This window comes from Dryobates pubescens, chromosome 30 (genome assembly GCF_014839835.1).
Source record: "Dryobates pubescens isolate bDryPub1 chromosome 30, bDryPub1.pri, whole genome shotgun sequence".
Taxonomy (NCBI): domain Eukaryota; kingdom Metazoa; phylum Chordata; class Aves; order Piciformes; family Picidae; genus Dryobates; species Dryobates pubescens.
In genome coordinates, this window is record NC_071641.1 from 4,179,939 (window position 1) to 4,324,117 (window position 144,179).

The 144,179-nt window shown below is 42.9% G+C and overlaps 1 protein-coding gene across 1 annotated transcript; it reads right to left on the reverse strand.

Annotated features, from left to right (window-relative positions):
• Positions 1–10,112: 10,112 nt before the first annotated feature.
• On the reverse strand, positions 10,113–86,450 carry C30H10orf90 (chromosome 30 C10orf90 homolog). The gene is made up of 9 exons (XM_054174609.1): positions 86,237–86,450; positions 51,941–52,107; positions 48,450–49,476; positions 32,314–32,601; positions 29,127–29,323; positions 26,830–27,031; positions 11,927–11,990; positions 10,684–10,783; positions 10,113–10,151 (listed from the first exon to the last, which is right to left on the reverse strand). The coding sequence occupies exons 1-9, from the start codon at positions 86,421–86,423 to the stop codon at positions 10,113–10,115; spliced, it is 2,271 nt and encodes a 756-aa protein (XP_054030584.1). The 5' UTR covers positions 86,424–86,450.
• Between the last annotated feature and the right edge of the window lie 57,729 nt (positions 86,451–144,179).

Consider the following 144,179-nt stretch of genomic DNA (forward strand, 5'->3'; position numbering starts at 1 on the left):
ATTATAACCTTATATTCAGATGCGAGTAAAATGGACACAGCCAACCTGAAGTTGTTTGCACATTTAATAAATGAGATGCAGTATTTTCAGGCAGGCTCAGGGATAAAATATTATTTTGAGGGAGCAAGTTACTTCTACTAAGCAATGTTTGGAGAACAGTACTTCCCAGCATAATTCCCACTTAGCAGGAGGACCACAGGGCTGATGGCAAGTGGCACAGGCTCATCAGTCCCCCTCCTCCTCACCCTGCCCAGTTTGTTCTACTCCTCCACTGGAACATCATTTTGGAATACAACTTCTTTCCTTTAACGAAGCAGGGGAGCAAGCTCTACTTTAATGCTGATTAAGCTTTATATACTACTTTATGGGGAAACTACACAGAGACTGTTTGCAGCCTGCTGTAACAGGGCCAAGGGTGAAAAAGCCAAGAGGAGCTCAAGCAAGAGCAAACAAAGAAACCCACCACTCCAAGGATACAGGACTTTCACAACAACAACAGCACCCCCCTAAATTCTACTGCAGTTAAAGACACAAAACCCCAAATCTCACATGGTCCCTAGTTACATTCTTTTCCTGTAGCATAAATCTATGGTCATGCAAACACAGCTCACCATGAGCACAGCCACAGCCTGAGCCCCCTCTACCCCCACCCTGCAGCTGAGCCTCCCTTGAGTCACCCTTTCCACCTTGGGGCACCCCCTCTGCTGGCAGGCATCTCCATGGCTGCTAGTAACCTGACCCAACAGCCTCAACATCCTGGGAGATGTAGGGCTCAGTTGCCAGCTTCACCTTACACTGAATCAGCCACTGGCATGTTCCTCTTCCAGCCTTCCTCCAGGAAGAGGAGGAAACCACAGTAGCTACATTTTCCTCTGCTTTAATAACACATGACTTCATAAATAATAAAGAATCTTCTTCAGCATGTGTGCCCAGCCCTAAAACTTCACTTTCTATTCTGGTACTGCCACTCTCTTACTCAAACCTACTGCAGTAAGTGATGATCCTGCTCTTCCCTGCGCTGCCCAGCGAGGGCCAGCTTGGTTAATGCTACCAGGCAGGAATCGATATTCTGCAAAATCAAACCCAAGATTGTGCTCTCTTCCCATTTGGTGCTCTGCTGTTGATTGAACACCATTTAGCGTGCTGAGAAGGAAATCCTGCCATGTAGGAAGAAGCACCAAAGCTTTTCTGCCCAACAGCCTGCTGCAGAAAAACCCTGCAATTGTCCAAACCAGCGTAATTTGGGTCTAGATTCCGGACATCCTATACCCTTTTCTTGAGGATTTAAACTCATTAAGGTTGGAAAAGACATTTAAGATCATCAAGCCCAACTATCAGCCCAACATCACCATGCCCACTAAACCATGCCCCAAAGTGCATCTACATGTGTTTTTTAAAACTTCCAGGAATGCTGATTCCATCACTTCTCTGAAAGTTGAACAATTCCTTATTTCTCGGACCACCTGAATAGATCCTTGTTTTTCCATGGTGGAAGAAACATAATTTTAAGGTTTCCTACTAATTGCAGCACTCCTTCTGAAAAGTTATGATTCTCAGCAGTTTCCTTCTATCAGACAGGACATTCCTGAGAGCATGGCAGGAAGCTTGTGCTAAAATCCCTTTAAATACAACAAATAACCCATCAAATATTTTCTTTTTTACTTCAGACCAGACACTGAGAATAAGCACTTTGATCTGTGCTACAAATTTCACTGTCTCCCTGAAAACAAAAGAAAAAAAAACCCACAAATTTTTACATGTCTCACAAGACTACAGTATTCAATTCAGACTAAAAACTATGAAGTCATATATTTTTAATAGTCCTGTCTAGCCCTCTGACAACCACAAAACAATGCAACATTCATCATCATAAATGCTGGGACAGTAAGTCAGGAGGACAGTATAGCTCTGGGTGCTTTTAAAGAAAAATAAATGTTCCTAATGGGTAATTTGAGAGGTGTCTTTTTAAAAGTACTATGGTATACATCATGGGAGAATGAAATCAATTAGGTCTTAATCTCCTATTATTTATGAAAGGAAGAGACATGGAATCGCAGAATGGTGAAGCTGGAATGGACCTCTGGGAATCTGACCCAATCCCCTGTGAACACAGGGTCACACACAGCAGGTTGCCCAGGATTGCAATGTCCAGGTGGGCTTGAAATCTCTCCAGAGAAGGAGACTCCACAATCTCTCTGGGCAGCCTGCTCCAGGGATCCAGCACCCTCACAGAAAAGAACATTTTCCTCATGCTCAGGTGGAACCTCCTGGGTTCCTGTTTGTGCCTGCTGCCCCTTGTCCTGTCACTGGGCACCACTGAAAAGAATCTGGCCCCATCTTCTTGACATCTACCATTTAGATACTAAGCGACACTGAGGAGATCCCCTCTGAGGTCACTCTTCTCTGGGCTAAACAGCCCCAGCTTTTGTTCCTCACAGAGATGCTCCAGTCCCCTCTTTGTAGCCTTCACTGGACTCTGTCTAGCAGATCCCTGTCTCTCAAGTCGGGGAGCCCAGAACTGGACCCAGTACTCCAGATGCACCCTCAGTAGTGCAAAGCAGAGGCTAAGGAAAACTCCCTCAATCTGCTGATTACACTTTTCCTAACCCCAGGATACCATTGGCCTTTTTGGCCATAAGAGCACATTGCTGGCTCACAGGAAACTCGTCAGCCAGCACTCCCAGGTCCTTCTCCATGGAGCTGCTTTCCAGCAGGTTAACCTTTAACCTGTACTGGTGCATGGAGTTATTCCTCCCCAGGACTCTACAGTTACACTTCATTAGTTCTTTTATTATAGACATTTCTGATATAGACACTTCAGATTCTGTTGCAAAACTTCCATTTGCTTTGGGTCACAAACACAGCAAAGTGAAACCTCTCACAACTAAAACAAACAGAAGCAAAATGTTGCTTTTGCAATACCCACTAATAGCATTGATAGAACAGTCACCCCATAATTACATATCTTTCATGCAGTTTAGCTTATGCCATTACATAATTAAGACCAATGAGCCCTCAAAGTTATATTTTCACATAATAACAAACACAAAAATTATATATGTGCTCCCAGCAGCATTACCAGTTAAGTATATACTTGGTGACACTTTGCAGTGAGAGGGTTTTCTTGACTAATTCCTCTGGTATTCATTGTAGCAACATTAGCCAGGAGGAACTAATGTGGGTATAACACTGGAGCCCTGCTTTATGACTCTATAAATCAGCAGTCTAGATTACAGTGGTGATTTCCATTCCTTGACATAACTGCAATGCTGTTGAGGACCACACTGCTGTCCAAAATCGGCTGTGTTATGGTCAGTCATGGCAATGAATGTGGGTTGCTGTGCCATGCATCTATCCCTTTATGTATCCATGGAGAATTGTCCTGTCCACATCATTTCTCCACCAAATCATGGCATATGTCCATCTCACAGAATTACAGAATCCCAGAATGGTAGGGGTTGGAAGGGACCTCTGGAGATCTTGCAGTCCCACACCCCTGCCAAGCAGGATCAACTAGCACAGGCCACAAAGGAATGCATCCACATGGGTTTTGAAGGCCTCCAAAGAAGACAACTGCACTCTTATCTCCCTGCCTGACACAGTTTCACAGGACAACTCAGTTACAAAAGCAGACTTGTGTCCTGAATATCAGTCCTGACTTTCTGGAACAAGAATTCTAAAGAAGCACAGAAACAGGGAATAAAAATGGAAGTCTCTCCATTCCTCAAGCACAACTTCAGAGGTTTCAAGAGGATGCTCAATGGTGTATTAACAGTTGGCCTGAGTAAGAAGATGAAGCTTAAATGTTTTCATAGAATCATAATATTTTTTTGGTTAGAAAAGACCTTTAAAATCATTGAGTTCAATCACTCTCTAACTCTACCAAACCTGGTGCCAAACCACATCCCTCAGCACCACATCTCTGCCTCTTTCAAACACCTCCAGGGACAGGGATTCAACCATTTCCCCGAGGAGCCTGTTCTAATGTTTGAGAACTGTCTGAGTGAAGAAGTTTCTTCTAATATCCAACCCAAATCTTCCCTGGTACAACCTGAGACCATTTCCTTTTGTCCAAATACATATCTCACTAAGATCTTTTTCTCCAAGCAGCTGCAGACCTGTAGCAACTAGAACCATGGAGCAGCCTACCCGTAACAGGTCTTTGCATAAAGATCTTCCTGTAATTACCTAGTCTAGTCATTATAAGGTACTGTAGAAGAAGAAAAGTATTTAAAACATGAAGTCTAAAAATACATCACTGTGACCAGTTTCTAAATAAAACCAAATCTCTGCAGTTAGGGGCTGTTTTACTTATTCCTACTGTTGCAACACAAACCTCAAACAGGTCAAAGCCTTTTCCCCAATTCCCAGTTTTATGTAATTCTGTGTACCATGAGCACATTTGTGTGGTTGCTTCTTTTTTGTTTTTTAACCCTGCAGCTGGTATGAAGATGATACACCTCATTATCTTATTCTGTGGGTCATCTGAAATGGATATTAAGTAATTCTGCCTCCTACAGCTTTGGTATGGAGCCAAGGAGAATGAGGAAAAGTGAGATGCCTGACTTAGAAAAGAGGATGCTTTTTATGTTCAACTTAGAAAAGTGTTTTCACATGATATGCTTCCTTCAGCAATTTTGCCATAGCAAGGCAGCAAATAATACCCTCTCAAAAAATCATAACCTCCTAAAACACCTCCAAGGAGTTCAGCTGACAAGTTGACAAGTTTCTCTTCCACAGCCCAACAGACTTACACCATTATCAACAGGCAGACTAGAATCACTCCACGAGTAACATGGCAGCCTCTCTCTGAATAAGGATTTGGGGCACAGATTTTAGTGATTGTGAGGTCAGTAGATGCATATTTAATTCAAAACTTAGCAAGTATCTTCATATTTGCACTGGGCCTCTCTAGCCACAGCGTAGGGAAAGATCTTCGCCATCTCTTTTATCCTAATCCATTTTTATACTTGAGCATTTTAGTTTGTGTCACTGCTTTCTTGTCACCCTTTTTTCAGAAGACTGCAAATGGGGAATGGTCTCAGTTGGGCTTGGGAATTCTCAAACCCTCATTGCCTGGTGTTGACCCATGGCCACAACAGCTTGGGAGCACAGTGAGGGCATCTCACAGGCATCCAGCCATCTGCAACCCAGCTCAGCAAGAGCACACTGAGTAATAAACTACACAGGCTTAAGTCATAGTGGCTGATGAAACATGACCTTGTGGGACAACCCTGTGTCCTACTACTCCCCCAGTGAACAACTGTACAAGTCAGCGCTCCTGGAAGGGTAATTACCCATCAAAGCACACAAGCATTTTTGTCCTTCAAGTCAAGGGGGCAAACATCTCTATGCACAAAGCAAGCTGGGGTATTTTTAGCTGTGGATGTAGCAGGGAATGGATTCCTCTGGAAAGAGCTGCCAGAAACTTTATCCCTGCTTTCCTGTGTTGTTTTCCTTGTAAATCAGCTCTCTCACAGAAAACATTACACTAACATGACCAATCCCAGATACTCAACAACAAAACTTCTAAAAAGCCTTATCCAGACAGTCTCCTCATCTCTCTGACCAGCTGAATAAACTGGAAGAAGTAACTAACAACTTGCACACACATATACACAGGGAAATATTTGGGTTTAAAATAAATCTCCAGAATGCTGTAACCCTCAGTACTTTATGTTGCAATGACTTTTAATCCTCAACAAGGTATTTCTGTCAGATTAAATCAATGATGCCAGCAAGCAAACACCATGTCCTGCACACCTAAAACACTGTGCATTCCCCATGAGGGCTCCATTCTGAATAATGCAAAACATTGATCCTGCTGAGAGGCTTTTCTGTTTTGGAAGAAGAATACCAAATCACAGAATGGTGGGGGTTGGAACCTCTGGGGATGACCTAGTCCAACTCCCCTTCTAATGCAGGCCTGCCTAGATCAGGTTGCATAGGAATGCATCCAGGTGGGTTTTGAAAGTCTCCAAAGGAGACTCCACAACCTCTCTAGGTAGCCTGCTCCAGGGCTCCAGCACTCTCACAGCAAAGAAGTTTCTCCTTACATTTAGGTGGAAATTCCTGTGTTCTACTTGTACATATTGCTCCTTGTCCTATCAGGGCTGAACACTGAAAAGAGCCCAGCCCCATACTCATGACCTCCACCCTTTAGGTATTTATATGCATTGGAAAGATTCCCTCTCAGTCTTCTCCAGGCTAAACAGCCCAAGGTTTCTCAGATTTTTCTCATTAGAGATGCTCCAGTCCCTTCAGCATCTTTGTGCCCCTCTGTTTGACTCTCTCCAGTAATTCTCTGTTCCTCTTGAACTGAGGAGGCCAGAACTGAACACAATACTCCAGATGCAGTCTTATTAGGGCAGAGTAAAGGGGGAGGAGAACCTCCCTCAACCTGCTGCCCACATTCTTAATGAACCCCAGAAATATGATTTGTCTTCCTGTCCTTGAGGGCACATTGCTAGCTCACAGTGAACTTGTCCACCAGGAGTCCCAGGTCCTTCTTCAGAGAGCTGCTTTCCAATATGTCAGCAAACTTACACAGACTCTGCCTCTTAATGCTCCAAAATCATCTCAAAATCTCACCCCAGTCAACATCTGTTGTGAAGCACTGGTTTTGAACATGTTCAAATGAGCAGCAAGGAAAGAGATGGCCCAACAAGGGAGCTGCAGAACAAATGACAATATCTATTGCAACAGTATTAATCCTTGTGTAGTTGAATCAGTGTGACAATGTGTCCTTCTTGAAGACAAATGGCATGGGCCAACAGCCAGAGGACCTGAACTCAAACATCATCCAACGAGAAGGAAAATTCCAGTGTTTGACAAGCATGGGTGATCTCCAGTTTAAGCTGGGGAGTTTTGTGTGTCAAATACAATCTGATTGCAAATGTACTCTTTATTCTGAGATGCCTGAGAGTCCAAAGTGGTATTATACCATTTTTTCCCCAGCTCCAAATTGCATTAAGTTGATGTCTGCTTCTGCAGGGCAAAGCCTGTGAGGCTCATGTTTTCCTGAAGTAACATTTTCCTCTACAGTCTATTTTCTACTACAAGGACTGGATCATAGAGCTGAAATGAATGTCAGAATTGTTTGCTGGATGCATTACCAGATACCTTCTTTTCTGATGCCCAGAAAGAGAAATTAGGTTTGCAACAGAGATAATTTTTGGTTGTCTGAAGCAAAGGTTTCATATTGCATAAAACATTCCCAGACACTGATTTGCATGACACATTTTGTTCACCAGGTATACTCTCAGGCTTTTTTATACAAGAGAATTTCCACTTCAAAATGCTGGATGAGGATGCAGCAGGCTGGTGAGGTACCCTACCTCCAAGGATGACCAGCAGAAATGAGAGGAAACCAGGTCAGTTGAGAAGTGTCCTGCCCTAGATGAGTATGCTCACGGGGGTTCCAAGAGGCAGAAACCAGGCTGAACCATGTCATACCAAGCCTGTGATGTTCATCCCAGTTGCTCATGTAGTTTGTTTGCTCCCAAACACCTGGGTGCCGTGATTTCTAAGGAGGATCACCTCCTCTGTCTGACATTCCCAGCTAAACAGTGAGAAGCATGTCAAATATATTTACACACATTTACCTATGCATCTAAAACTGGGCATGGAGGAGGGATTTATTATGGCAGTCACATTAAGCCATCTACCTTTATTTCTTGGCCATCCTTCAGGATAAACGTCCAATTTCCATGTAAAGCACTTGTCCAGTCCCAACAAGGACTTCCACTCTGCCAGAGAAGAAGCAAGAAAAGTCCTGGTCCCACAGGAGGGAACATCCCTGATGCAGGAAGTGGGTACCTTGCTGCGTGCTTCGTGGATACCAAATGCCATATGTCTTGTCTCCATACAAAAACATCCTACTGTAGCTCTAGGGTAAGACCACAAGCAGGCTTAATATAGCAAAGCAGGCTTAAATGTACATTGTATGTCTCTATGGATGCGTGCAGGAAACAACACTCCCAAAGGGTAAAAACCTGATGAACAAAAGCTGCCTTTCTCTGAAGTCAAGAAACCAGAGACTAAGGAACCAAGGGGAAAACATGCTGGGTTCCTACTGAAATCAAAGGGGACCTTGGCCCTGATTTCTATTGGAAATATCTCTAGTTGCAGTGAGCTCTAACTGGACAAAAGCTTGAAAGATAATCCTCCAGATTCAGCCTAAGAGACGATGTGTGTGGTTGTGTTTATGGCTATAATTTATCACTCTGTGGTGGAGACTCAGAAGTCCACCAGACAGAGAAAGGCCCTCCTCATTGAGACAGGCCATGTGTTTTCTCCTGGAGAGCAGCAAGAAGCATCAATGAACCCCACAGGAGAGCAGATCTACCACACAGCTGAGCTGTAAAGCTTGAAGGATGCTTGTTCTTGCAGCTCCTTTTTACAAATTTTTCTTAGACCCATTTGTGGTCCAACCCTGACCTCATTTTCCAGTACAGTATTACTTGCTTGGTTAAAAAGTCCCTCGGAACATTCAAGGCCATTTTGGATGGGGCTCTGAGCAACCTAATATAGCTGAAGATGTCTCTGCTTTTTGCAGGGGTGTTGGACTAGGTGACCTATAAAGGTCTCTTTCAACACAAACCATTTTAGGATTCCATGAAAAAGAGCTTTCCTGGGGAGAACCCTGGCAGTTTCTTTCTCTGTTTCTCACTTCACACGTCCTCCTGAAATACATTGAATTAATTGATGAGTATTTAAAGGTATCTATCTGGAATGCAGAGTGTTTGTTCACTAAATCTCTGTCTTTTCTGTGGGCAGAAATTAACATCGTGAATCCCACTTTACAAACTAGGAAGCTGAAACACAAAGAAGCAAAGTAATCTAACAGAGAGAGTCCGAGAACAATCTGTAACCAGGTCTCTTGAGTCCAGCATGGGTCACACAGCTGGAGGCTATCTCAGTGGTCAAAGCCCAGCTCACAAAACATCCCTCTTCCAAAAAACCTGACCTTACATCTGAGGCCAGATTAGAAAAATAAAGCACAGATATAAAGGCCAAATTCCAGCCTCATTTAAACAAGCTCCAGTGAGTGTTCGTGCAACAGAGGTTAAGGCTTGCAATCATTTTTATGGACAATATTTTTTACCGTAGGATTTGTGGCACACAAAGGCACGGACTTCTCAAGCAGCTTCAATTCCAGTGTTACACTTAACAGCGCCAAACAAACCATAGCAGTTGGATTAATATTATATTCATATTTTATTCCATAAATAAAACTCCCTTGGTTTGTAAGCTGGTGGGTTTTGACTTCCAAAATGCACAAATAATGATTTAAATATTTTTGGAGGAAACATTACAGATGGTTTTAGTTCAGCAGTTTCGATGCAAACACATTTCTTGGCACCACGTCTCAATATGCCATTTCTATAAATACTTAATGCTTACACAGAGTAAAATATATATATATATATTACAATTAAAAAAACCCCAACCATGAAAAATAGTGTTATAATCAAATGTTTAAATATTGCTCTTTAACAGGTAAGCTTGTGATGTAGATTCACTATATAAACAGGAATAAACTCCTTTGGAGAACTGAAACATTGGTCCCTTTTCGTCTGTTAAGTATTAATGTGAAACCGCTGCTGCTGCTATGATTATGTAGTAATCCTATTTCATCTGGTTTCTAAACACAACAAATAAGGATATTCATTTTGCTTTGCTTCAAGGATTTAACTCACAGGAAAATAATTAATAAGAGTATTTCAGAGAAATAAGCTTTCCAGATCTTACAAACCCAGCTGTATTGCTACAAAGACTGTGTACTCCTAAACAATTAAGATAAATGATGTCATTGTAGTTCACCATTGACATTAAAAGAGGAAAAAAAAAATCTCCAAATTATTTCCTTTGGTTAAACTGCCCAAAAGGTGATGCTCTAGAAGAGTTGCTTTCCCTTTTAGACTGTCTTTGACTTACTTAAAAGTTGCCTTCAAATGTCAGTTGAAATATAAATGATCTTTCTTTATATAAAGAGCCAAAGGTAAGAAAAATACCTCCAGGTAAGTGAGATTAACAGCAAATTTTATGGTTTATCTAGCAGTCAACAGCATTCAAGATCCCATTAGGATGATGGGCAAGAGAATCCTTCGTCACTCTGTGTTTCTTTGCAGGAGCTGGTCCAGTAATTGCTAGGGAAAAAAAACAATGGAATAAACAGCCTTAAGAAACCTTTGAAAGATGTGAGGTGCATGTAAGTGCAGAAGTCTTCAGTGATACAGTAGGTGAGGTAGTATTGGCATGCTCAGAGTTCACATCTACTGGATACACTGCTCTAAACAAAAAAGCACTGAAAGCTTTCCTGTCTTGGACAGGAAGTGTTGAAATTAGACAGAGAAATAGAGCACTTAAATTGTATGTGAGTCGGAGCAGGATTAGCTGGCACTGCCTCAGCTCTGCACCTGGATTAACCATGCTAATGCAGCTTTCTTCCACAACTAATTACTCACTTATACAACAGAAAGGTCTAGAATGCTGATGGCAGTACAAGGTTCAACTGTTAATTCAAGTTTAAAGAAGTGCCTGTCCCCAAGGACAAGATTCAAACCCCATCCTTTGCTCTCAGGCTTTGACCACAGTCAGCACAGGCTCTCCAGGCAGGACCCCGTTCACAGGTAACCAAGGATCACACCACCACGCTTGACATTCAAGGTACATCCTTACCTTTTTAAACATCTCAGCACGCAGCCTGTTGCTTTGGATGATGATCCTCTTCTGTTTTTCTTCTTGCTTCTTCTTTACTTCAGGTAAATTGTCATAAATCCTGGAATTAATTTAGAAAGTTAACTTCACAAGCCATCATCCCCAGGACTCACAAGTAATTTGGTTTTCCTGTAGGAAACATTTGCCTTCAATGTAGTGTTTGGCATTAATGTGCATCTCTAAGCAGTCAAATTAGGTTTATGACATGGGAATTAGAAAGTATTAACAATGATGTTGTTATAAAAATCTTGCCTTGTTGAAAAACACTCCTAAATTTGGACTAAAAAGTAAAGAGAGAGATGGGATCAGGTTATCTCAATGCAACAGCAGAATTCTAGAGCAGCTTCCAATGAGCTCAGTGGAATTGGTTTCAGTTTACAGCAACATAATTCAAACCAGGATCTGGCCAGCACACCACTTCGTATTTATGTCACAAAACTATTACCAAGCAATTATTTTCAGGTATTTTTCTAAGTTACAACTATCATTAAACATCTGTAGACTGTTAATATTTTTTCATTGTCATTAGGAACTCCTTTTCACCAATGAGTGCACAAAAAGCAAGTTGCCCTCAAAAAGCTGACTTGGTCTGATCTTTTTCCACCAAAAGCAGTGATAAAATTTCTAACAATATGAAAAGAAAGTTGGTCTGTCCTGTGCAGCAGTCCTGCTCTTTGCATGCATACAAAGCCTGATAAGTTCTGATTTTCCCTCATAACACTGTGCAATATTGAGGTCTTGAAGCAGCCTGTGTTGGCTGGAGACTGTATTTTGGAGAAGAGAAATGGGACACATCTTGAGAACTCCTAAAAATGGAATAAAATCTGCATGGTAACCACACGGAGCTTTCCTCGCTGTAAACAATGACATGAAGTACACTGTAATTTAAGATCAGACACTACATTCCTAACAGCTTGCAATGATTCCCACACTGTATCCCATAATCAGGGTGAAAAAAAAACAACAAAGTGGCTACTTCTGTTTTTGAATGTCCAACGGTAAGGTACCTGCCAGGGACTTAGTGTTCGTGCCATGGGTATCCCATGCTTCGAGTGCCCAAAGGGCAGATGTCTCACACAGATACAGTGGAAAAAAAACTTGAGCACAACACAAAAGCCAGGCAAGCACAATGGTCAAGACTCCAGCACAGGAAGGAATGAGATGAAGCAATTTACAGCACGCTTTAAGCAGAAGTGATTGATACCTTTTTGATCTCATATGCATCTCCTTCTCTGGAATGAATCTTTCCTTTGGTTTGAAGAGGTTATCTAGCAGAGGGGAAACAAAGTTAATGTTAGAGGAGTCTACATTTACTGAAATGTCATGTTCATGTAATCATCATATCCCATTTCTGATTCAGGTCCTGATAACAAGCAGTGCAGCCAGTAGCCCAAGGAAGATGATTGCATCCCTCTGTTCCTTGACGGAGAGATGCCAACTACAGTGCTGGGTCCAGCTCTGGAGTCCTCAGCACAGGTGATACATGGACCTATTGGAGTGAGTCCAGAGGCCAGTAAAATGGTCAGAGGGCTGGAAGCCTTCTGCTGTGAGAGTAAGGACTGTTCAGCCTGAAGATGAGAAGGCACCAGAGAGACTTTCTTATGGCCTTTCACAGTACTTAAAGGGGGTTTATAAGAAAGATTGGGGCATTGAAAGAGATGACCTTTAAAGGTCCTTTTCAACCCAAACCAGTCTATAATTCTGTAAGTTTCTGATGGCGTAAGACCAGATCCAAATCTCCAGAGGTCAATGGAAAGCCTGGAGCTGAATTAGTCCCAGAAGCTGTCCAACAGAAAAATAATTGATAAGACCCACAGCAACCACCATCCTTGCAGAGTTAATTGCATATCAGTTTGGTCATTGCCACATGCAGCTGTGTACACCCTTTAACTCAGGTCAAGAACCAGCAAAGATTTCAGCTTTATCAAGTGACATTGCACAGAGAGATGGCAGATGCCTCATCCCTGGAGCCATTTCAGGTCAGGTTGTTTGGGGTTCTGGTTGAAGATCTCCCTGATGACTGCAGTGAGGTTGACTAGGTTCTCTTCCAACTGAAACCATTCTGTGATCCTAAGTGATTTATTTTCCCCAGATTCTTGTGTAGGCAATTACACACTCGCACAATGGCCACATCCTCAGCTGGTATATGTTGGGAACCTGGCCTGGTATGATCATTTTGGATTCAATTTACACTTGTTTTGCAGGGCTGTGAATAATGCATGATGTAAGGAGGAGGAAGAAAATTAAATTACCCTTTCCTGATCAAATATGAAGATCTCTATGATAATTCCAATCAGCTTTTCCCTGGATACAGGAAAATAATTGCTGATCTTAGCAGTCCCCGAGTCTCAGAAATGGGCAATTTTAGTACCTTCCTTCCAAAATTGATTTCCAAATGGGTAAAGATGTTTGTACAAGGTGGGAAGTTAGAAATTATGTAAATAGAACTGATTCTTGATAAAGGAGATCGGTCAAGGGGCAACATGAGGAAAAACATCTTTGTTGTGAGGATCTCAGAGCACTGGATCAGGCTGCCCATAGAGGCTGGAATCTCTGGAGAGATTCCAAACCCACCTGGATGTGATCCTGAGCAACCTGCTCTGGGTGACCCTGCTTTAGCAGAAGTCCTTTTCAACCCCCACCACGCTGGGATTCTCTGAGGTTCTGTAAGACTGTCTAACCAAGTTTATCAGGAAAACGATGGAGTAGAGGACTGCTGCCTGCACAGTTGTTATTTAGATTTACACCAAGACAATGAAAGAAAAAGAGGGGAGACAGGATGCAGGGTCATCCCTCTCGACAACAGGACACATCCAGAGATGGGGAAGGAACATCCCTGGAGTGCACAAGCTACTACCCCTAATGCATACAGGTGACACTGACAATTTTAACTTGAGCTTCTCAGTTCAGGCATATGAAATGGAGGTCTCTGAACACAAGGAGAACCAGAGCACTGCCTATGCCCACACAGGTCCAGGCAGTTTCCCTGGAGCACCGAGGACATCAGTACGATGCCCTGTGCAGTTACCTGAACATCAAAGGTATTTGCCAGTCACAAAACACACGCATAAGACAAATCTATGCACAAACTTATAAACCCTTTCATTTTCCAAGGAAGTTTAGAAGACATAATATATGTCCCAGCAGGTACCACATCAGCCTCTTTCTGCCACCCTACTGAAGAGACAAAACACAATAATCAAGGCAGAGAAGTAAATACAGAGAATAATTTGTTCCAGAACTGCCTAGGGCAAACTCTGGCCCTGAACAGACCCAGTGACCATTGCCCAAAATAAAACTCTTTCAGCACTAGATTTGCTTCCCTGCTGTTTAAGACACCAAATGTTTTGAGGATATTTATGGGTGATGTCTTCAGAACCAAACAGCCCCGAGCAGCTTGCGGGGCTATACCCAGGGGCAAAGACTCACTCAAGTCAACTGCATTTCTCACGGAAATGCTGCGTGTTCCGGACGATCACTGTTTTATCTTGATGTAGAAACAAGAAAGGAGCCTTACAGCCTTTCCTCCTCTAGACTGGTACAGTTTTCAAAACAAACTGTAAAAGGAGAGGAGACTGCAAATCCTCTTCTGCCCAAGGACTAACTTTTCTCCACTCAACAACTGTCTACACTTAATCATGCATATTAAATCTTCAGTGCACACCAGCATCATGCCCAGTTTGCTAGGAAAGCTTAATTTGACTTTTATTTATTAGTGGGTTTATGTTCATTTACATGTTAATTAGCTTAAGAGGAATAAACACTTGGATGCTATTGCTGTCCAAATAAGCATGAAACTGAAGGGGGCAGATTGTGACCAAATGGTCCTGGCAAAAAATTAGGGTCCAAGGTCATTGATTTTCTGGGAGCAGTGTGGATGCCCGCACACTTCAGAGCAGCCATATAGTTGTCTCTTGCAGCTTGACGTTGCACAACTCATTCTGATAGCTCAGAGCTGTAGATTTCTTCCCACAAGGCACGCCCTCTAACTCAAAGAGCAGCATGGGATCAGACTGAAATTGTATAAACCCATCACTTAGCATTCTCTGTGGCACCAAAAAAAATTATTGGGAGAGGTAGGGTTGGGGGGAGAAAGGAGGATTTCAAGTTGCATAGCAATTTTGTCTGTGTGTCAATATGATCCTCAGTACTATGAGTATGGTCTCACAACCAATACCTTGCACATTCCTCTGTCCTTGGGCACAGAAGAGTAGTTGAGGGTGCTACAAATAACACTGCAGAAACCTGCACTAAGCCCTCACACAGAAAGTCAAGCTGGACCTCACATGAGATGCAATACCATCAGAGAGAATGACTGGCTAGCAGAGACCAACTTTTACATGATTTCCTGTGCACCATGAGTGACATCTGCTCAAATTCATAAACTTTTATTCCAGAAGTTCTCAGACATCAGATCTGTGGAACAAAACTAATTATTTTAGGGTTCACTTCCTTTTTTCCTAAATAAAAGCTGTTAATGACACATTAACATTTCCAGACCTCTGCGCATAACCACCAGAACATGGGAGGGATGAAAAACCCAGCCAAGGATCTGCAGGCCTGTGACCTGTCTTGCAAACAGCCTGAGAATCTAATCTGCATTTTTAGTTTGAGTTGCTGAGATGGGCTGGGCTCTGTGTTCAAGGGCTGGGAAGGACTGCAGAGGCCAAGAGCTGTGTGGCTTCCTCTAGAGTAATCCTCTCCTGATGAAGTCTTGAAGGGCATCAGACCCATCACTGCCCACACCAAGCAGCCTGGAACTATGTGTGTGCCTGTGCTGGAGACTTTGAAAAGAAGAATTAAAAAGAGACCCTGGGGAAAATCCTCCAAGGGAAAAAAAAGAAAAGAAAAAGAAAAAAAAGAAAAAAAGAGAATCTACCTTGGTTATAAAACTACTTTGTGTGGAGTGCTAATAAGATTAACACTTGGAAGTACATACTCAGGGATAAGGATCCAAACCTGCTGGAGCAGGCCTAAAGGAAGCCCCAGAAAAAATCTGAGAATAGAAGCCCTCCGCTATGAGGACAGGATGAGACATGTGGGGTGTTCGGCTGGAAAAGAAAAGACTCTGGGGGGATCTTCTTGTAGCCTTTCAATAGCTGGAGGATTACAAAAAGGATGGGGTAAATATTTTTGGAAGGGCCTGCTGCAACAGGGCATGGGGTGATGGTTTTAAACTAAAAGAGGAAGATGTAGATAAGAGAAGTTTTCACACTGGCAGTAGTGAGACACTGGCGTGGGTTGGCCAGAGAGAGAGTTTGATGCTCCATCCCTGGAACTCTTCCAGGTCAGGTTGTTTGGGGCTCTGAGCAACCTGAACTAGATGCAGGTGTCCCTGCTCACTGCAGGGGAGGATGGACTAGATGACCTTTCAAGGTACTTTCCAAACTAAATCACTCTATGATTGCATGACTCATGTAGTATATTTTGCCTCACTCTCAGGTTGCTATGTACAAGACGACAAAAAAGAAAATCACATGCAAGCATGAGGTAGAAATAAAGCTAATCCTTGGTGGATTTTAATATTAGACTTTTAAAAATGGGAAAATAAATAAAAGGTGGTATTAAATGAGAAAATAAAAATCATATGTGCATTTAAACATTTGTTAATATTCCATACAGAGAAGAAAGCATATTTCAAAGCTGAAGCGCAGCAGACACACAGAGCTGTAATAACCTGCCAAACATATCATGAAGACCTGAATTAACATTCTTTCCTACCAAGGGAAGATCAAAGTAGGGCATAAACTGGATAATTCCACAAGTTGATAGTCTTGTAAATTGCATTTCATCAACATTCCTTACCAAATTTCATAGCATTGTATTACTTTTGGAGAAAACTATTTTGAAGGATAGAAGAGATTTCAGAGCAGGCATTCAGCATTTCCAGTGATGCACTGCAGTTAAAGGAAAAAAAAGGTATAGACAGGTAGGTATGAAACACTTCACTGATGTTTTATTCAGACCTTGTGAAACGACTGAGCCTCTGGTATTTATATCAGCACTGGGTGCAACTGCTGTCTGGCATGTCCATAGTGGGAGAAAGAAGGCACTTCAGCGAGTTGTAAATGAAGGTAAATGGATCATCACTGTAACATATTTTAACTAATGTTAAACTGCAACTCAGACAGGATGAAAAACTTTCCTGCACAGGAAGTTAGTAAACATTTAAACAGGGACCAGATAAAATGATTGTGTTGGAACCGTCCCCTGACTTATTATTTACCACAAAAGCATTTTAAAGAGCGGCAAAACTTAACAAAGGCTAAACTCTGCCCTGTAGTAATATGGTTTTGGTGTTCGATCACCCTGAAGGCACTACAAGCACAGCTTCCAGGCCAAGATGCTACCAGGCGAAGATGTTTATTACATTACACAGCAAAGTTACACACTCTTTTAGAAAGCATGTGTGTCACATCTTAATTGGTTACTTTCTCCTGGTGTGCATGTGATTAAGGCATATAATAGGTTAAAACAACAAAATAATATTCCAACACATCTGACCAAACTCTGCCAAGCCTTTCTCCTCAGTTACAAGATGCTTATGCTCTTTTCTAAGTCAAAGATAAAACATGGCCTTCTCTAACTCAAGCAAGGGCAAACCTTCCCCTACATTTCCCTCTTTCTTTCTCTCAGTTAGAATAGAATAGAATAAACCAGGTTGGAAGAGACCTTCAAGATCATCATGTCCAACCCATCATCCAACACCACCCAATCAACTAAACCATGCAACCAAGCATCCTGTCAAGCCTCACCCTGAACACCCCCAGCGACGGCGACCCCACCACTTCCTTGGGCAGCCCATTCCAATGGGCAATCACTCTCTCTGTGTAAAACTTCCTCCTAACCTCCAGCCTAAACCTCCCCTGGCACAGCCTGAGACTGTGTCCTCTTGTTCTGGTACTGGTTGCCTGGGAGAAGAGACTAACCTCTGCCTGACTACAACCCCCCTTCAGGTAGTTGTAGAGAGCAATAAGGTCACCCCTGAGTCTCCTCTTCTCCAGGCTAAGCAACCCCAGCTCCCTCAGTCTCTCCTCACAGGGCTTGTGTTCCAGATAAGGTGTGCATTCCTAACTCAAGGGCAAAACATAGCTGTTCCAAAGCTATCTGAAAACAAGCCTTCCCCTACACTGTCCAGCATATATTTTCTACTAATCTGAATGCAAATTCTCCTAGTTTGTTAGGAGCTAAAATGTGCCTTTGAGGATGTGCTGCCAGTGCCTGAACAACACAGCACTAACAGTGGCAGCTCTCCAATTAAGCTGATTTTTTTTCCTGAACTGAAAAAAAACCCCAAACCAATTCAGCAAAAGCCCACTTGCCCAGAAGTCCTAAAATATAAAGCAACAGTCCCCTCAAAAATTAGTCCTGAAACCAAGATAAATATCAAGATGGCTTAGCTTGCCCATAGCACCCCACTGGAAGTTTATCCAGAGAGTATAAACTCCTGCCTACACCCAAGGGTGCTGCCCAAACATTTGCACATTGTATGCCAATGACTTCATGCAGTGAATTACTCCATCTGCAGTCAACAGACAAGGTTCTGGTGTTATTTATTAAAACAAATAAAAATGCAACGACCTTTTGGTGAAAGGTTTGATGGTAAAATTGCCTGGGCTTTATTCTCGTCTAAGAAAAATGCTAAAGCTCAAAAGTAGTCCTTCTCCCAGGAGTATCCACAGGAAGGTGCTTCATGGATGTTCAGGTTGTTCAGATCTGTTCTACACTGTGGCTACTGAGATTTCCTCAGGCTGCACCAGGAGAGGTTTAGGCTGGAGGTTAGGAGGAAGTTTTACACAGAGAGAGTAATTGCCCATTGGAATGGGCTGCCCGAGGAGGTGGTGGGGTCGCTGTCGCTGGGGGTGTTCAGGGTGAGGCTTGACAGGATGCTTGATTGCATGGTTTAGTTGATTGGGTGGTGTTGGATGATGGGTTGGACACGATCTCGAAGGTCTCTTCCAACCTGGTCTATTCTATTCTGATCCTCCTGAACATTTCACTATTTCACCACCCCAAGGAAGTGGTGGAGTCACAATCCCTAAAAGGATTTAAGACATGTAGATATGGTGCTGAGACACATGGTCTAGAGGTGACCTGGCAGTGTTGGGATACCAGTCAGACTTGATGATCTTGAAGATTTCTTCCAACTAAAATGATTCTGGGACTCAATCTTAATCACAAGCATCTCTAAAAAAAGCTGCTAAGTTTACATGTTCATGAAAACATGTTCATACTAGACTAAGTTAAAGCATGATGCAGGACATCTCAATCCCCTTTGTTCAAATGATACTTGGATATTTCTGGATCTCATCCAAAAACAAACAAACAAAAGGTTAATTAGCATCTCACATGGTCTTTCTAAATAATTTTTGATTAAATCATGAAAAGCATGATATTTAGAAAAAAAAATATTAAGTAAGTATGACAGATCTCAGTAAATTCACCAGAAGATTAAATTATTCTTTAATAAAACCTGCACAAGCTTTTTAATACTAATTTCCCCAGTTTCTAATCATTGGTGAAATCAGACCTTTTACTCCTGGGTTAAAACATCCTTCACCAAAATTCAATTTTTTATTTGTCTTAGCTCAAGGCTCCAAAGAAATTACCCCCCAAGCACACTGACTGAGCTTCTTGAGTCACCCATTGTAAGGCACATTGTTTCAACACTGTCATCATCCCCACAGAAAACAATTCGTATCTGAGGATTTGCCAGTTAGTGCCACCTGCCTTGCGCAGAGGCTGCCTATCGCCTCTCTCTCTCTGCAAGGATGAGGGCACGGAAGGGACATGCTGGTCACCCCATTCACTGCATCACTTTCTCCCCTGTCCAAGCACCAGGCTCCTGAGGGGTTGTGTCACACTCTGCCAGCAACCAGCAGGTGTTGCAATGTTTATCTGACTCAGGCACTGCTCTGATCAGTGTGATGGCTAATAATATCATAAAGATAGGTCATTCCTTTCCTAATTCAATTACCTGCCTGCATCTTAGTCTTTATTCAGAGCTGTCAGCCTTAACCAAGAGGCCATGTGCCAGCAGGAGCAGTGGCAGTACTGCTTGCTCTGGGTTTTGACAGGAAGAAGGAGCACACAAAACGGCACAACTCGAGCCACACACAATCGAGACAGGCTGGTGGCTACAAACATCAAATGCCATTGATGGTTGATGAGAAGACCACATGGATGCACGTTAATGGCTACAGGATCTGATGGCTGCACATCTACTGCAAATTCTCTGATTTCTATCTTCTCTTTCTACAGTTCAAATGAAAACCTCCCTGGCACATAGATTTGAGAAACAAACCCCTTGAAAACAGAAACACACACACACACACTCCCTCACCCTCCAGGCTTTTGCAGTTTCAGGAAAGCTCTTTGGGAAGGTTTAGAACCACAAGGTATGAACTAGTTTCTGAAATACTACTAAAGATACAGGATTTGGATTCATGTCCAGGGAAGCGCAGCAGGCACCAGGGTAGGGGCGGAATGGCAACGCTCAACTTACATTGCCTTTTCCGATCAACCATCACCCCCTCAAAAGAGGAAAAAATGGAAGCTATGAAAAAACCATATGTGCCTGAGAAATCTTTTGAAAGCCCTGGAAGTGCCTGTGTACACGAAGATCACAAGGCTGTTCATTATGCAGATTTAAAGGCCTATAAACAGCTGGTAGTCCTGTCACTGAAGTAATTACATTATGGTTTTCGAGATTTAAACCCAGTTATTTGAACATTGTTTCTATTCAGTTCGTCACAGTGGGATCTCTAATTTGTTCGACACAGTCAACAGCAGAGTAGTCTATCTTGGACTAATTAGTGCTCTCAAAGTGGAGCAGCACACATGACACAGAACAAAGGCTGGCATGAGGGCTGCAGGTCCTCTGCCTTCGAAGTGTTCTTGTGATGCTCAAATCTTCTGCGGGGTAAACATTTTCGTTTCTCTAAGATTACTTCCAGCGTTTTGTAAAATCCTGTTTGTGAGTTGGTAAAAAAACTTGGGTTTGGTTTTGTTTTGAGGATGAAGAGGTAAACAGAAACTGCAAAGATATTGGTATTAACATAGAAGTGATGTGGAAGAGCAATTAAGTTTTTTCTCCAACAAGAAGCTGAAGTTGTAACAGTACTGTCAAAACATTGGAAAGCTCTGCTAGCTAACAACTCGATATTAGAATAGAATGACTTGGGTTGGAAGGGACCTTTAAAAGTCATCTTGTCCAGTCCCACTGCGGTCAGCAGGGACATCCACAACTAGATCTGGTTGCTCAGAGCCCCAGATAACCTGACCTGATATGTTTCCAGGAATGAGGCATCTTCCACCTCTTGGGGCATTCTGTGACAGCGCTTCACCACCATGTGAAAAATCCCTTCCTTATCTCTAGTTTAAAACACCTCTTTTAGTTGAAAACCATTGCCCTTTGTCCCGTCACAACATACCCTGCTAAGAAATCTGCCCCCATCTTTTTATAGGCCTCCAAGTACTGAAAAGGTGCAAGACAATCTCCCCGGATCCTTCTCTTCTCCAGGCTTATCAATAAAGACACTTTAGTCTGATAGAACAATCTCAGGTGGGGAAAAAAATCTCTCAAGGCTTTTGCTCTTTTTTTCTTGATGAAAATTGTTTTACTGAAATAAAAGCTGCAAGTGCAGACTGAAGCCCCTGTAACAAGCTTGTTTCAGAGAGATAACACAGCAGGAAACTTGTCAACATCTTGGGCTGCAGTTAACCCTCATTTATGCCCCCATAAAAGCAGGTTGTCCCACTTGTCCTCCTCCTGTTACACCTTCCTATGCAGACACAGACGTGCACATGGGGAGCTGAAGCAGGGAATGTCCTCTAGGAGTGGAAAACTAATTGGATAACTGATGTTATTGGCAGTGCTTGCGCCAAGTATGCTGCAATGACCCGCTCTGTAAGCTCCTCAAGGGTTGCACAGTGACATTCTACTCCTGCTCAACCACAAATGTGCTTATAATCCATCCTTGGGGGTCACGGGGTTGGGGTCAGTGGAAATTAAACTCATCAGCCAACCTGCTCTTACAAAAAAGACCATTGGAAAATGTATGAGGGTATGTTGGCTGTGAGCCCTATGAACCTCAGAGTCATAAAGACCTCTACCTCCACAAATCTCAAAGACATCAGGAGAGAGAAACAACAAGAAAGGAGGAAACCATCTGACTGAAAAAGCAACCACAAGGTCACATCCCGAAGCCTAGAGGTGCCATCAATACAGGATTGTATACTTAAGCAAGTTTCCAAGTCATCATTTTATCCTTCCAGGTTCTTCATTTCAAATGTTGTTTCAATGTGTGTTGCTATGAAAGAACAGTCAGATTCCTGAGACCAAGAAGCCTGGCAGAGATTTCTTAAGACTAGCAGGAAAGCCAGTAGTACCAGTATCAAATACAACACCAATGGCTGTGGGGAAGTGGCAAAGCAACAGCCCTGCATTGTGCACAAGTGTTTGGTGTCCACTTCCTTTGACTTCTAATAACGGCTGAACTCTGGTATCTGTCTTGGCCTTTGTAAGTGACTGCAACAGACACAGGCTTCCAGAAGACCACAGGAATGTACATGGTGATGTAGGGCAGGTCTGTCCACCCCAGGCAGCTGGAGCACATCCTGGAAAAAAATGCTGTGATAACATAACACTGATATCCAGTCACCAGACCATGGCCCCGGCCTTCGTGTCACAGTCAACTGCTCTTGGACCACAACCGATTCACAACCAGGTAGAGCCAGAGATGGAGGACTTTGAGTTTGGATCTACAGACACACCTCAGGATGTTTTTCTTTTCCTGGGCACATTGTAACCCTACATAAACCCCAGTTTCTCTACCACTTGAAAAGCTGGCACTGAAATATGTAATCAGGGAAGAACCCTGCCATAATTCCTTAGCTCAGCAGCTTTTGGTGTCATCTGTGGATGGGTGTGGTGCATAAGCAGTCCGGGAGCTCTCTTCAGGAAGGGTATGGTCTCATTACACCCATAAAAATGAGAGGCTGCAGCCAAGAGAGGTGATGCTGCTCTTCTCCCTCACCATTTCTCACCCTCCCTCTCACCACTCACAATACTGATGAGCTGGATTAGCCCTTTAAGCTGGTACAGCCACAGAGGGAATCATAATTAAAAAACATTAACTAAAGTTCAAAAGCATCTCCTGCTAGTTCAGAATAAACACAGAAGCATGGAAGAGCTACACAGTGACAGAACAGGCAGTGGCTCTGCTGCTTGTGCCCACAGCCTCCCTTGGACTGGTTTATAGAACCATCAAATTATTTCAGTTCAAAAAGACCTCCAAGATCACAGAGACCAACTATCAACCTAAAATTGCCATGGCCACTAAACCATGTCCCCAAGTGCCATGTCCACACATTTCCTGAATGCTTCCAGGGACAGTAACACCACCACCTCCCTGGGCAGCCTGTTCCAATGCCCAGACACCCTTTGCATAAAGGGATATTTTCTAATATCTAGCCTAACCATCCCCTGGCACAACTCAAGGCCATTTCCTCTTGTCTGATCCCTTGCTACTTGGGAGAAGAGACCAACACCCACCTCACTCCAACCTCCTTTCGGGGAGTTGTAGAACACAATGAGGTCTCCCCTCAGCCTCCTTTTGTACAGACTAAACAAACCCAGTTCCCTCAGCTGCTCCTCACTAGACCGGTTTTCTTGATCCTTCACCAGCTTTATTGCCCTTCTCTGGACATGGTCCAGCACCTCAAAGTCTTTCTTGTAGTGAAGGGGCCTAAAGTGAATCCAGAATTTGAGGTGCAGCCTCACCAGCACTGAGTATGGGGGGCAGTATTACTCTCCTTCTCCTGTTGGCCATGCTATTCTTGACCCAAGACAAGATGCCGCTGGCCTTCTGGGCCACCTGAGCACAACACTGGCTCATGTTCAGACAGCTGTCAACAAGCATCCCTAAGTCCTTTTCTGCTGGCAACTTTCCAGCCCTTCTGCCCTAAAACTGTGAAATGACAAAAATCACAGCACTGGAACTTTGATGTCGACTTCCTATCTCAGTAAATGAAAATTTGCTTGCATCCCTACCTGGACTACAGCTGCATTTTCCTTTCATTTTCCTTTTGTTTTCTAAAACATGGGATGCAGTTCTTTGTTGCTTTAAGTGCACATATTACCTGCTACAATGGCTTTCTCAGATAATAGAGAGTAATGATGACAACAAAAGATCTCTTCCTTTCAGATTTGGAAGCTGACACAAGGAATGAGAAGCTTGCACCCACGGTAGGACAGGGATGTCATCAGCAGAGACAGCAGAAGGACACGTGCACCCAGTGCCATTGGTGTGCACCAGGGGGATAGCCTTGTCTCTTCTGCAAGAAGAGTTACAGCTAGGAAACCATCTGTAGGAAACCAAGATCCTCTGCTCTGGGACTCATTAATGGTACTAATCCTTCTGCACAGCAGCATGCACCAGGAGAAGTCCTAAACCACCAATTGTCAGGACTCAGAGCAAATTAAATATGCTCAGTACACTCCTATACAACTGCCTGAACCACAGCCTAGATGGCTGTGCTTTATCAGGCATCTAGGAGGTCCATTATTAATTAAAGCTATGCTAAATAGCAGACATGGGATGCTTCTGTCATTATAAAAATACTGAGATTTCACAAACAGAAAATTACACGTGCTGCAAGAAAGCAGATGAGATATGGCAACTAAAGATTCTCTTTAGTCAAATTCATCTTTAATACTCAGCCATTAAAAGAGGGAAATAGTATTGTACTTGAAAAATTAATGAATATTTCCATATTATGCTTTTATTACTCATTAAGCAAGCATAAAAATTAATCTTTAATTATAATTTAATGAGGACTGGGTTTAACCTCTCAGTTTTGTTTCACAAAGTATTTGCAGATAGGTTTGGGGTGTTTCCAAAGATGATTAAACGAAGGGGGAGACAAAGAGCACTGCGACCAGCAGAGACAGAAATGTGATTGTGCACCCATACCCAGCACTGGTAAGGCCACACCTGGAGTACTGGATTTAATTTTGAGGCTCTCACTACAAGAAGGACATTGAGGTGCTGGAGTGTGTCCAGAGAAGGGCAGCAAAGCTGGTGAAAGGTTTGGAGAACAAGTATTAAGGATTGAAGCTCACGAATTCAGGTTGTTCAGTCTGGCAAAAAAGAGGGTGAGAGGAGACCTCACTCCCTATAACTACCTGACAGGAGGTTTGATCAACGTGGGGGCTGGTCTCTTTCCCAGGTAATGAGTGTTAGAATGACATTAAATGGCCTCAGGATGTACCAGAGGAATTTTAGTTTGGATATTAGAAGAAAGCCCTTCCCTGACTGGGTTCTCAAACACTGGAACAAGCTGCTCAGGGAGGTGGTTGAATCCCTGGAAATCTTTGAAAGATGCAGAGATGTGATGCTGAGGGACATGGTTCAGCAGCAGACTAGGTAGAGGTAGATAATGGATATGGACTCAGTGATCTTAAATGTCTTTTCCAACCAAAACAATTCTGTGATTCTATGATATTTACCCACTTTAACTCCCGGCCTGTGTCAGCGCCTGTAGGGAAGGTTGCTGGTGCTGGCACAGACCTCTTGAATCACAAGGCAGCACAGCCCTGAAAGATCTGAACCCAACTACATAAACTTGGGAAACTGAAGTGGGGAATGAATTTCATCAACTTTTAAACTACAATTCGTGCTTTGTTTATTTGTGCTTACTCAGGTCTTACTATAAAACCCCATTATGTAGCTCAAATAAGATAGATTCTGTCCTACCACAACAAACAGCACAGATGTGCACATCTGTAGCCTCTAATGAAAAGCATTCCAAGAACCCTGAGACACAACTGCACCCAGTTTTTCCACACCCAATCATATCCCATGGGGATCAAAATATATTTATGTCCCCTAGTGTTGAGGGCATCAAAGATTTGCTTTCCTGCTTCTTCCAGGTGACCCACTGAGCTGCTTCAAGTTTTCAATTGATTTACTTTGCAGTAGAATAACAGTGCTTCAAAATGCCACTAATTAAAACCCAAAATGCAAAGAGGGATGGCTTGTCAATACAATGAATCCTTTTTTCAGTCAACTGATTAAGTATCATCCAGATGGCAATTAAAAAAAAAAAGGGGGGGCAAGAAAAGAATAATGAAAAGTAATTTGTTTAACATCTTGAGTCTAGAGACAATATTTGCAGAGGTGTTATTGGGAGGGAGTGTAGGGAGCTTCTGAGAGAGAATCGTTTTACTCACCAGATACTGAATCTGTTTACCACTAGAGTAATAAACCAACCTAATGAATTTGAATTAGGAAATCACAGAGTTTATATGCATTGATTTAGCAGCCTTGCATAGAGCTGCTGGGCAGACAAGTGTTCTTTCACAGCTAGCTCAGCTGCTGAAGGCTTCATGAGCCAAGTGGCAAGTCCATACCTGAAGTGGATGAGAAAACCAGACTGGGATTCCTACTCCCACATCCCATTTGTCTCTCTACCTCTTACTTTTCTCTTACTTACTTTTCTTCCCAAACTGGGCTTTCTGTGAGACAAGACAGGTATGAAATATCATTTATTTAACAGAGGGATGGAACACCTCTCCTATGAGGACAGAGAATTAGGGTTGTTCAGCCTGGAGAAGGCAAGGTTTCAGGAGGACCTTATTGAGATATTTCAGTACTTAAAAGGGGCTTATAAGGAAGATGAGAATAATACAGGAGGGTGTGTTGTGACAAGACAAGGGGTGATGGTTTTAAACTAAAAGAGGATTTGGACTATAGATTAAAAACCAAAAATAAATAAATAAATAATCAAAGTCTGCTGCAATGCTGGCCCAGGTTGCCCAGACAGGTGGTAGACATTCCATCCCTGGTACAATTTCAGGACAGGTTAGTTGCAGATGTCTCTGCTGACTGCAGGAAGTTGGACTAGATGACTTTTAAAGGACCCCTTCAAACCCAAACCAGTCTACAAATTTATTATTCTATTATTGCCATCACCTCTAAACCTAGCAGCAACTTGCATCATACTGAAGAACACAACTGCTCACGACAATGACAAGAAGTCCCCAGGGAAGACTCCTTCCATTGCCTTAGCTACAGACCCACTGCTGGTCACAGTTCCACTTACCACTGAGTGGGTGAGGAATGGTGTACTGCTTCTTTTTGCTTGAAAAAGACGCGGAGGAAAGCTTGCGAGCAAGAAGCCCTCCTTGGTTGCTTGCAGGAGCATTGCTCTGCTGGGCTTTCCTCAGCTGGACCATATGTTCAAGCCTCTTCAGCCTCTCTTGTGAACGAGAGATGAACTGAGGGTTATAGATTTCTAGTGCTTCCTAAATGAAACAGAGAAATCACTTTGTTTTAAAAAGCATTAAAAGGAAAAAAAAAAACCCAAACAAACACAAACTCCAAACAACCACGTGATATGCATCTCAGGGCGTTCAACAGCAGCTTATCAGTGAAAATGATTGCTTCATTGCGTGGAAGTTAGCAAGCTGCTTTTATGGCTGTCTTTACTTCCTTTTGCCCTGGTGTGAAATTTCTAGGTCAGACAAAGGAGAATTTCTAAAAAAAAAAACCCAAAACCCCCCAAAACCAACCAAAAACCACAAAACCAAGCCAAGTTGGTGAGGGGTTTGGAACATAAGCCCTACGAGGAGAGGCTGAGGGAGCTGGGGTTGCTTAGCCTGGAGAAGAGGAGACTCAGGGGTGACCTTATTACTCTCTACAACTACCTGAAGGGAGGTTGTAGACAGACGGATGTTGGTCTCTTCTCCCAGGCAAGCAGTACCAGAACAAGAGGACACAGTCTCAGGCTGCGCCAGGGGAGATACAGGCTGGATGTTAGAAAAAAGTTCTATACAGAAAGAGTGATTGCACATTGGAATGGGCTGCCTGGGGAGGTGGTGGAGTCACCATCACTGGAGGTTTTTAGGAGAAGACTTGACGGGGTACTTGGTGCTGTGGGTTAGTTGCTTGGGCGGAGTTGGATTGGTTGATGGGTTGGACGCGATGATCTTGAATGTCTCTTCCAACCTGGTTTATTCTATGTATGTATGTATTCTATGTATGTAAACCAACCCCCCCCAACAACCCAGCAACTTTCAGAAAACCTATCCAAAGGAGCTTGAATTGTGTATTTTTATAAGTTATCCAAATCCAAGTTCTTGATGTTTTGCCTATTTTCTCCTCACACCCCATCGCTGAAGCAGCTTGTCACTGACAGTCCACAAACTTTCCTGTTTATTTAGATTGTCAAGCAACTCTAGTCATGGATGATCCAGAAAGAAAATGCTTGCCAGTCAAAGGCTGCTTCAACATTTAGGAACGTCTCGGGACGGAAGAGAGGAGGAGAGACTGGCCTACAACACGTGCCAGGGCAGAAGGCAGGAAAGTGTGCTGGCTGCTGGACCTTGGTATCGACGTGAGGTCATGTCCTCACCTACAGCTGCCACTCCTGGTACTGGATATTGTGGACATTTGGGGAAACTGGCATTTTCAAGCTGTAATTTCAAAAAGGTATTTAGGAAACTTGTAAATCCTCAAACTTTTACCAAGTTCCTCTGTGAGAATGTCAGGGTGGGGCTTGGAAAGGGGAGCTTTTACAATCAGATGGCCAAGCAAGTCTCAGTAACTGATGCAAGCTACCAAAATGTAAGGACTGGACTTGATCATTAAGGCCTGTTCCAAATGGAATGTTTTATGATTCTAAAACTTCACTGGAATGGAAGAAAATCAAGGACATGTGAACTTCTGTCCCCAGTCACTTCCTAGAATGGCTTGGGTTGGAAGGAACCTATAAAGATCATCTAGCCTGGCCACCCTGCACTGCGCAGGGACATGGATTAGTTGTTTTGCCATGGGTTAGTTGTTTAGGTGGGTTGGATTGGTTGATGGGTTGGACACAATGATCTTGAAGGTCTCTTCCAACCTGCTTTATTCTATGTATTCTATGGTTTAGTTGATTAGATGGCGTCGGATGATTGCTTGGACTCGATCTCAAAAGTGTTTTCCAACCTGGTTAATTCTACTCTATTCTATCTGCAACTAGAACAGGTTGCTCAAAGCTCTGTCTGACCTGACCTAGAATGGTTCTGGGGATGGGGCTTCAACTACCTCTCTGGGCAATCTGGGTCAGTGTCTCACCACCCTGTGTAAAAAAATTCTTCCTTCTACGCATCTCTCTCAATTTAAATTCATCCCCTCTTGGCCTGTCACAACAGGCCCTGCTAAACAGACTGTCCTCATCTTTCTTATCAGCCCCATTAAACAAATACAATACATTTAAAAAGAAAAAAAAAAGGGGGGGGGAAAGGGAAGAGAGAGACAAGGAAAAAGAAAGTAGTAAAAAGAGAGAGAGAAAAATAAGATTATTTAAAAACAAAAGCAGAACTCAATCCCCATCTTAAACAACACATTGATTTTTACCCGCAGAGTCCATGGGGCTGGTGGAGCTTTCTCCAGCAGGTTTCTGGTTTGTGGCTGAGAGCGTGGGTCATTTTTGTCATTAGGAACATCCAGCAGATAAGCTACAGATAATGCTGCCCTGTGGGCTCCGTCCCGCTTGCCCTCCTCCACCTCACACTCCTTTCTTTTGTCACTTGAAGCACGGAATTCGTAATCACCTTCGAGAGATTTAAAAGTTCGTCAAGAGCGCGTGGCTAATTTTTGGTTGGGTTCTCCACCTCATTAGGCATGGAGGGCAATTTCCGAAATAAGAAAGCCAAGGTATTATTAATAGGCCTCATTAAGCAAAATAGATCAAATCTAACCATAGGTGCTACTCACTGCCCTGTGACACCCAGAATGTCTTTCACATTAAGCCAGACGTCACATCAAAGCGCAGTTTAACTGCTCAGATGCTTGGCTCTGTTTGCTGGGAATCGCTTCCCAGAACCCAGACGCTTCTGTGGCGCTGTTACATCATGGAAAGCAAAGGATGTCACCCTGCGACTTGCAGTTAGAGCTCACTTCCATTTACTGCATGTATTGTGGGAAATAGCACATTCTTACAGACCTTAATCCAGCATCATTTCTCCTGACCATACTGAGGCTTTCACAAACACTAGACTTGTTTTTTCCTTTGCTGATAACACAGCTTGTTTTCTATCATTTCTCTCTGTTCACTAGCCAGTAGAATGTCTCCATGGGGGGAAAAAAACCCAACAAAAACAAAACCACACATGCAACCCCCCCCAGCACCACCACCCCCCCCCCCAAAAAAAAAACACCAAAAAAGGCAAAAAAATCCAAAAATACTCCCCCAAAAAAACCCCAAAACACAAGAGGCTAGAATCATAAACTCACAGCATTGTTTTGGATGGAAGAGACTTCTAAGATCACTGAGTCCAATTGTTAACCCAGCATATCCAAGTCCACCACTACACCATGTCCCTCAGCACCATATCTACAGGGCTCAGAAATCCCTCCAGGGATGGGGACTCTACCACAGCCTGTTCCAAAGCTTGACAGCCCTTTTGGGGAAGAAATTGTTCCTAACATCCAACCCAAACTTCCCCTGGCACAACTTGAGGAGGCTTTCTCTTGTACTATTTGCTGGTTAATTGGAAAAGGACACCAACCCCACCTCACTCAATTTTGCATTCTGGTAGTTTTAGAGAGTGAGAAGGTCTCCCCTGAGCCTTTTCTCCAGGCTGAACAGCCCCAGTTCCCTCAGCCACACCTTGTAAAGCTTGCACTCTAAGAATCTTCACCAGCTTGGTTGCTCTTCATTGGACATACTCCAGCACCTCAATGTCCTTCTTGCAGGGAGAGGCAAATTACATGTGAGAGGCATATTATTACGAAAGCTGTCGAATCTCAGAGTCCTCCATTGTGAGCAAAAAGACTTTTTTCTGAACTTACAATTACATTTTAATAGTGTCTAACTGATACTCCCTGCACGAATCACAAGCAAAAGAGGCTATGTGCTCAAAATCAGAGTTGACAAGATTCTCATTTAAAGGACAGAACTAATCCAAAGTAACAAAGGAACTTCGGAAGAGCTCCATCTGAACTATTTGGAAAAGTCACACTGGAGTACTCCTTCCTTGCCAAATAATTTGATTTCTAGAACTAAATATCTGGGAATAAAGCCCATTACTGTTTTATTTCAATTTTTGGTTACAATAAACCTAAAATATTTTCCTCCTTATGACATATTGTACATATTATATTGTCCTAAAAAAATAAAAAGGTATTAAAATGGTCTGTGCTGGGTACATTTGCCTTACAAAAGCCTGAACAGTGTTTCCTCCTTATAATACTGTTCTTGTTAACATTTGGGGGGAAAAGAAAACACCTTGAAACCTGTGAACATGAAATTCAGCTCCTTGATAAGCCACATCTACAGAGGTGTCAATTGACTTTATCTTTGGCAGATCTCTGCAGATGCTTCACTTCTGTAAAACAAAGTCACTTCCTGTTAGTGAAAAGGCATGATTTAACTTCAGGCACTGGAAGCAGAAGGAAGGCTTCTCCCCTCCTCAACTGGTGTTTTTTTTCAGGGGCTTTATAGTCAACCCTGAAAAAGTTTTGCCTGTTAAAAAAAAATCTATTAGAGTACTTTGAAAGTATTATTGGAGTAAATGCCTCACAAACCTAATGACACTGAAGGTAAATTAACACTAGAGCATATCTCAGTTGTCTTCTGTACAAATAACTCACTCTTGTGTCATCTCCATTTTATCTTTATGAATAAACATTGGAAACAAGACATCCCAAACAGTCCTGAACTACAAGAAATTGTGGTTTATACACTGACAGCTTGTTGATAAGTTAACTGTTAAACCTCTTATTTTCTTCAGAATAATCTCTCCAAACAGGGTATCTCACTCTATGCTTGTCCATCACATACTTCAGGCTGTTGCATCAAAAAATGAGGGGACTAGAAAACCTCTCTTATGAGGAAAGACTGAGAGAATTGGGTCTTTTTAGTCAGGAAAAAAGAAGATTGAGAGGTTCTGTCATAAACATTTATAAATACTTAAAAGGTGGGGGTCAGGAGCATGGGACCAGGTTTTTTTTTTAGCTGTGGTGGCCGGTGGCAGGACAAATGTGCACATACCAAGTTCTGCCTAAGTAAGATGAAGAACTTTAATGTAAGGATGATGCAGCACTGGAACAGACTGCCCAGAGAGGTGGTGGAAATACTCAAAACCCGCCTGGATGTGTTCTTGTGCGACCTTCCTTAGGTAAACCTGCCTTGGCAGGGGACTTGGTCTCAATGATCTCCAGAGGTCCCTTCCAACCCCTATCACACCGTGATTCCATGAAATGAAAGGAAGCTATCAGAACACGGTTGTAAAGCTCACCACACTTCTGGTGTTTATTGGTTGGACTGGGACTGCTTGACTCCACAATTTAATGTTTTTTCAATATTTTCTTGAATCTACTTACAAAGTAAGCCTATCTTTTTCATTTTAATCTTGTTTGCTATTAACCATAGCAATGTATACATTTAGATTAGCTGATTAATCTCTCACCAGATGACTCATACTCAGCACTTAAAGCTGGACACAAATGGACTAACTTTCCATTATTTCACTTTTAAGACTGATCTCATCTTATTATTGAAACCATATTCCTGACAACCACAGCAGGATTTGTACCTTACTTTTTAGGAGCTGGTTTTGCTTGTGAACATTTTCTTCCGAGACGATTCTTGAAGCTTTTATATTGCACATACTCCTGGAAACAAACGTTTTTGGTTGCAGGATGCCCTGTGCTTGGATCTCTTTGAATTTGGAGGTGCCTTTCGAGGAATCTCTCTGTTTCAATGAGTCATCAGTAGCAGCAGTGACTGACTTTCTGGACACTGTATCTGGAAGAGAGCCAGAGGTGGTTGTGCTGCTCCTGCCCATGGTACATGGTTGCTTTTCACTTCCTGACAGCATTTGTGTTCCTGGGAAAACCAGAAGAAACAAGTCAAAATTCCATAACATGGGAACATTTTTCCTTCTGAGCCCTGTCCTCCTCACCATTTTGCAAATCTGCTTTCAGTTGTACTTTTTTTTTAAGTTGCAACCAATAAATATTTTATCATGGCTCAGCACTGTGGTCAGGTCTCTTGAATATCAATGCCCTGGATGAGGGGATTGAGGCACCCTCAGTAAGTTTTCAAATGACACCAAATTGGTGGGAACATTGATCTGCTCAAAGGTAGGAAAACTCTACAGAGGGACGTTCACAGGATGGATTGATGGGCTAAGGCTGATGGGATGAGGTTCAACAAGGCCAAGTGTTGGGGGCTGCACCTGGCTCACACCACCACCATGCAACAGTACAACCTTGTCAAAAAGAGGGTGGAAAAGGACCTTGGGATGTTGGTCAACAGCTGGCTGAAGAACAGCCAGGTGGTCAAGATGGCAAACAGCACCCTGGCCAGGAAGAGTGTGACAAGCATAAGTAGAGAAGTGATTGTCCTCCTGTATTCAGCCCTAGTGAGGCTGCACCTCAAATACTGGGTTCAGGTTCAGGCCCCATGCTACAGGAGAACACTGAGTATGTCCAGAGAAGTGCAATGAAGCTAGTGACAGGTCTAGAGCATAAGTCTTGCAATGAGCAGATAAGGGAAATCAGGTTGCTTGGACTGGAGAGTAGGATACCAAGAACAGACCTTGTCACTCTTTACAACCCCCAGAAAGATTGCAGCCAGGTGGAGGGGTGGTCTCTTCTCCTTAGTAACAAGTGACAGGACAAGAGGGAATGGCCTCAAGTTTCACTGGAGGAGGTTTAGATTGGATATTTGGGAAATTTTCCTCCCTGAGAAGGTTGTCATCCCTGGACCAGGCTGCCCCAGGCAGTGGTAAGAGTCCCCATCTCTAAAAGGATTTAAAATCTCTGTATATGTGCTACTAAGGGACATAGTTCAGTGGTGGGCTTGTCAGTGCTAAGTTAACAAGTGGATTCCAATGAACTTAAAGTTCTCTTCCAACCAAAACAATTCTGTGATTCCATGTCTGCCAAGCAGTTGCACTGAAACACTGTGTTACTGATAGAAATAATCACAGATAATACCCTGTGTACAAGACATGCTTTCCCCTGAAACTGTTGTGGTGAGAAGGATATTACAGAGCAACTACAACTGTAGTACCCTGTCACCAAAACAGAGCTAGTCAGGAAAGCTAAGCTCTATGGTAAGCAGACCTTGAAAAATGATTCGAGGTGAACACCACTACTGACAACAAAGCCATGGAAAAATTCAGAGGGTGGACAACATCAAGACAGAAAGGTCCATGCTCCCAGGTGAACTTTAGGCAGTGATTTAAAGGGGGAAGGAAATATAATGAAGGGAGGTGGAGGGGGATGGGGCAAAGAAGAAAAAAAAAAAAAACAACTTATGGGAAAAATAAAGGGAGGGGAAGAGGAAAAAGAAATAGAAAAGACATCAGGAAGTTAGATCCAAAGAATTAGGGACAGCATGGAAAGGGTATCAGCATGGTGGGCAGAAAGGAGGAGTCAGTTGGAACTATTTCATGTCCCTGTAAACCACTACCCAGGACAAACTGACACCCACACAGCACAAGTCCACTCTTCCTTCTTAATCAAATGCATAAACTGCCTATTGGCAGCTCCAGTCACAGACTGATCCAAGACCTAAGGATTTATGTAGATGGAAATGGTCAATAACCATTAAAAAAGTAAAGGCAAACAAAACTGTGAAAGAAGACAAGTGAGAAATCTGGGAGTTACCTAACCATAAACCCAAACAAAGCAGGCAGGGATTATCCCATTCTATATTGTGGACACAATATTAAACAACTAGTGCTTTCAAAACAAAGAGTTTTAAAAGTGGGCACATTATTCTTTTCCCTGATGACTCATGCTCTGCTGCTGACCCTCTCTAGACACTTCTTTGCAGTGTCTTGGTTGAGGACAGAAGGAAGATTAGATGTGTTTTTCTCCATGAGGAAGGGTGAGATGGCACAGCATGTCAGGCACTTCCTTATCTTACAGTCATTAAGTAAATTTAGATCCTGCAGTGCCATGCAGGAAGCTTTCATTTCACTACCCCAATCTTTAAACCAACTTGCAATAGATGAGAAATATCCTTTGCTGCAAAATGGTGGTCTCCCACACACTTCAGTGATCTGAATAGCTCATGTTTCTGTTTGATTATCCTGTAATTTGGAGGAAATCTAGTGGCTTTCTGTTAGCATGCAGATTGGAAAGCTTTTAACACCTGAAGTTCCATTTTGTGTCTGCCCATACAGGAAGAAGGAGTTAAGTCCTCAGGGCATCCTCAAGTGAAGCATCTCCTTCAGAGATCAGCATAGATGGAAAACAACAACAACGAAAACCCCTAAACAAACAAACAACAAAAACCCCAAACTTGTCTCACTAAATTTATTGAGATAAACCCAAACCAAAGCAATTTCATAGCCCTACAGAAAATCTAGTCAAAGAAAAAAAAAAAATGAGCTCCCAGAGTCTAGTTTAGCATCCAAGTTTTCCTTCTTCTCTCTGGTAGACTTATTTTTCTCCTTACTTTCTGCTTTATCTTTTATCAAAACTTAACTCTCTTCTCAGATGAAAAGAGTTTTGATGCAAATACTCTGCCCAAACCGGATAGACAGAGCTCTATACGTACACTCAGCTAAGCTCATGTGCATACAGTGATTTATTCCTGTATTCCCTGACCAAGCTGACACAGGGAGGGCAAAAAAAGCACTGGGACTGAATAATGGGGGCATGGGCATAAAAAAGTGTTTGTGGGAGGAGGAAGGAGGCAGCACAGCAGGAGAAGATGAAGAAAGCAGCAGGTAGCATTAACTAACTGCAGAGCAGCAGAGAAGGAAATCTCTCCACAAAGCCAAGACACCAGAAGGATAGAATGGGAGGGGGAAAGGAAAAAACGGGGGGGGGGGGGGGGAAGGTGGAAGCAGAGATGAGAACCTAGAAAGGACAAAAAGAGTTTCTGCTCATCCAAGACAGCATCACAGCAGGACATAATTTCCCTTCACATCAAGCAATGTTTTGTGCAACAAACGCGTGCTGTGAAGCCAAACATCTTCACTGAGATTGTCAGACTGCTCCAAGCATTGTTGTGTCCCCAGGAGAGCTATTTGCTATGGCTGGGCATCAGTATCCAAAACTACAGGGCATATGATCAGGGTAGTGAAAATGGGCTGAAAGGTAGCAAAAAGAATAAAGCAGTGGAGACCAGAGTGAAGAAGCTGTCTCTAAGTCACACCTCTCTAACATCTTACAACATGTCATATTTCTCTAATGTCCTAGGATGTGGATCTGAACATAAAGAGAAGAGTTGCCTCGAGTTTCCATGCTCCATTTACTCCTAACTACCAAACTAGTTATTTGTGGATTCCAAGTGTAACTAAAGTAACCTTCAAGAACTGAGATATAAGCCCCAGAATTTTCTTACATATAGTGAGAAAGGAGACAGCCTTCTGTTCTGCACCCCTTCTGTGCTGAAAGAAATCCCACCAGTAGTCTTCTGCCCATAAGGTCTGGGAAATCCCAGGGAAGGGGAACAAGGAACAGGATCTAAAAGTTAGAAAAAGGTGATGGCTACTTCTTAGCAGTTTATGACAAGAATGTCTAAGAGACTTCTATAAAGCCAGATTCCATATGAATTTCAGGTGTAACAGCACTGTATTCTTTCTGCATGAAAAGTGTCTTCCTTAGATCTTGTGCTAATATTATAACTAAATCTTAATCCTTATTAGATTCACAGGATGGTGGGGTTTTTTTGAGTATAGTTAATTAAGGCAATTAGAAAAGGTGCACCTTGTTCTTGTCTAACATCAAAGGCAATCAGAATAATAACTGAGCCAATTTAGTAAATTCTTTCTAACTCCCTCTTGAATTAACCTTTGAATCAAAAAGGTACATCCAGGAGCAGTCAATCCCAAAGAAAACACAGCAAAGCAAACCAGACACAGGCTCCAAAGATCAGCTCCCCCGTCCTCAAAGCGGCTGTCAGTCACCTTCACTAACCAATGCAGATGCAAAAGATGTTTAGTAAGGAGGAAAAAAAAAGAACAGGAAAGGAAAAGAGACAAAACCAGCAAAAGTACTTAAAGGTAAGATCACAGAGTTTCACTCTGTGCATTCTGTATCTGAGCGGGGAATTAGGGCTGTTACTCTCATTAAGACTATCTGGAATTGTATATCTAAATCCCCATGCACCAAACTGGAAATATATATGCCCCTCTGAGAAGAGCTAGAATTGAAACTGGATGACTAGCCATACATGTTTTTTCTATTATCCCAGCTGAAGAAAGTTTAAAGCTAATGAACAAAGACATGCAAGTGCAATGCTTTGGGAGATACAGGAGAACAAAATGGGAAGAAACAGAAAGCTGAATGACTTCATTAATAAAATCCTGCAAATACAGAGCCTAATTGTAAAAGCTCGGCTGCTTATAGGAGAAAAAGGGAGGAAAGCAATTTTTGCCCTATGCAAGAAATAGGGAGACAACAGGTCATTTTATGAATAATGGGTTACTGAAAAGCATCTGATATTGGAGGCGTTAAAAATACTCAGTAAAACCAGGGGTAGGCTTTCAAAAGGCCTTTTTTCAAAAACCAAGAACCCTTAATCTCTGAGTAGAATAAGTATATTGTTTTACTGTAAAGTATCTTTTTCCATTTCCCTCTCTCTCCCTTCAGGGGGTTTTGCTAACAGGAAGTGACCCTGCATTAACACAGGTTAAATTTGCCTTTCCCTGAGACACGGACAATTCAGGCTAACATTCCCTTCTCCATTGTTAAAGGGTCTCCCCCCCCATCCACCCCTTTTTCACTTTACAGCAGGATAATGCAGCTTTTCATACTTTTGCCTGACCCTCTTCCCAGCATGCCAATGTGGATTTTTGACAATTCATGACAAAGTGCTTCTTTGAAACTGGCCAAAGCTCATTTTAGCACCACAAATCCTCCACGACCACCAAGCACGCCTGACAAGAGGCAGCCGAGGAAGGAGACATGCAGAGTTGATTCACTGTGTGTCATTAATGAGATCAGACATCATCACTGTAGGTAGGCTTTACATTACAGACTTCTTGCTGGGGTTTTTTCTTTAATTTAATAAAAGCTCCATGCCCTGGGCTGTTGAGCTCTCCCAGACCTCCGTGATGGGAGCTGACACTGCCAGTACCCCAAGCAGAGAGGAACAGTAATTAATGCTTTTTAAGTGCAAGAAGCTTTCATCTTCTCCAATATTTAGATCCAAGCATATGTAGGTATAGGTTGTACAGAGCCCACACATAGGCCAGTTTTGGTCCCCACTGTACAAAAAAAAAGATGAAGACAGGCTGGAAAGCATCCAGAGAAGGGCCATGAAAGTAATCAGAGGACTAAAGACCTGCCACATGAGGAATGCCTGAGAGAACTGGATTTGTTCAGCCTTGAGAAGAGAAGGTTTAGGGGAGACTTTATTATAAATACATAAAGGGTGGCTATTAGGACAATGGAGATGCACCTTTTACAAGGATTCACAGGGAAAAGAGAAGGGGTAATAGGTACAAGTTACTCTGGGGAAGATCCTGACTGGAACCAGAAGAAAATCTTTCACCATGGAAACAGACATTGGAATCACCTAAGAGAATTAGTGGATTCCTCTACATTGGACAGTATGAAAACTCAGCTTGACAGGGTGCCAGGCCACCCCATTTCAGCTGCACTTTCACCTAGAAAGCCTGGACCAGATTATCCTTGGGGTTCCTTCCAACCTGGAACTCTGTGATTCTGAGAGACCTTTAAGATCATCATCTTAAGAGGTCCCGCCCAAGCCCTACCCTTCAGTGATTCTGTGACCAAGGCCAACCACTAATCCAGCATGGCCAGGTCACCATCACACCATGTCCCTCAGCACCATCTCTACACCTCTTTCATGCCTCAAGCAGGCAAGCAGCAATCCATTAGCCAAACCAAGACACCAGCCTGCTGATGACAAAGACTGATGGCTCAATTCCTATCATGAATCAAATATTACCACTCCTAAGCCATGCAGTCTTAGATATGAGTAAACAGACTGCATCATCTCAACAGCCTGCTAACACAGAAAAATGGAAACATTGAGAGCAATGACAATATTATTAGTTATTTCAGTCTTTGTCAAAAGATGGAAGATAGGATGGATAATTTATTGTTCAGATGGCTGCCAAGGAAAAGACATCACTTTCAATCAGTCACAAAGCTGCAGTCAGCAAGGACTACCACTAAATTTTGATGTTTTTACTGAACTCTCTGCTGTCAGTAGTGAGACCTTCATCCCTAACTGCCTTCTGATGTTTGTCAAATGACTTGTTTGTGATGTCAGCCACTGTTCAGCATTAGAATCCATGGAAACTGTCTGAATTGCAAAAAAAATCATGACAGGAGTACAGCCCTTCCCATGCTCAATAATCGAAATGTAACATTAATGAGGTCTTGGATTTGCCTCTCAATGAACACCTGAGGCTGGATCCTGAAACACATGGTCAGGCCAGGTCGCAACCTACAGAGTCACAGAATGGAGGAGGTTAGAAGGGACTTCTGGGGATCATCTAGTCCAACCCTCCTGCTAAAGCAGAGTCACCCAGAGCAGGTTGCCCAGGATGACAATGTCCAAGTGATTTGGAATCTCTCCAGAGAAGCAGACTCCACAACCTCTCTGGGCAGCCTGTTCCAGAGCTCCAGCACACCCACAGCAAAAGTTTTCCTCATGTTCAGTTGGAGGCTCCTGGATGCCAGTTTGTGCAGAGTATTTTTGTGGTCATAAAATAATCCACCCTCATGATTTGATACAATTGCTTGCACCAGGGAGATCCCAATACCGAGCCGGTCAACAAGAGCACATGTATATTTTCCTAACTTTCCCCCCTTTGCTTCCTGTATGCTGGGACAGAATAAAAGGGAAAATATTCTCTTTTCATTCAACCTTTCATAATTTGGAGGTTGGTCAAGCACCTGGTAATTATTTTCTCATTCTTAGATTTTAGACTCATCCCTTGCATCATCTTTGTTTTTCTTGTCATGCTATATCAAAGTAATGTCTTTAAAAGACTCAGCCCTCTGAAGCAACTGGTTCTTAGACTGAGAAGACCTCTGTTGATATTGAGTCAAAGCAGTTATTGAAAATACTTTGAAATTTGCTGCTGTACTTTGAGACACAGAATCACAGAATCCTTTCAACTGGAAAAGACCTTATAAAATCATTGAGTGCTCTCTAACTCTACCGAGGCTGGTACTAAGACATGTACCTCAGCATCACATCTCTCTGTCTTTTAAACGCCTGAAATAATGAGGTGATCACCTCCCTAAGAAGCCTATTCCAGCGTTTAATAACTCTTTCAGTGAACAAGGTTCTTCCACTATCTAATCTAAATCTCCCCTTCTCTGTAACATCCACATCAGAAAAATCTCAGAGTTTTAGCCATTCATGTTTGCATTTCAAGGATGTCGTGCTAGAAGCTTTCAGGCACCGTTGAGGTGACAAGCTATCGGGCACTCTTGTGGTGACTCAAGGAACAATCTGATGCAGTGTGACTTTTAAGAAAAATTAACCAACTAACATGTTCAGGATGATTCAGAACATTTAAATGGTGATTTGCAAGGTAAGAAATGTATCAACCACTTGGTATTCTCATCATGTCAAAGACACCTATTTGTTCAGCTCTGATAATTTACTGCAGCCAGACTGAGCCAAGTCCTCATTTCACAGGCTGCAGAAGAGTTGCTCCTAGTTTAAACTAAGTACAAAGAAGGGGGAAATGAGGCCCTTTACTCCCATGGTGTAATGCAGTCACTGAATCCTCACAGCCCATCTCTTAATCATCATTATTCTAACGATTCTCATATCCAGTTCTCCACTGCTCGCCCCGAGTGCTAACGTGTGACTTGCACCCACCAGAGCCTTTCACTTCAAATCATCTCACATTCTTGCTAACTGACAGCTCAAGATAAAAGTGTCCACCCTCAACGTGATGGAAAACAGTGGGAAAACCAAGCCCTTAACTTTCACGTGCCAAAACAAGGAAAGTTGAACTTGAGTTCAGAACTTCTGCAGATGGTACGGTGCCATCTTGGGGAAAATAAATCTAATTTATAAGTGTCACTGAAAAAATGTTGTCCATTACATCATCAACAGGGCAGACATCATTACATGTTCTAGGGAAACATGGGTCTTTCTATCCAACAGGTTCATTGCTATGCCACAGAGGATCAAACTGAGCCTTTAATCTAAAACAAACAAACAAAATATATATATATATACACACACATACATCCTGAAGGAGCTCTTTCAACTCCTGTTGAAAGGTCATGCCCTTAAAGAAGTAAAGGCAACAAACACACACCCCCCCACCAAATAGAATAAAATCAAACCCATAAACCAAGAAAACCCAACCATCATCCAGCACCACCCACCCTGCAACCATGGCTGCTTGTTAACTAAAAGTGCAGAGAAATTGTTAAAGAATAATTAACTCCCTAGGAAAATGAGTACTTCATTCACAGCCAGGGCCACTGTGGCATCACAGTATCATGGGATCACCAGTGCCATCACTGAAAAACAGCCTAGGGGAAGCTCTGGCTTATATAGCCTTGAGTATCATCTCTTCCTCTTGCTTGGACCTGTAGCCTACAGCCTCTAATGGTAGGTATGTATCCATATGACAAGAAAGGAGACCACATCATTCCTGTAGAGTTTGTAAATGAATAAGAAAGAAGAACATATCACTACACTGATCCCTTGCTTCTCCTCTTCCACCCAGTGAGCGTCATCACCCTTTCCTTCATCACAACAGGTAATAGGGAAACTGGCAGCAAGCATTTGAAACAGAGCAAAACTCAAGAGCTTGGTAATCCATAAAGAAGTCCTCCAGAGAAGTCCTCCTTCCTTCTAAAATAATCTCCAAGACAAGGAGAGGCAAATGTTATCACCCATCACACAAACTGGGGTCTGTCTCAAAGGCTGGCAGCACCTTCCAAAGTCATTGGTCACTGTGGACTGCCAATTCCTCATGAAGTTTCCAACATCTGTAAGGACCGAGTCCTCAATTTCTTGGCATCTGATACAGTACATGAAGGTCACATTGCAGTGTGCCACAGACCAAATGACACAAAATGTCTAGACTAAGGAAAATTGACAGCCTGCTCCATTTTAAATTTATACCAGATGAAGTGAAACATCAAAGGAGCTCCTTTTAATGGGCTTTTTGGCATGTGGTCCTTTGTTCTTAACAAGTCAGCACCAGCTGCTATGTCCATAATGCCAAGTCAGTAACATCCCCAGCCAGATTCTCAGCTGATGTAAATCAGTGTCACTCCTCTGAAGGCAAATCCTTCTATTGGTTGACATCAGCTGAAGATTTGGCTCCTCACGCTAGCAGGTGCAAGCTAAAGTAAAATCTTCTGTACCATATTTCACATTTCTCTTGTCCTCACCATCAGTACTGCTGTACATTCTCAGGCTGGAGAGTAAATTGGCATCAGCTGTAGCTACTCAAGTTTCCATACAATAAATTCCGTATTGTAAGGAACAGATTTTGCCTAATTATATCTTGTTCATGTGTGTATGCATGTGTGTGTGTGCATATATACACACACACACTTACACACACACCCCTCATCTTGTACTCAGGGTTATTGCATGGCAACTTTCCACATACAGAAGATGAGGTGAGAAGCCACATCCATTCATTGCAGCATTTCAAGTACTAATTAATTCTAATTAAATACTATCAATAGGTTTCTGTCTTATCTTAAGGCTTAAGACTGCCTACAGTAGCCCATCCTGATTACCCTAAGTACACATTAGTTTAAAGGTGGCTTACAAAGATTTTCTTCATATAAAAATGTCTCAGATACCAGGGGCTTTTTCAGCATATATCTGAAGTGAAAACCTGTTTACCTTGGCAGACAGCAGCACACTGACATCATAGATTCATAGAATGGTTTGGGTTGGAAGGGACCTTAAAGACCACCTAGTTCTAACCCCCCTGCCAGGGACAGGGACACCTTCCACTAGACCAGGTTACTCAAGGCCTTGTCCAACCTGGCCTTGAACACCTCCACAAAGGGAGCATCCACAACCTCCCTGAGCAACCCATTCCAGTGTCTCAGTACCCTCAATGTAAAGAATTTCCTTCTGATATCCAGTCTAATATCCACAGGTCACTACCTACAATGCCAGACCACAGCACGTAACGCTAACCCAAAACACTGCTAAAAATGATGCCAAGAAGGATATAAGGCCACATCCTGCTACACTGAAGAAGGTGAAGCATGGATTCTCATCACTATGCACTCACACCACAGTTTCACTGAAGATGCCAGACAGACAAGGATCCACATCATTTATAACATCAGGGCTGATCCACATCTCTGCATTTCCAGTTCAGTCTTAATCTCCCAGGGCCTGTTGTTCTGATTTTACTCCAGTAAACACGTGCCTAGGTATTTACACACACTACATTAAAAAAAAAATTCAAATAGCTCTTGAAACAAATTAACATCTACTTATTTACCCCTTGCAAAAGATGCTGCTGTCTTCAGCCCTTGTTAATAAAACTCTAAAAAAAGGAAACACAAGCTTGGAGGCATTCAGCACCCCAAAAGCCCTGATCGCAGCTCAGTTTCCCAGTCTTGGGTCACTTTAATTAAGTACATTATGCTTTCAAGTCATCTGCTGTTCTCCTTGGGAAAAAACAAAACCAGCCACAGTACCATCTCTCTGATCTGCCTTGCTCACTGTTTTAGATGTGTTCTTCCCCTTCTTCCCAGATTTTGCAGAAGAGGGCACCCCAGTAATGCAGTTCCTCCAGAGACCCGCTGTGCTGATGCTGGCTCCCATGGTGGCCTGTGGTCACCATAGCATCACAGCCACCTTTCATTGCTGACTCACACATACCTCACAATCTGATTGCCCTGCTTGGGTAGTTTGCATGGGCATGGGATTCATGAGACGCCCTTTTGTCATCTCCCCGCCATGCTCCTTGAGCAACCTCCATGTCTTCAATATCTCAACAGAGGGCTGTGGAAACCAGCACAGCACCTACCATCCAAACCATATTTGCATTTATCTCCACCTCAGCTGTTCCTCTGTGCACAGCAGAGTAGTTCTGTTTGGTTGTCATTCTCCAAAGTGTAGGCATTATAAATGTTGAAGTGTTAACCAAAATCATTTGAGTTTCTCACACAGCTTTGCAAAGGTGCTTGGGCACTGAGAGATCTACAATTGTCTAAGCTTAAAAAGATAAATATAGAGGTTGGCATTCATAATCTTTCATAGCAAAGACACGTTGTTTAATCAAGAGCTCAAAGTGAATTTACAGTTTTTCCATTTTCTTCCTTTTTATCCCTTTTTATTAATTCAGCATAGAGCCCAGTAGGTAACAGATTGTAAAAGATGGATGGAAAAATAGATATTCATGTGGAATACATTCTTCATGAAAGGTGGGTGAGAAATTAAGATTTAGAATACTCCTGTCTTAGGCAGGAACAGGACTAATCTTTTCATTTTTAACTTACCATATATTTATGAGACATCAGCTTCAGCCAATAAAGGAAATTGAAGCATTCACTTAAAAGCAGTGTTAGCAAGTTCTGACAGCTTGTTAAAAGCCGTGACCGAAGGCAAGGTGATGCACATTGATCACCTCTGACAAGGACCTCATGGAGCTTGGCCCAGGCTTACCTTTGGTCTTGTCTCTGAGGTGGGTCATGTGGCTGTCAGTGAAGCATTTCACATGAACAGGTACACATTCCTTAAGCTGCCCAGGGGATTTAAATACTGGCCACTCATTAAAAATAAGCCAAATTACGTGCTACGACTCTGTCCTCCTGCAGTTCAAGGCTGACTTCACATGTACCATGGATTTTCCAGCACTTGCAGACCAATTTCTTGCCAGCTAATGGAAGCAAAACACCCAAAGCAAGGGAGACAGTAGAAGATACAATCCATAGTGGTGAAATCACAAGATCATATTCCATCCTTGGGATGCTATAGCATGAAACATGGCTTTGAACACTGACTGAGTCTGAGAGATTCAGATTTCTTAGTATAATTACTATCCATAAGCATAGCCCAAGATTTACATTTCATTAATATTCCTAAAATATCCTTTTCACATGTGGCACATGGTGGAAATATATACCTCTGGAGATTATCTGGACCAACCTCCTGCTGAAAACAGGGCCTTAGATTAGGTTTTTCAGGTCTGGGTAAAGCCAAGTCTTGAATACTTGGATTTGAATATGAAATAGAATGAGTAATACTATAAGTAAAGTCATGATTATTTTAGTGAAGAAAAAGGACACTCCAAAGGGGCCATGACTCAACCAGCCCTATAGGCAACAGCAAAATCTGGCCCCAAGTACCTGTAAAGCAAAGAAGTATTTAGGTGCTCCTTCCCCTTCAGATCTTAACAAGGCAGACATCCTGGAAACGACATTCACAGATTTCATACTGAAGAGTCTAGCCCCAAAAGTCATTTTTCTATATTTTTTTCTGCCATGGTGATGTTATTACCACTTGTACTTCTGCTGGCAGGAAGCTATTGCCTACAGCTGCAAACTAATATAAACTTGAGACTTTCTGGGTCACCAGAAACGCGACGGACAGAGCACTCTCCGCAGTTCCTTAATCCGTCAGATAACTAGGTTAAAGTATTAATGCAGTATCAAAAATGGTTCGCTGCCCCTTTGAGAGTTCTCCCCTCTTTTTAAACATTTCATTTCACAAACATTTCATTGCATAAGCATACAGCAGGACAAGGCTTAACGAGAATGGATTTGAGGTAGTAAACACAGGAGAAAAAAAAAATTACCCAGGAGAATTGGGAAGCTGTAAAGGACTTTGCTGATGGGGTAGGTATTTCGCTGTGCTTATAAAGCAGCATCTCGAAATCCAGGTCTTGTAATTTTGAGCTGTATATACAGAAGTGCCACAGCAAAAGAGACCTTATTGAGACCTTACTGCACCATTTAAGAATTTAAAGGGGGCCTATGAGAAGGATGGGGACAGACTGTTTAGCAGGGCCTGTTGCAGCAGGAGAAGGGCTGGTGGCTTTAAAATAAAAAAGGAGGATTTAGACTAGAGAGAAGGAAGAAACTTTTTACACTTGAAGGCAGTGAAACACCAGCTAAGGTTACCCAAAGAGATGGTAGATGCCCCACCCCTGAAACATCCCGTATCAGGTTAGACAGGGGCTCCAAGTGACATGATCTAGTTGAAGATGTCCCTGTTGACTGCAGTGGGGTTGGACTAGATAGCCTTTACATATTCCTTCCCACCCAAATCATTCTATGACTCTGTGAAAGGCAGGAAGCTTTGTCCCATTATACCTTTCTTCAGGTATTTAAAACTAGTCCAGGAAAAAAAACAGAACAGGCTGTAGGACTGTACCAGCTTTGCACTATTGTACTGAAGAGATCACTTCTGTCCCTCACTTCACCCATTTTTGGAATTCAAGGGAAGCTCACTTTTTCATTTGCTCCCAGGTGAAAACCACACTAATTTTCTTTCTTTTTAATGAGCAGTGCAGATGTCTCACACATTTTACTTGCTTTCTTATGATTTGTCACTTGTCATGGCTGATGACTATGCAAGAGCTCATTACTTTGGGGAGCCTGGTGAGAAAACCTGTGGTTGCAAAGCATTTTTCTGGCTGTTTACAGACATTTCACACAGGAAAGTTGTGGTAAGCTGATAAACACCTTCTTATATATCACAAAGGGTCTGATCAAGAGAAATATATATATCTTTACATTCTACATTATTGCTTGCACAAAAGGGGGAAGCAGTTAGAAAGGTGACACTTCCCATGTTTATTTACACCTGTATTCTTGTGTATACAAATGGTGGAAGTCATTTTTCAAAACCCCAGTATTTCTCAGCTGGTTCCCTCACTTATTTCCTCTTTTCAGTAAAACTGTGGAGCCATGAGCAGCATCCTATTTCACTTTCTAATTACTTCTAGTAAAAGTGATTCTTTCATGATCACCAAGCCCTAGGAAGGCTTAATATTATTCTCATCCTTGGTATATTGCGGGGAGATGGTGTTGAACAAAGCCTTGAATACGTAATACTTCCTCTGGAAACTTCAAGAGAACTTTGTTATTTGAAATTAAGGTGGTATGCAACTAACTTCAAAGCTGAAACAATTTGCTGATGTCGGTCAGCAAAAGGTTCTCACCAATCCTCACCCTTTTACAGTTCTCCTCCCAACTCTTTAGCACTTGTTGGCACTTACTTTCTCCTGCTCCCTGCTCTACCACCTCCCTTTCAACATCAGCCAACTCAGGTTACACTTATAAACACAAAGAAATATCTCAAGATTTCAGCAGCAGCCTGTCTGAGGGGTGCTTCACCCTGCAGACCCACATGGCTATCATTTAAGGGCCTGACTCTGGAATTACTGACACCACTGCTTTCTCTGTGCAAAATCCTGGCTCTGTGATGATTTTCTTTAAGGTTACAGCAATGCCTTCTCACTGCTTGCACCTTGATAAGGGCAAGTGCACGCCATGGAAATCAAGGACAGGAAAGCAAGGGCAGCAGTAGCAGCAAGGTGCAAAGGGATGGTGCAGCCCACTATTTGTACATCATCCATCCTATGTGACAGCACAAAGCTTTTCATCTTCCTCTTTTTCACCATTCCCATAGCAAGAAGATGAGGGTACAAATCTTAGGAAGCAGCTGATGTTCATACAGTGACCCTTAGATCACAAAGGCCATGTAAGAACAGGGTAGTTGCAATTAAACATAGCCCAAGGTCATAGGATACACAAGGGGGTAAAGTTTTAACCTTAGTGCTTTTGGTAAAAACCAGACTCACTCATTGACATTCTTCCCATCCACACTCCCTTCCTGGAGAGTAAATAAACTCAGCTGTGGTTGCTCAACTGCACTGTAAAATAGCTGCTTCAGCCCAGTGCAGCAGAAGTTGTACAACTGGGTGCACAAAGCAACCCCCCTGGCACCTTTCCTTTCCCCAGTAGCAACATTGCAAAGAAAATTTTACATTTTGAGAAATGCCTGGAAAAATGTGTTAAAGCTTTACAAGTCCTTTACTTGGAGTCATTAGTTATGAAAGCCTGGGCTTACGGCTGCAGCCTTCTAAATGAAAACTGAAAATGAGAGCATTTTTAATTGCAAGGAGCACAAACCCAAGCTCAGCACAGCCATCTCCTTAATCTCACACCTGAAATTCAGGCCTTATACAAAGACAGACCTGACTATTTTCAGGAGCTAAGCACTTATGGAATCAGAACTGTTTTGGTTAGAAAAGATCTCCAAGATCATGGAATCCAACTGTCAACCTAAGATAAACATTGCCATTAAATCATGTGCTGAATTGCCACATCTACACATATTCTTTTTTTAAACACCTCCAGAGACAGTGACTCCATCACCTCCCTGGGCAGCCTCTTCCAATACCTGACTGTTCCTCCAGTGAAGAATTTGTTTCCTAATAGCCAACCTAAACCTCCTCTGGCACAGGGAGATTTTTATTTTTTTTAAAATCTGTTACAGTTATAGATGGTTAAAAGAGAGGTTTAACACAGAAAATACAGGTAGGGTTTGCTCTATCACCTGCTGAGCAGCATGTAGCACTAGCATGGCAAACAAATTCATGGTAGCGCTGGAACTGAAAGCAATAGGGCAGTGATCTGACTCACTGTAGTAGCATCCTCTGCAGTAGCAAGGATTACTGTTACCTGCTCACAGAACATCATTGTGGTGGGTCTGTTCCAGCCTAAACTCCTGCTTCACCAGGCTGAGGTTTTATGGAAATTACTTACCTGCCTCATCATTTGAATTAGGAATCTGGAGAGAAAACGCAGTGTGATAGCTGCCAGCCTGCTTAGCATCATGTCTCTTTGTTGCTATGTTATTAAGTCTTCTGGGTATATCCACAAACACTGGAAGTTCAGAGTCAGAGACACTTTGCAAAGGGTGTTTACTAGTCAAGTCACCTTCATTCGTTTTCTTTTTATTAATTGCATTGTTCCCTGTTAAGTCTGCACTCAGCTTTGAGCTGAGTAGAGTCTTGTTTCCTCCTAGGAGCTTTGTTCGATGTATCTCCTCTATTGGCTCTCCATTAGCTATGCCATCTACTCCATCTGCTGTTAATCTAGATGAACTGCAATTTCTACTGAAGGACAACGCTGATCTATGCAATTTTTGGCATTTAATTCGAGGTTGGTCAATACAGACATTGAGTGACTTGTCTAAATAATATATGGTATTTGGACAGTGCTGAGAAACCTGAAAGTGGACACATGAGGTGAAGGAAGGTGGTACTTTTTCTCTCCCATCACTGCTCTGAAGACTCGCACGGTTCTCCTTATTCCCAGGGTCAAAAAATTGCCTTTGTGCTGCTTGTGAGAGAGATTCAGCAATCTTTAATGAAGAGTCGTGTTGGGGCACGTGGTTTGGTGGAGGACAGTGACAGAGGACAGCAGGGACCTTGCTCAAGCTGGGGGACAGAGTGTTGGGCTCTTGCACAGCCCCAGGTCCAGGGGCTAGGTTGCTGGAGCCTGCAGCAACACGCCTGGCCGTAACAGTTATGAAGGCAAACCCTTGCTGCTGTTTTTGACACTGTTGTTCCTCTGCAGTAGTAGAGTCCAATGGAGACGTGGTGTCATCTAGAGATGCCTGAATTTCTAATCTGCTGGGATGTATCTTGAATGCTCTGTGATAAGGACTGGGCTGGGGAATTGTGGGCTGCATGGGCAAAGCAGGCCAATTCAGTTTTGATTTCTGCTCAACCATCTGTGAAGGGACTATTGGGAAAATAAGTGTTGTATTTCGTGATGACAAGGATTCCTGCAAAGGAAATGATTCAAATTATCAATATACTCTGTTGTAATGCACGTAGCTGTTTCTCTTCTCCCATCAAGCACACTAGGCAGTTGTGCTCAAGATTCCTTGTTACCTTCCTATTCATACTAACTTCCTTGCAATTTAAAAACACACGCTCTTGAAATCAGCTCTGAATTGTCTGAGAGACTCCAGTGAAGAAATTCATCACTCTGAAAATTTATATTCTAAACCACCTTTTTCAGCATTTAACCCATCATTGCAGTTGGGATTTATGGCTGCTGTGTTCATTTAAAAAGGCAATGTCCAGTTTCAGACTCACAGTGGTTTGCTGGTATTTAAAATACATTTAAATACATTATGGATCATCAGCCTGAAGGTCTATGTGTGGCATCACATTCTACAGAGGACATCTGGGCACCAGGGTCATGACTGTTCTACAACCTAACCAGTTAAAAGCCCAGGAAAACAACCCCATGATCCCTTCCACAAATGTGATAAAATTATCTAGAAGGGCTAGGTGCTATTCAAATTCATTAGATGCCTCTTGCTTATGATTACTTGGCAGCACCTATCAATAATGAAAAACCACATTACGTCCAAGATTGATGGACAATGGCCCAGATTAATTTTTCCAGCCATGGCAGTTAACATCTATCTTGATGGCCTGCACATTATTTCACTCGATGTGACAAAGGAGGTGCTTTTACATTAAAGCTGTCTGAGTTTAAAGCTGAGTTTAAAAAAAAATCTTCTGCTGTTATTATCTCCACACAGCTGGTCACCTAAGTCACATGCAATAAGGCATCTGGCCCATCTCGTTGCTGCTGTCAATTGACTGATTAGACTGCTCCTGCCCTGTGTTCCTAGATCTTCAGCTCTTAATAGGAAAATAACCCACTGAATTGGCACGCCAAGTCTGAGGATTAGCTTCATAATGAAAGCTCATCCAAGCTCCTTCGGGGTTTAGGTGTCATTTGCTAGCTGTACTGCTCCTGCTCGGTATGAATTGGTTGGACTTGATGATCTCAGATGTTTTTCCCAAGCTTAGTGATTCTATGAATTCATCTTAGTCCTACCTGGGCATCTAGCATCATATAATAGGATCACAGAATTGCTTTGATTGAAGAATCCCCTTAAGATCATCCAGTACAACCACTAAACCCAGTACTTCCAGGTCACCATTAGAACATATCCCTCAGCCCCACACACCCACATGGCTTTTAAGTCCTTCCAGAGATGGTGATGATATCATCTGATAATCGATACCAGTACTTGACAGGTGTTCCACAAAATATAATTCTCTTTTTCCTCAAGGAAAACTATGTGAGCAACAGAGTTGTGACCTTCCAGGTGCCATGGTCATACTTCTCAGACATGGGGTGCAAGCTGTGACACTGCACTGAACACAACGGAAAAAAATCATTCCTGTGCTCCTGTCCTCCATTCACAGAAACAGCAAAGAAAAATGGACCCTCTGTAACTCTTGGGAAGGTCAATTTGGGAATCCAAATAGGTAGAGATAGATCAAGAGGTTATTAAGGAAGAGAGGTGCCAAGTAAATTTTATCAACTCTTTAAACCAACTGCCTGTGGTTTTGACAATTCAATAATTTCACAGCCCCAGGGAAAGCATTTCCTTCCTCCTTTGTTTCTTTCATGGTTTCTAACAACATTTGCCACATATTTTCTGCACTACATTTATTTCTACCTACAGGTTAAGACCTTTGCATGCCTTCCAAAACTGTCCACTTCCTCGAGATTCCTACAGGGCAGAAATGAATGTGCCTTGAAATGTTTTATTTTGGACGTCTCTCTTTTGCTCCAGTAGTTAAGTTGACATTTACTTCATTTGTTAAGGGCTGCACAGATGTAGACATCTTCCAAGAATCCAAAGGTACATCAAAAAATATTCCTGATTAGCTTCGAACTCCTGCATCAATATTTTAAATATTTTACTTCCCTTTTTTTCTACTCAACTATATATATATATATATATGTTTCCCTCTCCTAATCATTTACAAAGAAATGGCTCTTTAAGTTTGACCAGCTGATCCTATGCTCACTGGGAGCTTTCAAGCTTCACTGCATTTTGTGAAAAAAATACTCACTTACAGAAAGTAATTGCAGTGAACTGAAAACCTCAGGCTTTATCTTGAGAACATCTGAGACACAGGGTACTGATATTTTTGATACCACTTGATTTAGTCTCCCAGGGTGTTTTTAACAACTCCCCCCCCCCCCCCGGCGCCCCCAACACATGTGATTTCCTCCTCTCTCCCCCCCCCCCCCCCCAAAGAGTGCACAGAATCATGACATTTAGCCATCATTTTATTTGGCTTTTCTGCTGCCTAAGCCAAGCCCAGCTAAACAACACCAAGCCCAAATATGCTGCTCAGCAATCAGCAATTGTTTTGTAAACCTGAAAGCATTCTGCTGACTGCTATCTAAGCACAGCTTATTTGTTTTACCTTGGAAGAGCTTGATTTCCCCTCTGCAGCACTCTCCTGCTGAAGGCCTGTACATGTCCTCTGACCATCAGTGCCCCATGGTTTTTGGGTCACTCCTGAGGGAAAAAAACCAGAGAAAATAACATTATTTTCAGTGTTCTGGAGGAAATGAGTTAGAAAATGTGGTTCTAAACAGAGTGGAAGAGAAAAAGAGCTACTGTAAGTCATCTGGTTTCCCTAGGATCTTGTTATCCAAAGGATCTTCTCCCTCCCTCTTCCCAGGAGATGCATTTGGAACACTCCAGGGATGCTGTTGCAAAGGTTTGTTTGTGGACAGTCTCACAATGTGCTCAGGATCCAGAGCTTGGATATCTCTGCTGTTGATTTCTGTGATTTCAGGCAAGAGGATGGAAGAATGAAGGGAAATAGGAAATCTGGTGATAAGGAAGGTGAAGAGTCTAAGAACAAGCCTTAAAAGGAGCATCTGAGGGAACTGGGGTTGTTCAGCCTGGAGAAAAAGAAGCTGAGAGGTGACCACGTTGCGCTCTCCAACTCCCTGAAAGGAGGTTGAAGTGATGTGAGGGTTGGTCTCTTCTCACTAGTATGAAGTGATAGAATGAGAGGAAAAGGCCTCAAGTTGTGCCAGGGGAGGTTCACTTCTTTCCTGAAAAAGTGGTCAGGCATCAGAATAGGCTGCCCAGGGAGGCGAAGGAGTCCCTGAAGGTGTTTGAAAGACGTATCGATACGGCGTTTCAGGACATGATATAGTGAGGCATGGTGGAGTTGGGTTGATGGTTAGGCTTCACAGAGTCATGTAATACATCCAGTTGGAAGAGACCTCAAAAATCATCTGGTCCAATCCTCAACCCAGCACTGAAGGTCTGACACTAAACCATATTCTTAAGTGGCAGGTCCACAGGCTGCTAAAACATTTCCAGAGATGATAACTCCTGGGGCACTACCCTGGAGAGACCACTCCCATGTTTGATAACCCTCTCAGTGAAGGAGTTTCCTACTATGCAGCCTGAACCTCCCCTGGTGCAGCTTGTCTTAGACTTGATGGTCTTCAAAGTCTTCTCCAACGTTAACGATTCCACGAAATGCGGATTTCAACAAACACTGCTTTTGCGTAGTCTCCAGAACTAGGAGCACCAATGAGAACATTCATGGTCTGGATGCTCTGCGTTGGATTTCAGCTGAACTAAGCCACCTTCTCTTTTAATGAATTACAGTCACTTTAAAACCATATTGACAAATTCTATTGCATCTTAACTCCCCTCGCTCAGAGAGAACTCCCCCTTCAGTACATCAGCTTCTGATGTCATCATCTTTGGTCGTCCATGAGCAGCGCCCTGTCTGCAGCTTTTTACACAGAGCTAATTTCCATGTAACACGGAGTCTGGACTCTTGCAGCAACACATTATGCCTGCTGTCAACCCTTGTGCCAGGAGTTAGGTTATGTTCTTTGTCATAGGCATCCAAAATTGATTTTCAAAAATTCTCCATTTGGACTGAAATCTCTTGATGTCACTGGCTGTTGCTTTATAGCAACAAGTCACGTCACTGGATGGACCTTTTGTACCTTATTTTCTTTCCATTTAGGCAGCCTGCCACGGGAGTTGATAATATTTTGCTAAGCAGAATCTCAGTTTACATGTAACATCATATTAACAAGGGAATATAAATCAGCTCCACTTAAAAAAGGTGCTCATTAAAGCATATCCACCACAGCAAGCTTCATGGCTTCTCCTTGAGTAGGAGTCGAAGGACAAGAGGGAGAAGGTATCAGGTCTACCCTCCATCAAGAGATCTCCTAGAGTTCCATTAGGGAACAGAAACCAGAACACAAAAAGGATGTTTGATGAACCTTCTGCTTTAATAAATTATACTAAAATGTGTTTAAATCCTTGACTGGCACAGCTCCAAGATGTCAATATATCCACAGCTGGCATGAAAGAAAGATTTTCCTTTGTCAGTGAGCAACAGAAAAGTCCTGAGCAGCATAGAAGACAGCTGGACTCATTAACCACAGTATGGGGGAGGTTGGGGGGAAGAGAGAATCCAGAAAATAGCCAGAGCAGAGGCTCCACTACACATTTTTTTGGCAAAGAAATAATGCACAATTGCAGTCAGCAACAATGCAATGAACCTGACCGAGTGCTGTTTCACGGTCATTGCTGGCACAACACAAGGGCAAAATACCCTTGGAGCCTGCTCCTCACTCTTGTGGTACACAGAGAGAAAGAGGTCCTACACTTGCTGCGTAGGACAAAATCCACCTAGATCTGCAAGCAGTGGGATAGTGGAAGCTGCTGGGTAAACCTGCTGGAAAAGTTGTTTTCAGTGTGTCAGTACTCTGCTGAACTAAATGCAAACACCTTCACTGCAAAGAGCCTCTGTACATATTTACTTCTGAAAACACGTAAATGGGGAATAACTTGCAGAGAAGGATAAAGCAAGAATTCTCAGATTAAGGCAAGACCTTGCAAATCCAAAAGTTTGGTATAAGAAAAAAGGCACGTAATTAAAATGACAACTCCAACTACGTTACATTTATTTTCCTCAAATGCTTTGCAGTAAGAACACCACAGTTGTCTCAGATCAAGCCTTCAAAGTTACAACAGGAGAACATCAACTCGTGAATGTCAATGCAAGGAAATCCAGAAGGCTGGCTGGAGATAAATCAGATCCAGACAGGCATGTGCTGCCAGATGGTCTTTCACGAATTTCATTCAAATGTATTTTCAGCACAAAAGAAAGACTGAGTACAACGGGGTCAAACAAGAGCAAGTTGTCAAAGACCACACCATAGATAACGCATAACATGGAAGTTACTCTTATCAAAGTGGCCTCCTGTTGATAAGCAGCAATCTGTGGGTAGGGCCTTCCAACTTCCCAAAATCTTGGAACAGGTTGGTTAATTCCTGCTTGTCTAACTTTGACAAGGACCTGGTTGTAGAGCAGGAGAGACAGGAAAAATAAGGTGGGAAGAAGAGGAGCAAGAATACTTGTTTTCTGTGCTAAACCACACAGAGTGGAGTTTTGCATTGCAAATTGTACCATATCCTGTGCAATGACATTCCTTTTATTACTATGATAATCCTATTGTTGGAAAACACTCAAACTTTTGGCAAGTCATTTAATGTAGTCGCTGAGATAGATTAAATGGCATTGGTGGCAAAAGCTCCAACGATTTTCATGGTATTATTAAATCTATTCTTGGAAGCTTCACATTTGGTAACTCATGTCAGCAGAACAAACTGAAAAAGCAACCCCAAACCTTTAAAAAGAGCTTGAATTTGTGTTTGAAACTAAGATAGTTCAAGGAGAAAAAGGGTTTAGCTGAGATGTGTCAGAGAGGGTTTCTATACCAGTTCTCATTGCTGACAAAACTCATTGCACTGCAACTCTTGCTACAAAACAAAATGCAAAGTTCAGTTTTTCCCTGGTGTGAAAGCATGAAAGAAATGGCATTTCAACTACTTTCCATCTCTGTGGGGAGCATGAGAAACTTATTTCTATCCTAGTTGAAATCCCGAGGATTAAACTTCCCCAGACCTTCCCTTTCCACCGTAATCCACCTCCCCGGCTTACAAATGGGAAATGCAATGAGGAATAGGGGAGCAACTGCTGACATATGAACTTTGTCCTATTACATCTTCACTCTTTTTCACCACCCACCCCCCTCCCCCCCACCCCCAACACTCTTTGCTGAACGAAACGATACGCTCCTTGGCAAGGCATCTGGACATCCGGCTACAGACCAGGGTTTTCCTAATTACGGAGTGCAGCTGGAAATGATTCTCCCAGTCTCGAGTGCCTGGATGTCTGCCCCAGGCCAACTGGCAGCCGGCTCAGATAATGATTCAGAAAAGATGTACTTGTAGATCAGCTTGCTAAAACACAGAGAGACTGCAAAGGTGAGGGTGCTGGTGAAAAACAGTGTACCATGAATGTTTGGCATGCACAGGACAGCCTGGTTTGTAGCCAGCTGAAGTTCTGTTCAGAGCTTGAGACACACATGAAAACAGTCCATGGATGATGGTCTTTTGTCAGTGTTTCGTGTCTTTGCTAGGCACACACAGACTGTCACACTGGGAAGGGTTGTCTGATGACACACAGAGCGACACTGGGCAGAGCTGGAATGACTTTAGACCACTGGTCCTGACCCTGTCTCCAGTTTTTGTCATGAAAGTTGCATATTTCATTCATTTACTATTCACATGCTGATAAATTCCTAATGCATGTCAGCATATTTGATCTCCTCCAAGCCCTGCTTACTCAGTACTGATCCGCTCTGCCATCCCCTCTGAGCCACAAGCATCACCTTAAAGTGAACTCACCTGGAGGCTCCGGGAACCTCCAGCACTTCCCTCAAAACACCAAAACCAGCAACTCAAAATGAGTACATCAGTGTGAAATAGGGAAAACTTCTCCACGTTACCAAAAAAACACCTCATCTCTTGTTGATCCTTAACTCACCACTTAAGAGACCTATGAAGGGATTTGGGCTCCCTCTCAAATCTATGGCAGCCAGGGTCCCTACAGCTCCCAGGTCAGCACTGTTGATGACTTCAAAATGCTCAAATACCAAACCTGGGAACTGGGAGTTACAGGACCTCAGTGGCTTGGCTGCAGGGTCAAGCATCAGAGCACTCACTCAGCTAATACCACATCTCCAGCATCACTTCAAGATTATATTTTAAATCATTTTTCTCCTTCTACACATTGTTGCTACTCTAAGTAATCAGGCAATAAACCACACCATTAAAATCAGCTTGGAGAAATTAATTTATACTTTATTCTGTTTAAAACATCATATTTAAGTTTTCTTCTAACTTTATTATTATTTTTTTTTAATTCAAATACCTGAGGGAGCCTTGAGGAAAAAAAAGTGTCATCATTAAAGATTCACCACAGCCCCTCTCAGTGAGGGCTGGGAGAGATCATAATTCACTTCTTCAGATCTGAAGTGAGTCATCCAGAAAAACCATACGGACATGACAGATATATCCAAGATGAAAGCCAAGTCAGAATGAACACTAGACCCAAATTCACATATTCTGGTCTTCTTCATGTGTCATAAAGAAAAAATAACATAAAATTGCAGAGACTATTATCATCTAAAGAGAAAAAAAACACCCCAAAACCACACCACAGAACGATGAAACTAAAGTTCACAGGCCCAGTACTAAAACTAGAGACAGACAAATGCTGCAAATCCCACCACACAGCCAAGTCCTTGCTGAGATTAAATTGATTTATAGGGAATACACTCACGAATGTTGTGTTTGCTTGTTAGTAGAGACAGTGATGCATCTCCAAAAAGCCTTGGCACAGGCAGACTTGTGTCATCCTTCAAGGACGTTACCCTGAGCCTTTGGAAGTCAGCTTAAGTTCAAAGAGTCACAGAATGGTAGCAGTCAGAGGGGGCCTCAGGAGATCATCAAGTCAAAAACCCCTGCCAAGACAGGTTCACCTAGAGAAGGTCACAAAGGAACACATCCAGGCAGATTTTTAATGTCTGCAGAGGTGCAAACTCCACCACCTCTCTGGGAAGAAGCAGTGAAGGGTTGCACTGATGACGGTCCAAAGGCAGCATCCAAGTGAAGATGGGGCACAGGCAAAAGGACAGGAAGACAGCCCCATAGGCACATGTCGGTTTTACTCTTATGGTCTCATCAAAATTCACCTGACTTTCATCTCTGCAGGATTTGACATTTCACAACCTTCCTTCATGAGAGACTAGACAGTAGTTTTCACTAAGATACTTCAGGAGCACACAATGTCATCCTGATAGCTCAAACGCAGCTAGAAGCCGCACTGTACTTACCCATCAAGAAAGGGTGACAGAAGATAGAGTACATCAGGCCTGGTAAAGCATCTCTGCTGAACTTCTTTTAAGAAGTAGCCTGCCCCCACTTACAATGGGGGTCAAAAAGAAACACAGGTTTAAAAGGAGGAAAAAAACAACTGCCAGCTCCTTCCTTGACATCTTTCTTGTCAGAAAAAAGAAAAAGCCAAAACAATGCAAACAAGCACTTTGCCACAGAAGAAGGTACTTGAACACAGCTGCACAAAGATAACAGCATTTTAAGGCAGCTTTGCCAGGAAGATTTTCAAACCAGAGTAAGCAAAACAGCCTGAAATCATTTCAGTCTGAGCAGGATTCATTATGTAAACACAATAGAGAAATATTTTTTTAAGATGTCAAGACGGATTTTCTTCTATTACAAGTAGCACCATGAGATTTGTTAACTGAATTATCTTTCCCTGCTTGCACACCTTGAAGCTGTAGCTGGCTGCCTGCAGAGATGATTACAGGATCCGCCATGGAACGGACAAATGAGTTCTGGTCTGCTATCGAAAAGCCAGAAGTCATAAATCTCTCATTATCCCTGCCACTAGAAGCAAGGTGCTCATCAGGGGGCTAGAAAGAGCATAGAAATTATACCTTGACATTCATGCATAAAAGAAAAAAAAAATACTGTGTTTTTATTATACACTGCTATCATTCTTTATCTTCGCTTAATAAAATAAAGTGGGGAATCACCCTCAGCATATCCATCACACAGGCACAAAAATTAAATATTCTTCCCTTTCTCCTTCTCCTCCAAGTCTTATTTCTTTGTTTTCCTAGCTTTAATTTTCAGTAGTGTGGGAAGAAGCACATCTCTACGTTTCTCTAGGCAGTATAAGCTTATGTTAACAAATCTCAGTCTCTCGAAGCAGTGACTAATTCACCCAACCTGCCAAAGCCCAACCATGTGGACCTAACTCAGGCCAAGGGCTCACCTGGGAGTGCACAGGAAGATTTAACTGACAGAGGTCTGATTTCTCCATGCTCAATAATGTGGTCTGTCGCTGGAGCTCCCTGCTGGGGCTCTTCTAAGATCTCTATAAAATGTAGGAGGAGGGAAATGGAGAGCTCAAAACCAAGGTATTAGAGGGAGGATATCTGTAAATTATGAAGAACTGAGGTGGATCATGAGGAATAATAGTTTTTAATAGCAAAATCATCCTCTTTCATAACTTCTCTTCAGTTGTTCCACTGCAGAAATGGAAAAGATACCACAAATGTCACAGATTCCTATTCCTGCGGCTGTGAGAAGAAGAACTGGAGCCAATGAGCAAGCCACCAAACTCCCAAAAGCTGATGAGCCAGACAGAGGTCTGGAAGCTCCATGGTTCTCTCCACTTGGGTGGGCCTGAGATTAAACACATCTTTGTGCTGCTGAAAGCAATGCAATATTGTCCCTATATCCCATCACCCTCCCAAGACGGTGATATTTTTGGATGGGAGATAGATACTTTTGTATAATTTGGACACATTTTCCTAACAGGACTTTGAAAAGCAGTGAGACATTGTGCATAAGCAACAAAATCCCAGACTCTCCTTGGAGAGGATGACTCCCCTCTAGGTAATCCTGGCAGTCTGATTCCTAAATGAGCTGTTCTATATCCACACCAAGATAAGGAGCAGCACAAAGATGACACTTCTGGTTTCTTGCTAAACTTCCTGTTTGGTATTCTTTGGGAAAACTGCTCATACCAGAAAGTTATTTAGGAATTTTTAAGCAAGTCCTCCAGTGAGGTCTCAGCAGCTCTGCAAGCAGTGTCTGTAGAGGAATCATCAGGAGCAATTTTGTCATGGGGATAGTGTTTGGGACTGTCTGGGAAAAGTTAGATTACTGGCAACCAAAGATAGAGATGAAGGGCGGACAGGATCCAAAAGTCTGTCACTGGCATGGCACAGAAAGCAGGAGAGGAGAAACACCAGGAGCAAGGTGGTCACTGGAGGCTGTTTCATGCAAGAAATACATAGCACTGACTCTTTGGTTAGACAAATTTGAACAAAGTATTTAAATATCAACACCAGCTGATTCAGAAGTTTGTACAGAAAAGGTGGTGGAGGGAAGATAGAAATAAAGAAAGGAGACAAGTCCGAGCAACATCAACATTTGCATTTCTCAAGTTCTAATTATCTCTCAGGCCTTCTCACTTGCGTTCCTGATTCAGAGACTCACACAGACCACATTGCATTGCTAGATGACTCAACGGTCATCTTGTCCAACCCCCTGCAGTGAGCAGGGACATCTTCAACTAGATCAGGCTGTCCAGTGCCACAACTCCGATCTTGAATGTCTCCAGGGACAGAAGACCACATCCCTGGACAACCTGTTGCAGCATTTCACCACCCTCACTGTAGAGAGCTTCCTCATAATGTCCAATCTAAGTCTACCCTCGCTGCCCCTCATCCTACCACTACAAGCCCTTCTAAACTGTCCTTCCCCAGCCTTTCTGTAGGTCTCCTTCAGATATTGAATTGTTGATATAATGTCTCCCCAGAGCCTTCTCTTCTCCAGGCTAAACAGCCCCAATTCTTCGTGCCTGTCTTCATAGGAAGTGCTCCATCCCTCTGATCATCTTTGTGGTCCTCCTCTGGACTTCCTACAGCAGGACCATATACATATCTTGTGCTGGGGGCTGCAGATCCTTGCATTAAGATTTAGCAGTACCTACTCTAACATTACTTGGTTTATTGACCACTGAGCCCCTAGTGCACCCTCAAAATAAAGATATAACTAAGAAACATTCCATACAGAAAGACATTGGAAGGGATCCTTCACCACTCCCAGAGCTCTGTTCACAGCATGTTATTGAGATCTCCACGTTTTAATGACCACGTTTGTTTCTGAAAGTACAAGAATGTTTGAGATGGCCAGAAAATTCTTCTGGTGACTGTAAACATGACAAATACTGTGGATAAGCAAACAAAGGTGTGGTGGTTTTAAGAAAAAGCAGTTCTAGAGCCAAGAAGTATATTTATGAAGAGTTACTTTAGTGCCATTATGTGCATTTATGCAAGGGCCCTGACATGCACAAAGTTTGATGGCACAAATAGGGTTTACAAATGAAAATTCCACCCATGGTACTCCAGACTGGTAGCAATTACACAATGTCCACAATTGCATACAGCTGCTTATGCATACAAAGAGCTGGAGGCAATTGTTTGGCCTCAGCAATTTAACATTTCTTATATTTGTCTGCTTTTGTAAGAGCATAACTTCAAGACAAGAAACTGCAGAGAGGACAAGAGGAAACCTGTGCACTGCCTGTTATCCCTGTGGTTTATGACTGCATAAAATCTCCTGCTGCAGACATTTTTCATCATGCTTTTGCTTAACAATGGTATTTGCTTTATTGATTTATATTTTCTCCCCCTTTTAATACACTTAATACAGTTGTGGCTGCAGAAAATGATGTGTTCTGTGGGTTCAGATGCTTTTGTCAAGACATCAAAGCAGCAGTTCCAACACACATCTATATTAAACCAACTTTGTTTCCAAAACAAAGAAACAGGATGTTCACATGAGCCAAATTTGTCACTACAGGATTTCTACCATGGAACTAAACTCCATGGAGCACCAGATTTAATACAGACTTTTCATGCTGTTTTTGAATAACAAAAGCATTCATTTTTGTGTGGTACTTGGAATGTCAATTCTTTCTGGAAAGTCTTTCACGTTAACTGCTGTTACTGTGAGCAGTAAGTCAAGGGAAGGGATTCAGCCCCTCTTCTCCACTCTGCTGAGACCCCACCTCCCCACTTGCAGTGCTGGGTCCAGCTCTGGAGTCCTCAACACAAGGAGGACAAGGAACTATTGGAGCGGGGCCAGAGGAGGCCACAACAATGATGGGAGGGCTGGAAAGCCTCTGCTGTTAAAGACAGCCTAAGAGAGTTGGAGTTGTTCAGCATGGAGGAGACCCTGGGGAAACCTTATTGTGGCCTTTCAATACTTAAAGGGGCTGAGAAGAAAACTGGGGACAGACATTTTCGCAGGGCCGGTTGTGACGGAACAAGAGGTGATGGCTTTAAAATAAGAAATGGAGATAAAGACTAGAGAGATGAAAGCAATGTCTTTACCTTGAGGGTGCTGAGACACTGGCCAAGGTTGCCCAGAGAGGTGGTAGAAGCCAAGGGTGGAACCACTGCAGGTCAGGTTGTTTGGGGCTCTGAGCAACCTGCTCTAGTTGCAGATGTCCCTGCTCACTGCAGAGGAGTTGGACTAGATGACCTTAAAAGATCCCTTTCCACCCCGAACGATTCTGTGTTTCTCTGATGACAGATATCAAACTGCTTGACAAGAAAGTATGCAAAGGCTAAAACTAAGATTAAAAGCATCAGTGCTCACAGGATAAAAAGCACAATAGCTAAGATTTAAGTAAGTACAAAGCCTAAAAAGTTAAGTTATTTACTTTATGATCAAACTAGATTTTGCATAATTTCAGAACACTGTGAAGCTCCCACTAATTTCAGCTGCCACTGACTTGCCTTGACTCTAAATCTAACACCTCTTTATGGAGCTGAACACAGTAATTCTACCACATAAAACTTTTCAGTTGGTTAAATATTACCTACTTTTGTCTTTTGAAGGGAAAATTAAAACCAAACTTCTATTCAGGGCATGCTTTTACTACACGGCCATGATTTGTTTGATCTTGGAATTAGCCCTTTTTAATTCCATTGCAACAGGTTTAGAAACAGATCATGACAGAGATTAAAACAAAAGAAAAAAAGCAGTAATACCAACATAAAAGAGGGCATGGTAGATTTTGGGTTTATCACCAGATTCAACAAAAGATAATTGGTAATTGCCTTCTTTTTAATCACTCAGGCTTTCACTCCAGAAATAGAGGGTGCAGAAAGGCTTGGAATTGATGATTAAATGTTTAAGCCCTCAAAACCTTAACTTTTTGCATCTTCCAAATACCGGTTGGCAGGGAATGAAATCTGGAGTTCTCAAGCTCTCTTTTGGCTGTGGACACCACCTGAATGAGAAGGAGGAGGGCTGGGAGCCGTCAGCCTTCACCCAGCCCCACCACCCAAGCAGCTCAGCTGGACCAGGCAGCCGTGGCTACTTTTCCAAGAAGCAATAACTTGCTGCCTAGCAACAACCCAAAACTCATGATTGTTTGTCTGTTCCATTTCTCGTGCAAAACTAAAAGCTCAGATCCTGAATTATTGCATTCAGCAACATCAGAGCTGCAACAGCTGGATAAGAAAACATATTTTCCTTCACTCACTGCAAGACTTCCTCACTCTATACTGTGGCATTCGTAGAAGATAGGCAAACCCACAACACATTTTGATCAAAGACCAATCTGAAAAAGTATTTCAATATGTAAAAAGTTTTCTCAACACCTGTCCCCTAGGAGCTACTTCCATGCATACAGTCATTCCTGTGCTAAAGCTGATTTAGGCCCAAACACAAAGGGTCACCTTCTCTTAGGTACAAGTATTCTGGACAGCACAACACAACTGTACTTGCAGGAAACTTCTCCCCATGCTTTAGAAGTTCTGGGTTTTTTCCTTATTGTTACTTACTGCATGTGAAACAAAAACCAAACACCAAACAAACACACACCACCACCAACACAACCTTTTGGCTCTCTGCTTGGATCAAATCTCCAGAAGAAACTTCATTTATGCCCTATGCTTCTGCTTGTCCAACCTGTGGCTTTTTAGTTTATGGGCTGTTTCAAACAATGTGACAAAAAGGTCAATAGCTGACCTCCAACCATCTACCTGCACAAACGAGAGGCTGCCACAGACAGAACTTCACCAGATCTCTCCTGTTTGATCCATGCACATGCTTACCAGCCAGGCACAATGGCCATAGTGCCACATCACCTATGGAAGATAATGCCCCTTGTCCAGGGATCACTGAGGAGGAACATAGGACACATGCAAGTGAGGATAGGCAAGGAGATGGGAGGAGGAGGAAGGACTACCAGGACAATACTTGGGTCTCAGGGTACCATCTCTGCTACTCATGAAATGACCTCTTTATTGTTAGTCTGTATTTTCAATGTAATCTCCTAGTTTTCACTGTAGAAACATATGGAAACCTCATGCTAAGATTCTAGAAACTGAGAGGTTTAAAGAAAAGTTAAGCGCTGGAGGCCAATCTAATGATGCCTTGACCCCTGTGTTGCTGTATCTTAGACATAACCATGTGCAGCATCTGTCCTGTTTCAAGTCACACAGCAAACTATTACCAGAGTAGTCACCCTCCTAAATGTGTCTACTATGATAGACACAACATTACATACTCAGATTTTACTACAGAGAAAGAATATCTGAAGTAATGTGAAGTAGTTACTGAAGAGCTCAGTATAACAACACACAAGCCAACACACAAGCCATTAAATAATTTAGCTGCACTCTTCACCCTGCTCACCCTTACAAGGCCAATTCTGGGCACTCTACATTTCAGTCTTTCCACTGGATGCTTTGGGACAAGGACCAAAGGTCTCTTTGGGTCCACCAGTTACAGGAGATAGACTTTGCTAAATATGCTTTCAAAAACCTCTTTGGTCATTACCAATATTCTCTCTAACATTAACTACCACTAACTCCTCCACCTAGGAGCTGCAGAATGACCTATATAATGAGGACTATGTTAAGAGCTCACAACCCTGCACTGGCAGCATCAGTGCTCTGGAACCTGACGAGTTGATGATCTGTGTAAAGCAAAAGTTAGCATTGGGAGTGGTGAAGATTCATACTTGTGCAGAAAGCCAGTGCAAGTTTGGATGCTTTGGCAACAACAAAGTTCAGGTGGAAATTTCCTTCAAGAAAGTCTAGACATACAACTTCACAAATTATCTACAAATCCCCTCACTACAGGAAGGACACTGAAGTGCTGGAGCATGTTGAAAGAGCAGCAACAAATCTGATGAAAGGTCTAGCGAACAAATCTGATGAGGTGTAGCTCAGGTTAACTGGAATTGTTCAGCTGGAGAAAAGGAGGCTCAAGGGAGACCCTCTTGCTCTCTACAAATACCCAAAAGGAGGTTGTAGTCAGCTGGAGGTCTGTCTCTTCTCCCAAGAAGCAGGGGATAGGACAAGAGTAAATGGCTTAAAGTTTCACCAGGGGAGGTTTAGGTTAGACATTAGGAAAACTTTATTCCCCCCAAGTGTTGTTGAGCCCTGCAACAGGCAGCCCAGAGCAGTGGTGAAGTCCCTGGCCCTGGAGGGATATAAAAACCATGCAGATGTGGTTCTGAGGGAAATGGCTTACTGGCGACTTGGCAGTGCTGGGCTAATGGTCAGATCTTACAATCTGAAAGGCCTCTTCCAACCAAAACAATTCTCTGAGTCTATGCTATGACCTTGTGCAAGCTGTATTTTGGTGTCTGCACTCTTCATTTTTGGCTGGTTCCCAACTGAACCTCTCACGATGCAACAATACATTTGCCTCTCACCCTCTCCAACTCAAGAGTACCAAAGAAAACCTCTTTGGAAACAGTTAGGATTTTATGGAATAGGTTGTAATTATTAACCTGACCTCACAATGGACTTGCACATACACTGGGATTAGGTTACTCACTGCCAGCTTCATTAGTTGACTTTAGTTAATATGTGTGTCCACAAAACACAGCACTGCATTCTAACTTTCTTCTGATTCCTTGTGAAAACAGAGCTGCCACCCTTTTTCGCCCCACTCCTATACTCCTGGGATAACCTCAGGTAACTCATGCAATAGCAAACACACACTCTTTGTCTGTTGCTCTATTGCTTGTCCCACGCTTGCTAAATTTCCAGCCACAAATTCAGTGTGAGAGGTCAGTGCAATACTTTGCTTCCACCTACTATGCTGTCTCTCCTTCCAGAAATAAGAGCATCACTTCCCCTCTGAGTAGCATGTACCTTCCTTCCTCCTTTCTCACAACACACCTAATTTTCAAGGACAAATAAGCTCAAGTATATGACGTCACTGTATTACTTGGAAGTTACTTAGGTTAACTTGCAGTGTTTTTTAGGATGGGATGGAGGTTTGACTGCACTGCCCTCTGCTTTTTGATTTGTAATGGACATGTTTTACATCCATTTAAAAAAGTTACCTTTGGTGTCCAGAAGTGTAGTGGAAGAGAGCTTGGCCATTGCTGAAGCATTTATAAATGCATGCTGAGAGCATTCCAAAAAACTGACCCACCATGAAGAGCCAGAGAGGGTCATAAACCAAAGTTTTCTTTAAAACAGTGGACATCTATTCATCTATGAATTAGAAGGCTGGAAACCCCTATGCTGTGAAGCCTGGCTGAGAGTTTGGGTTATTCAACCTGGAGAAGAGAAGGCTCCAGAGAGACCTTCTGATGGCCTTTCAGTGCTTAAAAGGGCCAATAAGAAAGCTGGGGACAGATTTCAGCAGGGCCTGTTGAGACAAGACAAGGAGTCATGGCTTTAAAATAAGAGGGAGATTTAAACTGGAGAGAAGGAAGAAGTTGTTTACACTGGGGGTGGTGACACATTGGCCCAGGTTGCCCAGAAAGGTGGCAGATGCTCCATCTCAGGAAACATTCCAAGTCAGGTTGGACAGGGCTCTGGGCAAACTGCTCCAGTAGCAGATGTCCATGTTCAGTACTGGGGGGTGTTGGACTAGGTGACCTTTAAAGGTCCTTTCCAGCCCTATGATTCCATTCTCTTGTTGGAGCTTAGAAATTCCATATTTTGTTTCCCCATGATACAGAACCACAATCTGGTTAGCGAGAGTGATAAACAGATGTGTATATGCAGGTATGGAATCCATAGAGAACTGCTTTATCCAAGAGCTGAGGCTAAAAGGCTAGTTTTTGCAACAGAAGTATTTACTGTAAATTAAATTCCTATCAGCTGGAGCCAACTTGAGAGGATTAGCACAAGAGTCATGTGCTGCTTTAAAAAAACAAATAATAATCAGAAGACTAAGCTCAAATAATGGTGAGAAAGAAAAAGCAAGTTCAGGGCTACTCCTTTGTACATTGATTAAAATATTCTGATAATCCCAATCCTGGAGAACATACTGATGTGACACACGGGCACACATTGCACATTTCATCTCTACACTCATTTGGGTTAAGATTTAGGGCTGATCAAACCCCAGGTTTTCAGGATAGTGGTTTTTTGAGATGAAATAATTGAAAGGCTCAAGTATATTCTTTGGACATTTAGAGGGATAGAAGTCATCTATAAGGTAAAACCAAATTTCAGCAAGTCATTCATCTATTTGAAATAAAAGAGTACAAATACTTCTCAGTCCTTAAACTAAAAGCATTAATTTGGAAGACCAGTCTAGTCTATGTCATAATGATTCAGGACCAATTTATTACTCTAAATATTTCATTTTATTAGAGCAATATGGGGATTAACATCTTGGCCAGAATGTTAATTCTAATAAGTATATAAATGCAGGTTTATATACTTCACTCAACACTTAAGGAAAGTTTATTCACCCAGAATTAAGTGGGGGGTTCTGCTTCCAAAAACAAAACAAAACAAAAAAGTATTGAAATAGCTCACAACTACTTCTTTACTTTGGGTAGAAGTCAGTGTTCCTGGCTGCAGTAGCCATAGTGATAAGACCAGGAATTTCCCATGATTTTCAGAGTTTGCAGGGTTTGCTGGCATTTGGAGCTTTTTTTTGTATTGGCCTTTTAATTCCCCAGACAGTACTGCCATCTTAGCATCTTGGTGCCTCTAAAAACTAGTATCTAAATCCAGAAGGTGCTATTGACTTCCCCGAAACTAACCAAGGCAAAAGTTCTCTCTCCAAAAATCTATTCTTCCAAAGCCATTTTTGTATCAAAGCTTTCAGTTGGCAGTCACTTATTTTCAGAACTGCATTGAAGTCTGGACTACATGAAACAAAAATTATCTTTTCTTCGTGCTCAGTTTCCTACAACCACCTTCTCCTTTGGGGAGCCAACCCCAAGGTTAGCTCACAGAACTCATGGAATCATTTAGGCTGGAAAAGGCCTTTAAGATCATCAGGTTTAACCATTAACCCAACACAAAACCATGTCTCTCAGCATCATATCTATACATCTTTTAAATACCTATTTTCACCAGGCTGGATTGGATTCAATGACCTTAGAGGTCTTCTCCCAACTAAAACAATTCTATGAAAATTAACAGCAAAAGAAGCAGGGGAGAAAGACTACATGGTATGAAGTAATGCAGTAATAAAAGACAGTATTTCCTTGAATGAAGAGTTTCCAATACCTTTGCCTCCTCCAGCAAGTTATAACAGCCACTGCTTTGTATGAAGAAATAAACAGCTTTATGTTACTGACCTCTATCACATACAGCCATGAAACCAGAGTGCAATTGTGGTATTTGCCACCTTTTAGATATTCGTTTCTTATCCCCAGTACTTAAGAGGGCTGGCTGAAGGCAGTTTATACTAGATTAGGCTTCCAACACCTTCATGCATTATAGACTTCCAAATACTTTTTTTTTCCCCCCTCTCTTTCCCTTTCTCAGAAGGTGAAAGTGTTGAGTCATTTCTTTTATGGATCAGATGGAGGTTATTGCTCATAAAAGGAAAAAGCCAGCGGTTCAAGGCAGGGCTAAGTGGAACACAGCCAGTTGCAGCCCTAGAGAACAGCTCCCAAGCATCCCCAGCATTCAGGCTCCCCTGCATCATTCTGCTCACCCTTTTCTGGCTTAAACCAACCAGGCACTAGCAGCTTATCCGAGATCATAACATGGATTAACAAGGGCTCATCGGATGGAACCGTGTGCCAGAAATAATTATGGCTTAAAATGCAAGAGCCTGGCAGGAAGGGATTATCATTTGTGAAGCCAGTCCATTTAAATGGAGAAATAACCCACATATTACAGTAGAGGATAATTTGGCAGTTACAGTTTCAGTGGCTCAGAGACATAAAATACAGTCTCATCAATGTGTAAGATTACAAGTAATTAGCCCCTATATGGTCAAGTCATCAGTTAGAAGCTAGACTCCATCTGGGGACTTTTCATAATGATGCCTCAGAGACAAGCAAGATGGGACCTTTGACTTACATGATTTGGAAGGGACTGAGACATAATTAAATCTGCAACGATACAGGAACTGCAGGAAAAGGGATTTTTAAGTTTGAAACATATTCCCTTTTTCTAAATAAACTAAGGACACTGCACTCTGAAACAGGAAGAAAAGTAATCAAAAGACACTAAGCAAATAGATGCTGTGCAGCTGCCAAATAGAAGATGATACAGGACTATACAGAGCTGAAGAACATTCAATAAGAATTGAAGAATTCTTAATAATTCTCTTCTGGTTTAAAGAATAAGGTTTTGTTTAATTGTAGTGGAAAAAAAAAGGACAACTCCCATCCAAAATCAAAGAGTATGGATTTAAAAATCTATTTCTACAGACACCTAAGTTATACTACACACTGTTTGCCTTAAATATATAAAAGCTAATTCTCTTGCAGAAATAAAACACAATTTCCTTTCTTACTCATTACAAGGAATCTGCCTTGCAGATTTTCCAAGAGGGATATACAGAGCTATTATGGTTTTGAGTTCTATTAAACACTTACCATCTTCCATTTTCTTAAGGTGGCTTAGAGCTTTGTGCTGGAGAAACCAAAAACTTTAATGTTGGCTTCTCAACAATGATTGGTTCATTCACATGATCTATCTTCTCCCAACTAACAAACCAACAAAACCCCCAAACAAACAAGACTACGATATTATCATTTTCTACCATAACTCTGCATTCTGTCACTACAAAGCTGGGTCATTAAAGCCTGGAAGCTAAATGGAAAAGTGTTTTAAGGCCATGAACTAAGAGGGGAGCAACAGAAAGAGAATGATCTCTCAGAAAAGGTTACAAAATAGTACATATAAGTTTATGTGTCTCATGCAGCTTAAAAAAAGACTCCTAGTCTGCCACAGTGAGGTCACATCTGGAGTACTGGGTCCACTTCTGGGCTCCCCATTTCAAGAGAGACAGGAGAAAGTCCAGTGGAGACTACAAACATGCTGAGGGGTCTGCAGCATCTCTGTGAGGAGGAAAGGCTGCGAGACCTGGGGCTATTTAGCCTGGAGCAGAGGAGCTGTTCAACGGCTAAAGCATGAGAGGCAAGAGAATGGGGCCAGATGCTTTCCTGTAGTGCCCAGAGACAGGGCAAAGGACAGTGGGCACAAAGTGGAACACAGAAAGTTCCATCTGAACGTCTGAAATAAGGAAAAACTTATTTCCTATGAGGGTGCTGGAGCCCTGAAGCTGGCTGCCCAAAGAGGTTGTGGGGAGATTCCAAACCCACCTGTATACTGTGCTCCTGAGCAGCCTACTCAGGGAGACCCTGCTCGAGCAGGGCATTTGGACCGGATGATCTCCAGAGGTTGCCACTGACTCTCATCATGCTGTGACTAATCAAAGTGGCATCAAACTCTCATGTAGGCAGGCTGATGCTGAAAGAAGTTAACAACTAGCCAGAAATTTCAATATTTATTTCCCTCCATTTGCAAAAATGTCTTAGAAACAAGTTGGTCTTTGCACATATAATGGTGAAGGGGGTTACATTTAAAATTTACTTATTTCACAGAAGAATCCTCTTCAGCCACTCCTGAGTCAATTCAGCATTTTTATCTACCATAAAACATCTGTAAAATTGTACACTGTTTGGAATTGCCTGTAGAACTGTGAACCGAATAATCCTTATTTCAGCCAGACTTGGTGCAAGGATATCAAACCAAGCCTCCAGCTACAAATACATTATCCCACGCAACACATCCACAGTCAAGTGTACAACTAAAAAATGCCTTATTAGTGTGATGACCAGCAGCATTCAATTAAAGAACCCCAACAACAGACAAGACACCGCGGCATGAGGGTGGCAAGAAACCTGACCAGGTTACCCAGAGATGGTAGATGCCCCATCCCTGCCAACGTTTTGGGTCAAGTTGGACTGGGTTGTGAGAAATCTGCACTAGTTGAAGATGACCATGCTGACTGCAGGGAATTGCACTAGATGATCTTTAAAGGTCCCTGCCAACCTGAACCATTCTGTGGTTCTAGGTATAGAGCAAGGCTCTACACTATTTTGTCTAACCCATATGTTATTCATGTCATGTATCCATACCCATCTGTGCACAATTCCTTTCACCAGCAGTTACAGCGAGGAAGGTCAGTGGACTTTTTATCTACAAGAAAATGTAACCACTGACTGGGTTTGGTCAAAGAGCATGATGAGCTGGATGGCTAGTCAATCACCATGAGGAAAAAAACCCCAAAAATCAACAACAATCTAAATACTCAAGTATTTCAAACCTTCAGATGACCTTTCAAGAGGATTTCAGTTTGAAAATACAATATGAGGAACAGCTATGGATTTTGGAATTCATCTTCTATCCAAAGCCTTTGCTAAATGTCTCTTCCAGGTTGCTAGAAATGTAAAATAAACAGCAGTGGAGATCAAAGCTAGAGGGGGGAAAAAAGAATTAAGGGAGGCTGGTGTCCAGCCAGAGATCTGAGTCAAGCAACATATATCACAATCACCAAGGTTGGAAGAGACCTCAAAGATCATCAAGTCCAACCTGTCACCACAGACCTCATGACTAGACCATGGCACCAAGTGCCACATCCAATCCCCTCTTGAACACCTCCAGGGATGGTGATTCTACCACCTCCCTGAGCAGCACATTCCAATGGCTAACAACTCTCTCAGTGAAGAACTTTCTCCTCACCTTGAGCCTAAACTTCTCCTGGCACAGCTTGAGACTGTGTCCTCTTATTCTGGTGCTGGTTGCCTGGGAGAAGAGACCAACCCCCTCCTGGCTACAACCACCCTTCAGGTAGTTGTAGACAACAATAAGGTCTCCCCTGAGCCTCCTTTTCTCCAGGCTAAACAATCCCAGCTGGAAATACCACTCAGCTTTCAGAAGGAGAGCTGTCTCTCTTCAGGTAGTTAGTCTAACTGGGAATGATAGACACAGCAAAAAAACAAATCCTCATAGAAGTAAAAAAAAAGCACACACACAAAACAAAACCACACACACCCCACAACAAAAAACAAAACAAGCAACAAAGCAAACCACAAAAAACCCAAACCATGTCTAATAGAGCAGTCCCTGGGCAGGAAAATGCAATGGAGAGCAGGAAAGAGGAAAGCTTTACAGGGAAAACCCTGGGGACTAAGGAGGACTGCAAAGAAAGCCTGTCTCCATCTACACCATAATAGAACACTGCATTTAATGCTTTTAAAGTGGAGAGAGATTTCTTGGTTGTTCTGTTTTTTTCCCTTTTGGGTGTTTCAGGGGTTTTTGTTGTTGTTTGGGTTTTTTCTTTTTCCCTCCCCCCTTCAACTAAAAGCTGAAGAAAAGTTGTTATAAAAGCCTCTGTATCTTTGGACAGAGTGAAGAGAGCGAGTTTCAGGTTAAAGAAAATAATAGTAATTCCAAAGAACAGGCCAGACAAAGATGACTGCCTTTGCACATGGTGCATAAAAACAACCACCAAAGCGACTCTAACTTTGTGAGTTTGAATAAAAATACATAGTGTGGAGGGGCTAAGTAATGCAGAATGCCTGCTTATTTCAAACAAACAAACAAAAGATTGATATCACAGGGAAAAGTATGATAGGATTAAGGTAAATCAGTGGGCACTATGAAAAAACCCAACAGTATAAATTACATAGAAATGACAGACTGACAAAGGAACACAGCCAACAACCAAGGAAAGTGAACACTAAAGGAAGTAAGTAAGTATACACATGGCAGCACCTCGAAATCTCCTTAAAATCAATTTCTATCCCAAACAAGCAGAAGTATACTAAGAAGCACCATTTTGCCAGAATGGCCCAGAAAGGTGGACTACTATTGCAAAATGCTGACACTAAATAAATGATGTCTTGCCAGCAGAAGTCAAAAGAGGAGCAGTACGGTAGGGATCCACAGAAATCATAAACAGCTCTCATGAGATGCATAAGAAGAGGTATGAGGGGACATGAACCTGCCAGGTAGATAGACAGGATAGAAAGGATACTTTTTCTGCATGACTTGTAATTGAATTGTGAACCTAAACAATCAGAATCCAGACAACGATGCAACGGGACCGGCGCTCTGCCCCAGTACTGCTGTTCCGCTCCCATCATAAGGCTTCTGTGCGAGCCAAGGTGTTTAGAAGTATCTCAGAAAATCAGAACTTACAAGTAATGCAAAGGTGGCTTGGGGTTGGGCTTTCTTGTTCTGGAGGGTTGGGATGGGATTTTGGTAAGAGGATTTTTGCTATGTGGGGGTTTTGGCTTTTTTTTAGGGGGTGGTTTTACTCCTTTGGGTTGGATTTTTGTTTCAGTGGGGTGGTTTGGGGAGGGATTTGCTTGGTCTTTTTTGTGGGTTTGTTTCATCGAGGTTTTTTGGGTTTGTGGGAGGTTTTGGCCTTTTTTTGTGGTTGGTTGGTTATTTTGGGGGGATTTGATGTTTTTTTTTGGGGGGGGAGGTTGGCTGGCTTAGGGAGGGTTGCTGTTATTGAGATTTTTCTGGTCAGTTTTGGTGGTCTGGGGGTTTTTGTTTGTTTTTCTGGTTGATTTGTGGTTTGTTTGGTTTGGGGGTTGTTTTTTGTTGGGTTCTTTTGACAATTTTGTTGGTTTGGGTTTTTTTTTTTGGGGGGGGGGTGTTGACTGTGGTTGGTTTGGGGCAGTCATTTTGTGGGGGGGGTGGTGGTATTTGTTTGGTTAGCTTGGGTTTTACATACCACTTTTTTTTTTTCCCCCTCCCTTGATATTCAAACCTGTCATGACAGTAAACTCCTCTGCACAGGTGTCTTTCAATGTGAGCAACTGCCATGTTTTACTGTGAAATAACACACCTAGGAGATTAACTCACCTTTCACTTCAAAAACAATCTCCAGGAAAATTCTAGCCTCTCCAAGGAGTGAATTGTTCAAATAACTCCACTATACAATTATTATAGCATGTATAAATTACCCAAACCACAACAAACAGAGTTCATAGTGGCTGCTCACTTTGATGTGTATTTACAGAGGAATTCAATAAATTAACAAACCAGAAACAAGTTCGGAGGTTCCACTTCAAACTTCTTTATGCCAACACAAGGTGTGCTGAGCTGAAGAAGAAACCTCTGTGGTGAAACAAAAACTAAGCTGTTTACTGAAAAAACTGAAGAGCACTTTCAAAGCTTTTACCCATCCCATATTATGAGAGGATACTCTACAGAATGAGGTCATAAATTTCATAGCCTGGATTGCTGTCAGGAAGCGATGACAGACTTATTGTAAAGATTTGTCAGCTCTAGCAGCAAGGTCACCATGCCCCAACACACAGAAAATGTTCATCTACCTATAACCCTACTGAAATTGCAGGCTTAAGAAAACATATATTTACCTTATAAAGCTGCAATTCCACATCAGCTTCCACCCAATTGGAGGTTTACTGCCATTAATTTAGATAATATATATTCATCTTACCAAAAGAGCTTCTAGAAGCTTCTTTAATTTAACCTTTCTTTTAGCCTTTTTTTCCACTGTCACACAACCAGCAATTCAGTTGCTCACAAATGACCTCCTGTGCCCCAGTCACGGTGTAGCAATCAATGGTAGAAAAATTCATAAAACAGATTAAATTCTACAGTGTTTGCTTTGATGAATTAGTGGAATTTGTTCCCTTTAGCTTGCTCAGAGTTAATCTTTGATTTTTAGCTGAGCGCACTGCTTTGGAAAGAGCAAACTAGGGACAGATTGGATTTTTTGCTACTTACATGGGTGTAGTGGAAATAAAGCCACAGAATCCCTTGCACTAAAGCTGAGTTTTAAAGGTTTCTGCTGTTTATCTCTGTCATCTCTCTACTTAAAACAATATATGAGGAGGAACTTCCCATGGCAAAGCATTTCTGTATAAAATTTGAGATTATTACATTGTACTATAATCATTATCCCTTCCCACCTAGTATCACAGCATGCCAGAATGAAGCAGTGCTGAGGATCATCTTCCCACAAAGCTTTAAAGGTGGCAAATGATCATGAAGTAAAAAAACAACAACTAACTCCATCACTGCAAATCACATAACGTGTTTTGTTCAATGTGAAATTATTATTCACCATTTAAATTAAGGATTGCAAAGCAAATTCATTCTGAGCTTTTCCCATTCCCCTCATACACACAATTTGGCTAATGAACCAAGAAACCAATTAGCAAAACATCTCAATTTATAGCAGGTTGAGGTAATTTTTAGCCAGGGCACAGTTAAAAATCCTGCACTGTGAAAAGATGACTTTTCATCTACAGAAACAGCCCTGTGGAGTTAATGAGGCCTCTCAATGCATAGCATCAGTGATGGCACTATTTGCCCAGAGACAGAGACTTGACCTCTCCCCAGCAGCACCTACCAGGAAGCAGCAGAATCTGGTTGAAATCTCTATAAAAATACAGCATTTCCTTTCTGTTGACATTTTGTGGATCTAGGAGTACTTTGGCACATGGATGTGCAGACCACGGTGATGTACAATAGAAGCTGGAAGTCCGTGTGGTGCTATGGGTTTGGAGAGGCTTCATTTTCATGTAGTAGTTGTCCTCTTGCAGAAAGCAGTCCTCTTCTATCATCATGCCTCAGTTTTCCATGCAAGGCATCATGCTTACAACTTTCTCTCAGTTTGCAGCCCAGCTCACTGGGTAGAATTGAAGTGGCCAACCTGAGCTGTGTGAATAGCCAAAGAGACTACCACAGAGGACACTTCCCACTCCAACACGAAGCCAGCAGCGTTCTCTGATGCACCTCAGTCCCATAAACTAATCAAAACAGTCTTATACTTAAGAAACACGAAAAACAGCAAGTTTGAGGATTCCGAGATGAGAGGAGAGCAGTGCTAGTGGTGAAGTTATGCTTCAAATCCCACCTTCTTCCCAGAAGCTGGGATCCATAGCTCAAACCTGCTCTATGTCTCAGATAGCTTCTGTAGTTATAAGTGAATGACTCATTGAAGGACAACAACAAAACAACCCCAAACCCTCCCACCACCCAGGAGATGGACTCTAGACCTGAAATTCGGAAATGCATTTTCCCAGTTCCCAGAATAAACCCATTAGCTAGGCTGGAGGGTGGGCCAGGGTGGAAAATGTGTTAAACAATGCTTTTTCATGGGATAAAAGGGAGGCAACCTGCTGCTAAAAGGAATTCTTTGCTCAGGGCCTGCTCATGCATTTTGCACAACAAAAAGTACTTTATTCAAGCACATTAAATAATAAAAAGCAAGAACTGCAGGCCAGACCTTCCCTTTTGCTGCACAACCAGCATGGGTGGCACTAAGCTTTGGAAGACAGAACAAGCCTTTGTTTGCTAAACGATGTTTCTTCCATGAGGTTTCTATCCTACTACCTCCAAATCTACCTGGACATTGTGATCCTGTGCAGCCTTCTCTAAATGATCCTGCTGCATCTCCAAATGTCCCTTCCAATCCCCACCATGCTGGAATTCTGCATGAAGTGGCTGACTTCTACCATCTAGCATCGATTTCAGCCCAGGACTCAGAAGAACTCTTGGTTGAATTGGAATTAAGTATGCTTTCCAATAAAGCTGTGGTTATTGATGCCCTGAATTTACAAAACAAAGCATCCCATATTTATTGACCATTTCCAAATCCTGACTATAAAAGAACCTACTACATAAATACTAAAAATAACAGATAAACCTGAACAACTTAAGTCCACTTAGAATTTTACAGACAAGAATCAGTAACAGGCAGAGTACTTTAGTGCACCACTAGGTGATGTTTAGTGCTACCATATTTTCCATAATGCATTCTGTTCCTTAGGCAGCCTAATGTTTTCCTTTTTGCCTACTCTTACATGTTGAAAAGCTGTTTACACTAAGCTGTTCCTGACTCTTGGTCATTTTCCTAAGTGAATAGCTGATTGCAGCTCAGTAATCTTTGAGTGGTTCAAATTATTTCTTGCACTTCATGTTTGTAGAGATCTGAGTCTGTCTAGATGCATCTTCTGACTTGTGTCCAATGCTGGGACTCATTAAACGCGTGTCAGGCAGGCTCCCCTTCCAGTCTAAGTCCTTTCCTTTTCTTACTTCTTTTCCAAGTGGGGTTGCACAGGCCAATTGCAAGAAAGAGTATTAGCAGAGCACAAGTACTCTCTTGCTGAAGTTACTCTAAAGCTAAAACTCCCAGTCTGAAGTGCACATCATAGTGCTGTGAAAATAATGCATAGGTTCCTCCCAAATGCCCTTGTAGAGGTCTTTAACCAAGCTGCATGAGATAAATGCCTCCATACAGCCAGTAAATACATTTTTATTTTTTATATATATCCCTAGCTTGTAAGGGTCACAGAATGGTAAAGGGTGGAAGAGACCCTTGATGGACCCTTGAACTAGCTGGAGATCATCTAGTTCAATCATAAATATCACCTAGAGTAAAATACCCAGGAACATATCCAGGTGGATTTTGAATGCCTCAGAGAAAGAGACTCCACATCATCTCTGGGCAGCCTGCTCCAGGGCTCCAGCTCCCTCACACCAAAGTATTTCCTTAAGTTCAAATGAAACCACCTGTGTTTTAGTTTGTACCTGTGGTCCATGTCCTATCACTTGCCACCACTGAGAGGACCCCACCATCATCCCCATGACCTTTAGCTGTTGATCAGTATTGATAACATCCCCTCTCAGTCTTCTCCAGGCTAAACAGCCCCAGCTCTCTCAGGCTTTCTTTATCAGAGGGACACCCTGGTCCCCTCAGCATCACTTCCTTCCCCCACCCTTAGAATATCAAAGAAAAAGAAGAATCAACTTGGCTTTATTTACAGCAAAGGTAACATTATAAGAACCATGACCTTGGTAATTGAGTCAGGAGCAGAATGGAAGTCTCCTGTGACAGCCTGTAATTGTCAGATTTCCAGTTAAATTCAGCAGAGACAGATTCAAGTAATATTTTGAGTGTCTGGATGGTACCAGTATCAAACCTGGCCTCTGGACCCCTAGAGATTTGCTTCTCACTGCATTTCGGTCCTTCTATTTCAATACAGCGAATATTAACCAGAAAATTGTATGGGTAATTCTCCATTTCATGCTAGAAATATTTCATGTATCAATGCATGAAAAAAAAAAATTCCACCTCCCAGCAACTGTGAGATTTCTGCTGGAAAGGGTGATGGGGGGTGGGGAGGGGGTGGAGGGGGGCAGGGAAGACAGGGCTCCAGGAACATTAAAGCCAGACAAGGGTTCTGTGGGTGGGAAATTGTTGGCAATTTTGCCTGATCACTGGCTGCAGATGGTTTTTGTAAGTGTGGTCAGAAATTGGTCTGAAGTATTACCAAATTGGGGGAACCCTGATTAAAATAAATTCTGTTCAAGATACACATACTGTGGAGAGACTCTCAAGTCCAGGGAGAGCTCCGCACCAGGGGGAAAGCGTCAGCCGCCAGCACAACAACAAATTAAAGGAAGGAATCATCTCAGGAAATATTAATGCTGGATTCTGAAAACAAGCTCAAAAGCAGTTGCTACCTGAGGAGCACAAAAGGAAAGAGAAACAGCACTGACAGTAATAAAGCAGAATTGAGATGCAAGAGGCACAGCAGCTCACTGAAGATCCAGACAGCAAATGAGCAGAGATGATTAAAATGAAGTCATTACACAGCAACCTGCCAGGGTAATCTATCGTCTGGAAGGGTTGGAAAGGCAGTCCCAGCACATGGGAAACCCCTCCTTTGCTCACTGTTTCCTAAGTTCCTTCTCACAGACCAGGAACATGACTTCATTTAGCAGCTCATGAAATGCAGACAGTAGCAGAAGCTTCTTTGCAGCTCACTGAACTATTCCTCAGGGTTCTACTCCCTGGCTTTTTCGCTCCCTGAGCTGGACAAGCTCCTGGAAGCTCTTTAACTGCACAAGCCTATCAGGCCCACATTCAGTCCCCTTCTGGGCCACAAACATTGTGGCCGTTTGAGGGCTGGGACCCCTCTGCTGTGAGGACAGGCTAAGAGTTGGGTTTTTTCATCCTGGAGAAGAGAAGGCTCTGGGGAGACCTTACTGTGGTCCTTCAGTACTTAAAGAGACTGATCGAAAAGCTAAGAACGGACCTTTTAGCAGGGCCTGTTGTGATGGGCAAAGAGGTGATGGTTTAAACTCAAAAAACTCAAATATTTTATAATGAGGGTGGTGAAACACTGACCTGGGTTACCCAGAGAGGTGGTAGAAGCCCCATCACTGGACTTGAACTAGGTGACTTTAAAAGGTCCTCCTTACCTAAACCACATTCCCTTGGATCCTGACCACAAACATTCTGTGTGCAGTCCCTCTCATTGAGAGAGAGATGTTTGCCAAACATGACAATTTGAGCCACAGATCTGTCTCAAGCAAGTGCTGCAGGATCTGTGGTCCTGCCCCTTTGTAACCTGTGTCAGCCTCATAGAGTGAAAGCAGCTGTGCGAGAGGAGGCCCTTCTCACAGCCCCTGCAACAAGCCCTGAACAAGAAAGGACCCTCTTATTTTATGGAAGAGAATTCAGAGACCCATTCACAAGGCTTTTCATCCTTCCACCTGCAAGAGAAAAGGTACCTGCAATGGCATTTGGCTCACATTCCACATCCTCCTCCCACGTACAATAACCAAGTCAGCCCGCATTTCCCACGGGAGAGAAGCGCATCTAAGCCATTGCTAACAGCTCAGCTGCTGGAAGAAGGCTGACAGGGGAGGTTTGGGCTTTAGGCAGCACGATGGTGTAGGAATTACCATCAACCAGACCAAGATGAATCAAGAGACCAGCACAGAGTGGCAGACATCACACTTGGTCTTCTCCCTCCACAGAGGTCAAATCTCACTTAATGATGTCAGGTTGCCATGAGAGTGTGGGTATCAAGTGTGGTTGTATCAGGTATGAGTCCCCAGGCTACATTCGAATTTTGCACTTTGGCTAAGGCTCCAGCCCTTTGACTGAGGAACAGAAAGGTCTTCTTCCCAAACCCAGAAGTACTTCTTTGAGCACAGAAGCATCTTTCTGCTCTCTTATGCAAAATCTTTAATTTACTGTTCTAAAATGCTTGCAGGTGATACCAGGACTGTTTCCTTTCAGAGAGATTTATTTTACAGCTAGACTGCTAGTTTGTATTCTGAAAAATCAGCTATGAGATTCCACAGATTTTGAGAGGCATTTGGGATTAATGTACTAGATTTCCTCTCAGTCTGTACTATCCTTCTTATTTTTTCAGCCATCCTGCTACAAGGCATTTCTCCAAGAAGGCGATTTTCCCTCCTGCTCACCCTATCTTGGTCAGAAAAGCATTTTAATAGGCTAAATACAGTTGTAATACACACCAAATATCAGTAATAAAGTCAGCAGCATCCTGACCTGCTGTGAGAACAAGTTGCAGTATCCTTCTTATCTGTAATATATCACTGTGACAACAATTTGATGCAGCTGTGCTTTGGATTCTCTGCTTGGCAGTAACGAAGATCTGATAAGTCATTTTCAGGAAGGAGGATCCTATCATGATGAAGACAATGATCTTCCTCCACACAGTTTCCCAAAGGTGATGCAAAGCCCATGGAGCCACAGCCCAGGCTCAGCTCCCAGACCTAGCTTTTACCACCCACAGCACCTAACTCAAACATGCCCATGTGCTCTTCTTCCCTGGGATTCTCCTCCCCACAATTTCCACATTTCCACTGCTTTCCTGTGTGTCCTTAGCTTTCTGCTTCTCCTTTGGCTCTCCAGAGTAATACTGGACTCTCCCACATTTTACATCAAGTGGTATAATATAAAGACAAACTCTGCTTACATGTGCCCTTGTTTTGGGTAGGGCATGCTTGTATGTACGCCAGAAACTGCTGTTTTTCTCTCCACTTTGCAGCTTCCTTAATATGAACAATTGAATTTCTATGCTGATTGAGTACAAGTGTATCACAGCATTCTGAGATCTAGCCTAAAACAGCTTATGTTTTTATACATGCTTTTATTCCCCTCCTCACAAAGGATCCCAGTACTTTCCACAAGCTGCAGTCACAGAATGATTAAAATTAAGCTCTTTCTGGAGCAACCAGTAGAAAGCATATTGATAACTTGCCTTCACTACCCATTTCAGCAGAGGAAAAGAGGGAAATCAGCACCAAATAAAACAGCTGAAGATAACTGACAGAGGACTTTGTGGAATGATCACAACAAAATAAAACTAGGCAGTCATGAGTCATAGAACTGTTGAGGCTGGAAGAGACCATTGATCATCAAGGCCAACCACTCACCTAGAGTTCACAATCCCACCACTACTGCTGAACTACTACCACTAAAACACATCCAATAAGCTCCACATCCACGTGTCTTTTAAATACCTCCAGAGATGGTGACTCAATCACCTCTGGGCAGCCAGTTCCTGGGCCTGAGATCCTTTTTTTATAGCCCACCAATGTCCAAAAATCATCAGTCACCAAAAGAAGCAAATAGTATTAAGTGTCTACAAGCAGAGATGAGCTCCTAGACATCAGTAGTACCCAGGGTTCGCTTGGGCACTGGAGGATGCCAGTGCAAGGCTCACATTATCACCATTAATATTTTAAATTCAGGCTTCAAGATCAGTAAAACAAACTAAGCTGCAAGAGAAAATATATATTAGCATTTAGATTAACAGTTATTATCTCCATTTCCCATCACCAGACAACACTGAAATACATGATGATGGTTTAAGACTTTTTTTTAATCCAAAAGGTTAAGGGCTCCCTGAATTCAAAGGGCTGGGAAACACTGGTCTGAAAGATAAATTGCACTGGTCCTGACATGTGCAGCATATCCTCAATACATCTGGACTCCAGCTGGAATTAAAATTCATATTGCAGCAGCAATTAAAAGACAGAACTAGGTCATGAGCTGTTGTTCAAGGCAATATGCAGGCAAGGAAAGGAGGCGGGGGGAAGGAAAAAAAAAGTGGAAGCAAGCAGCATTTGCCCTAAAAAACTCAGCATTGAGAACTTCAGAAATAGGAGATAGCAAAATTCAAGGGCGAGTGTAGGGTCCTGCACCTAGGGGGGAATAATCCCCTGCACCAGCAGAGATTAGGGGTTGATCTGCTGGAAAGCAGCTCTGTGGAGAAGGATGTGGAGCATTGGTGGATAGCAAGTTCACTGCAAGCCAGCAATCTGCCCCCACAGCCAAGAGCAATATTCTCCTGGGAAGCATTAAGAGTGTGATCAGCAGATCAAGACAGGTTCTCCTCCCCCTCTGCTCTACCCTTGTGAAGTCGCATCTGGAGTGTTGTATCCAGTCCTGGGCAGCCCAGTTCAAGAGAAACAGGGAGCTACTGGATAGAGCTCACTAGAGGCTACAGAGATGCTGAGGGGACTGGAGTATCTCTCTGGTGAAAAAAGGCTGATACCTGCAGCTGTTTAGCTTCACGAAGAGCAGACTGCAAGGAGATCTCAACACTCAGCAAGAGCCAAAGGGTGGGGGGCAAAAGGATGGGGCTAGATTCTTTTCACCCATGCCCAGTAATAGGACAAGAGGCTATGGGCACAAATGGGAACCCAGGAGGTTTCATGTGAACAGGAGGAAAAGCTTATTTGTGGGAAGTGGAGCTGGGAAGAGACCATCCAGCACCCTGCCAAACTAGATGTTGGAAACCTCTACTGAGGGGAACTCTGCCATTGCCCCAAGGAGATTGTTTCAGTGAATGATTGTTCTCACTGTAAATCTTCTGACATTGAGACCATCAGGAAAACATCAGAATCATTGACAGAATAGAATAAACCAGGTTGGAAGAGACCTTCAAGATCATCGCATCCAACCTATCATCCAACACCACCTAATCAACTAAACCATGCAACCAAGCACCCCATCAAGTCTCCTCCTAAACACCTCCAATGATGGCGACTCCACCACCTCCTTGGGCAGCCCATTCCAATGGGCAATCACCCTCTCTAAGAAGAATTTCTTCCTAACATCCAGGCTAGGAAGGTTTTATCCTGAAAACTAAAAGATAAAAGTCCAATGAGAACCTCAGTGATGAAGGAAATTAAGACAGAACAAATATGTATGAGTCATGCACATGGCACTGCTGTCCCTAGGCCACACAAACAACGAAAGTGGTAAGTCCCATCACAAGAATATGCTGGATAATGGGCCCATGCAGGCTCAGTTCTGTAGCCAGTGACCACATAATGCTACATTAGCTGGTTTGATATGTGATAAAGAATTGGTCAAGTGGTTGATGTTCAGCCAGTGCTTGGCTTTCACAGGGCCACACTCTCAAATCCTGCTCAATCCACACACATGCAGGCTGCACAGTGGTTTTTCCAGTCTTTCCAGTCTCTCTGCCCCAACCTCCCAGACAGCTGCAAAACAACAGCTAGAAAATTTCCACTACCTGTACTTTCAAACTTGCCTTCTGTTTTGTGTACCACCTGGAATTTTGACTGGGTTAAAATATTTGAGACAGTACCAACCTCCAACCATTTCTGCAAGCTTTGCAATGGAAGCCCCATATAGGAAACATCAGCATGCCTCCATGTTGATACAGCAAAGTCCACCAACCATAGCAACACCCACAGCAAGCAGAACAGCCACAACACCCTGTCTTTGTGTAACCAAACCCAAAGCGCAGCAAAATACATCTTGGACAAAGATGGGACTGCTGCCAAATCATGAAAAACCTGGTCTTGCCATCACTCACAGCATGCTCATTCACAGATTTGCTCTCGCAGAGCTTGTAACCTGGGGGAACAGTGGAGACTATACACCTCCCTGTCCTCTGCCTTGGGTGGGAGACAAGCAGACATGGGCATCCTCTAATGAGGAGCCAGTGTTCACAGAAAACGCCTTCTACTGTATATAGTTTGTATGTACAAAGAAAAAAAGACTTGTCCAAATCTCCCACAGTTTTGTTTCATACAGAATGAGCTGAATCATTTTAGGGGACGTTTTTTGGCCAACTTGGAAAGACACTTCAATAAATTCGCACCAGAGGAGCCACCTCTGAAATTCACAAATTAAGATAAGCAGCTGACCTCTACCCACTACCAGAAGTTCCTTAAACAAGAGTAACTGCATGTGAATTTCTTCTATAATTCAACAAAGGTAGAAAAAAGTATCCTCAAAACTGTGGTTGTTAAAGTTGAAGTTAAGGTGCAGCCAGCGCTTTTGATAAAAGCCACGTAGTCTCAGCACTGAACTGCTTCTCTCTGTATCTCTGTGCAAATAGATACCAATAATACAGCATAGCTCACCCACAAGTGCAAAATGCCAAAATCTTAGCCAGGTGATGAAGCTGATCAAAGAACAACCAGTTCAGTCTTGATGTTTCGATACAACCAACAGAAAACCAACAGGTACTTAATGCCAGCTTCACACAGGAGTCAGTTGTACACACCATCTGGAGCCACCATCCATTGCATTCTTTCTTCATCTCTATTTTGGCCCCTTCAGGGTGCACACAAGAGAGTATTTCCACAGAAGCAATCATCACTCACATGGCAGTGAGTGCAATGGTTGTAGGCTAACGCTCATGTCCACATTGCCACTGCTGGCACGCAGCACAAACACAAGGTGAAGGCTTGCAGAGCACTAGCTCATGACTATTTATACTTTTCAACCCCATGGCACTAAAAGCTTTTAAGTAATTGATTTTCCCTCATTAACAGAGGCACTTGCAGGGGAAGGGCACACAGGTGTTCCCAAGATGCTCCTGGATTATAAGGCAGCTCTATGTGGTTTTTGGGTGGGAAGCTCAGAATTGCCAAGCTGAGCTGATCAGGAGGTCAGCACAACCACAGCAGCCACACAAATCCCTAAGGCAGAGCTGCAGGTGTCATTTTGGCAAGATCAGAGAACATAACAGCAATAAAAATGATCACAGGACATTACCACAAGCCCCATGTATTTACATCAGAAAGATGAGCAGTATTTATCAACATCACTTCTCTGGAGACCCAGAGGTACTTTATAAGACATCAGGGAACAGGGCAATTTTTTTTTTTTTGCTAAAGCTGCGTCCTTCCATAAAAGGAGCAAAGTTTATATACCTCATGTACCAAAAACTAATCAACAAACACAGTCCAGAAGGTGAATAGGGCTATTCCATTGCAAGCACAACTCGCATTAACTATGTGGGATTGCACTGTCTGACACATCCACCACACAATTCCATTTTTCTCTTTCATACCTTTAGAAGAAAGTGAGACATTTGGCAAAGTGTAATTTAATATTATCACTAATGCATTCAAACCCATCAGTAAAAACTATGCTGCTAAAATACACTGCAGAAAAAAACCCACCCAAACCAGGTAAACCAGACACTGTTATCTCCTTGGAAAATGTGGGCCTTATGCTCCAGCACCTACTGATGTGAGCCTATGGAAACCAACAGGATTACTTAAAGTGAATAAGGATTACTCCTGCAATTAAGGGGTGTAGGATTACATCCATTGTTAGCATATCTCCTGTTATTTACATAACCTTATTTTTACCTCTTATTTTCGTTCCTCTTAAAACAGAGCATTTAATTACTGTTAGCACTAGATATCATTGTGCTGTGCTTTTATCCCTTCAAATTTTGGCTGTCTTATGGGTGTCAAATAAAATGCTTTTATACCCAAAACAAAGGAAATAAAGTAGAAGCAGCAGAATTGGGCAATGCAATTAAGAACAAACAGATAAAAAGAGGGAACGCTTGTTATCCACAATCAAAAGAGTACTCCTTTCACATTGACGCTCCTACCCGTGGCTTCTGCTTTGGAAGGTTTATTATTTATATCCAGTTTTTAACTGTGCCAAGCAGTGAATTACTCAAGAGTTTCTCAGGCAACGCTGATAGTATCACCACTGGAAAATAACAAAACTCAGACAAACAACTGAAACAACTGGTACAGGTGGGCAAGCCGGTAACAAATAGTAAAGCAAGACACTTGGATAATTTCACCTTAGAAAGAAGGAATAAATACAGCCTTAGCTCATCACTGCCATATGCTTTAGATATACAACATACCTCCTTCCTATCCTTGGAAAAAAAATTAATCCAATTATTTTATAATACAACAGAAGAGTTCCTGAGTGGTAAGAATGTTACACAGGTCCCAGTTCCAACCCTGACAGAAATATTTTTATCTGAATAAAGAGCAACATCACAAGTGACAACAATATGGAATATTATATAGCAGGAATAATAACAACGCACATTCTTTGAGATTCTCAGTTTGACCCTGAAGGACATTCATCTCAGATTTGGTTACAGGAAATCAGACCTGGGTTGCAAACATATTTTGGTTTAGTAAAGTGCTCCAGGTATGTGGAAATATTATAAATAACATGAGTTAATTTAAGGAGGTTTGAACTTCGGTGTGACTTGTGCAGATACTGTTTATGTCGTCCTCAAAACTTAGAAATAAAGATATTGCATGACTTTTTAGGCTTCTTTCAGTCATTTTAAGAGCAAAAAGAATGCAGACTGGGTTTAGAGAGACTAGTGAAAAACTGCACATCGTAGTTACTGCAAACTGAAAGCAACTGAGGATTTAGAAAGCAGCAAAAAGTTGCACAAACTTACCTAAGCAACCTGTTTTCTTCCAGGAAGAGTAGTTTATGGTCAAGTACATTTGAGTCACAAAAGACTGTGTTTCCTGGGTCCATTTTGCATGAGACTTAACCTGAAAATCCACCCGGCTGTGTCGGGCGTAGCGGAGGCACGGAGGCTGTCCCTCTCCCGCAGGCATTTCGAAGCTCGCTGGGGACATGCGAGCAGACGTTTGACGGCCTGAGCACAATCGGGCCAGCCACCACTTGTTGGAATGGTAACAGGGAAAGCCAGGATCTGCCAGCTCAGACTTGCAAGGGCATGAATAATTCATGCCTTCCACCTCCCCACATTAGCATGCCGCTCAGGCAGCTCCAATGAAGCAATTCATTTTGTCCTTTGTCTTCAGGAAAAGCTTGCTGGATTAATGAGGGGGATCTGTGATGATAAAACCTGGGTTTGCTGCTTTCTTTTGCCTGATTGGTTGCAGTTTAGGTCCCTAACTGAAGGTTCTACAGCCGGCAATACAAATTCAGTGCATCCATAACATTAGGCAGGTGTGGGCTGTTTGGCTCCAATGCCAATATCTAGCAACGGCACATGAATGTTTCATTTTTGTTGACTTAAACATTGAAGCTGGGCTCTTTGTTTTTTGAGGGCTTCTTGAGCAAAGTTAAGAGGAAATCTCCAAGTACCTTGCTTGCATTTCTGTAGTGACCTCTTGAACTACTCAATAGCTAACACCTGGCTGGCAAAATGTTCGTGTTACAAATAAAACCGGGGAGGGGGCGGGAAGAGAAACAACAGGAAAAGACCAGCAATTTTGTAATTTGCTTTAAAAAATATATACATTGCAGAGTAATTTTTTTAAAGAAGGCTTTGAAGGTGATATTTTTTCAGTGTGTTGGGTTAGGTTTTATGTAAGGCTGTTTAAATAAGTAACGGTAGCATCGTTGTGTTCCTTAATTGTTGCCATCTAGAAATCTACAGCTGAAAACAATGATAAAATAATCACAGTTCTGATTAATTGCTCACAAAACTGATAATTGAACCTGATGAAGGATGATTTAAATCAGCTACCTGTGTAGGTATATAATGCATTATTTGGGTTGTATAAATACATTTTAGCTGATACTGCACTGGAGCATTGATTTTGGCCTCCATATTCAAAAGAGGACGCTGGCAAATAAGAGAGTGTAGAAATTTACTGCAGAAATTATTCAAACCCGCTATGAAAAAGGTCTTAAAAATATGTGATTCATGCTGTCAAAAGGGATATTGAGAGTTAACAGGACTGCAGTGTACAAAGGGCTTTACAAGGAGAAAATACCTCAGACGGAAGTATGTCTCAGGTACATATTTCCACTGGAGAAGGTGATTACCTACTGCAAAAATCTACTGAGTACACTGGTGACCTCTACGTTTCCCAGATACCTTTCCTGGAGATAGGCTTTTGCCAAACAACAAAAGGTTTTGGACTCAGAACAGGTTTAAAGACTTAAAATGTGGAGTGCAAAGGAACAAATTCCTTGAAATCCTCTTAGCATTGCATTGTGCTCATGTGCTTTGTTGATGTCTACCGTACATATCTTCCTATCAGTTGTGTGTACTGATTTTGGTGACCTTTAAGTCAGATAATTTTGCACTGATCTCAAGATTGCATTCAGAGAACCATTACATTATAATGCAAATTATGCTGATGAACATTTCATGGCAGGCTTCATAGTGTTTGCTGCTGAGCCTTTCTGGAACAACCCAGGATGCACTTTTCCTCCCACCATTTTCTCATTATTCCACTTAAGAAAGAAAAGCAACTCGAAACACAGGGCTACAACATAATTTGGTTTGCCTGACAGCTTGTAAGTAAAGCTTATTTCTGCCTCTAACATTCTTATTCTAGACTGAGAAAAAGCACAATTTTATTCAGTGTTTGATGTAGATGGGATTGAATGACTTTTAAGACTTTGATCACCAGCTTAAAAATGCAGCAGAGACCGATGAGTTTATGATAATCATCTGCCAGACTTTGGCACAAAGTGGAACTTGCTGTTTCTTCCAGATTGCAGTTGCAGTAGGGTTTCAAGGTGATGATTACAGAGATCACTGCTGAGGTCACCCCCCTCTTATGGTGGACTTCTAACAATGGCCAAAAAATTAGTTTTTCACCTGGAACAACACTGTTTCTTCACCTGTACAGAATGTTGAAAATGTCCTTTAGGATATATGCAATGTTAAAGGAAAGGTTAGGCAGAAAAGGAGAAGATAGCCAGGCAGATACTTGCCAGCTCAGTCCTGGGAAACATTTCCCCGTGGGATGGACTGAGACCAAATTTGCTCTTCCTTCTGGGTATACAATGATATCTCTTGCTGCAGCTGTGGAAGGGGATTATGCAGGTCGATATCAGCTTCAGCATGGAAGTTGCCATGTCTGGCAAGTTCTCTGGAGATCTCCAAGTAGATGGTGAGCAGGAATGAATGCAAGAGGTACAGAGAAGGGAAAGGAAATAGCTCTCTCTTGATGCACTGTGATTTTTGCCTGAAAAATTGATTGACAGAGTTGTAGCTCAGACTATCTATTCAGCCACTGTCACGTATGCAAGTCAGTGACAAATTATGGTTGGCTGTGCTTGAAAGCTACAGAAACGTTGAGTAGCATGAGCAGGAAGATGGGGTTCCTATCCATTGCCATCAAAATATCATCTTTTAGTGCTGTTGACAGTTTAATAGCTACTTCTGTATGTTGGAGAGCATTGTGAAGTACTGCCACTATATTATTAACCTAGGCTGGAACTTGCCTGCAAATGCAGAGCAAAAACCAGGCAAATGGAGCTTCTGAAACAGTTTAAGACTGAAAGTGTGATGTTCATGGCATGAATAGTATCTCTCTAATTGCATTTCAGGAGGACCTGGTAACACTTTAACCCCCAATTCCATTATAATCTCTTTTTCCAGATCAAATCGATTCCATGTTGTTTTAAACATCCAGATGATGGCATTGAAGAATTTTTATAGGGGGTGTTTTTATAAGGGCCTGTAGTGATAGGGCAAGCAGCAATGGCTTTAAATTAGAGCAGAGTAGATTTAGATTAGACATTAGAAAGAAGTTCTTTACTATGACATTGATGAGAGACTACACCAGGTTGACCAAAGGAGTTGTGGACACTTCATCCCTGGAAGTATTTAAGATTAGGCTGGATGGGGCCTTGAGCAACCTGTTCTAGTGGAAGTTGTCTCTGCCCATGGCAGGAAGGTTGGAACTTGATGATCTTTAAGGTCCCTTCCAACTCAAGCCATTCTGGGATTCTATGATTTTTAAATCCATCTGTTCCCCCTAGACAGCTGAGATGGGAGGTGGTTGGGGGAGCCATTCAGCTTCCCTGGGAGATACAGTGCATCATGCTCCAGTGATGGCCATCAGAGCTACATCCCTTTAGCAAATCTCCACTCCAAAAAAACCACCATAAAAGCCTTTGTGCAAAGTTGCATCCATGTATGTAACTACTTGAAACCACTCCTAGAATACACCAAATTACATCACACCTTTGAAACGGTCTGCATGGCCCCAATCTGTCACGGTTCAAAGATGACGTGTTTAATGCTACATGGATTAAACATACCGTGTGGCTGTGGAGGGACAGGGTGAACATGTGAGCATGGAAAAGCTTTGGGATTCAGGAGATCAGAGTGTGACTGGCTATTGATACGTTTAAATTAGCTATCACTGTAGTATCTGGTTTCTGTCAAGGTGTTGCAGAAAATCGGTGCGACGCATCAGGGAGGGTAGTGAATCAATTCTCTGCTCTGCCCGTGGGCTGGCCCTTCCCTGTTGGCTGTCTTTCAGCATGTCACCTCAATTATTTGGTGCTTTTTGTTGTTGCTGTTCCTTGGCACCATTTGCAGGCCGCACGTTCCCTGCCAAGAGACATGTCTACGGCTGCCACCTACCGAAGGTGGCACCTCTCCAAAGTGGCCAAGCTGACTTTAGGATGAGACACCAAGTGGTGGATTGTCTGGCACATGGCATCAGGATGGGTAATGCTCCAGGACGACCAAGGACAACGCTATTAAGCAGCCCTGGAGAGCAGTGGTAATGGGGTGGCAGCCTTGCCAAAGTCAGGGTTATGCATTCTGCTGTGACATTATTCTCCATCTGGGTTTTTGGATTTTTCATTTTTTTTTCTGAAGTACCAGAAAAACAAAGCATTACAAAAATGTCAAGCTGTGAAAAGAAAAGTCAGAAGCCAGAAAATTCAAAGTTAATGCTGATTCTTTAACTCAAGTAATTAACTCAGATGCATGCCTGAAGTCTGGGCAGCAGCCTTAGTTGAACCCTTGCTGGTTTGTGTAACCAGCTGAGGACTTGCACATCTGAGGGGACACGAATTCATATTTGAATATAGGAGGGGAGCAGAAACTGGCTGAGTTAAGAGGCTGGATGCCTGTGGTGTGGGTGAAAAGAGGGGCAATCAAGACAGAAGTTTCCTGAGAAATTAGGTACGAGAAGGGAGGTGAGAGAAGAGATAAGCTCATCCCAGAGACTGGCAGAAAAAGAAAGATTAAGGACACTGACAAATGAGAAAACCAAGAGAGGAGATATGAGTTAAAAGGTGGCCAGGGAAAGAAAGAAGTTCAGGCAGGAAGAATAGGGGGAAATGTAAAATAAAAAGTACAGAGAGTGACTTGGATAGGGATCTGGTATCGATCTGGCACAAAGATGAGGTCTGGAATGAAAACGAAAGGAGGACAAGGATCTCTCAGAGGGGAAGAAATGTAATTAAGATTGTGTGAGACTGAAGAGGAAAAATCAAGAGGAAAATAAAGTTGACATTTGGTGGCAGAGGACAGAAAATTCAGAGGATATTAGATTTGTTCCTCTTTGGTAGCTGGGATGGAACAGGATTCACGTCTCCATTCCTTTCTCTCCCTGGATCTCTTTGCATATTGATCCTGCTACCCAAGTCCTGTGTTTAAATTCTGCTTATTATTTCAAAAATCCAAATAACACACAAGAAACAGAGACTAAAACAACCATTAAGACTGCATATGAAACAGCCCAAAGAAAGGATATTCTAAGAAAACTCAGGAGGGAAGGTTTTTGCAAACCCTGTGATACATATATATATATGGATGTCTATTGCTCTTCTGTTCAAGATCTTAGAGCATTTTGGCTCCTTGAACATACACACAGCTGGATACTTACATTTCATTAAATAGTTTTTAGGATAACGACTACAGCAGCTTCAGCATAATTCACAATTAAAAGCATTCTAACCCCAGATTCAACACTGCTCTTATTCAAATATCTAGCACCAGCAATAAGATATCTGGTTCTCAGTGGAATGGCAATCAAAAAGCTACATTCCAGAGGCTGCAGTTGTAATAAGCACAGATTTATGGTGAATAAGGAGGTATCTCGGCACCTTCCTGCGCCTGTGAGCTGTTAGGATAAAGCTGGGACACTCCCCCAGCATATCTTCAATTAGTTTAAGTTATTCATTTAACAAAACAAGCAGTTGGAACAAACAAAAACTGCTATTCTCCAGCCACCACGTTCGGGAAACAACCATTATCTCTTGCAAGATTAATAAAGTCACAGGTGATTTTATAATTATCCCAATTAAAGCATAATTTAAACCTAAAAGCAAAGATTGGTTTGCATCAGCACCAAGTCAAGGGAAAGAAATTATTATCTGTTAATAAAATCCATAGTAGTGCTTTTGTATCATAGCTCCATGTGCATCATACATATAAAGGCACTTTAGAAAGTTGCTTTGCTCAGAAAGACACAGAATAAAAGTACTTGTGTCATTTTTCCCTTGAATAAACAAGAACATAGTTTCTGTTCCATCATGTAATCCGTGCACTAAGGAAGAAAAATGCATTGATGAGAAAGTAATTGAAGTTAGAAAGTCGGGGGGGGGGGAAGTACTGAGAAGTGGACTGAGGGAATAGTTTGCTGGCTCGCATTTCAGATGCATTACATAAAGTGGCTAAATACTGTATGAGAAGCAATAAACTTTTTTTGTTGTTCCCTGTAGTAGAACATGGTATTAGAAAACACTGAGCACGTTCAACTACACTGCAATCAGCGGGAAACAAAGAGATTCAGCATTTTTCTCAATACAAGTCAGAGCCATTTTGGCTGCAAACCATTACTGGATCTCTTGCAAGCCCCTGTCATGAGAAGCAGACTCAAGCAGTGGTTTTCAAGAGATGAACATGGGCTCAGAATTCCCATTAGAGGACCCAACTGGGAAGCTTGAATTCTCCCTGAGTTTTGTAGCCATCTCATGAGATGAGGTTTCTTTAGCCTATGAACAGACAATCCAAACATTGGATGGATGATAAAAGAAGCAGGGAGCGATGGTGTAATTCTGCAAAATCACGAAAGAAATGTGGATAGCAAACATTTCCCTGATAGACATTCACATAGAATAGAATAGAATAGAATAGAATAGAATAGAATAGAATAGAATTAAACAGGTTGGGAGAAACCTTCAAGATCATCGAGTCCAACCTATCATCCAACACCACCTAATCAACTAAACCATGGCACCAAGCACCCCATCCAGTCTCTTCCTAAACACCTCCAGTGATGGTGACTCCACCACCTCCCTGGGCAGCACATTCCAATAGCAAATCACTCTCTCTATATAGAATTTCTTCCTAACATCCAGTCTAAACCTCCCCTGGGGCAGCTTGAGACTGTGTCTTCTTGTTCTGTTGGTGGTTGCCTGGGAGAAAAGACCACACCTGGCTACAACCTCCCTTCAGGCAGTTGTGGACAGCAATAAGGTCTCCTCATCAAGTTGAACTGTGAAGTATTTGTCCCCTGTAATTCTGGAGCAGTTGTACCTCCAAGGGTTTCTTCCCATCACTATTCCTCAAGTTACTTTTCTAAATTTCATCTAGGTCTATTCTGTCAATGATGAATCCCAGAATTCCAGCATGCCAGGGGTTGAAAGACACCTCCAGTACCACCCATTTGCTAAAGCAGTGTCACCCACAGCAGCTTGCCCAGGATCACTATGTCTAGGCAGGTTTGGAGTCTCTCTAGAGAAGGAGACTCCACAGCCTCTCTGGGCAGCTTGCTCCAGGGCTCAAATACCCTCACAGCAAAGAATTGTTTCCTTCTGTTTAGGTGGAACTTCCTGAATCCTGTTATTTTAAGAATATAAATCATAATTGGCAACTTCAAATAATTTTTGCATAGACTTCAACATTCTAAACATTGATGAAGTATTAAATGCAGTTACTTTCCAAAAGGTCTACTGCAATGCAGGTGAAATCTTGGCTTTATCAGAGGCAACAGCAGATCTTCCCACAACTTGGTAGATGACCAGACTATACTAGAAGCCTTACTTGTCCCATCCTTTTAATGTCATCTACTCATTTCTTAGACATAAGGGATGTCTTTCTATTACAGATTTCCACATTGCCTATCCCTATGGGCTCTCATTCTTTGTTTAATCCTTATTGAATAAATCATCAATCACCACCACCTCAGCTAAAGAACTTCAGAGCTGGTGGTAGCTAAAATGCAAGAGAAGTTGCTGTTGCCTCCAGCTGCAGAAGCAGGACCTCAAGATCAGCAGCATGGAAGAGATACATACCCAATGCCTTGTCTGAGATCCATCACCAGAGACCCTGATCACAAAATGGAATCACAGAATCACAGATTGGCAGGGGTTAGAAGGGGCCCCTGGAGATCATCAAGTTCAAACCCTGTGCTAACAAGACCCACTGCTATGTCTAGATCAGGTAGCACAGGAATGCATGCAGGTGGGTTTAGAATCTCTCCAGAGAAGGAGACTCCACAACCTCTGTGGGCAGCCTACTCCACAGCTCCAGCACCTCACAGCAAAGAAGCTTTTTCTTAACTTCAAATGAAACCTCCTGTGTTCCAGTTTGTGCCTCTTGCCCCTTGTCCTATCATTGGCCACCACTGAAAAGAGTCTTGCCTCATCCTCATGATTTCCACCCTTTGGCTATTGATCAGCATTGATAAGATCACCTCTTAGTCTTCTCTTCTTCAGCCCCAGGTCTCTCAGCCTGTCTTCGTAAGAGAGATGCTCCAGTCCCCTCAGCATCTTCATAGCCTCTGCTGGACTTTCTCCAGTAGTTTCAAGTCCCTCTTAAACTGGGGAGTGCAGAACTGGACACAATATTTCAGATGTGGCCTCACAAGGGTAGAGTGGAGGGGCAGGAGAACCTCCCTCATCCTGCTGGCCACACTGGTGGCCAAGGAAGACCCACTGAAAGTGCTGGAGTGGGACAAGGAGTAATGGAGGGTTTCTGACATTAAATTTAGTGTGAATTGTGCTGAAAGACAAAACTGCCATGTATGAGAGAGGGAAACAAGAGGCTTTGTTTACAAGAGTCCTTAAAACCTGGAGTGAAACCTCCCTTCCTTTTTCTCTTTTAAAAACACAGCACCTAAATTCTTCATTTTCTATTTCTCTGTTACTGCAGCAGAGACTATCATGAGGAACTGTCTGTATGGCACAGCCTGCACTGTGGAAATCAGCTGCACAGAGCAGCTCTTCTGTACAAGAGGCAGAACCTACTGCTTAATGATTCGCTTCATGGGCAATTTGTACGGAGAGGAAACATTTGCTTTTTTGACTCATTTTAGCATCTCACAATAAATAGAATAACAAATTGAGGTGCCAAGTGTCTAAACTGAGAAAGTGCTGGCATCAGCCTCTATTTCCACAAGTATTTATCACCCAAGCATTTTAAGAAGTTAAACATACACTACTTAATTGGTAATAAAGCATTTGATATGAATTGTGTTCAACCAGGGAAACAGAGATGTGTTGAGAATGCCTGTGCCATTCATGGGTCCTGGCTAGCAGTACTGCTGGGCTTGGATTATATATTCATCACTGGGCCACCACCAGCTTTACGGAATCCTGAGAATAAAGAGAGATGATGTTATGTTACCATTGGATATGGCTTTTGCTACCCAGAAGCAGCCAGTATTATCCAGGTTTGTTAAGAGTCAATTCCCACCATTAGATCATTTAGAATCATAGAATTGGTTCCATTGGAAAAACCTCTAAGATCATTGAGCCCAACCATCAACCTACAACCATGTCCTGAAGTGCCATGGTCACACATTTCTTGAACACATCCAGGGATGGTGAATCCCCTCCCTCCCTGGACAGCCTGTTCCAATGCCTGACCACTCTTTCAGTCAAGAAATTTTTCCTAATATTCAACCTAAACCTCCCCTAGCACAATTTCAGGCCATTTCTTCTCATTCTATCACCTGATCCTAGGTAGACTGGCCTCCATCTGACCTCCACTACCTGAAAGCAGCCTACAAGAAAGCCAGGAAGGGAATTTTTGCAAGGGCTTTTAATGATAGGACAAGAGGGAGTGGACTGCAGCTTGAGGAGGGTAGAATTAGACTGGGTATTAATAAGAAATTCTTTATAGTAAGGGTGGTGAGACAATGGAGCAGGTTTCTCCCAGAGGTGGGATGCCCCCTCTCTGAAGGTGTTCAAGGTGAGGTTGGATGAGGCCTCGAGCCATCTGTTCTTGTAGAGGGTGTTCCTGCCAATGCCAGGGTGGTTAGAACTAAATTATCTTCGAGGTCCCTTCCAACCTGAACCATTCTATGACTCTCTGAATATCACTACATCCTCCTTTCAGGTAGTTTTAGAGAGGAAGAAGGTCTCTCTTCAGCTTTCTCTCCTCCAAACGGAACAATCTCAGTTCCCTCAGACACTCCTCATAAGACCAATTCTATAGGCTGTTCCCCAGCTTTGTTGCCCTTCTCTGAACATGCTCCAGCAAGTCAATGACTTTCATGTAGTGAGTGGCCCACAACTGAAGACAATATTTGAGGTACAGCCTCCCCAGTGCTGAGTACAGGGGCATGATCACATCCCGTCAGTCTGATGTGAGCTCCACTGGAGTTGAAGTCAACTTCTGTGCTTTTTCCTGCACTCTGATAGAGTCTTTCTTAGACAACAAATGTAAGAAGTTTGCTTTTTAACTGCACATTGTGAAGTGCTCATATTGGTCTTGATTAACCTCTGTCTTGGATGATTAGAAATATCTCTCTGACCCTGACAAATCCTGAACCACCTCGCTTAGAGCTATCCTTCTTCACACATAATTTTTCCAGCTCATTGCTTCAGCCAAATGACTCCTCTGCTCTCAGCCCTCCACTGGCTGCTCTTCCCTCTTGCTTCAAACACAAACTATTACAGAGCTATTGGTCCCTGCTTCTGCTCTGGTTCTGACACAGGCTTGGCCGCTGCTGTGTCATGCATCTCAGCTCTGAATTGCATTTCAAGCCACTCTTAATAAACTGAAAGAATTCTCCTCTCAAAATCTAAAAAGGAGACCTGTTTTTCCACTTTCAAACCTTCCCTCAGCACCTCTTCACAAGGCTTGTGCTCCAGACTCTTTGCCAGCTTTGTCGCTCTTCTTTTAACCCACTTTAGCACCTCAGTGTCCTTCTTGGAGTGAGCCCCCCAAAACTGAACCAAATATTAGTGGTGTGGCTTCACCAGTGCAGCCACAGAGCCACCCATATTTTCTCAGCTTATCCTTCATCAGTAAATTCTCTGGCACCATTACCACATTTCAGTCTCTGTTAGTGCTGATCCCAATGAGCTGAGACACCTGGCCAGCTCTGCGGTACAGATGGGACCATGATTCTTATTTTGGCAGTCACACTGCAATAAATAGATCATTTCAGAACACATCAGTTTAATGCTTTCCTTTTCATTTTTTCATGGGTCCATTCAGGCCTCCAAAGAGAGGTCAGCAAAACCCAACCAACCAAAACAAGCAAACAAACAACACATCACAAAACCCAACAACCAGTGGTACCTGAATCATTGAATGGTTGGGGTTGGAAGGGAACTTTGAAGACCATCTAGTCCAACCCCTCTACAGTAACCAAAGATCCCAGGATAATCCTTGTGGAAAGGGGCTCAGGAAAGCTCATGCACAGCCTGTGCCCCAGGCAGGGCCAGCACTGTGGTCATATCCAGCTGCTCAGTGCTTTAAATACCCCAGCAGGTATTGAAATCTCTGAGGATGGGGATGGCACAGCCTCCACGGGGACCCCAGCCCTCTGCCCTCAGCCATGATAAATCCAAAGATCTAGCTGGTTTGCTCAGAAATTTACAGATAGAAGCCTAAGAGACTGCACAGGTCTCTGGTACAAATCTTCATGATGGAAAAAAGACAGAAGGAATAAAAAGTCCTGCTTGCCTACCACAGCTTTGACATTGCTCAGTGCAATAGCATTACATCACAATGTTAGTGTTACCTGTGCTGATCAGTTCCCTCATTGTGGTTTTAAACCAGGAATGATTATTTCAAATCACAGAATCCCAGGATTGTGGAGGTTAGAAGGGACCTCTGGAGATCACCTAGTCCAATCCCTTTGCTAAAGCAGGGTCAACCAGAGCAGGCTGCCCAGGATCACAATGTCGGGACAGGTTTGAAATCTCTCCAGAGAAGGAGACTCCGCAGCCTCTCTGAGCAGCCTGCTACAGGGCTCCAGCACCCTCAAAGCAAAATTTTGCCTTATAGAAATGCACATGCCACCAAGAAGCATCAGAGCAAGCCCATACTGATCTGCTGCTAACCATTTCATAGAATCATAGACTCATTTCAGCTGGAAAGGACTTTTAAGATTGAGTCCAACCATTCTCTAACTCTACCAAGGCTGGTGCTAAAACCTGCCCCTCAGCACCACATCTCTGCATCTTCTAAACACCTTCAGGAATGGGGATTTAATCACCTCCCTAGGGAGGCTGTTCTAGTGTTTGATAACTCTTTCAGTGAAGTTTCTTCTCACATCCAGTCTAAACTTCCTGTTTCAGTCAGAAGCTCTTCAAAGCAATCCTGGGTGAAATCTCACTAGAGCAGATGGAAAATTTCCTATCAGCTGCTACAAGGCACAAATCCTGCATCATCCTTGTTTTGCCATGTAAATTACTAAGGCTCCCCAAGGTTTTGATTACTTTGTCCTCTGCAGCAGCTGGGTCACACATGAAAGAAATTTGGAGGCACGGTAACCTACTTGACCTGAAACAAGGAGCAACAAGAAGTAATTTCATTGTGCAGTGTGAGGGGTTTCACATTTTCCCATTGACCATAGTGCCACTTCCCAGGTCAGGTAAGTAAATTAATTCCATATACAAACTTAAAAAGGGCTTTCTGCACTCTGCAGTGTCTTGTTGCCTGATTTTCTAAGGAATTCATGACCTTTCTAAATAATTCAAAAGAGAAGAGTGAACCAGGAGATGATAGAAGTTTATCTGGCTGCAACTGTTGCTAGGAAGGGTGTCATTTCTCAAGAGGTCACATTCGTGGCAGGCCTCTAGTCAATTAAAACTTAAACAGGTCAGTGAGCTTGGGGGCTATGATTATGGAATGGAACTCAGGAAAACACAACAGTGATTAAGGATAACACAAATGTTATTCCCATCTCTAGGTCCTAGGTGACTGCAGTTTTGGGTTTTTTTTGCTCATGATGAAACTGAAGCATGTGAAAATATCTTTACAGAGATTAAAGGGAAAGGGATCTCTCAGCTTAAGAAACTATGCTGGGAGTCCCTCTTGAAGTTTTGTTACATTTAAAATAAAATTATTTAATATCAGGCAAAGAAGGAGTCTATATTTCACAGGTGATCTACAAAGTGTGTCCACTCAGACCAATATAGAATCATAGAATCTTAGAATGGTTTGCGTTGGAAGTGACCTCTAAAAGTCATCTAGTCCAACTGCCCTGCAATCAGCAGGGACGTCTGCAACTAGACATCCAAACAACTTGACCTGAATGGTTCCAGGGATGGGGCATCTACTGCCTCTCTGGGTAACCTGGGCCAGTGTTTCACCACCTTCACTGCAAAACATTTCTTCCTTCTGTCTTGTCTGAATCTGCCCTCTTTTAGTTTAAAACCATCACCTCTCATTCTCTCACAATAGGCCCTCTAAAAAGCCTGTCTCAAACATATAGAATACATATACATAGAATAAACCTTCTTGTTGACTCCTTTAACTACTGAAAGGGCACCAGGTGGTCTCCCTGGATCCTTCTCTTCTCCAGGCTAAACAACCCCAACTATCTCAGCTGACCTCACAGCAGAGGGCTTCCAGCCCTCCATCATTGCTGTGGTCTCCTCTGGTCCTGCTCCAACAGGTCCACATCTCTCCTACGCAGAGGACTCCAGAGCTGGACTAGTGCTGCAGGTGGGGTCTCAACAGAGCAGAGCAGCAGAATCATCTCCCTTAATGGAAAGATACCATTGTCGTATCTAATGTCATATCTGGGACAGAGCTCAAGATAACTTGTCACATTGAAAACTGATAGACCCTTCAAGAGTGAAATACATATTAACAGGTGAGATTCATGTACATATTTAACACAGAAGTTCTGAAAACTTCAGATTAATTAAATATTATAATTTAATTGCATACCAAGAAAATACCTTCCAGCATTGGAAAAAACAAAAAAGACAGCTGCAAACTCCTGTCTTCAGGATGTGGATACACACAGAGAATTGAAAAGCTCAAGTGGGATCAGATCTGTGACACAGTGGAACATCTTCCATGGAATCATGGAGGGAAATATATCAGTGTGAAAAATTCCTTATTGCTCTTTAAAACTTCATCTCAATTTCTTGCAGGAACTTTGCATGCTACCATTGTCTGCTCTGGTAGCAGTTATTTAATTAAGTGCTTCTCCTTAATGCACTGTTTCGGTTGTTGTTGGTATTGAGCAGGTTCTCCCATGAAGTGCTAGATAGTTTTACTCAGCTGTAGCAATTCTAAGCTGATTTAAGCAGTCTGTCAAAGTTGAGGGAAATTAATTAACTCACTGGAGAGATTTGCCGCCTTCAAACTTCAGTAAGGCGTGATGCAAACTAGCAGTGAGTGATCAGACCCACATTTTATCCAGCCAAAGGGATATAAATGATTTTAATAATGCTGAAAAAAAACCATACCACTGGTTTTTGCTTGTTTGGTTGGGTTTTTTTGCTACAGAGGGGCATGCCACTGAACACAGAATCCCTCTCTCCTGCAAAAATCCAAAGAACAACCTTACTCCTGTTGGAGGCTGTAGTGAGGTAGGTGTTGGTCATTTCTTCCTGGTATCAAGTGGCAGAACAAGAATAAATGGTCTCAAATTGCACCAGGAGAGGTTTATATTGGGTGTTAAGAAAAATTTCTTTACTGAAAGAGTGGTCAGGCATTGGAACAAGCTGCCTGGGGAGGTGGTGAAGCCACCATCCCTGGAGGAGTTTAAGGAAACATGTAGACATGGCACTTCAGGACACGGTTTAATGGCCATGGTGGGTTGGCAGTTGAACTCTATCTTAGAGATTTTTTCTAACCAAAACAGTTCTATGATTCTATCACACTGGAAAACAGTTCCTCCTCAGTGCTGGATTCTGCATTTTTGAGTGTTTGGCTACTCCACGTAGACTCCATTCAGCAGCTCAAAATGTTACGGGACTGTGAAAGGCATTGCAAATACAGAACAAAAGAGACTAGTAGCTGGATTACATCCACATCCAACTCTCAGAGATGCTGAAGTGGACAATTGCCTTCTGGCTCTTACTAATGGGTTTTCAGTTTTTAAGTGCTTCCCTGACAGCTTAGTACACAATTATAGGTGGATTAGAGAGAGTGGCAATAGGGTAATTCTGGCCTAATAGTCTCTCAATTGTTAATATTAATTAAAGGTCTCTCTTTATTATACAATAAACATGAACCACTTCTTCAAAATGAGCATTTTAGCTAACTTGCTACTTACTGTTGTTTTTCATTTGTTTTCCTTGGCAATTTCTTATTTCCTTTTTGTTCAAAGAACCATAGTAAATACAGGAGGCCTGTGAGAACAACCCCAGCAGAAACCATGATCAGAGCACAGCACACATTCCACGAGTTGAGGATGACCTCATTGTTGATCTCATTGCATTCAACACCTATCTCCTCAAGCTGCTTTGCTCCTAATACAACTATCAAACTCTTACAGGACAAAACCAACCAAGTAATCAAGTCATTCCAGCCAGAAACTGGGAAGAAGTGAGATGAACAGTTATTGTTCTGTCTGAATACCTGAGGAGGTTTTCAATATCTCTGATAGAGCACAGATTCTTGTAAAGTGTGGTCCTACAGCCACGTCAGAGCAGATTTGGCTGGGAGGTGTGAACAACTGGCCATTCTTTTTGCAGCCATGCAGCACCTCCCAGCAATCACTGTGTTGTTCATATTTGTGTTATCCACAGAATTATGGAATTGTTCAGGTTGCAAAAAGACCTTGAAGATCCTCGAGTCCCACTGCTGATCCAGCACTGCCCACTCCACCAATAAACCGTGTCACTCAGCACCACACCTACACAGCTTTTAAATCCCTCCATAGGTGGGGACTCCACCATTTCCCTGAGCAATCTGTCTTACACATACCCCTGATGTGAATTATGAGTATTTGCCATGGGCTGGATGACTTTGATAGATGGTTGCATAGATCAGTTTGCAACCCTTTACGGCAACCTAAACACTGGTTTGACATTTATTATGTACCCTGCCATGATTTGCAAGAGGGATTTTCCACCTTACTTGAACAAAATCCTACAATACAAGCTAGCTTTCAGAAGACATTTGGTTTTGGCTGCTCAGACTGATAGCAGAGAAACTAGAAACAAAGAAAGAAGCAGTAAAGCCCTCCTGTTATTAGACGCCTACCTGTCACAAGAGGCAATGGTAGCCAGCTCTAGTCAGGTGTCGAATCACAGAGATTGTTCTTGTAGCAAAAAATCCCAGCATGGTAGGGATTGAAAAGGACCTCTGGAAATCAGCTAGTCCAATCCCCCTGCTAAAACAGGTTCACCCAGAGCAGGTTGCACAGGATCATGTCCAGATATGTTTGGAATATCTCCAGGGAAATAGACTCCACAATCTCTCTGGGCAGCCTCTTCCAGTGTTTGATCAGCCTCAAAGTAAATAAATGGTTCCTTAAGTCAAACCTTGTGTGTTGTAGTTTGCACCTGTTGTCCCTTGCCCTCTTATTGGCCACCACTGAAAAGAGCCCAGCCCCAGCCCCTTGACCTCCACTCTTGAGGTATTTATGTGCATTGGTCAGATGCCCTGGTTGGATTAACTCTGGTTTCACTCACTAGTTGACAAGTCCCCCCTCCTCATCTTGAAGGAAATCACTCACACTGTACACTCTCTCCATAAAGCATGAAGCTAGAAAGATGTAGGAACAGCAGCCTCCATGCAAATCATCACTGTGTGCCAAGCAGGTGCAGAGACTTCTGAGGTGGCTCTGGGGTGTTTTGTGCACTGAGGGGGAGGGACAGAGAGCAAAAAACCTGAGAAACAGCAATAAAAGGCAGCAGCAAGGAGACATTACCCAACACCATAGAAAAGCTATGGAGTTGCCCAAAGATAAAGGCAAGAAAACATTGCTGGTATTGAACATGCAGCAGAGAGAAATTGGTGTGGTGAGGGAGAAAATGGTCTCCTACAGCTCAAGCCCTGCTGCACTTAGGGGAGCAGGAGTGTGAACATGCCCTTCAACAAACAGTGGCTCATCAAAGGACCACATGACTCCATCATCACTTTCTCTTCCTAATGGAAACAACCTGCAGGACACCAAATATTGGCTCAATGCTGGGAACAGAAAGGATAACACAGGTATTAGGCAGAGCTATACCTGTAACTCACAGAGTGCATTATCTGTGATTGCTTCTCAGAGAATAACTTTTTTGGTTTCCCATGCCCTAGGTAAGGGGGAAAAAATGAATGTTATTACAGATAAGAAAATAGCTGGGGTCACTATATACATGAGAAAAGAAAGGGAGAATAAAGCATAAACATATGAGAAGCAACAAAGGCTGAAACAGTAGGGCAGAGCCACCAGAGTATGGGTAATAGTAGAATAATTGATATTTATAAAGTCATATCTATATCTAAGCTACCTATATATGAATACACATACATAAACTGCCTACAAGATGAACAGACTGATATAAATAAATATATACAACACAAGAAAAACAGTCTTGGAAAGACTTTTGCAAACAGTTTGCACTTTGGTTCCCAAATAAGGGGGGGGGAAAAGAAGCATTGTCAGCAGAAGGTTGAAGGAGGTTCTTCTCCCCCTCTGCTCTGCCCTGGTGAGGCCACATATGGAGTACGGTGTCCAGTTATGGGCTCCCCAGTTGAAGGGAGACAGGGAACTGCTTGAGAGGGTCCAAAAAACCAACATGGGAACGGTGAGCATCTCTTACAAAGAGAGGCTGAGAGACCTGGGACTGTTTATCCTGGAGAAGAGTAGACTGAGAGGGGATCTTCTCAGTGCTGACCAACACCTAAAGGGTGATCATAAGGATGGGGCTGGACTCTTTTCAGTGGTGGCCAGTAATAGGACAAGGGGCAACAGGTGGAGTAGAGATGTTGTGGAGTCCCTTTGTCTAGAGAGATTACAAACCCACCTGGATATTGTGATCCTGGGCAACATGCTGTGGGTGACCCTGCTTTAACAGAGGAGTTGGACTAGGTGATCACTGGACATGCCTACTAAACCCCACCGTGCTGAGATTCTACAATTCTATGGTAAGTGCTTCAAAGCAAATCAGAACAAGCTCACTCCATTCCTGTCCTGAATTCAGCTCCAGCTCACCTGACCCAACTTCTACTTTTCAGAGAAAAACTGTTAATCCCCAAAATTGCCTGGCTTTAGACATAAAACACAATGAAAATCATGCACTGAGCATCAGACTGTATTGACTCCTGGAGCAGCCAGCACAGTGCAGCTGCAGATCAAAATCTGAATGTGCTCAGCGTCAGCTTACCGAGGTGGGATGCTGTTACAGGAGTTGTGTCAGAGCTCCGATTTGCTTTTATCTAGTGCTGTATTTCAAGCTCCTTCTCCTGATAACAGTATCTCAAGGATTTGGACTATTAAAGTTATCTGAAAGTGATAATGGTTTTCTCTACAGGGAGTACGTGATATACTTTCTTTCCTTCTCTTCTCTCCTACCATTTACCTCTTTGTTGATACCTCTCCATCCACCTCTGCAGCTTTATGCCAGCTCTACCTCCTATAACCTCTTCCTGTACATCCTAATTTTTAAAGGCACCCATCTTTGTCTATTAGTTTGCCTCCATCTGTAGCATAACCTCATTTCACCGTAGGGTTGCCATAAAATCATCTCCTACTGCCTGTTTGCTGTCCAAACACCTGCTGTGTGTTCCCATCCCAGTGAATCTGCATTTTTGCCTTGTTTCTCTGCTTCTGTCCCAAGCCTTTCTATCCTGACAGTTTCTTCCTAATTATTTTATTATTGCATGTACCTTTTCCGCTTAGTGCTCCTCTCTGTAACAGTAACTCCTCCACTTCCAACTTCACCTTAAATACATTGGCTGGACTTGATGATCTGAAAGGTCTTTTCTGACCAAACTGATTCTATACACAAGATGACTGTGAATGTTTGCCTGGTTTCAGATAAGATAGCAGTGTGTGTTACCCAAATCATGTAGGATGAAGAAGATGAAACCTTTTTAATCTAGTATTACTAATATGAAAGAGACAACTGGTGCAATTACATAGAATCATAGAATGGCTTGAGTTGGAAGGGACCTTAAAGATCATCAAGTTCCAACCCCCCTGCCATGGGCAGGGATACCTCCCACTAGACCAGGTTGCTCAAAGCCTCATCCAGCCTGGCTTTAAACACTTCAGGGATAAAGCATCCACAGCTTCTCTAGACAACCTGTTCCAGTGTCTCACCACCACCATAGTAAAGAACTTCCTAATGTCTAATCTACATCTACCCTACTCTAGTTTAAAACCATTTCTTCTTGTCCTGTCATTACAAACCCTTGCAAAAAGTCCCTCCCCAAATTTCCTGTAGGCCCCCTTCAGGTACTGGATGGCTTCTATAAGGTCTCCCTGAAGCCTACTCTTCTCCAGCCTAAACAGACCCAACTTGCATAGCCTGTCCTCATAGGAGAGGCAGTCCAACCCTTTGATCATCTTTGTGACCTCCTCTGAACCCTCTTCAACAGATCCATGTCTTTCTTGAGCTGGGGACTCCAGAGCTGGACAGCTGTCAGTTTTGAAAGACACTGAGAAATTACATGATCCAGAATTATCTGTGCTCATGTTTTGTCGTGTGAGAGGGCTATAGGAGTAAGCTGAGAAGTCTCCATATTCAATACTGGACATCTCTGAATAGTTTTGCTTCTGGTCAGCATCTCTGCTCTCATGACACAACATGAAACTAGACTGGTCACAATGCACAATTCTCCACAGTTCTCAAAGAAAACAAGATCCGACACAACAGACATTAAAATCCCCAACCCATCATGTTCTGTCTCACCATGCATACTACAGCCCATTTCTCCTTGCAGGTTGGGGGTCCACATCTGTGTTCTTTGTGGTCCAAAGAAAGCTGAAATTGGTTACAGATCTGCCTCAATACTGACAGAACATCTCCTCTGGAGAGCAGAGATGCTAAGTCTGGGCTTCCACTCTACCAGAAGGCTCTTGTAAAGGTCTTGATATGTAAATTGCTGATGAATAAGCAGGGAATTAATCCCACAGCAGGCCCCAAGCATGCTGATTCCAGGTGTCCCTCTGTGTCAGGCACAGATGAAGGGCAGCTCAGTGGGAAGTAGGAGAACATGCTCCTGCCACAAGGCTGTGTGGCTGGAATGCAGTGGAAAACTCACCGGAGGATTGTGTGCCTTATATGTAATTTCCAAACTGAGTACTTACAGCCTTGATTTATCTGCAGGTCACTCTGATTGAGTTAGGTCAGGGATCCTTACTTTGGCTTTCCACCACCTGCAGGACAGAGATTGCTGATGTTGCAACACCAGGGTGTGATGAATGGAGGATCTGATGCCTCCCATCTGCAGTATCTGACTTAGTCAGGAGCTCAAGGCAAATTCTGCAGTTTTCCAGTGAAATCCTTCAACCGTGGCTCTTGCAGTAGTGTGGTTACTCTCCAGATGAAAATCTCCAGCCATCCCGCCTGGGTATGCTTCTTCTCTCTCTTGAAACCCAGAGCAAGAGTAGTTGTGGTTTCTCCTGACCTTGTACCTCTTGACTGGCAGATAAACAGTCTCAAATTTCTTAAGCTCTTTCCCAGACACAAGTCCTCTCTTCATTCTCCACGTTTGTTACTGAGTTTCCTCTGCTTGTGTGGAGGACAAGGCTGTCTGCAAGGCACAAGATGTCTTCTCCAGAGGGAAGAAACCCTACAGCAGGCCTTGGAAGAGTTCTTAGGACTAGAGGATGGTGAGAAACCCAAATGAGGGGTGAGAAGATCAGGAGATAACGTGTCACTCCAAACAGCCTTGAGTGCATGGTCTTGAAGTACCAGTGCAGAAGCCCTGAAAAAATCTCCTTTCTCCCTTCACCTCTCTTTGTGGCTCCCATACAGGCTCCCTCCGTAGGACAGCTGCCAATAAAGCTTCAGTACCTACAGAGCAACCTCCACATGGAGTCTGAAAGCCTTAATAGCTGGAGGCAGAAGGAACAAACCTCTGAGCAAAAAAACAAAACCCCAACTGTTACACAGCCAGCAACTCAATATCTTGAGAAGCTGCTATCTCAGCTTTCCAATTACACCTCTCCATAGAGGTCAACAACCACCAGCTGATCTCTGAAGCTCTGGGTTTTTTAAGGAATTATTTCTCATTGGTCAAACATGGTGGTGGATAGGAAGAAAGGGAGTTTAAAAGGAAGTAGAGAGAAGGATTGAGAAGAGGTAGTACAGAGAGGCTTTGCTCTTGCATGGCTGGTAAGATGTCTTCACTCTGGGTTACTCTGGGATATCAAAACAAAGCCTCTGAGCCCGGGCTTAATAGTTTCCCTTGGAACACATTTGTCCTGCAGAGATGTTTTGCCTACCACCAGCTGCTGTCAAGGGAAAGGTGAGAGGAAAAAACCCACTTTGTTTATTGAGTTGGTTGCTGGAGCAATTTAAACTAAGCTCAGCATCACTTGAGGTCAGTTCCTGGAATTAGTAGCTCTCCATTTAGATCTGCATGCCAGAGTCTCTCTGCTTCTCTAACAGACTTTTGTCCTGGCTTCTAACCTGAGAAAGGCTTACTCCATCTTTGATACCACAATTGAAATGGATCATGAGGGGGGAGTAACGATTGATCCTTCCACCATCGTGCTGATCTGCTGAAAGTGCTGGCTTGTGCCCACAAGCAAAAACATTGAATCACAGGGATCAATAAACAGAGCTGTAGCAAGTGCAACTGCTGTGGCTGCACTGTTAGACTTGTCCTGGCAGTTACAGAACTGGGTTGGCTTTACAACTTCAACAGATGCCCTAAACTGCTGATTCTTCCCATGCACAAAAAAACCTTAGCTTTCCTTAACTCCCCTTTGAATTAGCAAAACGCTTGGCGATCCCAAGTGCAACTACAGGCTGGGCAAGGAGTGGCTCGAGAGCAGGCTCAAGGAGTGTCAGCTGATGAAAAACTCAACATGAGCCATCCATGTGCACTTGCATCCTAGAAGGCAACCATATCCTGGGCTGCATCCACAGAAGCCTGACCATCAGGGCAGGTGAGAAGATTTTCCCCTTCTAGTCTGATCTCGTGAGATCCCTCCTGGAGTACTGCACCCAGCTCTGGTGTCCCCAGGATAAGGAGGATGTTGAACTCCTGAAGTGCGTCCAGAGGAGGCCACAAAGATGAACAGAGGGCTGGAGCATCTCCCCTGTGGGGACAGGGCAAGAGAGTTGGGGCTGTTCAGACTGGGGAAAAGAAGGCTGTGGAAGACCTTACATTGACCTGAAGGGGGCCTGCAAGAAAGCTGAAGAGGGATCGTTGGACTCTATGATCCTGGAGGTCTCTTTCAGCCCCTAACATTCTGTGATCCTGTGTGACTTTTTACAATGGCTGATACTGACAGGATGAGGGGGAATGGATTGAAGCTTGAGCAGGGTAGATTTAGACTGAATAGTAGAAAAAAACTCTTTACAGTGAGTATGCTGAGACAGGTTGCACAGGGAGGTTTTGGATGACCCCTCCCTGGACATGTTCAATTACATGTTGGATGAGGCCTTGAGCAATTTGGTCTAGTGGAAGGTGTCCCTACCCATATCTGGAGGTTGGAACTAGATGGTCTTTAAGGTCCCTTCCAACCCAAGTCATTCTATGAACCCATATGCTTCTTCAGGCCTTCTTAAAGCAACAAATACCTGGATTGTTTCCTAAATGCTTACAGTTCCTTGCTATATTAATTTTAAGCTGGCAGATATGAAGACAGCCTGCCTAAAATCTATAAAGTTGGGTATGCTGTGGAGAGAAGCTTTGTAAAGGAATAAATGGTTCAACTTCTTGCTTTCCAGTGCTGCAGGCAGGCAATTAAATGGGATTGAACTTCATGGGTTAGTAGTTTGAAGGTTCTTAATATAGATGATCACAACTACAAAATACTTGATGAATTTTAGAAGAGGCCAAGGGACAGATGGCTATAGATTTTATGTCTTTAATGGCACTTAAAAAATGCCTGCAGGAGAAGATACTGTGATCTTAGCTGTGACCTAACTGAAAGGGATCATAAGACTAAAGGATAAAGGCAGGTAGAGGAGGGTCTGTGTTACATTTTGGGAATGTCACACTCCAGAGAGTGTGGAAGAACACATCCTCAGACTTATTTAGTCACTGAATAGGAGATCAAGGTACACCAAATCTCAGAGAAAAATCTGTTAATCTGATAACCCTCCCTTATTTTCATTTGATTTGGGTTTTTTCCATTGTTTTTTCGTCTTGTCCTGGTTTGAGGCCAGGCAGATCCTCTCTTGCCCCTGAGAGGGGCAAAAGAATGACACACAAATGGATTGCAAGAGTGATGGAAAGTTTAAATGGAAAAGCAGCAAGTGCTTTAAAGAAGCTACAGGCATAGTGACAAAAGAATCCCAAAGTGTACAGAGTCCCCTATAGCACACCCAAAAGCCTCCCAGTTCTTCTCTTCTCCCCACCTGAGGGTATACCCAAAAACCCCCAGGGCTCTTTCTTCCCCCCCTATACCGCTAGGCTGGTCTCAGGCAGCCAGATCTGAGACTGCCCTCCCCACCTTCTCCTCGCATTTGGCCTAGCCACCATTACCTGATAGGGAGCATCTCCCACAGGAGCAGAGAGGGAAAAAAGAGGAAGAGAATGACCTTGCAGATGGATTTATAGGGCACAGGATTTATGGGTTGGAATACACTGTTTCCTGTGTCCACCTTCTGGGTTGGACCCTCGGGACACCAGTGGTGTAACTGATGTGGCAGTAAGAGGAGGCACTGTGTCCAGTTCTGGGCCCCTCAGGTTAGGAAAGATGTTGACTTGCTGGAACGTGTCCAGAGAAGGGCAACAAAGCTGGGTTTGGAGCACAGCCCTGTGAGGAGAGGCTGAGGGAGCTGGGGTTGCTTAGCCTGGAGAAGAGGAGGCTCAGGGGAGACCTTATTGCTCTCTACAACTACCTGAAGGGAGGTTGTAGCCAGGAAGGGGTTGGTCTCTTCTCCCAGGCAACCAGCACCAGAACAAGAGGACACAGTCTCAAGCTGCACCAGGGGAGGTTTAGACTGGATGTTAGGAAGAAATTCTTCATAGACAGAGTGATTTGCCATTGGAATGGGCTGCCCGGGGGGTTGGTGGACTCACCATCATTGGAGGTGTTTGAGAAGAGACTGGATGGGGTGCATGGTGCCATGGTTTAGTTGATTAGGTGGTATTGGATGATGGGTTGGATGCAATGATCTCAAAGGTCTCTTCCAACCTGGTCTATTCTATTCTAAACTGCCATACATCTTTTTATTCATCTTGCAAATAGCTCTCATTCATTTACCCAACAAATATTGCCATGACAGATTTCACCCCCCAAAACTTAAGAGAACTGTTGGATTTTCTTCCCTATAAACTTCTACTACATAAATCTCATGGAAATGAGTCCTATTGCTTGTTCCCATGGCAGAAGATCATGGAGTCTGAATGGAGTATTAGCATTAAACACCATTTAAAACCTCTTTCAAATTGGTATTGACTGTGTTGAAATGGGATGATGTAGATATCTCTGTGATGGGAAATAGGAATGGATATTGGATTTTCATCGGGGTGGAATTTTAGGACTGAAATAGAAAACATTATCCATACAGAGGAGCTAAAGAATGGCTTAGTTGCTGTATTAACAACAACAACAACAAAAATGGCTTCTTGGTAATTATCAGCTCTCACCACGTGCTGGAATTCCATTTTGTTTCATCGCTGCTCCAATCAATACACCTATTTGTTTTCAAATAAGCATGCACCAAGGATCATTTGGACATGTATCCCATAAATACACATTACTTCATTATCGACTCTTTCTGTCCACTGCTGCATTATTACCATTTCACTAAAATGAGGAATCAAGTAGGAAACAATGGGAATTGATGGAAACAAGCAATCATAATGATTCTTACACGGTAATTTTTTGCTGGGGGAACTGGGGTTGTTTAACCTGGAGAAAAGCAGGCTGAGTGGAGAACCTCATTGGTCTCTACAACTACCTGAAAGGAGGTTGGAGTGGGGTAGGGCTTCGTCTCTTCTCCCAAGTAACAAGCATTAGGATGAGAAGAAATGGCCTCAAGTTGTGCCAAGTGAGGTTTAGGTTGGCTATTAGTAAAATTTTCTTTGCTGCAAGAGTGGTCAGGCATTGGAACAGGCTGTCCATGGAGGTGGTGGAGTCACCATCCCTGGAGGTGTTCAAACAATGTGTAGGTGGCATTTTGGTACATGTTTTAGTGGGCATGGTGGCATTGGGTTGAGGCTTGGACTTGATGTTCTTAGAGATTGTGGAATCATGGAATCATTAAGGTTGCAAAAGAACTCTAGTATCTCTAAGGTCTCTTCCAATCTTAGTGATCCTATGACCCCCAAATATTTTTGTAGAGATGACCAATTATTATGGCATTGATGACCTCAGGAATTCTTTTTCTCCATGGTATTCTTTACATACAGGTAAATGCAACCAGTAAGCCAGTGAAGGTAGGAGAAACACAATATTTGCAATGAGCTGTACCAGGGAATGTACACAAGACAGTTAAATTCCACTTTTTGTCCAAGGATCCAATCACACAAACAAGAGACTGCTGAATTTCAGCTCAAAAAACACCCCCTATTGTTTTAATCCTATAAATCAACTTTCTGCTGTTACTCAGCAGCCTAGAAAAGCAACCAGACCCTGAGAGCAAGATTGTTGCCTCTCTTGACTTCTGGTGGAGGACTGGGGGCTGTTCTCTGCCGAATCTGCAGTGCCATCTTTATGTACCTCATGCAGGGAAATTATCCTCCTCCAGTATTGTGGGATGACTGATGTCTTTCTCATAAACGATGATCTACTCAAGGGGCAATAGCAAAGGCTGCAGTGGCAAATTTCCAAGAGCTTGAGGGCTGCACCTAATTTGCATGCAAATTTAGTTCAGTTTTCAAGCCATAAAGATGTGCAGCAATAGGACTTGAATGTTTCTTGATAGGTTTAAAAGTGTGTTGTGTGATCACCAGCAATAAAAACCTGAATGTGAACCAGCTTTATCACTTTCCACTCTGAGTTCAGGGCTGTGCCTTGAACCCTCTGATCTTGATGGCAGATGTTCAGCATGCCTCCAGGACCCTGAGCTGTAAAACAAGCTGATAGGACAAAGGGCAACAGGCAAAACTGGAACCCAGGTGAACAGGAGGAGAAATTTATTTACTTTGAGGGGGATGGAGCCATGGAACAAGTTACCCAAAGAGGAGATGGAGTCTTCTCTTGAGCAATTCCAAACCCACCTGGACATTGTGATCCTGTGCAGCCTGCTGTGGGGGGCGCTGCTTCAGCAGGTGGTTTTGACTAGATATCTCCAGAGGTCCCTTCCAACCCTCACCATACTGGGATTCTGTGAAAACTCTTCTCTCACCATCTTCTTCTTAAAGATGCTTAATAGCATTTCACTGTCCCATCATTAAGCCAGAAGTCATGTTCTTCTGCAGACCTGCTGATGTCCATGCTCAGAGAGGGACTGAGTGGAGCACCAGCTGCTGCACACACCTACCCCTTGCATTTTCCTTCATCTGGGTTCTCTTCTTCCTCCTCAAGGCATGCTAAGCCCAAAACAGCCTTACTGCCATGATAGTAATAAAGTTACATAGGTATAGAGACTCTGTTGAGCTGCTGAGTTTACACAATGCAGTCCTTATGTATATCATCTTTAGCAGCTGGGAGCATCATGAGTATGGATCTTCATTCTTTGTAGGCACTGGCACAAGGATCTGAGAGGATTAAGTCCATTTTGCATAAACCAACTGAAAATTGCAACAAGTTAGGGGACCATGTGGAGAAAGGTGCTCAGTGGAAAATTACTAAGGGTGGGGGGAAAGATGGAATCAGGAAGATGAGTTCACAGAATCACAGAATCCCATCATGGTAAGGGTTAGAAGTGACCTCTGGAGATCATCCAGTTCAACAGCCCCTGCTATAGCAGGGCCACCCACAGCAGGTTGCCCAGGATCACAATGGCCAGGTGGGTTTGGAACCTCTCTGGAGAAGGTGTGGTGGGTTGAAGTTTACCCCCAGCATTAACTTTGCCAGACCAACTCAGTCAGAAGCAAATGAAGCTGTAACTAAATTTTAAAGGCATAGCCTAAAACCACCACAGAAGGAGACTCCACAACTCTCCAGGGCACCTTCACAGCAAAGAAGTTTCTCCTCATATTCATATTCAGCCTCCCAGGTTCCAGTTTGTGCCCATTGCCTTTTGTCCTATTAGCTTGTTTCACAGCTCAGGTGCCTGAGTTCAAATCACTGAATTTTAAATCCAGCTGAGGAAGGGGATAATGCAGAAAATTCCTAGAAGCCACTGGCTGCTTGAGGCCAGAATGGACATCTAACCATGGGAGCTGCAGTCAAGGGGATCTGAATAGCTCCTGTATTCACTTTATTTCCAAACCATTCATTCATGCTCCTTCTGTCAATAAAAATCCCTGTGTGAAGAGATAAGCTGAAGCCCAGTGTCTCATTAAGCACCAGAATTCAACCCTCTGCTTCAAGCTCTGTCCTCCTACGCTACCTTATATCATTAAGGAATATTGCCAAAGCTGATCCACTAAATCCTTGCATTAGGCAGTTCAATTAAATGTAATATGGAGGAAAAAATGGGAGTTAGTGGGACTTCTCAGAGGTGTGAGTTCCAGCTCAGGAGCTAAGCAGCAGTTAAGTGATGCAAAATGGCCAGCTACCTTGCCAGGGTCCTAAACTATGACACTGAATGTGTGAAACATCTGAGAAATACATTTGCACTGCACAATCCTGATGAACTTTGTTAGATCAGGTAGGTGAGAAAGGTGTCAGTGAACCCAGCAATATCAGAATTGCAACATGCCACAGAATCCCATCTTGGTGGGGGCTGGACGACGGCTCTGGAGATCATCCAGTCCAACCCTCCTTCTAAGGCATGGACACCCACAAGTTGCACAGGATCATAGTGTCCAGGTGGATTTGGAATCTCCCCGGAGGAGATGCCAAAACCTCTCTGAGCAGCCTTCTCCAGGATTCCAGCACCCTCACAACAAAGAATTTTTTCTTCATATTCAGATAGAACCTCCTAGGTACCACTTTGTGCCCATTGCTCCTTGTCCTGTCACTGGGCACCACTGAAAAGAGTCTGGCCCCATCCTCTTACCCCTGACCTTTAGATATTGGTGAACATTGGTAAGATCCCCATATAATAATTGAATCATAGATTCATAGAATCACAGAATCATTAAGGTTAGAAAAGACCTCTAAGATCATCAAGCCAAACTGTCAAGGCAATAGCACCATGCCCACTAAACAATGCCCCAAAGTGCCATGAAGCTGAAAAGTGCACAAGCAACAAGTTAGAAATGGATCTTCTTACACACCCTGAATTATTCTGCTTGGAATTGCCCATGAAGTGAAAACATCAATTCCAACACTGCCATTCTTTTTCTTCAAGGACTTCTTAAATAAAGCCTCCAAACTAAAAAGCCAGGCTGTCGTGCTTCCAGGGTTTTGCTTCTCTGTCAGATGTAAACTTCATGTCTCCTGAGTTTCAAAACATGTCACCCACTAGCAGTGATACTTAATGAGATGCACAGATAAGCCCATAACAGAATATGTGGTGATTAAGTTAATTTAAATGATTCATCTTCACTGCAGCCTGTTAGACTTGTACATAACAGCCATTTGCATAGCAATAAAAATCTCTGTCTATCCACTCAGGACAGTTTTATAAAGACATTTCCAACCTTAATGAGGTCTGTTCTCATTTGTTTGCTTGGAAGTTTCTTGTGACTACTGCTTTTTGCCAGGTGCTTATCCTGATAAACTAAAGAGAAGTTCTCACAGGGAAGTATCCACTTCTGCAGTGCCACAAATGAGTCACTTATCACTGGGCATGACAAGCCTGGCTGTGAAGCACTATTCCAGCTGAGGCTTCAGGGTGAATTTACTTATATGGCATCACTGAAATTGGGATGTGGCCAAGGTATTAACATTAGCACTCCAGTTTCACACATGCATGCACACAGACACACATGGAAGAACCACAGAAACTCTAATGAGCCCGGTTCCAACTACTGTCAGTCTGCATTAACCCAAGATTTAAGCTCCAGACTTGCCTCCAATGAAATAAATTGCTAAAGTCACTCCAGCTCTAAAAGGTGCAAGATCAGATCCTTACATCTGAAATAAATCAAAGATAAAAGCTCTGCCAAGTGAGTCGTTGGCAAGTTTGTGTTTTCTGGAAGATCTTATTCCCTGCCGCATGGAGCCGCTGGGCCAAGTTGGTGGTGTCAGGAGGTGATACTGCAGGATTGTGTAACATCCAAACCCCCCCTGCTCCCCCCAACCCCCAAAATTCATGAGCAATGGAAATTACTTCTCCTGAGCTGACCTAGAGTCCTAAGGATTAAAACAGATCTCTGAATGCTAATTGCACACCATCATTTTCCCAATTATTTTGAAGACTGGATTATGTACCAGGAGATGGGATGTTTGAAGCAGCCATCAATGAGCACATCAGGCAGAAAAACTTGTTTGTAATGTAGGTGATTGAACAAAACAAGGTTGTAGGCATCATGCCATACCCAAATGAACAGGTTCTGAGAATAGTACCAGGCTGTAAGTTAGGTAGCTTCAAAAGCTATGGTAAAGCAAGTGAATGTTTTGGAGGATTTTAACAGCTGCTTCCTTCACTGGAGTATCTCTAGGAGGGCAACCATCAGTTCCACCCAAGCCACATACACAGTATGTATAGAGTGAGGTTTCTAGAGTTCTTGAAAGTAGTCTAAAAGACTTTTAAGGCTACAATTGGAACATAATGCTCATTTCTCAACACTACATAATGCACAACTCAAGCAGGGCTTCACTTTAGACCTTTATTTTTCTGAGTACCATTCCTAAAAGAGAAATTCCAAGTACTCTTTTCCTTCTTCTTCTTCTCTTTAAAGGATATAAGTAAATAAAAAAGACTTTTAAAGGATATAAGTAAAAAAAAAAAGACTTTAAAAAACTCTGGATAATTTTACTCTCTGGACTGATAGAGCTGATGAGGTGTGCATTATTCTTTCCTCATTCAGAAGCCTCTTTACCATTTTCAAGCTCTATATTACCCACAATTTTTTGGAAATCTTTTATAATTACTGAAGTAATTACAGTCTGATGCCACAATTCTGTTAGAACTTTGAAACTTAAGCTGCATTTCTCTCCTGACATCAAAAATAAAAAGGTGTGTATCAGAAAGAAAATGGATTCACAATGCACTTTGTAGAAACAATCAATATCTCTGAGTCTCCAATTTCCATTTCTTAAGCTACTTTTTTTTTTGTCTGGTAAGCCTTAAGATGAGACTTCCATAGTAACAGAAACTAGGACTACATTTACATTGTGTGCTAAAAATGTTACCTTAAGAAAGCAATAACAGCAGTAGATTATTTTTTAAGTTATTTGAATGAGGCACAGGTAACTTCAATGAAAAAAAGAATCCAGGGTTTTTCTTCACCCCAGTCATTCAGCTCTAAAGAACACATTCTGTTAATTTCTCTCTTCAAAGCATCCTCATTGTTTTCAGTGGGGTGCAACAACAAATGGAAGTTCTTATTTGTTTGTTTGCTATTTATTTTGAACCTGAGGTACAAAGTTCAGTGTCCTCCTGATTGAATCCTGACCCCACCGATAACAGCAAAAGGAAAGTCAAAGGGCTTGATGCCATTAACTTCAGCGGCCAAGATTTGACCTACAAGATGCATTTCTTTCATCACCTTTTCTCCTGTGCTCTGGTTATCCAGCTGAGTGCCCAGGAATACATCCAGAAAGCAGCATCACTTCACCAGGTTTCATCCTGAACTTCTGCAGGGAAAGCTTTCACTTGGCAGCAATAGTACAGAAGGCTGCAGTGGCCCACACAGAAAACTCATGAGCAAAACCAGAGCCCTTTGTAATTCAGTGATTTCATTTCCCAACAGCTAAACCCGGCTGGCATGGGCAGTGAGAGCTCTGTGACAAGCAGTGCTTGGAAAGGCTGACAAGTTTGTTGCTTCCTATTACCCACCCAGCTGCTGAGACAGCTCAGCTCCTCCTCGCTCCATCCCAGGCTGCTGTACCGATGTGCCATGTTGGAGCTGATGCAGCCAGGGCCAGCCACCATGGCTATTGATGCTAGTGCTACTTTCCCCAACAGAATTCTGTCTGACCTTAATACTATTCTGGAGGTGCAGCTCCAGATCCAGTCACCAGTGGAAAGTTCTTACCAAGCTGGTGAGATTCCTTTGACTCTAGGGCAAGGCAATGTGTGTGCCTGGCAGTGATAGCTGCCCTTGAGAGTGGGTTTTCATAGAATGGTTTGGGTGGGATGGAACCTTAAAAATTATCTAGTTTCAAGCCCCCTGCCATGGGCTGGGACACTTTCCACCAGACCAGGTTGCTCAAGGCTCTGTCAACCTGGCCTTGAACACCACCAGGAAGTGTCCCCAGGGTCCCTTCTTATCGAAACCATTCTATGGCCTTATAGCAGCCTTCCAGTACTTTTAGGGGATTACAGGAGAGCTGGGGATAGACTTTTTACAAGGGCTTGTAGTGATCGGTCAAGGGGGAATGGCTTTCAGCTGGAAGAAAGGAGATTTAGACTGGATATTAGGAAAAGATTCTTTACAGTGAGGGTGGTGAGACACTGGAATAGGTTTTTCAGAGAAGTCATGGAAGCCCTAATCTTAGGAATGTTCAAAGACAGGTTGGACAGAGCTTTGTGCAAGCTTATCTGGTAGGAGGTCCCCATCCATGGCTGGGGGGTTGGAACTAGATGGTGTTTAAAGTCTCTTCCTCTCTCCATCCTTTACTCCAGTATTTCCCCTCTGTATTTCTTGTTTACTTTTAGAATTATATCCTCAATAATCATATATGAAATCCCTACCAATGATTTTTTTTTTCATACATTTGACCTTCTAGCTAACATAACATTGGTTTTCTTGCCTTAATTCCACTGCTTGGGACACATTCACAGCTCTTGAGACTCTTAAGAAGGGGGAAAATGGAAAAAACAAAGAAAACCTAAATTTGCAGAAAGCCTCTTGGTACCTGCAGCTCCTTCCCTGCACGTAACCTCTCTGCCCTTAATCTGCTCGCTCTTGTACCTACTGAATCAGAACATGGCACAATCAGGCTGAGAAGACCTGAAGGTGGTACTACAAAAGTACCAGCTCCCAGGTCAACATCAGGATAAAGATTTTTCTTCTGACAAGAAGTTACATAACTCTCATCTGCTGTGTGTATTTTTCCATGTTCCTTAGAGGCTTAGGTAGAGCATGGTAAGGGAGATGTCACACAGAGAGCAGGATTAGTTTCAGAGAGTAACAAGTATTGCCCGCAACAACAGTCTTTCTGTCCCACCAGGGAAGTCATTGTCTGTCATTTGGACCTCTTGAAATGTTCTCAAATCTTCAAGAGTTTGAGATGACTAACTCAGAGAAAATAATATGAGTCCTGTCTGTCTGACTTACGACAGAATCCTAATGTGGTAGGAATTAGGAGGGACCTCTGGAGATCATCTAGTCTAACCCTCCTGCTAAAGCAGGGTCACCCACAGCAAATTGTCCAGGATCACAGTGTCCAGGAGGGTTTGGAATCTTTCCAGAGAAGAAGACTCCACAACTTCTCTGGGCAGCCTGCTCCAGGGCTCCAGCACTATCACAGCAAATTTTCTCTTCATGTTCAGATGCAGCCTCCTGTGTTCCAGTTTGTGCCCATTGCCCCTTGTTCTGTTGCTGGGCTACCACTGAAAAGAGTCTGGCCCCATCCCCTTGCCCTTCACCCTTCGGAATCTGATCAGGATTGAGAAGATCCCCTCTCAGAGGGGATTGTTCATTAACCACAATCTGACTCTGAGCTGAAAGTTTCCTTTAACTTAATAGCCAAGTGTGGCCATGTGTTGGAGAACTTGACCTGCGCAGACAATACTGGTCTCATTAAAGGAATGGAGCTGGATTTTGCTGGGACAGGGTATGGAAATTACTAGTCACAAAATCACAGAATCTCAGCATGGTGAGTGTTGGAAGGGACCTCTGGAGATCAACTTGTCCAACCTCCCTGACAGAGCAGGATCATCACCTGTAATAAATCTCCCAGGAACACATCTCTCCAAAGAAGGAGACTCCACAGCCTCTCTGGGCAGCCTGCTCCAGGGTTCTGCTAACCTCAAAGTCAAGAACTTTTTCCTTATGTTTACATGGAACCTCTTGTGTTCTGATTTGTCTCCATTGCTCCTTGCCAAGTCACTGGATACCATAGCCATATAACGCTTACTTGTGTCACCAGATATCAGCGATGCTAGTCTGCTGCTGCAGTCTTGGGGTTTTTTTAAGAGGTTTGTAAGAAAAGATGGTCATCAATATTTAAAATCCACTTTTTCATGAAGGTTTAATTCTGTGCTCTGGTGATTTTAATCTAACTTAGTCAGCCATCTTCTGATAGTTGCCAAAGTCAGCAGCAGTTCCCTAAGTGACCAGGGTTGGTTTTTTTTCTCACATTGTTTTGCTGGTAGCTGCAACATTTAAAAGTGTTTTCTCTAGAAATCCAGATTTACCCTGTGCCTTGTCACTGTTGTTACTTTGTGCTCTTTATTACTTTGTGCTCTTTATGTGTAAACAGAGTGTACTTCAAAGAGCATATATCATTATTAATAGTTAATAAGAGAAATGGAAATAAAAGCTCCACGGGCTGGTCTTGCAACTAGGAAGCAATTCAGCAGACTTTATGGGAAAGGGTTTTGTTTCTGGTTGCTGCCTTTCTGAGATGAGATGATTCTCTGGCAGGGATGTAAAAACAACCCTGGATTTTTGCACTTACTGGATACGTAATCATCAAATAATGAGCATAAGGATGAAAACCAGTCGAAGTATCCAGGAGTATTTTCACCCTCTCACACTAAGGATAGCAGTTTTCCTTGATTAAGGGTTACAGGATCACACTCCCAATAAGCAGCTAGCTGCAGGATGAATGTGTGATTCATTCCTTCTCCCTCTCCCCTGGGCTAGCTTGGCCAGAAAAATGAAGATGGGATATTGATAACTTCAAAGGCACTGCAAAAACTAAGTAACAAGCCTTGATCACAGAAGCCCAGCATGATGGGGGTTGGAAGGAACATTCGGAGTTCAGCTAGTTAAAACTCACTGCTAAAGCAGGGTCAGCCACAGCAGATTGGCCAGGATGGGTTTGGAATCACTCCAGAGAAGGAGACTTCACAACCTTTCTGGGCAGCCTGCTCCAGGGCTCTGGCACTCTCACAGCAAAGAAATCTTTCCTCATATTCAGATGGAATCTCCTGGGTTCCAGTTTGTGCCCTTTGCCCCTTGTTCTGTCACTGGGTACCACTGAAAAGAGTCTGCTCCCATGCTCTTGCCTCCTACCATTTAGGTATTGATCATCATTGACAAAATTCTCACTCAGTCTGCTCTTCTCCAGGCTAAACAGCCCCAGGTCTCTCAGTCTTTGCTCCTCGGAGTGATTCTCCAGGCCCCTCAGCATCTTTGTATGCTCCACTGGACTCTGTCTAGTAGCTCACAGTCTTTTTTGAACTGGGGAGCCCAGAACTAGACCCAGTACTCCAGATGTGACCTCACTAGGGCAGAGCAGGGGGGTAGGAGAACCTCCCTTGACCTACTTGTCACACTCTTCTTAACACAGTTGTTGAATCAATACACTTAAATGCACTACGACAGTGAAAACCTGTTAGAGGGAGTGGAATGACTCTGAGTCCATGATATTCTTCCAAACACTGTAGTGGATGTAGCAGGGTTGTCCACCCACCATATGCACTGCAGCAGCATGGGAGAGGTGAAAGGCTTTTTATTCACGTTCCTGCTAATATAGTTAATAGCTCAGCAGGAGAGACTACCTTTAAGTTACATTCCAGCTTATCCTGGGTGGTGCTTACAGGCAAATGGGTTACCAGGAATTACAGCATCTCCTTGACATCCCACTGGGAAACATAGAATCATATAATTGTTTTGCTTGGAAAAGACCCTTAAAATCATCAAGTCCAACCATCAATGGGTATCCTTACTAGGCAGTGTGCAAAACAGAAACAAAACCAAACTCATTATTTTGGGGGCTCAATGTTGCAGTGCCCTGTATTAACACACTCCCCACTATTCAGCAAATGAAGAAGCTGTCTGTTGTCTGGTTGGGATTCAAGCAGAAGTCCTTGATCAAAGGAAAAATACCTTTATATTTAGTGATTCCCTAATCATTCTCTTGAAAAGCTTTAATATTAGCAGGTGTCTCCAGTGATGGGATATTTATTTAGCTATCTATATTGCTCTCTTCACATTAATGACGTGCTGGTTTTGCTTCTACTTAATTAAGACTGTCTTCAAAGAGACCCCCTTATAAACAAATTACGGTTATCTGGCTCAGAATTTAAAATGGAGCGCTGTTTGATCAATACAATTGATTGAAGAGATCTAAGCCCATCTCTGGGATACTTTATTTCTGTCTTGGAAACTTCCAAATTACTTGCTTAAGCAGAGGTTGAAGGATGGGGCCGTTAAGCCCTGGAACAGGCTGCCCAGAATGGTGGAGTCCCTGTTCCTGCAGGGATTTAAATGCTGTGTAGATGTGGTATTGACAGGGCATGGTTTAGTGGCGACCTGGCAGTGCTGAATTAAGGGTTGGGCTTGATGATCTTAAAGGTTTCTTCCAACCAAAACAATTCTATGATTCTCTGAGTCTACAAGACAGCCTCAGAGCATCCTCCACCACTAGCTGGATAATTTTAGATTGGGTTCAAATACCACTACAAAATCCCTTCAAGTAAAGTCCCTGCCTTCAAATAAAACAGACGTGGTGAACCTGTCATGCTTTTAGCAAGATTAGGGATCATGGAGAAGATGATGACGATCACAAGACACCTGTTCATTTATTTTTAGCTTCCACAAGATGCCATTTGGTAGATAAGGGAAAGAAAGCCCAGAACCTTTCATCCACCCACCCATTAACTTATCCATCCATCTACTCATCCACCCACTCATCCACCCACTCATTCATCTATCCACCCATCCATCCATCTATCCATCCACCCACCTTGGTACCAATTTGTTCACTGACTGAACTTGAAAGAACTTTGATCTGTTTTTCCTGGGAAGACAAATGGAAATTCAGATCAAGCATGTCAAGATGTGAAGATTTGCATAGATTCAGGTGCAATGTATTAGGTTCACTATTAGTTTATTAGTTTCATGTAGAATGCACTCCTGGAGTCTTGAATCTCATGTGGAATGCTTTGTGATATAGGCTTTTTAGGTTTGCTGCCATCACAGATAATGTTAATATTGCAGGAAATTAATGCATTTAGAGAAATTATAAGTATGTCCTCCAGGACAGCTGTACACTTTGTTGTATGCCTGATCACTTTATCTCTATCTGTGAATTTCCTAACCGGAGAAGCTGCAGTTCTGCATATATCTCTTAAGTTCAGTTCATGATACAGACAACCTTGCACTGTATAGATGTCTAACAAAATCATGGAATTATAGAATGGTTGGAAGGGTCTTTAAAGCTCACCTAGACCAAAAAAAACCAAAAGTGCCTAATTTCACTGCAGCCCTACAAAAAGGTGAAGTTAGCCTAAAGAAGGAGCGGGAAAATTAGCAAAAAAAGAGTCACCCAATGCAAGGAAACTAAAACTTTGTCTCACTAATTCAGTATTTCCACAGAATACATGACAGTAACTAACAATTGCATAGAATCACAGAATGGGTTGGGTTGGAAGGGACCTTTCAAGGTCATCTAGTCAAACTACCCTGCAGTTAGCAGGAACATTTTCAGTCAGATCAGGTTGCTCAGAGCCCTGTCCAGCATGACCTGGAAAGGTTCCAGGGATGGGGTATTCACCTCTCTAGGCATCCTGGGCCAGTATCTTACCAGCCTCAGTATAATTCTTCCTTCTATACAGGCTAAATCTCCCTCTTTCAGTTCCAAAACCCTCACCCCTTGTCCTGTCATGATAGGCCCTGTTACAAAATCTGTCCCCAGCTTTCCCATCAGACACCTCAGATACTGAAAGGTCACATGGAGCCTTCTCTTCTCCATGCTGACCAACCCCAACTCTCAATGCCTGGCCTCACAGCAGGGCAGTTCCAGTGCTTTGATCATTGTTGTGGCCTCTTCTGGCCCCACTCCAGCAGGTCCATGTCTCTCCTGGTCTGAGAATTCCAGAGCTGGACCCAGCACTGCAGGCTGGGTCTCAGCAGAGCAGTAGTCGTTCACCAGCTTACCAGCAAATTCTCTTATTATAGAAAATAAAATAGTCATGACTGCTCCTGAATAGGCTTAGAAAAATATTATCAGGTCTGTAGCTCACTAGTCTCTTGCTTCTCCTTTATTTCAGTACAAGATGCACATTTTGCAAAGGCAAAATTACTTTATGGATGTAGTTCCTGCATCTCCAGCATCTGGGTGTTACAGAGGATTCTGTGCTCAGACTGAGCCGAGATCCATTCCTGCTCTGTGACAGCAATCATTTCAATCTGATATTAATAACATACATTTTTGGATGGTTCATGTAGTTCAGATTTATCTGTGTCAAGATATCAAGCTGATAATTGATCTCCAGCTTTGTTCTGCAGCGTCGAGTTTGGGAAAAGCTTACTGCTCAATTTATTTGAGTTAATGCAAATCTGCACCTATGACAACACGAGTCAGATATTTATCACTCTGCTGAGCTTCTCTTTTCATCCTTCAGCAGTCCCTGTTTACAGCTGCTTTAAGGCTTTCTAATCTAAAATAAATCAGCATGAAAAAGCATTTGATTTCTCATTTAGGTTCTCAATTGCCATTTTTTACAAAGATAATATCCCTTGTCTGATTTGAAATCACGGGATTGTTAGGGTAAAATATATTGAATAAAACCATTGCCAGTCCACAGTTTTTGCAACTAGCCTAAGTTTTAGTTGCCTTAAAACAAACAAACAAAAAAAGTAATAGAAAATTTCAATCCTTCATTACAGACAAGATAATGTAAATAAAGCATAGGCTTTGCTTGTAAATTCAGCTTTAAGCATTCACTTACAACTGTAATATTTAGATGGTCTTTATTTTAACTTATGAGGACCAAACTGAAAATCAGGATTGAGAAAGAAGCTGATTCTGCACTGAAAAATGGCCTCAAGCTGCACCAGGGGAGGTTTAGGCTGGATATTAGGAGAAACTTCTTCCCTGAAAGGGTTCTCAAACACTGGAACAGGCTCCTCAGGGAGGTGGTTGAATCCCCAGCCCTGGAGGTGTTTAAAAGATGCAGAGATGTGGTGCTGAAGGACATAGTGTAGCACCAGCCTTGGTAGAGTTAGAGAATGGTTGGTCTCAATGATGTTAAAGGTCTTCTCCAACCAAAACAATTCTGTGATTCTATGGTCTCTTTACAGGCAAAAATCTCCTGTGAACACCATACACCAAAGCTATACATCTGGGTTTGAACTGCAAAGAGTTTTGGGCACAGCCTCTGTCCCGGCTTGTGTTTCACGCAGCCTGGCTATGGCCATGATTAATTTCTTTGCTCAGTAAGTTTAAAAGTTGATATGAAAAGCTCCTCAATGTCAGGGCTTGACCTGACTTTTATCTTGCACAGCTCTTGAGGTGTGGGTAGAGAACAAACCAGCTTGGGGCAAATCAAATTTGTCACAGCAGCAGCATGTTTGTAGTATTTTTGTATAAATGCAAAAGATGCCTGTGTTCAGGTAGGTGTAGATAAAGCATATGGATCCCTGCCTTACAAAGGGCTTTGGTTACATCTTTGAAATTAAAGAGTCTCCAGTATCCAGGCTTGGAGGAAAATCTCACCAGCTAGAGCTCCACCTGTCTTCTGTGTTCTTTTTTTGTGATGATACTGAGGGGACTGGAATATACCTGTGAGGAGCAAAGGCTGAGACCTGGGGCTGTTTAGCCTGGAGAAGGGCAGACCAAGAGGGCATCTTCTCAATGCTCAGCAAGAACTAAAGGGTGGAGGGCAAGAGAAAGGGGCCAGACTCTTTTCAGTGGTGCCCGCCAAAAGGACAAAGGGCAAGGAGCACAAACTGGTACCTGGGAGGTTCCGTCTGAACATGAAGAGAAAATTCTTAGCTGTGATGGTGCTGAAGCCCTGGAGCAGGCTGCCCAGAGAGGTTGTGGAGTCTCCATCTCTGGAGAGATTCCAGACCTGCCTGGACATTGTGATGCTGGCCAACCTGCTGTGGGTGACCCTGCCTTAGCAGGGGTGTTGGACTAGATGATGTCCAGAAGTTCCTTCCCCGCTCCCCCCCGCCATGCTGCAATTCTGTAACTAGCACCCATGGTGGCTTTACATGCATGTAGTAAATGCTGCGTGTAGTAAATGCTACATGTGGATGTGGTAGTGCTAGGTTAATGGTTGGACTCTGCTGCTCTTCAAGGTCTTTTCCGGTCTTAATTATTCTATGCACATGTGGAGTTTGTTTGAGGCATCTGCTGCTGTCTCATGCCATGTAACACAGCTCTTCTTTCCCTGCAAAGTATTTTATTGCCCTAAAGAGTCATGACTACACAATGTGCCTTGATTTTCCCCCAACCTCCTTTGCAGAGTCACCATTTTCACCATTTTGTTTCAGCGCTTTTAAACACATCTAAACCTAAGCTGGTCACAATGACCTTTCAGCAGCGTGTGCAAAAGCTCAGACTCAACTCTTTTCCCTCTAACCCCCATTTTCACCTAACATTGCACATTTCACAATCACTCATTTAAACACTTTGCAGCACTTCTCTGGTAACAGACCTGTAGTATGGGGCAGAAACTATTTGCCCATCTTAAAATTTTTGCTGTAGGCAATATGGACTTTCCTCAACCTGCATTTGTTATATTTTGATACCTAGAATTACAGAAGGGAAGGGGGGAAAAATCAATTTGTAAAACCTGAGCTCTCTTTATTTTTCATTACAGGGTTTTATCTACATTGTGTGATGCCAACGAGGTGCGATTTGTCACATAGTTAATGAGGCAGGATGCTACTAATTAACCAGATGAGATACAAGCCAATAGATCCACCTTTATCAGGGGCAGAGCAAATGGCTGGAAATTTTTTTCCCAAAGTGTTAAAAGCTGGGGTTTGCAGAATGTGATACACCTCTGCCAAGCACTTGCTGTGGAAGTGCAGTCATAGCCAATTCTGCAGCCACAAAAACAGCTAAAGGGTGTTTTCTGAACAAATTGGTGAGGTTTAGCCATGTGGGTCTTGCCTTTTTCTTTCTTCATTTGACCTTTTCTGAACATTTCAGTGGGCTTTTCTTACAGGCCACTCATCCAAAACCCCATGCAGATTCTGCACTGTATTGATTTTGCTCATTGCAGAAAACGCTGACTGAAGAAATGGAATAAAAGTCTACTCCTCTTAGCTTTTTTACAACTTCCATGGGTGCATGGAGGTCAGAGGAAAATGCCATACCCCACCTTCCAAATGAGTGGTTGCTTGGGAACTGGAGAATAATTTTCAGATTGTTATATACATCATGAGCTGCTGTTCAAGCAGCTCCAGGGTTCTAAAGTCTAGTGAGACCGACAAATTCAGGCTTTGGTCATTGATTCCTTTTTCCCTGCTCCTTGTGATAATTGTAGCTGGGATATCAGAGGTGTATCTTACGTGGACCTTTTCACTTCTCCTTCTGCTTATCTGTGCAGATCAACTAGCAACAAGAAGTTTGGGGCTGTTTAGTCTTGAGAAAAGAAGACTGAGAGGGGGTGTGATCAATGGCTATAAATATCTGAGGGGTGGGTGTCAAGTGGAGGGGCCAAGCTCTTTTCAGTGGTGCACACTAATAAAACAAGAAACAACAGGTTCAAGCTTGAACATAGAAGATTTCACCTTGAGATGAGGAGAAACTTCTTTACAGTGAGGGTGATGGAGCTCTGGAACAGGCTGCCCAGAGAGGTTGTGGAGTCTCCTGTGGATGCATTCAAAACCCACCTGGATGCATTTCTCCATGAACTACCCTAAGTGATCCTGCTTTGTAAGGGGCATTGGACTTGATGATCTCTAGAGGTCCCTTCCAATCTCTAGTGTCTTCTGATACTGTGATTCTAAAGCACACAAAGCACCTTAATTAATGACTCCTTTCTTGTGCATTGAATTTGTGGAGTGGGGGAGAAAATAGGTGCATACCACAGCACTTGGTTTAATCTTCAAGTGTCAAGCCACAGTTGGAATTTGGGTTGCATATTTTTCTCCTTAAATTATCTCAGCCATAGTGATAGCATGGTTCCTATTCTCATATTTGATTTTTTATTTTAGTATGCAGTTTTAAAACTGGGAACAAGATAACTAAAAGCAAAATTGCACTCTAGCTTCCTCTGGCTATAAAATCCAAGGCAGAGGACCTTCTTTGAAGCAATGAAGTGTCTCAGCACAGCGTGAAAGACATGATGTGTCAAGGGACATGATGCAACACACCCTCTACTCCTCCTCAGCTACTCCCAAAATACAGGATGGAAGCAAGGAAGAGGCCAAGCTACTCTCTTTTGAGCAAGCTCGGCATGAAAGGACATGTTACACCAAAAGAAGCAGTAAAGAAACAGTTCTTGCTTTTTCCTCCTCCTAAACTAGTTCCTTCTTATTTGAAATCCAAAATATTCTTGGATGCTTTTTGCATGGAAGGCTATACAATATTGTTCTATTCTTTAGCTTCTATTGACAATTTCATCCCTTTGGAACAAAGGCTTAATATATTTTTCTTCCCATTAACAGGCATTTTTTACAGTAACTGTGGAAACCAGGCACCACAGCATTATTTTTTTTCTCTGTGTCTGCTTTACTCAATTATTGCCACACAAAATCAGCTATTTCAGAAATGTCTTTCAAAGTAGGTCAGGACAGATCTATACAAGCAAGTAGTCTGTGAGCACCTTTCCAAAAATAAGTGATATATAGCCTGATTTGAGGGAGGTTCTGGCTTTCTGAAGACCTCATTGGCTACCACTGCATATGGAGGGATGTTAATTAGAAGTGTAAAACTAATTACCTTCAACTGCCTGTTCTGGAGCTGACAGCAGGGCCCTGACAGATGGGCAGTGATATAGCAGCAGCCGTGATAGTAAAGGTGATAAAGTGGAGACTGTTTTGTTCTCTGTTTCTGATTTGCCTCTTTTGGAGATGCTTTGGATTCTCTGGAGAGATTTCAAACCTGCATGGATGTGATCCTGGGCAACCTGCTATGAGTAACTCTGCTTTAGCTGTGGGGATTGGTCTAAATGGTCTCCAGAGGTTCATTCCAACCCCCACCATTCTATGACTCTGTTGTTCTGTGGTCTGGTTAGATGTTCCAGGAGATGTGTCAAGTTTGACTTTTAGGGGAGCTTCATCTCCTTCCTTGTCTATGGCAGTCTGTCCTGAAGCTACAGTGGGAAGATTTCACTGAGATGTTGGATGAAGGGCAATGAAGCTGGTGAAGGGTCTGGAGAACAGATCTGGTGAGGAGCAGCTGAGAAAACTGGGATTGTTTAGCCTGGAGAAAAGGAGGCTGAGGGGAGACCCCTTTTGCTTGCTACAACTCCCTGAAAACAGGTTGGAGTGAGGAAGGATCTGGTCTTTCTCTCAAGTAATTAGTGATGGGACAAGAGGAAGTGGCCTCAAGTTGTGCCAGGGGAGGTTTAGATTGGATATTAGGAAAAATTTCTTTACTGAAAGAGTGGTAGTGTATTGGAACAAGATGCCTATGAAGGTGGTGGAATCACTGTGCCTGGAGGTGTTCAAATTATGTGTAGACATTGCACTTTGGGGTATGGTTTAGTAGGCATGGTGGTATTGTGTTGATGGTTTGGTTCAATGACCTTAGAGGTCTTTTCCAACTTCAATGATTTTATGATTCTATGAACTGGGGGGGGGGGGGAGGGGAGTTGGGGGGGGGAAATAATTAATATAGTATCATTAATTCTATGTCTGTATACTTATAATTATCTTAATCCCAGGATGGTTTAGCCAATGACCTTTTTGTTGTCCTGATCATGATTTTACTGGGATTACTGTTTTCACCCCACATATTGGCTTTACTGCAAATGGAGGAAAGAAGAGGAACTTGCTCTCATCTGTAGAACACTGCAGAGCCAGGAATATCAGCTACAATCTCTACACTTCTGCAAACTTAAATTGGGAATTTTGTGTGGCTAACAATTTACAGAGGTTTTTTGGGAAGTGCTTCAGGAGGTTTTTTGTGTTAAAGCAATGCAAAGGTCTTTAAAGTCCTGGAAATCTGAATGAGACTTCTTTAGGCAGAGAAGCAGTTTGGTGGAGTTGCTCTTATGTCTGCATGAGGACTAAGCCACTCACACCTTGATGGTACTGTGGCTTTTAAGAGGCTCCTTTACTATAAAGCAGTGTTACCTAGCTCATTAGGAGGTTTCACCAAGTTCTAATTTATTCTGAACATCTTTGTTTTGTTACCAGCAGCAATAGCTCGATTTTTCAGTGTGGAAAAAGCCATTCACTCTTTCACACCTTTCCCAACTGCTCAATTCCTTTCCATCCCTCCTGGCCAGGATGAAACCAGGAATCAAGAGAAGAGGTCTAGGCTTAGGGATGTTTTATAGTAAAATCCTTCCCTATCTTGTCAAGTGAAATATTCATTGCATTCTCAACCAAATTATGTCTACTTTTTCAGTCTTCCAGACATTTTATTTAGCAGAAAACTGTGTCAGGAGACTCACAGGCTGCCCGAGGAAGTTGTAGAATCCCCATCCCTGGAGGTGCTTGAAAGACACAGAGATGTGGTGTTGAGGGGCATAGTGTAGTTGTGATCTGGCAGTGCTGGCTTGATGGTTCAACCTGACATTTTTAAGGGCCTCTTCCAACCAAAGTGATTCTCTGATTCTGATTCCATCTTTGGAGGTACTCAAAACCCACCTGGACACAATCCTGTGTAACCTGATCTAAGTGAACCTGCTTTAGCAGGGAGGGTTGGACTAGATTTTCCCCAGAGGTCCCTTTCAAATCCCACCATTCTATGATTCAGAGAACTCCTCCTCTCCTTGCATCCACCAGCCCACACATGGTGAGCTCATCCCACAGGACAGGATAAACCCAAGGAAATCATAGAATAGAATAATGGAATGGTTAGGGTTGGAATGGACCTTTAAAGGTCTTCTAGTCCAACCCTCCTGAAATTAGCAGGAACAACTAGAGCAGGAATTTCACAGAGAGATCAGTTTACCATTGTTAGTCCCTTTTACTGCTGATGATATCACACAGGCACTTCCTCTGCTCCTCAAATATAGCCATCAATTCAGCAAAGCAATAATCTCAGCCACAGGTGAGGACATGCACCCACCACCCAGCCTACCCCCAGGCCAAGGAGCCTGTAGGCAGGTTGTGCCATCCCTCTGCCAGCAGCACCTCCTCAGACAAGGTTATTGAAGCTCACAGTTGGAGGTGCAGACAAATGGAGCTTTCAGTGTGAGCTGAGAGTGTGCTGCACTGCCCTTCAGGACAGCAGGTGGGCTGAGGCTGGGAAAGAGCTGTGACCCAATAATTAACCCAAGCAAGGAACAGAACATGTCACAAAATGCTACTGCTTTTGTGGGGGATTTTTTTTTTCCCTTCACCAAAAGATCTTTTTCTGGCTTTGACTTTAAATAAAAATATAAATGTTAAGCCTCAAGGTTTCCTTAGGATTTAATTTCTTTCAAACTAAAAATCTCAACCCCCTCACCTTTAGACTGCAGGATCTTTTTTGTTGTTGTTGCTGTCAAATAGGAAAAAAGGGGGGGGGGGGGGGTGTTGCACAAAAAAGAACATGTTCATCACTTCAGTTCCATTTATCAGCAAATGTTCTGGAGCAAGAACGGTTGGACTCAGTGATCTTAAAGGTCTTTTCCAACCTAAATGATTATATGATTCTATTCCAAGGCATGCTTATAGTACTTTGTGCTCCTACCAGCTGAGGTATTACCAAACTCTGCTGTTACAGAGGTGCTTGTGAAAAGCTTCCAGCGGTCCTCTCTGCCAGCTTTTCACAAGTGGGGATTGTCCACTCATGTATGCAGTGCCAAATCCCCAGGGATCAGTGCTGGGCCCCGTGCTCTTTCATATCTTTATCAATGATCTGGATGAGGGTATTGAGTCTATCATCAGGAAGTTTGCAGATGACACCAAGCTGGGGACAGGTTTTAATCTGTTAGAGGGTGGGAGAGCTCTGCAGAGGGACCTTGACAGGCTGGACAAATGGGCAGAGTACAAGGGCATGAGATTTAACACATCCAAGTGCCGGGTTCTACACATTGGCCACAACAACCCCAAGCAGTGCTACAGGCTGGGGTCAGAGTGGCTGAGAGCAGCCAGGTGGAAAGGGACCTGGGGGTACTGGTTGATGGTAGGCTGAACATGAGCCAGCAGTGTGCCCAGGTGGACAAGAAGGCCAATGGCATCCTGGCCTGTGTCAGGAACAGTGTGGCCAGCAGGAACAGCGACGTCATTCTGCCCCTGGACTCAGCACTGGTACTGTGTCCAGTTCTGGGCCCCTCAGGTTAGGAAAGATGTTGACTTGCTGGAATGTGTCCAGAGAAGGGTAATGAAGCTGATGAGGGGTTTGGAGCACAGCCCTGTGAGGAGAGGCTGAGGGAGCTGGGGTTGCTTAGCCTGGGGAAGAGGAGGCTCAGGGGAGACCTTATTGCTGTCTACAACTACCTGAAGGGAGGTTGTAGCCAGGTGGGGGTTGGTCTCTTCTCCCAGGCAACCAGCACCAGAACAAGAGGACACAGTCTCAAGCTGCACCAGGGGAAGTTTAGGCTGGATGTTAGGAAGAAATTCTTCATAGACAGAGTGATTGGCCATTGGAATGGGCTGCCCGGGAAGGTGATGGAGTCGCCATCACTGGAGGTGTTTAGGAAGAGACTGGATGGGGCGCTTGGTGCCATGGTTTAGTTGATTAGATGGTGTTGGGTGATAGGTTGGACTCAATGATCTCAAAAGTCTTTTCCAACCTGGTTAATTCTTTAAAAAAAAGAAAATTAAAAAATGGAGATACTTAAAGTGTTCTTCCCTTTCTGCAAAATGGCCTCACTGGGTGCCTGAAATGGAAATAAGCACCCCAGGTTTAGCCATTCAATGTGAATTTCTATCATTCAGCACAAGTAGAATAGTTGTAATGAGGTCAGGGTTGGTCTCTTTTCCTAGTAGCAGGTGATAGAACAAGAGGGAATGACCTGAAATTGTGCCAGAGGAGGTTTAGATTGGATGTTAGGGAAAACGTCTGTCCTGCAAGAGTGTTCAGGCATTGGAACAGGTTGCCCAGGGAGTTGGTGGGGTCTCCATCCCTGGAGGTGTTAAAAAGATGTGTAGACATTGCACTTTGGGACGTGGTTTAATGGCCATGGTGGTGTTAGGGCAATGGTTGGACTCAATGATCTTAGAGCTCTTTTCCAACCGAAACAATTCTATCATACTAAGAAATTCCTGGGGCTGGTGAATTAGAACCGAGTTGCTGAACACTGTGCTAACCACAGGTCTTTTATCCTGACCACTTTATGCCATGATTAAAATTACTCTAAACCTTTAATTCTTTGACATTGAGAAGAAAATTTATGACAAGAGTGAAGTCTAAAGGAAGTTCATTTGCACAATACTGAGCACTTCCCTTCCCAGTTAGAGGGCTTGCTTCCTTTCAAAGAGACACGGAAAGGTCTTTGAACGCCTGTCATCTTTCAGCATAACAGCATCAATATGCACGAAGGTTAATGTCTCACAAAGGACTAGGAATCTGCATATTACATTTATCAAAAGATGTGTAAATGAGCCATATAGGAGTCTACTACAATGCCCTGCATAATTTATTCCATGTACAATAAAAAGCTGATCAGATTTCACGCATGTTTACTTTCTGAAAGATAACTGCCGGAGTGTTTGAACCAGCTATGGAATACAAATAGGGTTCAAAGTAATGTGTTTATCTCCCTGACATTTTAATCTTGAAAACTTTCTTATTCTCATTGTTTTGACAAAGAGACTCTCTTTTGTGAGAATAATCTCTCCCAAACATGAGAGGACTCGCTTTGTTTGAGACATTCAATATATCTGAAAGTTTATTAGATATGCAGAAGTGAAACAAAAGACCCACCGCAACAGCGCCTATATTCCTGATACTATTTATTTCCTTTCTAGAACTTTAGAGGATAGGAAAAACAATGAAATCTAGAGTGGCACGTTAAACTTTTGGCACTAGAGAAATCCTTTTTTCCTAAACTACCTGAAGGGAGGTTGTAGACAGGCAGAGGTTGGTCTCTTCTCCCAGGCAGCCAGTACCAGAACAAGAGGACATAGTCCAAGGCTGTGCCAGGGCAGGTTTAGGTTGGATGTGAGGAAGTTCTGTACAGAGAGAGTGATTGCCCATTGGAATGGGCTGCCCGGGGAGGTGGTGGAGTCGCCGTCTTTGGAGGTGTTCAGGAGGAGACTTGATGGGGTGCTTGGTGCCATGGGTTAGTTGTTTAGGTGGGTTGGATTGGTTGAGGGGTTGGACACGATGATCTTGAAGGTCTCTTCCAACCCGGTTTATTCTATTCTATTCTATTCTATTCTATTCTATTCTATTCTATTCTATTCTATTCTATTCTATTCTATTCTAAAGTGACAATGTGCAGAGGCTCAGGCTGCAATCCCTTGCTGTTGGAGCAAGGTCCTTGACAAGTAACATGCTGCAAAGTTGGGCCCTTGTATATCCATTTCCTTCTTCATGGTGGTAAAGAGCTCTAATGCAAATTGTTTCACATTCATCATCTTAATCTAAATATTACCTGAAAGGAAAGTGGAATTTAAACTTTCCATAATTCAAGATTTCACCTTGCTGCGACGTCAGAGCAAAGCTTCTACTAGTATCTAAACTCTTCTCATTTGAACAGATGGACATTTCCCCCTTAATTTTGAATTTATCCTTATCTTTACCTTTTGCTTGCTCTGTCTTTATGCTCCAGAGCATAGCAGGTGCAGACAAAACTTTTTTTGGTTTTCCTTTTTCAGTTATTTTCCACAAAGCTGGTACTTGCCTTCAGATTCTGTATGAGAGGAGAGTACGCAGTGTTTCTAGACCACACATTCAGCATCACTTGAAGACTCTTCCCTGCAATGGATGCTGCGGAGTTTCCTAAATCCTTCATGCTAGAAGGAATGCTGCTTCTGTCAGGAAGTGCAGCAAGAGAACAAATCCTCCTTTGGTTCAGGTGCTGAAAGCTTTTTGGAGCAGCTGTTAAACTTGCCCAGATAACCTCCCTGCCCAATTGCTTTCAAACCGTGAGACAAAGTTTTCAAGCCTGCTGTAGCTAAAGCTCCAGAGTGATATTTTGGCACGAAAAAGCCTCACACCTGGCACTGCACTGCCCTACCAAGTCCTTGAGAGCATTGCCCAGCCTGTGTTTCACCCCTCATTTATGGTACTACTCCGTTGTCCTATGGTTATCAGGTATCTCCCACTGCTCTGGTTTCAAAGGCACGACCTGATCCTCACTAAGGATCTAATTGCAAAGCAAGGAGCTGTACTTTTCAGCTTCAAAACTCTGGGTTTAAATAATTCCTAAATGTCTTTTAGAAAGTCTCCAGGGTGCTGGAGGTTTGCAGAACTCTGCAGAAGCTTTTTTCCTTCACATGACTGATAAGTGAGTGTGCATATAATAGATGCGGTGTCCTTACTGTTAGAGAAGATAAGATATACACTTGAGTAAGAAATAACTTCCCACACAGAGTACAGTTTTGTAAAATTATTCTTTAATAAAAGAGCTTCATGTGTAACAAGGCTGCAATAAATTCTGTACAGTCTTGTGTGCTTGCAGGCCTGCTGAGTTCTTATGAACTCCTAGAACATAGATACTACTTCTAAAGTACTTTGATCTACAACACCACCAAAACCTCTTTTCTTAATTCAGTTTATCACTGATAGTTCATCACCTTCAAGAGGTCATGTCTTTTTGCTGGCACTGGACCAAAGTTTCTTGCAGCCTTCCAGTACCTGAAGGGGTCCTACAGGAAGGATGGAGAGAGACTGTTTACAAAGGCCTGCGGTGACAGGACAAGGGGCAATGGCTTCAAACTAGAGAAGGGCAGATTTAAATTGAATATCAGGAAAAAGTTCTTTACTATGAGTGTGGTGGAGCGCTGGAACAGGTTGACCAGGGAGGTGCTTGAGGCACCTTCCATGGAGATATTCAAGGTGAAGCTCAATTAGGCCCTGGGCAGCCTGGTCTAGTTGAGGACGTCCCTGCTGACTGCGGGGAGGTCCAACTAGATGACCTTTGGAGGTGCCTTCCAGCCTGGACCATTCTATGACTATGATTCTATGATGATTCTATGATTCAGCTTCAACAAGTCTAGAGCACCAAGCCCAAAAGGATTGTATGGGCCAAAAAAGGGTTCCAGGGGAAAAAAAAAAGCCAAATGAAACCTTGGTTAATACTGTGTGCTGATGGAGTTGGTTAGTGAAACTCATTCAACTAGAGGAATCAGGATTTTGCTGGATGTTACAAGACATAAAGTCTCCCCCACCATGTAGAAGTGTTGCTGTGGCTGAATTCCAGGGAGGATGGTCCAAAGCTTGCAGCCATTGGGTCTGCAGGGGAAGAATTCAGGGCCAAGTCCAGGCAGATTCACTTAAGCAGGCAAAACAAAAACAGACATCATTTAAAGTGCCTGGCAAAACCCCCAACCTTAAATCCCCCAAACAAGAAGCCAATCCTTTCATTGCAGTGATGCTAGTGAAGGTCAGGGTTTCCCTGTTGCTGCCTTTATCAGGTGGAAGGTCTTCTTCAACGCCAGTCAGCACCTCCTTTCAATGGCTCATCTCATTCTCCTGGTGCAAGTCTTACACCATTATTTTTTTTCAGGAGCTGTGGGCAGAAGGGTACAAATAGCATTTCTTCATCAGTTCACAAATGCTCACAGTTCAAATGTGTCCACTCATATAGCTTGAAAAATATCAATCACTCATCTCAAATACTTTTATGCTGGGATATCAATGTCAGCAATAATTCATTTTCAGGAAAAAAAAGATACATTTTTTTTTTCAGAGGCTGGCTTCATGAGGAGGAGCAGAATGACCCTAACTAGCAAGCACAGCAACCATATAGAGATAATGCTGTCTCGGGAGACAGATTTATGGCTCATCCAGATTTAGATGGCCTATTAAGGTTTGCGCCTTCCTCCTCCACATTGCTTCAGTGGGAGACCATCCTTGCCAGTTCATAGACAAACTTAGAGCTTCCAGAGAATGCATGGGAGCTTGCACTGAGCATGGATTATATACATTAAAAAATAAAATCCTGTTGCAGCAGGATCCCTGAAAGACTCGCCTTTTATGTGAGAAAACTGCTACAACAGGGTTTTATTCTGGGAGACCAATTGCGCCTCTGTGAGTCATCAGAGGAGTTGAAGTCAGCGAAAACATTTGTGATAATACAATGAAGCAGCAGAACCAGTTTTCCCACAATGAATGTATTCAAAAAGGGCCTCTATACTTACACACAGCACACTCCAGCTACACTCACAGTGTGCTGCAAGATTTGATCCTGGTGTGTGTCTTGTTTTGGTATAGATATCAGGCTATTCCGGACTATTTGGGATAGAAGTTGGGCTATTTCAGGCTGTTTGAGATAGAAGCTGGGCTATTTCAGGCTGTTTGAGATAGAAGTTGGGCTATTTCAGGCTGTTTGAGATAGAAGCTGGGCTATTTCAGGCTGTTTGAGATAGAAGTTGGGCTATTTCAGGCTGTTTGGGATGGAAGTTGGGCTATTTCAGGCTGTTTGAGATAGAAGTTGGGCTATTTCAGGCTGTTTGAGATAGAAGTTGGGCTATTTCAGGCTGTTTGAGATAGAAGTTGGGCTATTTCAGGCTGTTTGAGATAGAAGCTGGGCTATTTCAGGCTGTTTGAGATAGAAGTTGGGCTATTTCAGGCTGTTTGGGATGGAAGTTGGGCTATTTCAGGCTGTTTGAGATAGAAGTTGGGCTATTTCAGGATATTCAAGGTGGAAGTTGGGCTCTATCAGGCTATTTGAGATGAGTGTTAGGCTGTCTGAGGCTGTTTGAGATAGAAGTTGGGCTATTTCAGGCTATTCAAGATAGATTTGGGGCTATTTCAGGTTGTTTGAGATAGAAGTTGGGTTATTTCAGGCTATTTGAGATAGAAGTTGAGTTGTGATAGAAGCTGGGCTATTTCAGGCTGGTTTAGGTGGGAGCTGGGCTGTTTCAGACTGTTTGAGATACATGTTGGGCCGTTTCAGGCTGTTTTCCAAGTAAAAACGCAAAATGGCTTAGGAAACCCCAAAAGAAAAGATGACAAATACAACTTTAAAGCAATAAGTCATAAGCACAAAGAAATACACTAATGCAAGTACAGAAAATTATTAACTTGATGGTGCCAAGCCCCCAGGAGTACTAGGGTGGAACCATTCGTAGGGGCAGAAAGAGCCGCCCAGCGTGCAGAGCAGGAGAGGTCTTCTGGTGTGCAATGACTTTTGGGGACTGTTGCTTTTGTGTAACCGAGGAAATCTGCTCTTTCTGTCAAAAATACAAACGTATAAATGTAATTTCTGAATTGGCATTGTACTTGTGTGTGTTAGGAAGGATACAGCCTGTTCCTGAGCTGCCCTTGGATTGCTGTCGGCGTGCACATTTATTCCAAAAGGGTATCCAGGGAAAGGAAAGAGCTGATCACACTCTTCCCCACTATGATTTTTAGACACTGAATTAGCAGGGCTGGCTACAGGATGCAAAATGTTCCCCTCCATGCTGATGGAAAGGCTTTCCCCGCAAGCTGTGAAATGCAGCATTTTGTTCTGCTCTAATTGTGTCCTGGATCTTGGGCAGTGTTTCCGGGCTACGTCCTTGTGTTCCTGCTGTCTGAGGAAACCAGCCAAGTGCTAGAATTGGACAAAGAGCAGGGAAAAGACGTCAAATCTATCATTTGTTTTGCTTGTTAAATGAAGAGACATATTGCTCTGCTAAAGCACAGCCGTGTGCGAGGGGGCGATGACACTGCAACAGCAGCTTCAGGGGAAAAGAGAAGTTTTGTTTGTAGCAATCATCATATATCTCTCAGAGATAAATAAGCTTTGGGTAGGGTACAGAGAGGGATAGCATCACTTTTTCCTTTGCATTTCTGCCTGGGGAAATCCATGGTCAGACTGCATCAGCGTCTGAGGGTGATGGAGCATTGGAGCAGGCAGCCCAGAGAGGTTGAGGAGTGTCCTTCTCTGCAGAGATTCCATCTCCACCTGTACATTGTGATCCTGGGCAAGCTACTGTGCGTGACCCTGCTTTAGCAGGGGGGTTGGACTTGATGAAGTCTAGAGCTCTCTTCCAGGCCCTACCATGCTGGGGTTCTGTGATCGGCAGCCTGGTGCTGCCCAGTGGCGTATGGTGTGTCCAAATGTGGATGGTCAGGGATGGCCAAGGGCCACAGCTTTATTTTCTAGTCCTACACCTGCACTGGACCCACACCCTGTGAAAGAACAACATACTCACAGATTTATGCCTCAGTGTATAATCAATGTATATAAACTCCAGTTACTGGGGCCTAATCTCTCTTTCTCTTGCAACGGAACTTGCAATATTTAATATGCATTTAAGCATTTCAATAACAAATGATTTTAGAAAAGACAAAATAACTGCAGGTGCTCAACGCCAGATATTTCTGCCTCTGAATTCTGAATATGTTTTCTAAAGAGATTAACATTCAGAGCTATGAAAGCTCTTCCAGTGCAGGTTATGCAGCATTTCTGTGCTTATCTGCAGGGGGCTGTGCGGATCCAATAAAGCATTAAGCAGCAGGAAAATAGATCACTCTGAATTTATGAAGTGATAACTTTTGTTTTATATGAAATGCTGATGACACGCAGGTTTTTCACTTCTAGGTACTCCATGGGCATAGTCAGGGATGTTGCTTCATCCAGTTTGTCCCCTTCTCAAAATCAGTCCCTTGGGCAGAAAATGCAACTAGTAGTGAGCACTTTTTATGATGCCAAGGTCTTCTTCAACTGCAGTTATTTAATTGCTGCATCAGCCAAAAGTCTTTTCGAGCCTCCTGAAATCCACTCGGGAAACAATGGTTTCTTGTTTGTCTCCAAGAATCACAATGTGAATGGGCACCTCCTGACCCCACCGTGCTTGGGGGGGGGGGTATTGTTACTGAAAACAGAGAGACAGAGAGAAGGGATGGGTAATAATTTCCTTGAGAAGGCATGAGTCAGTTAACTCTGCTCATGATTGAAACCCTGATGCATCACTAAAGAAAAGCAATGGCTCCTTGTCAACAAAGTCCTGGAGTGGGTCCGGAAGAGGCCACTCAGATGATCAGAGGACTAGAGTACCTCCCCTATGGGGACAGGCTGAGATAGTTGGGGCTTTTCAGCCTGGAGGAGGAAAGGTCCAAGGGGACCTTATAGTGTGTTTCCAGTACCTGAAGAGAGCCTACAAGAAAGCTGGGAAGGGACTTTTTACAAAGGCTTGTAGCAATAGGATGAAGCTGGAAGAGGGGTGATTTAGACTGGATATTAGGAAGAAGTTCTTTACCTTAAGGGTAGTAAGATGCTGGAACAGCTTGCCCAGGGAGATTGTGGATGTGCCCTCACTGGAGCCCCACTGGTTCAGGGTCATGTTGGATGACACCTTGAGCAACCTGGTCTAGTTAAGGTGTCCCTGCACATGGGGGTGGGGCTGGAACTGGATGATCTTTAAGGTCCTTTCCAACCCAAACTATTATATGAATTCATGAACACCTTGTGAACGCTTCCCCTCTATATGGCTGTCATAAAACAAGAGTCACTTCCATGTTTTCCTGCTTGTGTTTGCCTTTTAAAGGACAAAAATACTTTAAAACCTCTAACACTTTTAGAATTTTGAATAGAAAATGTGGAGATTTTTATCCTCTAGGGAGGATCAGCCATAAACACTAAAGCTACCACATGCTCTAAAACAAAGAGATAAGAAGAGCTTCAACCCTCTCATATGAAGCTTCAAGTGAATTCAGCCAGTCATTATTGTATTTAAGGTTTTCTGTCAAACTTTTTGTTTTTGCCTGAAAATACTTGTCTTTGGTATCTCTGACAGGCATTTTCCTTGAAAGGCTCTGCAAATCACTTAAAGTCACCAAAAAAGAAAAGAAAGAAAAAGAAGTCTCCTGTTTAGCATCTCTTGAAGAAGTTTACCCTTTGTGAAACAATTCCCAGCATATTACAAATCCCAGCAGGATGAAATGACTCTGTGTTTTCCCTTAGAGAACAAAGGCAGCTCTGTCACCAAGGAAAGGACGAGCTGTGCAGATGGGGTGGCAGAGGACTACTGTTCCTTCACCAAAAGTAGTGCTGGTCTCATATAGCTCATGTTGTTCTGCTCCTGGTCCATGACAAAACAACTGCAGAGATTCAGATACAGCTGCTCTCAGCTGCTTTTGTTTGTACTGAATTAATATTTTGTTTTAGAAGATTTGGGTTTGGAGGTCAATGAAATGGAGGAGCAGAACTGAAGTTAGATATTTGCAATGCCCATTCTCAAAATTATCTTATTCAACTACCTGAGCTGTCCCATAGAATCATAGAATGCACTAGGTTGGAAGGGACCTCTGGAGATCATCTTGTCCAACCCCCCTGCTAAAACAGGGTCACCCACAGCAGGTTGTCCACACAATGTCCATGTGGGTTTGGAGTCTCTCCAGAAAAGGAGGCTCCATAACCTCTCTGGGTAGGTACTCTGCACCCTCACAGCAGAGAATATTCTCCTGGTTTCCAGTTTGTGCCTGTTGCCACTTGTCCTGTCACTGGGCAGCAACGAAAAGAGCCTGCTCCCCATCATCTTGACACCTGCCCTTTAGCTATTGATGAGCACTGAGAAGATCCCTTCTCAGTGTCCTCTTCTCCAAGCTACACAGCTCCAGGTCTCTCAGCCTATCCTCCTCAGAGAGAATGAAGCCAAAGAAGTAAGAATTGCAGCTGTGATCTACTTATCAAATTGGAAATGCAGGCACTTGAAATCCAGCTCATTAAAATAAATAAATAAATACCCATATGAAAATTTCCATCACCTGTAAACAGAATCACTCCTGATGTCATTCAAGCTTTATGTCCAGGCTCCACCTCCTCCCTCTGATATTTTGCCTAGTGACATTAAATCACAAACAGGAGAGAGTCATTACATTTCCTTCACTTCATTGCAATTTAAAAATTAAATGGAGGGCCAAAGTTCAGAATTATCAGGCACTGCAATAGGTTGCCCATGAAGGTGGAGTCACCATCCCTAGACATCTTTAAGAAAAGTGTGGGGCATGGTTTAATGACCATGGCAGGGTTGGACTCAATGATCTCAGAGGTCTCTTCCAACCAACACAATTCTGTGATTCCATGATCTGACACTTGGGTGTTCCTGACATCAGGGAAGAGAGAAACAGCTCTCTGCTGTTATTATTAAAGTCTAAATAAAATATTAGGCAGCTGGCATCGTGTTTAAGTAGCTCTTAAAATACTACTTCTTGAAACAGGCTGTCCGTGTAACCTTTGAAACCAAAGAAGTCACAAAGAGAAGCACGGATGAAAAATGCTAGAAGTAAATAATGCTGAGAAGAATAAATTCCTCTGTGCTAGACCTTAAGTGACTTGATTGATGTGACAGAAGCAAGTGTTAGACAAGATAATACAAACGCAGAGCTCAAGCCTATTAATCAGATTTAAAAAAACCCCACAAAACCCCCACATGAAAAGCAGCACAGATTCAGAGATGGCAAGAAAAAGATATCATGCAGCTACAGTTGGCCATCCTAGCAGGAAACTGGACAATAATCATGGGCACTACTGAAGACTGAATTATTGTAGAACGTGCAGGCACAGATCACTGCTTAACACATAAGGTTCCTCTAATGGTAGTGCTTGAGATGTCACCTTGGGCAGTGAGGGAAATGGCTGGCCCTTGGGGTAAGCAACCTATTTTCACACAGGATATATGGTTGAAGGCTTCAACTTGTGTTGTTTTAGCAAGTTTTATCCTGAAATATCATCTCACAGGGTCATACATGTCCACAGACTATCACGACAGTCTCAAGCTGCACCAGGGGAGGTTTAGGCTGGAGGTTAGGAGGAAGTTTTACACAGAGAGAGTGATTGCCCATTGGAATGGTCTGCCCAAGGAGGTGGTGGGGTTGCCATCGCTGGGGGTGTTCAGGGTGAGGCTTGACAGGATGGCATTCAGATTTGAGCCATGCACTCCAAGAAAGGTGCTGAGGTGCTGGAGCAGGTCCAGAGAAGGGCAGCAAAGCTGGTGAAGGGTCTGAAGAACAGGGCTGGTGACAAGCAGCTGAAGGAACTGGGATTGTTCAGTCTGAAGAAAAGGAGGCTGAGGGGAGACCTCTGTTTCTACAACTCCCTTCAAGGAGGTTAGAGTGAGGTGGGGGGCAGTCTCCACTCCCAAGGAACAGGCAGTAAGAGGAAAAGGTCTCAAGTTGTACCAGGGGAGGTTTAAGTTGGACATCAGGAACAATTTCTTCCCTGAAGGAGTTGTGAAGCCTTGGAACAGGCTGCCCACTGCAGTGGTGGAATCCCCAGCCCTGGAGGGACTGAAAAGCCATGTGGATGTGCTGAGGGACATGGTTTAGTAGTGGACTGGGCAGCACTGGGTTAAGAGTTGGACTTGATCTTAAAAGTATCTTCCAACCAAAATGATTCTGTGATTCTCTGTGAAGTCCCCATGCTGGGGATCTGGGCAGAAGGGAACCCTGATTCCATCCCTTCCCCTCCAGCCAAGCCCACAGCAGGATATGCAAATCTTGTCTGGGTGGGTGCTGTTGGAGCTTGGTCACTGCATTCCTGCCAGCAGGCAGGACTGGAAACATCTGTGAATTCTCTTGGAGCGTGGGCATTCAGTGAAGGTGAGTCAGTGCTTAAAGACAGTAGACAGAAATACCACAAAGGAGCAGCAGAACAGCTGTCAAAATCCTACCAGCTCTACTCCCTCCCTCAACTTTTAGCTTAAAATGTAAGAGATAATTCACTTCTTAGCAAATATGGAGGCCAATTCATAAAGTATTTCTTTTCCTCTCACCTTGTTTTTGAAGGTGGCTCCTAATTTTCCCCCTCCTATTTCCTGGAAGGGGAACAGACTACTAGCACTTTACTGAATGAAAGATATATGAACCTCTAATGTACGTGTTTGAGTCATCGAGCTCGAGTTCTTTTTACATGCAAGGGCTCTGCCTATTTTTGTGTTTGGCTGATGTTAGAGGGTTAAAAAAAAATCATTTTACAGCACAAAAGCTAAAATAACTTGTATGTATTCCACTCAAAGCAGCCAGAAACATATTACAGAGTGATGAAGATTGTGTTTCCTAAGCCTAATGGGAAAGGTTTCCCCAACCAGGCCCTTGTAATATTGGCTGAGCAGAGGGGGAAAAAAATTATTAATTTTAATGTTGCTTCACAATTTCACTCTGCCTTATCACCTTCAGTTGATGCTCAGGAAAATAAAACTATTATGGATGTAACAGAGAAAAAAAAAAATCCTTTTAGTATTTCTCATAAAATGAGGTACATTAGGCTCTATCAGCTTCTCCTAAGGGTTATAATAGACAGAGTCAGCCCGAAGCCCTCGACTAATTTTGCAGTAGGTATGTTACACAATGAGAACATGAAACAAAGAGCTGGAAGGAGGCTAAGATGATGATGGAGTCCTTCCTCTGTAAGTGATGTTCCTTTGCCCATTCCCAAGAAACACAGAAGAAAAGTCTTGTAAAAATTGTCAGCAATATGAAAGCACATTATCTGGGACACTGAAGAAAAAAGAGATCATAACTTTTTGCTCTGCCTCCTGCCTATTCCCCTGCTGTCGAATGATATAACCTTAAAACACTCTTTTTGTTTTATTACTTTAAAAAAGAAGAACAAAGTTAAAAAGCTGAAGTTTTAGACAACCACATTTGGAAAGAAAGTTCTTCTAATGATGATTTTTTCTTTTTTTTGCTTAGAAATGACTTGATGTGCAATGTGGTGTTCCCTTCCTGGATGCATTTGGAACAGGTTTCCTCCTGGGATGCTCTGGGAGGTGCCCAGCTTGCAGCAAGCAGGAAGGGCTGTGCATGCTGCTGTGGGCTTGGCTGGAGGGGAAGGGATGGAGTCAGGCTTTAAAGATGCTGAGGGGCCTGCAGCATCTCTGTGAGGAGGAAAGGCTGAGAGAGCTGGGACTGTTTAGACTGGAGAAGAACAGACTGAGGGGGGATCTTCTCAGTGCTGATAAATACCTAAATGGTGGGAGGCAAGAGAATGGGCTCAGACTCTTTTCAGCGGTGCCCAGCAACAGGAAATTGGAACCCAGGAGGAAAAAAAGTCTTCACTTTGAGAATAGCAGGGACCTAGAGCAGTCCGCCCAGAGAGGCTGCAGAGTCTCCTTCTCTAAAGATTCCAAACTGACCTGGACATTGTGATCCTGGGCAACCTGCTCTGGGTGA

What these genes read in the sequence shown, in the direction of transcription:
- C30H10orf90 (XM_054174609.1), bottom strand. Translation starts at nt 86,423, where the DNA reads ATGTCCCCAGCGAGCTTCGAAATGCCTGCGGGAGAGGGACAGCCTCCG. An exon ending in CAGCCCCATGGACTCTGCGG is followed by an intron (nt 27,032 to 29,126) that starts GTAAAAATCAAT and finishes TGTTTCATTTAG; the next exon opens with GAAGCACTAGAAATCTATAA. An exon ending in ATGCATATGAGATCAAAAAG is followed by an intron (nt 10,784 to 11,926) that starts GTATCAATCACT and finishes AATTAATTCCAG; the next exon opens with GATTTATGACAATTTACCTG.